This window comes from Muscardinus avellanarius (genome assembly GCF_963383645.1).
Source record: "Muscardinus avellanarius genome assembly, chromosome: 10".
Taxonomy (NCBI): domain Eukaryota; kingdom Metazoa; phylum Chordata; class Mammalia; order Rodentia; family Gliridae; genus Muscardinus; species Muscardinus avellanarius.
Window position 1 is genome coordinate 3846949 of NC_137796.1, and position 114453 is coordinate 3961401.

The window sequence follows — 114453 nt, forward strand, 5'->3', positions numbered from 1 at the left end:
GTCCTGGATGGGTAAGAGTCAGGGCACAATTGAATAGCTGGATTAACAGAGGTGAGGGAGGAGAGCAGAGAATGAATGATGAGCTGGCATCGCCACTAGACACTAAGAAAGCAAGAGACCCAGGTGGCACCCAGTGGGCCTGGAACCCACCCTTGGATGGTGCATGATGCCCCCTGCTGGCTACATCCAGACACTACAAGGAAAGAAGCCAGGCGTTTAAACTAGACCAGGGGCTCTATTGTCCAGGACCGCAGTGGGTCTGAGTCTTCCCTGGCACCTGCATCTCCTCCGGATTTGCTGAGCAAGGGAGACAAGACACCGGGCTCAAGGCTGTGGGTCAGCACGGAGCTGGCAGTTATAAAGCCCGGGCTTGGGAACACGGGTCCAAGAGTGAGGGACGGCATTAGGTATGTATGTAGTTCTACACCCCACAAAATGGAGCATGATTTTACTTCTTGACTTGAAAAAAAAAAAACCCTTCATAATGTATTCCTCAAGCCGGGCATGTGTCATCTCAATACTTGGGAGGCTGAGATAGGAGGATCGCAGGTTTGTGGCCAGCCTCAGCAACTTAGTGAGGCCCTCTGCAACTTAGTGAGACTCTGTCTCAAAATAAACATTTAGAATAGGGCTGGAGATGTAGGTCAGAGGTACAAAGCCCCTGGGTTCAATACCCAGCACCCCCAAAAATATATTCCTAAAAAAAACGTGTGGGAAGCTGGGCATGGTGGCCCATGCTTGTAATCCCAGTACTTGGGAGGCTGAGACAGGAGGATCGCACAGGTTCAAAGCCAGCCTCAGCTACTTACTGAGGCTCTCAGCAACTTAGTGAGACCCTGTTTCCAAATGAAAACATAAAATAAGTCTGGGAGTGTAGCCCAAAGGTAGAAAGCCTCTGGGTTCCATCCCTAGCACCACAAAAGAAAAGAAAAGAAAAAGTGTGGGAAAATACATACACACCAATGATATATAGACATTTGTTGTTTCTGGGACTGGTTTCATGAATCCTCTCTCGCTCCATTTTCAATATAGTTTACAATTACAAAATTATTAACTATGGCTTCGGTATTCAAATGCGATTATACGAGAAGTGTCTGTCTGTTTGCTTGCTTGCTTTGGGTACTGGGGATGGAACCCAGGGGCATTGGACCTCCGAGCCACACGCCCAGCCCTATTTTATTTGTTGTTTTGAAACAGTGTCTCACTAGGTTGCTGAGAGTCCCGCTAAGCTGCTGAGGCTGGCCTTGAATCTGCGGTTCTCCTGCCTCAATCTCTCCTGGATTACAGGCGCGTACCACCTCGCCCAGCTAGGTTTTGTTCTAGGTGCCGGCCAGGCTGATGCTGTATTGCTGGCTTCGGCGAGGCTGGGGATATGGACGGGGCAGCCAGTGCAGAGCGATCTGGGACAGGGGCTGGGAGGCACCAGAAGTGGTGGTTGGTGCCCCGCGGCAATTGGTGGGGAGGAAGGGTGGAGGAGGGCCGCGTCCTGGGCTCCTCTGGGCTTCTGGTCTGGGTGACGGGGAGACTCCTTCAAGAACACGGACATCAAGGAAGGTGCAGCTTTGGGCAGGCGATGCCGATGGCCCAGTGGTAAAGAGATGGCGCTAGGGGGCCTCTGCCAGGGCAACTGGGCTTCAAAACAATAAGTTTGTGCTAGGCGAGAAGGGAGAACAGGGTTCTTGGAAGGAGAACAGGGGGTTCGCGTGGTAGCAACGCGCAGGGTTTGAATGACGGGAGAGAAGGGGTGAGAATGAAGCTTGTGAGTTAGGCTGGGCTGGGACGAGGACCTGGAGTGCCTGGAGTCTGCACTGTCCCGTGAGCCGCAGATTTCTAAGCATTTTGACCGGGAAGCAGTGTGAACAAGGCTGTTTTTGGAAGGAGGCCGCGGCACGGAGGAACCCTGTGCTGTGGGAGAAGCTGATGCTCTGAAGGGGGTTACCAAGCCCGGCAGCGGGTGTGGGAGCAGGTGGGGAGTTCATTAAAGATACATACTTGCTGATGAGTTAAGACGATTACAGCAGCTGGCTCAGAGGATTGGAGGTGCAAATAGGCTGTTGACTTCTGCCACTTGGCAGCAAAGAGTGCCCAGAACCCTGAGACACGACGGGCAGCGTTTAGCACCAGCAATGTCTGGTAGCCACATCTTGACGAATTTTACACCTATCCTTCCTCTAACCCAGCTGCTCATCTTCCACTCGCCCCTCCACCATTCTTTTTCACTCTATAGTTCCATCCATCAATCCACACATCCACCCATCCACACATCCACCCATCCACACATCCACACATCCATTCATCCATCCATCCATGTGTTCATCCATCCATCTACTGATCCATCCATCCACACATCAATCCACACATGCATGCATGCATGCATCCATCCATCCATCCAGATATCTACTCATGCTCCTATCTCTCTTTCTATATCTCCACCCTCCCATTCATTTTCCCACCCACCCATCCTTTTATCTTCCCATCCATCCATCCATCCATCCATCCATCCATCCGACATTTGAACACCTCCCATGTTCCCTGTTCTGTTCTAGGCGCTGGGGACCCATCGGTGTGCAGGGCAGACGAGGTCACTGCTCTTATGTAGAGCGCCTTCCTGAGCGGAGACGGATAAGCCAAGTGGACTGGAAGACTCGAGTAGCATGTGCCGCAGAGAGGACTGAACAGGGAGAGCAGTGGGTAGCTGCCTTGGCTGGGCCCACTGGGGATGCCTCTCTCTCCGGGGAGTGGTCATGGGAGCACATGGAGGTGGAGGCAGGGCAGGAGGCCCGTTAGAGACAGCTCAAGGGAGGCCACCGCGACTCCACTGGCCTCTGCAGCTGGGACAGTCCTTGGGAGGTGCCCCCTCCCTGCTGAACCCAGCTAAGCCACAAACTCATAAGAATATCAAAAGGCATTGCTGTCTTAAGCCGTGCCTCGATGTGTCTTTCTTCCTCAGTTTCCCCATCTGAAAAGTGGGTGCAGTGACCCCCGCCTTCCAGGTTTGTTGAGAAGAAAACTGAAAGTAGGTCCCAAAAGAAAACAACAAATTCTTGGTGGCCAGTTTGGGTTTTTGTTGTTGCTGTTGTTGTTTTTGGTGCTGGGGTTTGAACCCAAGGGAAATTCTACCTCTGAGCTACACCCCAGAGCTATTTTACTAATTATTTCGATACAGACTTTCCTTAAGTTGGTGAAGTTCTCACTATGTTGCTGAGGTTGGCCTTGAACCTGTGATCCTCCCGTCTCATTATTGCCCATGAGCATAACCCTCTGCTCCCTCCTCATCTCTTCTCTCTGGAGCTGGGTCCTGCTGCTCTGGCTGGGTATGCGGCAGCAGGACTTGTCCTCCACCCACCCAGAGCGGCAGGCCCCAGAGTCCTGGGGGCAGAGAAGAGGTCCCGGGAAGACGATCCCATCCGATGTGTGCGCAGTGTAGAGTGTGGCTGCGCCCCGGGCACAAAAGGAACCGGAGTGGCCGTGACATCTGGCCGTCAGCTGCGTCTCCACTGCGGAGTCTAAGGTGATCGGCGATTTGGCACCTGCTCACTCCTGGGCAGCAGAGACCAGAAACAAGACTACTCCAGCTGGAGAACATTCCCAAGACCATCCGCACCGTTTACAAGTCACAGGTTCGCACGCCTGCGGGGCCCGGCAGGTGGCAGAAGAACACAGGGGTGCCCCCCCTCCAGGTAGGTGGGTTGTGTTAACAATGCCTTTTGTTTTCCTGTGACCTCCAGCGGGGCGCGGTGGTGGGCATCTGTAATCCTCCTACTTGGGAGACAGGAGGACAGCAGGTTCCAGGATCATCTCGGCAAGGCAGTGAGACTCTCAGAAACCTAGGAAGACCCTGTTTCAAAACAAAATATAAAATAGGGCTGTGGGCGCAGCTCGGGGGTAGAACTCCCATGGGTTCAGTCTTCTCCGTAGATATGTCAAGAACCTAAGTCACGTCCAGAAAGTTGGTCTGTGGATGTCTGGGGCTGGGGGACTTGGGGGTCATTGAGGATGACTGCTAATGGAAGCCTTATTTATTTATTTATTTATTTAGTAAGTGATGAAAATGTTCCAGAATTAGACCATGACATCAGAAGGCCAGGCTCCAGCTCATTATTATTTTTTTTAGTAACATTTGTTCATAATTTTTTTTTTTTGGAGCTGGGGAGGGAACCCAGGGGCATTCGACCTCCGAGCTATACCCCCAGCCCTATTTTTTATTCTTTATTGTGAAACAGGGTCTCACTGAGTTGTAGAGGGCCTCACTAAGTAGCTGAGGCTGTGCGTGAACCGCGATCCTCCCGTCTCAGCCTCCCGAGTACTGGGATGACAAGGGTGCATGTGCCCCACGCCTGGCTTGTTCATAGTTTTATTTGCCTTTTCTCGTTCTTTTCCGCTTGGTACTTCTTTTCTTCTATAGACCTGTACTGGCGCCTTGAAGCCTCACGTCATCATGTAGTTCAGAGAGCTAAGCACACACATGGATTCTGTACGTGGTGCTCTCCATCGGTTGACCCAGTGATATTCTACTTCTAGGCTACACCTCCAGCCTTTTATATTTTTTATTCTTATTTTCCCTTAGAAGACATAGGTTGCTGGGCGTGGTGGCGCACGCTTGTAATCCCAGCATTTGGGAGACTGAGACAGGAGGATCGGAGTTGGCAGACAGCCTCGGCTACTACTTAGCGAGGCCCTTTGCAACTCCGTGAGACCCTGTTTCAAAATAAAAAATAAGCCGGGCGTGAGGGCCACACTTGTAATCTCCGCGCTTAGGAGGTGGAGACAGGAGGATGGCACAGGTTCGAAGCCAGCTCAGATGGCTCAGGAGACCCTGTTTCCAAATAAAACATAAAATAGGTCCAGTAGTGTAGCCCAGAGGTAGAAGGCCCCTGGGTTCCATCCCTAGCACTACAAAACAGACAAACAAACAAACAAAAAACATAGGTTCATTTGTTGTTTTAACTATTCTGCACTTCGTAAAGTAACTTGTTCTTCTAAAGGTCGAGTTGGGTGCTGGGCTTCTCAGTGACATCTACCACAGCGCTCTGAAAACAGACCAGCTCCGCTTCACCAGACTCTGTGTCCTCTAGGTAACCGATTCTGCGGCAAAAGCAATGATCTAAACCTTTAAAAACCCAGTTTTCTGAAAATGGATGGGACACAACCACCTTGTGAATTTCAGTCTCTTGTCATTTGCCAAAGATTTGCAAATACACAAAACTCAGGTTGTTTGTTGTTGTTTTTGTTGTTTTGGTACTGAGAATTGAACCCAGGGAAGTTCTACCTCTGAGCTACGCATCCAGCTCAGCCCTTCTCTAAATTTTTGTTTTGAAACAGGTCTCACTAGCCTACTGAGAGTTTCACTACATTAATTGTTGAAGCCGGCCTTGAACCTGTGATCCTCCAGGCTCAGCCTCCCATGTACTGGGATTACGGACATGCGCCACCATGCTGGCTCACGGCTAAGTAATAATATCAACACACAGAAACAATAATATAGCAAAAATAATATCAACATCCTCCAAGTCCTAGGAAACAACGTTCAAACATCTGTGTGTTCTGTGACACCACACTGGTTATGAATATTCATATCTCTGGCTGTAATACTAACCATATATTTGCTCTTCCAAATGAGGCCGGGTCTCCTCTTGGGACTATTATCGAATCATATATTAGTTATGTGGTTTTAAGGTTCTAGTTTCCCAATTTTCTTAAGGTCAAGTTGATGTTAAAAGTGAAACACGTAAACGTATATTTACAGTGTGAATTAAAAGTAAATAAAAGCCTTTGGTTTCATTAAAGCCCAAATGATATCAGAGGTAAACACCTGAGCGCTCGCTTTGCAAGTTTCTGGAACTTGCTAAGCCTCCGGCAGGCTCAGTGGTGTCCTTCTGCCCGAGGTTAACATCTGAAACCCTGTCGTTCTGGTTCTGTTTGAAACAGCCTCATGGTCCATTAGCCACTTTATGGAGGCATGAATTTTCCTGGGGCACCATCAATCGCCTGGAAAGGGAAATTGGAGGCTGGGGGGCAGAATGCTCCATAAAAGCTAGGCTTTGTGACGCCCGGGAGGATTAAGCCCAGAGCCCTCATCCTTCATCCCCAGTGGTCTCGGGGGACACCTCTCAATCAGAGTCGTGAGCTCTGGAACAGAGCTGCCCAGAAAGGAAAGGAAAGGAAAGGCCCAGAAAGGAAACCCAGCTCAGCTCCAACTTCTTGCCTTTTTTGTTTTTTAAAGCCGGGAGTGGTGGTGCACGCTTGTAATCCCTGCGCTTGGGAGGCGGAGACAGGAGGATTGCACAGGTTCGAAGCCAGCCGCGCTCGTTTAAGAGACCCTCTTTCCAAATAAAAAACCTATAAAATAGGTCTGGGAGTGTAGCCTGGAGGTAGACAGTCTTCCAGGAACCCCAGTACCACCCCCCAAAAAAATTCTAGTTGTGGCATCTGATGAGGACTTAGTGTAATTAAATTGGTGGCAGGGCTTGAGAGATGAAACAGCTATTTTGAGGGAGAGAGTTTTTCCAGCTGAGCTGGGGGATCAATTAAGTCCCCAGCTGAGATAGCAAATCATTAGCGCCTCTGGGATCCAGAGGTGGCCCACGCAGGCCAGTCACATGGGAGCCCCAGAGAGGCTGGTGACAGCATCAGTCAGGGACAGAAATGTGGAGGCGTTGGCCTGGGTCAAGGTGGGGATGGAATAAGCCATAAAAATACCTCTGGTCTGTCTGCCCCGTGCGACGTGAGTGATGGGCCAGCTGAACCACCTGAACAGGTCGGCCACATTCTGAACCCAAATCCTCCCTGGCCTATTTCCCCCGATAATTGAGAGTTGCCCCAAGGCACAGACCTGGGATGGATCTGGGATCCCCAGTCCCACGCATCTGCCTCCGAATGGGCAGCCATAGGAAGACCTGAGCTTGTTTATTGGCTGCAAAACCCCCAAAGTGGTGCCCCCAGAGAACTGGAGCAGATGCTAATTCAGCTCCCACAGAGCCAGGAGGATTGAGTACAAGGCGCCTCTCCTGGCCCAAGGAGAGTGGGGACGCTCAGCTTCCTCCACCGAGACAGCTCGCCTTCCTCAGGGACCTATGCCAATTTCCCGGGGGCATTTGACCCCAGTGATATACTCCCTGCCCCAATTTTTATTCTTTATTTTGAAACAGGGTCTCACTAAGGTGCGGAGGGCCTCACTAAGTAAATGAGAACCTCCGCTCTCAGCCTCCCCAATGCTGGGATTACAAGCGTGCACCACCATGCCCAGCAGATATATGCCAACTTCTGCCACTCTGGAGAGAGCTGGATGAGTTGGAAGCTAAAGGAGACCCACTCATCGGATGTGCTCCTCTAAATGGGGCCGGGTCCTTCCCTGACCCGAACAGCTGCTCCCACAAGATCCCCCAGTGCCCCTGCCCCAGCCCCCAGGGTCCTTCCCCCTCTGGCTGTCCCTGGTCTGGCAGCGGAAGGGTCAGCCCTGGACAGCAGGGGTCTCCAGACCTTGCAACCCAGGCCCATTCTGAGCAGGCAGCGCCCTGCTAAGCTCACCAAATGTTCCCAACAGAAACGTGGGCTTCGTGGGGTACAAAACACTGGGGTTGCACCAGCCCAAAGTCAGCCATCAGTGAGCGGCAGCAGGGGACCTGCAGAGGCTCCCAGAGGCCAGACAAGGCAGAGACAGGCTGGAGGTGTGGGAATGTGCGGGTGTAACCGGTCTGGCCTCCCGCGCACCCCAACCCTCGCCTCTGACCCAAGCTCCCCCGTTTTGAATCTCAACTCCCATCCATAAGCTGCGTCACCACAGACAAGAGCCTTAAGGGTTGTACGATAAAACAAAAACCGGGGTTTTTCAACTCAGCCCTGCTGGCACTGGGGCCTGGCGCTTCCTTGCTTTGGGTGCGTCCGGTACGCCACAGGTGCCTAGCAGCTGGCTTCGGTCCTCCAGGGACCAGCGGCACCTCCCAGCAGTCGGGGAGGCCAAAGACATCTGGAGACAAGAGACCGTCAGCCACCTAGCGAGACTGTTTCCAAACAAACCAACAAAGAGGGTGGGGGTGGGGGGTGTAGCTCAAAGTTCGAATGCCCCTGAATTCAATCGCCAGTACTGCGCGCACACACACATACACACACACACACACACACACACACACACACACACGGTGAGCGAGGGGGCACACGCCTGTCATCCCAGCACTTGGGAGCCTGAGACAGGAGGAGCACAGATTTAAGGGCAGCCTTGGAAACTTAGGGAGACTGTTTCAAAAAGTAAATAAAATTTAAAAAGGCTAGGGGTGAAGGCGGGCGTGGTGGCACACGCTTGTAATCCCCACGCTTGGGAGGCAGGGACAGGAGGATCGCGCAGGTTCGTAACCAGCCACGCTGGTTTAAGAGACCCTGTTTCAAAAATATAAAATAGGTCTGGGAGTGTAGCCCGGAGGTAGAAGGGCTTCCAGGAACCCCAGTACCACCAAAAAAAAAAAAAAAGGCCAGGGGTGTGCCTCGGAGGCAGAACCCCCATGAGTTTCATCCTCAGTAAACAAACAAATGAAAAAACAAGTGGTATCTGCACAACACAGTATTGGTCTTTAAAAGAAAGGCAAAATTCTGACACACTCTAAAACAGAAACCAACCTTCAGGGCTATGTGAAGCCCGGCGGTCACCAAAGGGCACATTCGAGAGAGTTCCAACGCGGCTCTAGAACAGCAAGCTCAGGGAAGGGAGGTGGGAGGCAGAAGGGGTGGAGTTGGTGCTAAGGGGAGCAGCTGTCTTTTCCATCTTCCTTCCTTTTTTGTGCTCTGGATGGAACCCAGGGCCTTAGACACGCTAAGCACGCACTGAACCACCGAGCTACGTCCCCACTGTGGGTCTTAGTGTTAAAAGAAAATAATACAAGACATTAAAATGCTGTTAAAATAAAAGATGACCCCACGCTCGGGGAGCCCTTGTCGGGAGCAGTGCTGGCCTGGCGGTGGGGCCGGGGCAGAGGCCATGAATTCGGGCCAAGTCTGAATGGACGCTCAGAATGTTTGGTCTACGTTTGCTTTTTAATTAGCTGCCAACACTTAAAAGTAGCAACACTGTATTTGAAAATCTGTGTTTCTTGAACCTCTGGGAAGATCTGGCACTGTGGGGCCTCTCTTCCTGAGGGCGGTGGACTCTGGGATGGAGGCGCGCTGGGGACCCTTCACACGGGACCCCCCACACCCGCCTCCGTTTTCCACAGTCCCCACCGCTCCCTATCGCTTCCATCCCCGCCCAGCCAGTCTGTGCCTGTGACCAGCGCTTTGCCCCCTGGGACATCTTGCCATCTGTGTGCTGTGGACCTGGAGTTCTGTTTCTAGAAGTGCCTTCAGGATAGGAAACTTACAAATAGTCCAGGTGAGGTCCACTCTAGGGACAGGGAAACTGAAGCCCAGGAGGCTAAAGGACCCGCCCAGTATCAGCCCAGTGAGCTGCACTGAAGCTAGTGGCCAGGCCTGGGCGTCCCCTTCCTGATCCCCAGCCGGTCCCATGGCCTCAAACCATCCGCACGGGCATTTGCTAAAACATTACCCGTGGGTGTGTGTGAGATTTTTTTTTTTTTTTTTTTTTTTTGTACTGGGGATTGAACTCAGGGGCATTCTGCCTCAGAACTACTCTCCCAGCCCTATTTTATTTTTCATTTTGAAACAGGATCTCACTAAGTTGATGAGAGTCTCACTAGTTGCTGATGCTGTCCTCGAACCTGTGATCCTCCTTCCTACCTCCCCCTCAAAGGTACTGGATTACAAGCATGCGCCACCATGGCTGGCTGTGAGAATTTTTCTGGATGAGATTAGCATCTGCATTTAATTGTGAGACTGCGTAAAGCAGACGTTTAATTGGATGTGGGTGAGCCTCATCCAATCAGTCGAAGGTCTGGACACTAAGAAGCAAGCTTCCTGCCATGCGGCCTAGAGCCAAGACACTGGGTTTCTTCCCCCTCCATCTTTGAACTCAGACTACATCCTCAGTTTTTCTGGTTCTCCTCTCTTCCTGAGGCGGCAGGTGGGCCTATCATTTGAGGTCTACCATCCATTTACCACCCTTGTCAACAATAATTAAGGCGGTGAACATTTGTCCATCACTTTTGGCAAACCCAGGCGATGCCAGCAGGCTTCCAGTCCCTGAGCTCCGGGGAGGGAGGAGTGTGACTGGCGCCATTAGGACCAGAAGGAGACAGCCAGAGAAGGGGGCTTCCTGCCCAAGTCACAGCGCTAGGAAAAGGCTGAGCCAATTCTGCCCGAGTCTGGCCAATTACTCAGAGCTCAAACACAATTGCAAATTCTCCACCATTAAGCAACAACCACTGTCTCACGCTCCAAAAATTACATCAACCGCCGGCATTCAATAACATCAATCCCAAAAGACGATCAGGCTGTCGGCGCTGCGCCCAGCGGGAAACCCAGCTTCTCCCACACGAGGACCTGAATTGGACCATGGGAGCCATTACACCGCCGCTGTAGAGGACTGTCACCACCAATTGATTCCACGACTGATAGCCCGTGTCCTACCCAAAGCGATGGTGAGCATTCTGTGCAATTTCCAATAGCTTAAGTGTCCTCGCTGACATCCTGGGACAGATTTTTCTTTCTAAATACACTTGGAAACGGTTGTTTCCCAGCCTCGAATCAATCCGTCATGAATGGGAAACACCAGGCTCACTGAAGTTCTCATCGCCTGATATCTCCAGGAACCCATCCATCCTTCTATTGAGCAGGCCCCATAGGATAAACAGGATTCGAGAGCCAGCCACCTGGGTTCAAATCCTGGCTCTACTCTTTGGGAGCCGTGTGACCCTGGGCCAGGAACCTCTCTGTGCCTTGACATCCTTATGCGGGAGGCTGGAGCGAACTGAGTTCAGTAAGACTGAAACCCATCTGTGAGCGTGGAATCATGAGACAGTACCCAGACGACTGGTGGGCTCGTCTTTGGTCAGACAGAGAAGGCTGTTTCCAATAACAGACAACTTGGACCTCCCGGCTTTTAATCTAGGTTCAGTTTGTCCTGGTTCAAATGCATTTCCTTAAATAATTCATTCTTCTTCATACTTTAATCTTCAAAGCCCTCAGTGCCTGTAGTCTTAGCAAGACCGTGTGCCTAAAAGCAATTAAATTCCCACTAGCGCTCAGGCTGGCTGGTGGTGACAAGCTCACAGCTGGGGCCATAGAATCAAAGGTGTCTACCTGATGCTTCTCTGGACAGATGCTCCCAATGACAGAGGGGCAGTGTCTCAGCCACCATCCTCCCTGCTGTGACCCCAACACCTGACCACATGACTTGGAGAAAGGAAGCAGATTCGCTCACAGTTCTGGAGATTTCAAGGGTCCAGCCCACGTCAGGCCGGGTCTGCGGAGTTCAGGGCCTGGCGGCAAGAGCAAAGCTCTGCTTTCACATCATAGAGCCCAGAAGCAAGCGAGGACAGGCCAGGAGATTCAGACGTGAGCACAGTGCGTAAGCCCACACCTCCATACCCGCCTCCTCCAGCCACAGCCCGCCTGCCTGGGTTAGCAAACAGTGAATCCATTATGATGACAACCCTCATCCACTCTGAACATCAACACGTGAGCCCTCAGGGGACAATCCGTATCTAACCATAACAGAAGGGCTGGGTGCTGCCAGGGTCCCACCCGCATTAGGTGGCTGTAGTATGGCAGCTCGGCCTGGTCAGCCTCTGGGGCATGTGGATCTGCTGAGCTGGAACTTTAACCTCCTGTCGGCCAGGGCTGAGGGACTGGGAGGCTCATCCCAAGCTGGGGTGGCCGGGCCTTGACCGAGAGGTCGGCGCACACATCTTGCCACCGAGACGGCCGTCTTTCTCCACCACCTGCTTTTGGGGCCACCTCCCTGGCCACCCGGAATTGGCCCAGAACGCAGGTCCTGTCCAAGGACACTGCAACATCATAACGCTTGTCTGATGTTGGGCCACAGATGCGCCAGGCCCGAGGCGGCGTCCAGGAGGTACCGTGAGACTCAGAGGTGGTAAAGGCCAGTGTGTGGCAGGCAGAGCAGGGTTAAAGGCCCACCAGCACGCTCAGTTTCAAACCTGGAGCGCACACTGGACATGGGGGCCTTTGGGACCTCCCAGAGCTGTGTTTTCTGCCATGATATCAAAAGCCCGGTCCCCAGGGTGTTCCTGAGGCCCCTCTGCAGAGACAGTGTCACCTTGCTCTCCTCTCAGTGGCAGAGCAAAGCCAGCCAGGGGCCAGAAGTCGGGGGCACCTCTGCATCACCAGCAGGCCGTCGCCCTGCCCTTCCTCATACGAGAAATGAATTCACCTCGTAAATCACCAAGACATACTTGCAGATGAGCTTTGAGGTCTCTGTGAACACAGAGCCGCAAGAAAGGTGTTTAAGGACACAGCGATGACCGCCGCCGTCCAGTCTCAGCCACGCTGCCCTCGCCGCGGTGTGCCCTTCACAAGTCGCTCGGTTCCTCAGAGCTTCTGATTCCTGTCTGTAGGAAGGTAACGCAAAGCACCTCCCAGCTGTCCGGAAGGTTGAACTTGTGCCGGAAAGGAGGCTGCAAAATCTCAGCTACGCACCGCAGGGCAGCTCTGGAGCGCGCGTGAGCGAACACAAAATGAGGATGTGTTGAGTGTGTGCTTGGGTTTTTTCTTATGTAGACATTATTGTGTCTGTCTGTGTTGTACTGGGGATTGAACCCAGGGGAATTCTACCTCTGAGTTGTACCCCCAGCCCTATTTTTATTTTGTCATTTAGAGACAGAGTCTTACTAAGTTGCTGAGGGTCTTGTACATTGCTAAGACTCTTCTTGAACCTGCGATCCTCCTGTCGCAGCCTCCCAAGTACTGGGGTTACAGGCCTAGTTCTGTAGATATAAATTATGCAGGAATATATTAAAACAATTGTTAGCAGCTGAGTGCTGGTGTCCCACCCGCCCCTCACATCACAGATTATAACCCCAACTCCCAGTGGGATGGTCTGAGGAGGCGTGCACATTGGGAGGTGACGGGGTCACGAGGGTGGAGTTCTCTGAGTGGGATTAGCCCCTTATAAAAGACACCCCAGAGAGCTCTCTTGGTCTCTCTGTACCTTGTGAGGACACAGAAGAAGCGGACCAGCCTGGAAGAGGGCCCTAACCAGAGCCCAACCGTGCTGCCCCCTGACCTCGGGCCTCCAGCTTCTAGAATCCTGAGAGAAATCTCTGCAGTTTATAAGCCACCCGGTCTCTGGTGCTCTGCTCTACCAGCTCACACTGACTAAGACAATTCCACACACAGGAAAGACGCAGAGCCAAGCAGGAGAGAATGATGGCAGCAGAGCCAGAGCCTCCGCTCTTCTCTCTCTCTTCCTTCCTTCTCTCTCTTTTTCTTTCTTTTTGGTGGGGATGGAACTCGGGAGTGTTCTCCCTCTGAACTACACCCCTAGCCCCTTTGTATTGTTTTACTTTAAAGCAAGGTTTCACTAAGTTGTTAAGGGCCTTACTAAGTTTCTGAGGCTGTCCTTGAACCTGCAATCCTCCTGTCTCAGCCTCCCAAGTCCCGGGATTCCAGGCCTGCACCACCACACCCGGCCTGTTTCTCAGTCATTCTTTGGAGAGCCAGCATTTGACTTTGCACACATACACGTTTTTAAACCCTAAACAATATGCTGCTGTAGAGTCTCTGCCTGGCTTTTCACGTCAACAGGTCTTACCTTCCTAGTGCAAAAAGACTTTACTCTATCTAATCTCTGGACCAGACTCGAGTTACCTTGATGTGACCCCAAAATGTCTCTCAGCCAATTTGTCCAAATGAGTATCTAGTTACTGAACAGGGAACTGGTGTATCACAGGAAAACCTAAGGCTTGAGACCCTGAGGCAGTTTGGGGCAGGAGAAAGAGCTCCATTTGTATGTCCATCCATCCACCCACACATCCATCCAACCATCCACCCATCCATCCATCCATCCATCCAACCATCCAACCATCCATCCATCCATCCATCCATCCATTTATCCATTCATCCATTTATACATATATACATATATACATCTATCCATCCACCCACCCATCCATCCATCCATCCACCCACCCATCCACCCATCCACCCATCCATCCAACCAACCATCCATTCATCTGCCCATCCATCACCCACCCATCCATCCACCCATCCATCCATCCATCCATCTGCCCATCCATCCATCCATCCATCCATTTATCCATCCATCCATTTATACATATATACATATATAAATCTATCCATCCACCCACCCATCCACCCATCCACCCATCCATCCATCCATCCATCCATCCAACCATCCATTCATCTGCCCATCCATCACCCACCCATCCATCTACCCATCCATCCATCCATCTGCCCATCCATCCATCCATCCATCCATCTGCCCATCCATCCATCCATCCATCCATCCATCCATCCATCCATCCATCCCTTGCTATATGCCCATTCCATACCCACCCTGGTGCCAGGTATATAAATGACCAAACTTCCAGATCTGGGTCAACTTGCCCTCTTCAGTGGAGCCATATCTGAGCCCAACTCCTCAGACCCAGGCCCTCCCTGTCCCCACAGCACAAGGCTGCTAGAGCATCTCAGCCCACTGTCCCGCGGGGACAGGAGACCAGCAGCCACTCATCCAGGCTCACTCTACACGCACCCCGGCTGTCCTGTCCATCCTTCCTACTTATTTAGCTGAGAAGGGCATTTGGTGTAAGAGCCAACATTTCTGCTGACAGAAAAACAAGTCAGACAATATTTCTTTCTGAAGTCACAAATATTTTTTGTGTTCCAGTAAAGAATAAAGCCTCTGCATTAAAAAAAAAAAACAGGTCAATTATTCTATTGCTTTTAGCTTCTCAATCTTGCCCGAGTCCTTGCTCTAGGATACTGAGCATCCAGAGGACAGCGGGTGTTCTCATGACCTTGCTCCCCTCCGAGGAAAAACACTGCCCTAGATTTCCTGCCTCTTCATGAAGCCGAGACATGTCTGGAGTGATCAGCTCTTAAGAGGTGCGAAAGCATATTGTGAGATTTTTTTCCCCCTGCAATAGAAATGTGTTTGTGACTCTAGTGAACAAACACATATGCACACACGTGTGCAAACACACTCACACAGGATATGCTGCTGTCAGGATATCAGACTCAATGAAGACCTGTTTCTTTGACGTTCTTAATAAACCCACTAAGAATAATCCCAAACCTCCGCGGCTTATATGCCACGTCCTATGGTGTTTATGTGCTTGACTTTATTTGATCTTTACGGTGACAATTTGAGACAGATTCTATCAAACAATGATCAGCCTCATTTTACAGATGAGGAAACAATCCCAGAGAATCTAAAAACTTGCCCAAGAAAATACAGATATTGAAAGAATAAAGCCAGGCGTGGTGGCGCACGCTTGTAATCCCAGCATTCGGGAGACTGAGACCGGAGGTTCTTGGTTCGCAGATAGCCTCAGCTATTTAGGGAGGCCCTTCGCAATTCAGTGAGACCCTGTTTCAAAAATAATAAAACTAAAAACTAGGGCTGGAGGTATAGCTTGGGGGTACAATGCCTCTGGGTTCCATCCCCAGTACCACAAAAAAGAAGAAAGAACAGAGATGTAGCCCAGGTAGGCCAATCCCACAGCCTGCAACCTTCACCTGCCCAGGTGATAGTTGAGCTGTGTATAAAATAAAAAAAAAAACGCATAAGCTGGGCATAGTGATGCACACTTGTAATCTCAGCATTTGGGAAGCTAAGACAGGAGGATCACGGTTCGCAGACAGCCTCAGCTACTTATTGGGACCCTCTACAAAAAATAAAAATAAATAAAAAGGCTCACGATTTATTATATAGAGCTATGGATTGTTCTGAGCCAGAAGATACAACCAGAAAGGTTAGAAATGGCAGAAGGCACAAGAGCAGTCAGACCACAAAGCCTCGGGGCCCCTCCCACTGAGAGGCAGGCTGCATCCCCTCCCCTCCAGTGTGGGCCCGCTGACCACAGACCAGCCAAAGCAGAGGCCCTGCCTGACCCTTGAGGGTGGCCGACAAGAGGCCCTGCGGCCCCTGACTGCCAAGGTCATCTTAAAGTGGATCCTCCCACCCTCTGCCCGGGCGTTTGGGTCCCCAGCTGAGGCCTGGTCATCGCGGGGCAGAGAGAAGCTCCTTGCAGCCCCCAAGCCCTGGCCACAGAACCACAGGGCTTTTTATTTTTTATTTATTTATTTTTTTTTTTTAGTCCATATGGAATGGTCACTCTGCTCAGAATGGTCTTTTTTTTTTTCCCCTGTATTGGGGATGGAACCCAGGGGCATTCTACCTCCAAGCTACACCCCCAGCCCTATTTTTTATTCTTTATTTTGAAACAGGGTCTTAATGAGTTGCAGAGGGCCTCACTAAGTAGATGAGGCTGGACACGAACCTGTGATCCTCCTGTCTCAGCCTCCCAAATGCTGGAATTACAAGCATGCACCACCATGCCCGGCTCCATTCTTTATTTTGAAACAGGGTCTCGCTGAGTTGCAGAAGGCCTCACTAAGTAGCGGAGGCTGTCAGTGAACCGTGATCCTCCTGTCTCAGCCTCTTGAAGGTTGGGATTGCAAGTGTGCGCCACCGCACGCAGCTCCAGATTGGTCTTTTTTGAACAGTGGATCACCAGATGAATCCAACTCTGCCCCTGGACGTGGGGATCACCCCATGCCAACTCTAAGCTGAGCTCAGGGGCTGACAAAGAGCCAAGAAAGCGCGTGTGTCCTGAGGCTCCAGCGGTGGGGCCTCCCCACCCCACTCCATCAGCCTCCGACTGCCCTACCTGGCTCTGTCTCCAGGAGGCGGCTTGCATTAGGAACGAGCATCGAACTATCATTTTCTACATTTTAAACATGCCTCTCAGCCGGGCGTGGTGGCGCACACTTGTCATCCCAGCATTTGGGAGGCTGAGATGGGAGGGTCATGGTTTACAGACAGCCTCAGCTACTTAGTGAGGCCCTTTGCAACTCAGTGAGACCTTGTTTCAAAATAAAGAATAAAAAAAAAAATAGTGCTGAGGGTGTAGCCCAGAGGTAGAATGCCCCTGAGTTTCATCCCCAGTTCCACACAAAAATAAAAATAAAAAAATTAAAACGCCTCTCATACAAATTCAGAATGAACACAAATCAAAACAATTACCCAACCAGGCACGGGAGCACACACTTGTAATCCCAGTGCTTAGAAGGCTGAGACAGGAGGATCGCAGATTTGAGGGCAGCCTCAGCAACTTGGCAAGGCCCTGTTTCAAAATAAAAATAAATAAATAAAAAGGGCTGGGGTATAACTCAAAGGTAAAATACCCCTGGGTTCAGTCCCCAGTATAACAAAACAAAACCCATAACGCTCATCAGCAAGGGAAACGACAGAAGGTAACTCATCCCAGAAACACTTGGGGCCCTGAGCATCCTTAGGACCAAAGAAGGACACCATGCCAAAAGTCCCAGGGTGCCGCGATGCTGGTGAACGCTCTTAAGGACGAGGAAACCCCAACTGGGGGGCTTTCTTTGCCAACAGGCAGGAACCAGATTTCTCTCTGCCACGCAAAAACCTGCAAGTCAACAAGCCAGTCACAGGATCTGGGCCCTCTTCAGTAGCTAAGAGAGACTGAACAAGGGCACCGTCCCTCCGAGAATTAAATATAAATAACCAGCAGAGGCCTGTTAAGGAGCGCCAGCCTGGCGGTGGAAGGACGCGGCGTGTCCGCCCGAGCCCTAGTTTTAGACCGACCTTGCCAGTGCGGGTCCTAGTCACCAGGCTGTCTGCCTTGTCCACACAGGCAGACGCACAAGGACACAGGCGCCCGCGGCCCGCCTGCCCTCCCTCACCACCTGGAATGCAACCCCAGGCTCTGCCCGTCCTGCTCCCCCCACGCCTCGGCCGCTGCCCTCCGGGAGCCTCGGGCTGTCGCCCTCCTGGCCCTCCAGCCCCCACACCTCCCCTGGCCCCCAAGACTCGGGGCCCTCCCGCTCTGCAAAGAACCCCTAAAGATGTCTGATTCTGAAAAGCAGGCTTCCAGATCATAAGGGGAAAGTTGCTACCCAGATAGACTTCCAAGTTAAAAAGTTTCACCTGTTCATCGGCCAGTTTCACGTCGGAAATGGTTTGTCACCTCGAAGACAAGCGTGGGTTCGATGGTCTTGGTGTGGGTCTGGGAGGGCTGGTGCAAGTCGTGGGGTAGACGAGCTTTTCCGAGGGAAATGTGTTTTGGGTAGGGGAGCAGGTGTGCATAAGAAGTTCTACAGGGTGTCAGAAGAGGCCTCCATAGGTAAAGCTTTGCAATGGGCCTCTTTCCCTTATTGCCCTGCCCATCTGGAGGCTTCTCTACCAGCAACACCATCCTCTCCCCACGCCCAACAGATCCTCACCCCACCACCTTCACTCCTGGGGAACTGGCACTGGGGAAACCCATCCTGCCACTGTGGCACAGACACCACAACCCCGAGCTGCCCCTCTGTGGGGCCTGGCGCTGGCTCATATCCTTTCCCCAGGGTCTTACTGAAGCCTAGAGACTCCCAATACACTCCCCAGTACAGGCGTGCCTGGGGCTGGCCTGGGGAGGAGCCAGGCTGCCCTGGCCTGGGAGGGGCGCTCTACCTGCTGGCTGGTTAGAGGAGCCAAGTGTCCCCAGGAAGGACCCTGCCTGGCCTGCTCACCCCTCAACTACCTGGATGACAGCCCCCTCACACCGCTGACTGCCTACAGTAACTGAGCTGAGTACCAGTCTTCCCTGGGAGGGGCCCAGGACAGGAAGGAGGGGAGGAGGGTGGGGGAGGGGAACGGTTCCAGTGGAGAATAGTTAGCAGCTGGGAGGCCTGGTTAACTACGACCTGCTCTCCTTGGATCGCTGTCCCAGCTAGGTGTTGGTTTGCTGGGTCACACGTTCGCGGGGGCTGTGCTTTAGAATCCCTGGGAGGCTTCAGAAGGGCCCACCCAGGACAAGAGGCTCCCTGGGCACTTTTCATGGCTCTCCCAAAGTTGTTCTGGCAGGTGGCCACACCTTGGATCAGTCTGTTTCTAAACCTGCAAAATTCCTAGTCCCTTCCTCCCTCTGAGTCAGAACCTGGCCCTGGGCAGGAAACCATCTCCCAGGGGTTCCTTTGGGCCACCCAGGAAACAGAGGCACCCTGGACTTCCATCTCACCAGAGCAAGAGGAAAGCCATAGCTTTCTGCACAGCCTCACCTGCCAGCCTCCCTCCTGCACCTGCCTCCCTCAGAGCTGTCTCCCCACCTCCCCTCTCCTCCGCTCTCGCATGTCTAGAAGACGGGCTCGACATCAGTGTCCTGGGCTCCCCACCCATCCCTCTGCAGCTGTGGCTTCTACCTTCCGTTTCCATGGAAACTGCTCTGAAAGGCGGCCACTGACCCCTCTGTGCATCCCGGGCCGCTGACCTCCCTGTGCAACCCCGGGGGGCTCCCCATGTCTCACCCCTCACCTCCCTCCCCTTTCTTGGCCGTCTGTAGGTAATGGCTGCTCCCTGGACGGAGGTGCGGGAGACACCGACGTTGGTGTCTTCAGTGCCCAGCAGTGTGTACTCCAGGCTCAGATTCCTGGACATCTTGTTCTGGCTTGGATGCAGCATGCCCCCCAGAAAAGTTCACGCGTTCGAAGCACAGCCGCGTTGAGAGGTGGAATAACGTGGCCACGAGGGCACCAACCTCGTGGGTAGATACCTCTGCTGGTGAGTTGATCATTTGAATGGGTTTACTGTAACTGTAGGCGGTGGGGCATGGCTGGAGGGAGGAGGTGAGGCCTCGGGGTTTCTATCTGTCCCTGGTCCCTTCCTCTCTCTCTCTCTCTCCCTCTACTTCCCAGCTGCCATGAGCTGAGCAACTTCCCCCCACCAAGCCCTTCCTCCACGTGTTTCTGCCTTGGAGCACGCTCACCTTGGACTGAACCTCTGACCCCGTGAGCCAGATAAATATTTCCTCTTCTCAGCTGCTGCTTTTGGGTATTTTGGACCCAGCAACAATAAAGCTGGATAACATGGGGAGAGAATGGGGTGGGGATCGGGTGGGGGCTGACTGGGCGATGTGTGCATGTATGTCTACAAAAGTTTGTATCCCACTATGATGTATGAATACAGTGCACCAATAAAAAAAAAAAAAAAAAGCTGGATAACACACATCTTCAACTAGGTACCGTTAGCCTAACTCCCCGAGGTGATCTTCCTTGCCACCCTCTCCTCCATTGCTTCCCGTTCAGGTTATGGCCCTTTCTGTCTGCTCTGCCACACAGACAGGAAATCTTGGGGTCATAGTGGACTCCTCTCACTCCCTGCCCCCCCCACCCTCTATCCACCCCATCTGTGTTCCTTCTGGAACATTCTGGCATGTTCCAGTCCATACTTTCTCCCTCAGAGAGAAGCTAAGCTGAGGCTGGCTTTGAATCTGCGATCCTGCTATCTCAGCCTTCCAGGTACTGGGATTATAAGCAGGTGCCGCCTTACCTGGCTCCTTCAGGCTCTCCACAATCACTACCTGGGGTTGTTATCTTTATTAGGTCTTTGCATCCCACCCAGAATCCTCCCTAAGATATCTCAGATCATGCCTCTGTTTCCTGGGTGGCCCAAAGGAACCCCGGGGAGATGGTTTCCTGCCCAGGGCCATTCCCTGAGGTCTTCCATGACTCTGTAGAGCCTCTGGAACAGGACCTGAGTGCCCAGCCTCGGGGTCCTGAATCACAACTTTACCCAGGGGGAGTTAATGTGCTAGTCTCCCCATTTTTTCACATGTTTGAAAAGTGCCTTAATAAAATAGATCCCCTTGCCAGGCATGGCGGTGCCACCTGTAATCCCAGTACTTGGGAGGCTGAGACAGAAGCGTCATAGGTTTGAGACAGCCTAGCAAGTAGAGAGACTCAGCTACCTAACAAGACCCTGTGTCAAAATAAATAAAATCGGGGTGGGGGCGTAGCTTGGAGGAAGAATGCCCTTGGGTTCAATCCCTAGTACCACAAAAATAATAATAACAATAAATTACCTCTTTCTGGAGAACAAGGGTGGGAATTGATCCCCCAGCCCCTTGTCCACTTCAGAACAAGAATATCCGCTCTCTTCCAGGAGTCCTCAGCACAACAGAGAGGAATCGGATGCTGCAGGAGCCCCCTGCCAGATGTTTGAAGTCTAGACTCTACCGTGTGTCTCTCTGAAGCAATGGCAATCCCCAACAGCCACGACTTCTGCAAGGTACCACGGGCAGCCTGGCTTTCTGAAGGAGCTGGATTCTTGCCCCAGGGTAACTGCAACCAGTTAGACGTTTAAACAGAAGCTCAGGCTGCAGCCAGAAAGCTCCAGCCCAGTCCCTTCCCTTCTCAGAGAAAGGGGACCTGATCCTGCACCTCTGACTGTCTCCAGGAACCTAGGACTTCAGGAGAGGGTGTGGTCACAGGTAGACAAGGACTCAGACTCCGCCCCGTTGACCCCATCACAGGCTTCAGTGCCTACTGACATATAGAAGTTCCAGGCTCAGCCACTTAGAACGCTGAGCCCTGGCCACCCTGCAAGCCCAGCCAGCTCTTCCTCAGCCCTCTGCAGCAGCGCTTCTAAACATATGTGCATTAGAAGCCAGGTGCGGTGGTGTGTGCCTGCAGTCCCCGTTCTTGAGAGGCTGGGACAGGAGAATCGCAGATTTGAGACCAGCCTCAGCAGTTTAGTGAGACCCTGTTTCAAAATAAAAGAATAATGCCAGGCGCGGTGGCGCATGCTTATACTCCTCACGCTTGGGAGGCCGAGACAGGAGGATCACACGCAGGTTTGAAGCCAGCCTCGCTGGCTTGACAGACCCTGTTTCCAAATAAAAATATAAAAAAATAGGTTTGGGAATGTAGCCTGGAGGTAGAAGGGTTCCCAGAAACTCCAGTACCACAAATAAATAAGTAAATAAATAAATAAATAAATAAATAAGGGGCCAGGACAAGGCTCAGGGCAAAGTGCCTTGTAATTGCAGCACCCTGGGTTATGTCCCCATTTCCAAAAGGACCCCCCCCTCAAAAAAAAGACCCAAAATACAATTGGGCTAAGAACAAAATAAAAGAATAAAATAGGGCTGGGGGGTGTAGCTCAGAGGTAGAATGTCCCTGGGTCCGATCCCAGTACCAATAAGTCAATGAATAAATACATCCATAAAAGTGTAAAAAACACCATTTATTTATTTATTTATTTGTTTATTTATTGCGGGTCTGGGGATGGAACCCAGGGGCATTTGACCTCCGAGTTACTCCCCCTGCCCAATTTTTTTATTCTTTATTTTGAAACAGGGTCTCACTGAGTTTCAGAGGGCCTCACTAAGTAGCTGAGGCTGTCCGCAAACGGTGATCCTCCGGTCTCAGCCTCCCAAATACTGGGATTATAGCCATGCGCCACCACACCCAGCAAAAAACACCTTTTAAATTTAAATACAACACACACACGTGAATGTGCTCACATCACTTGCACAAACCAAACGCTGTGCCATCAGCCCCTAAACCTGTCTTCTGTGTCCCTCCCAGCCACAGCCCCCACCACCAGCACAGGTAGCCACCTCTTGACTGTGACACCTGTTTTGAACTCTCCACGCATGTGAACGCTCTGCCTGGACGCCGTGATGTCTCTTCTTGCACTCGACGTGACCACCGTGACATCCTGGGTACCACACACAGGTACGGTATGCACCTTCTCCTTGCTCACAGAAACACGCCGTGACTCAGTTTCCCTCCCCACTTTCTGATTTCTTGCCCGTTTCTCCTGCTGGTTGGGCATCCTAACCTGTGGCTTTACAGAGCGGCACAGTGATACGACAGCTCCCTCGTGCTTCGTGGTCAGCGTGTACACAGGGCTCTCTGGGCACTTACCGAGGAGCGGAATTGCTGGGTCGTCAGATACGCGCATGTCAGCCCCACGGAGCTCAGCCCCACGGAGCTCTACAGGTTCCAAGTCAACAGCAACATTCAGAGTCGAGGAGATTTAGCACCCAGGGAGATTGCGCTTCTCTCCAGATGGGGGGCTCCTGTGACGTTGGACCCACTTCTCACCTTCATGAGTTGGGCGTTTGGACTCTGTTCTGCTAAGCCCCCTCCCAGCCCTGTGTCACCCCTGGCTCCCGGAGGCACCCCACCTTGAGGACTCCAGTCGCAAATGATCCCAGCATGCTTTTATCTCAGGTCCATGATGGGAATTGCTGAGCTGCCTCAGTTTCCCCGGAGGCTCCTTTCTGTGTGACCCTAGTGGCCCACATGTGCTTATATCACTGCAGAGGGGTCTGTGGCCTTGACCAGTGGTCAGTTCCCCCTGCGGTCAGGAGGTCGAGGCTGAAGGAGCTGAAGGCAGGTCAGAGTCCACCCGCTACCATTTGCCCAGCGCCTTCTGCCCGGGTCCCCGCTCCATTCCAGCCCCCCTCGCACCCCCGCCTGCCAGGCCCACAGACACGGACACCCCCGCCTTAGCTGCGGAGCCTGCTGGGAAGCCACCTACATCTCCCAAGCCGGCTTCTCCTCCTAACTGATGCCAGGATGCCTTTTAAATTAATTTAAACATCAAAAAATGATATATAGAAGAACAGACATTTCCCTACCCCCCCCCAGCCCAGGGCCCTCAGTTCTCTCCCCAGGGGCAAACAGTTTCTAATTTCCTAACCATTTCTCAGAAATAGAAACCCTGAAATTTCTATCTCAGAATTGAAATGCACAGGCACACACAATCTTGCCTGTGCACACCCACACACACCACTTGCCTGCGCACACACACACACACACACACACACACACACACCACTTGCCTGAACGCACGCACGCACACACACACACACACACACACACCACTTGCCTGCACACACACACAGCTCTTGCCTATCTTTACACAATTTAGGACATGTGGCTTGATCATTTCTGCCCCTTGCATTCTTTCTTGCGGGTCCTCTGTGTCTGAATATAGATTCCCCTCCTCTTCTCTTCTTTTCTTGTGATACTGGGGATTGAACCCAGGTGCATCCTATCTCTGAGTGACACCCCCAGCCCTCTTTATTTTGAAGCAGGGTCTTGCTAAGTTGTTGAGGGTCTCAGTAAATTACCAAGGCTGGCCTCAGACCTGCGATTCTCCTGTCTCAGCCTCCTTCCTTCTTTTCAATAGCTAGAGTTTCTTGCGCCTTTAGGAACACCACAGTCAGCCATTCCCCCCACGAGGGATGGCCCCATCATTTCCAACCCACTACTACCCCAGCCAGTGTGGTACCGAGTCTATACACGTCTGAGCGCGCGTGCTCACGGGTGTCCGCAAATCTGTTCCTGACCTGTGCCTGTAGGGCAGAGGCGATCTGCGTTCCCTCCCTTACTGCCCTTTAAAGGGTCACACGGTTCACACTCCAGCAACGTGTGAGCCAGCTGCCGTGAGCTCCTGAGAGCTGGTGTCTATCATGGCCCTTCCTGACTTGCAGCACCGGGGCCACCGGGGCCTGTCAGCGCACTCCCACAGGTGGGACCCCAAATCCTAGGTTCTCACTTGATCTGATGTGGCCCAGTCACTGGGGATTGGACCCAGGGGATTCTACCTCCGGAGCTACACCCTCAGCCATTTTCTTATCATTTTAATTTTGTGTGTGTGTGTGGTACTGGGGGTGGGACCCAGGTGCTTTCTACCCTCGGGCTACACTCCCAGACCTATTTTTTATATTTTATTTGGAAAAAAGTTCTCACTAAGTTGCCGAGAGCCTCACTCAGTAGCTGAGGCTTCCTTCGGATCTGTGCGATCCTCCTGTCTCAGCCTCCCAAGTACTGGAATTACAGGTTTGTGCCACCACACCTGGCTAGTCACTGTCAGTTTTAAAGAGTCTCTCCCGGGAGGGGATGCTAAGAGGCTCCAGGGTGGGGAACCCTGGCTTCAACCCCTCCAGTGGCTCCCAGGCCGGTGGCCAGGGTGTAGAGCCCGTGCCTCCGCCAGGTGGAGAGGCCATCACGTTTGGGTCCCCACCTACTTTTCTTCTGGTACTTGCATTTTCATAGCAAGTTTTCTGGTCACAACCATCCCCTTTGGTGTCCCAAAGGTGCTGCCCTCTTCAGCCTCCCCATCTTGACCAACGCGCCCCCTCTGCCGTTCACCTTGCTGGGCCACTCCCTCTCCAGGCTTAGCCAAGCGCCCATTTTTGCAAATCCTTCCCTGACCTCCCTGGGCAGTGGACAGCAGCGTCCAAGAACCAACTGGCTCAGGCTGGCGAGTGCCTTCCATGCTCCCCTTCCTACCCTGCATTCAGCAACGGGGTGGGACCCCAAATCCTTGACCAGTTTGAAACTGGTCAAGGAGACATATTTACACTACGGTCATTGGCAAACCTCGTGTAACTGGAGCCGTTTCCCCAGAAAGCCAGCTGTTAGCCATGAAGGGTGCACCTCCGCTTAACCCGGTTCCTCTGCATGCTGCGGCAGCCTGGGATGCCCTCAGCCCCGGCTCGGCTGCAGGACCCTGAGCTCCTGTGGTCGGAGGTATTGGCAGTGATGGCGGGTACCGCTTACCGAGCGCGGGTGGGCTTCACAGGCGCCATTCACACAGTCCACTCTTTGCAGTGAGCCTGCGGGCAGGGCCTGCATCTCCGCTGTCCCCGCGCACCAAAAGGACTTGCCTGAGATCACATCGCCCGCCAGCCACACAGCATGACGGTGCGGATGGTCAGCTAGTGCCTTCCACGTGGATGGAGGGGTCCTGACTGTGGGAGGAGGACGCCCAGAGATCTGACTGCACGGACGAAGCCTCCCTGATCCGCACCCCTGATGGAGGTTCCGGACCCGCCTGCCTCTCCCCCACTGGGGTTTTACTAATTTGCTGTAACAAATGCCACCAACTCAGCCGCTTAGTTTAACAGTGGAAATAATGTCATGTATATATACAAAATTACCAATCCCAAACCAAACCTGGTATGCATGCTTGTAATCCCAGCATTTGGGAGGCTGAGACAGGAGCATCCCGGTTGGTGGATAGCCTCAGCTACTTAGTGAGGCCTTTTGCAACTCAGTGAGACTCTATTTCAAAATAAAGAATAAAAATAGGGCTGGGGGTGTATCTTGAAGGTAGAATGCCCCTAAATTCCATCCCCAATACTGAAAAAAAAATAGCCAAAATTACCAATCCTGAGCTCAAAGACTTGTACAGGGAGAGAGGAGGAGGAAGGGGTGACACCCGGACGGCAGTGCTCCAAGACTTGTGTGTGTGTGTGTGTGTGTGTGTGTGTGTGTGTGTGTGCGCGCACACACGCGTTTCTACCACTCTCTGCCCAGTATGAGGTATAATTATAATGCACCAAATTAAAGTATATTTTTTAAAAAATGTATTATCACCGGGCACGGTGGTCCACGCTTGTAATCCCAGCATTTAGGAGGCTGAGACAGGAGGATCGTGGTTTGCAGACAGCCTCAGCTACTACTTAGTGAGGCCCTTTGCAACTCTGTAAGACCCTGTTTCAAAATAAAGAACAAAAAACAGGGCTGGGGGTGTGGCTTGAAGATAGAGTGCCCCTGGGTTCCATCCTCAAAACCACCAAAAAAAAAAAAAGTATTGTCTTACAGCCCTGGAGGCCAGAAGTTGGAATTGGGTCTGACATGGCTAAAATCAAGCTGTGGGCGGGGCTGTGGGCCTTTCTGGAGGCTCCAGAGAGTCATTCAAGGTCACCTCCGGCTTCTAGAGGATGCCACATCCCCCAGCCAGTGGCCCCTTCCTCCACCTTCGAAGCCAGCAACAACAAGACCTGCCCAGTCCAAGTCCCTTCTGCACAAAAGAACTTATGATTACCCAGAGCCCAGCTGGAGGCTCCAGGCGCTCTTCTACCTACCAAGGTCAGCTGGTGCCGACCCGGGCTCCATCTGCCTCCTGAAGGCCCTCTTCCTGGGAGATGCCATATGTGCAGGCTCCAGGATTGAGACATGGACATCCCTGGGTGGCTGTGGTCCTCCCTACCCAGGGGCTCCTCCTTTTCTTGCTCATTCTGCAGGGGGAGGACTCCCTCTTTTGCAGGACACTTCGAAGCAAGGTCTTGGTGACACCTGACTAGGAAGAAAAGAGCTAGGTGTGAGCACATTAGTCAGTCCTTGGACTAAGTTCTTCCTCCCACCAAACTGTATGGAGAGAGAGATTCGGGCTAGCCCCGATGATAAAGGCGCCAGGGCTGACGTCACGTGCCAGAGCAGGACGGCGTCCACGGGAGTGACGGAGATTACTTCATCTCACACCAGACAGAGATGGATGCCAGCAACGTCTTACCCATGAGGAGGTGCACAAGGGCCCAAGGTAACCTTCCAAGCGGCGAGCTGGGTGTGAACCCAGGCAGTCCCCTCCAAACTCTTGTTGAACCCACTATGAAGCCCCCCCTTTTTTGGTACTGGGAACTGGGGATTAAATACAGGGGCATTTGACCTTCCAGCTACACCTCCAGCCTTTTTATTTTGAAGCAGGGTCTCACTAAGTTGCAGAGGGTCTCGCTAAGCTGTTGAGGCTGGCCTTGAACCCGCGGTCCTCCTGTCTCTGCCTCCCAAGTACTGGGATCACAGGCACATGCCATCACACCCAGCTCAACCTCTTCTTTTTAAAGTGTTTCCTGAGCAGCAGATTCCTTCTGGTCTTCAATCTGTGACTTGGAGAAGAGCCTTTAAAATACCATCATACTGCAACAGGCACTGGCTTGTTCAGTAATCTCATATCACAGGTGGGAAAAATGAGGCCCCGAGAGGGAGACACTTGCCGAAGCTCCCCCGGCAGGGGAGTGGTCACTTCTTGATTTGAACTCATGTCCTGAAGGCCCAGAGAGAACTGAGGGACAGGGACGGGGTTGGGGGAAGTTGGCCCAAGAGGCTGCCAGGACAAATGATAAGAAGCCCTCCTCCGGGGAGCGATGGGAGAAGCAGTCAGTTTTGGGGTGTGACAGCCACTGGAGCAGAGCCGGGGGCTGAGAGAACTTTGAGGCAGGTCGGGGCAGAGACTGCCCACCAACAGGGCCCTGCGTGCGCTCTCTGCAGCAGCTGCCGGCTGGACACTGGCCTCGTGGGCCACGCCACCAGCCTGGTCACACTTGGAGCCTCACGGGAGAGCAGATGGGCGTGGAGCTGCCTTGATGGAGGCCAAGGAAGGAGGCCTGGAGTCTCGGCCTCCGGCCTCCCTGCTGTCTCTGCTCCCACCAGGCCCCTCGGCCATTTCTGCAGATGCCTACAGTACTGTTTGGAAAGCGCTGCCCTGGCCCACTCCAGCCTGGACTTCTCCATTCCCAGCCCAGGCTGCTGAGGCCGGGCTGCTGCCCCCCGGGGAGCCAGGGACCCGCTCCTGGACCTCGCATCAGAGCCCAGGTCTGGTAGGCGAGCTTCCGGCCAGCAAGGCTGCCTGGATTCCCGCCAGCAGGGCGACCTTGAACAAGCCCCGGCGGCCTCTGCTCTAACAGGCAGCCGTGAAGGCCACTGACCTTCAGGGGCGAGAGTCTGGGCTCCCCGGACCTCTGAGGAACCTTAACAAGAGCGCATGCGTGGGAGTACCAACCTGAAGCCTGCTTTGGCAATTTCAGCCGTTGCTGGCTCATGCGTCCTCGTTTGACCAGTGAGAAAACAGAGGCCCAGAGAGGTGCTGTAACTCCCAAGGACACACAGCACAGCAGGACCGAGCTGGGCCAGCTGGGCCTTCGATGCGTGCGGCTTCCTCTTCACGCGGCGTGGCCAAGCCCGCATCGGAGCTTGCTCTAAAGGCTGGGTTGCCTGCTTCCTGAACCCCCTCTTGTTCCCAGATTTCTGTGTGTGTGTGTGTGTGTGTGTGTGTGTGTGTGTGTGTGTGTGTGCGTGTGTGTAACTCAGGGGCATTCCGTCTCTGAGCTACATCCCCAGCCTTACATTTTTATTCTTTATTTTGAAACAGGGTCTCACTAAGGTGTGGAGGGCCTTGCCAAGTTGCTGAGGCTGGCTGCGAACCTGCAATCCAACTCCTTCCCAAATCTCTTACAAAAGATAAAACAGAAGCTCAGACATGCTAACCCACCTGCCCGAGGCCACCCAGCCTTTTGCACGGGAGCTGGGGGGCTGAGGGGTGGGAGTCCCAGGCTCACACTCCTCCTATTCCCATTCCATAAGGCAGTCTCCCAAATCCCCACCAGGGGCTCCGAGGCTGGACTTATCCATCCCAGCCTGTCCCAGGCCCCGGCTCCTTAAAAACAGCAAAATTTCCTCCAGCAGTCCTGGCCTGCTCTGCGGCAAGCCCGAGGAGCTGCCCAGGCTCTGGGGTGCAGGAGCCAGCCGCCCGTGCCCCGGCCCCAGTTGCCCCGTGTCTCTTCTGCACACCGTGCTCCTGCACGGCAGCGGTGCTCCTCCTCAGCGGGAGGAGGGACAGCTCTCCTCGCCTTCCGGGCGGTTGGCAGAGCAGCGGCGGCCGCTGCTCCAGCCTGCTGCCTGGCTGATGATGGAGAGATTATTCCTAAGCCCTTCCCATCCCCCCTTGCAGGACCATGCTGGCTGGCCCCGTGGGACTTGGAGTGAGGTCCGCTACGGAGGCAGAACGGCCGGCCCGGCTCCTCCTAGCGCGAGCCTCCTGGCCTCACCTCTCATGAGGCAGGGGGCACGGGGTCCCCCCAGAAACCCAGCCCAGCCGGGGACTCTTCTGCAGCTGCAGGCGAGGGAGATGTGGAAGGAATGAACTTCTGGTTTCTGGCCGAGGCGAGGGATGAGAGACGGCAAACTAAGTCTGCGAGAGACTGCCTCGTAAGGGACTTTTCTCTTCCTCCTTTATCTTTATCACAAACCTGTCTCTCCCCCGGGCACTGAGATCGAGGCTCCCCCTTGGCTGAGAGAGATTCTGCTGAAAACAGGCTCCGGGAGACAAGAGGGTGAGTTGGACCCCAGGGGAGGGAGTTGGTGTTTAGTGTGGGGTGGGGCGCGGGCTCCGGTGGCGGGGTCCGACGCCCTTGGCAAAGCTGGGTTTGGGGTCAGTGTCTCTCCCGTGCTCTGGAGGGGGCAGTAGATTGCTCAACGGGCTTTACTGACTGAACAGAGAGAGGGCAATATTCAGGTTCTGGCAAGAGCCACCGGCTGGGAGACCAAGTCCTGGGTTGGATTCCGATGTGCTGTGTGACCTTGGATAAGTCACTTGAGCCCTCTGGGTCTCCGTTTTTGCATCGGACAAGGAGAAAGCTTGCGAAAGGTCCCCTGGATTTCAAAACACTCTTCTCTCTGCAGGCTCCCCTCCTTGCCCTGGCCGTACACCATGCGCACGGTAACGCAGGCAGCATAACAGAGCGCAGTGTGGGGAGCCCGGGTGAGACGCGCCGGCCCCCCAACCCAGCTGGCTCCAAAATTGAGAGGAACTTTCGTGCCCCTTCAGCCGCGGAGCTCGCCTCCTGACGAGTGCGTTTCCCCATGTAAGGTTAAGAATGCTTGGAGACAGCTCCGGCTGAAATGAGAGTAGCTAAGAAATGGTTGCAGAATCCAGAAGAGGAGAAATGTCGTGGAGATGGGTTTTTAGAGGAGAATGACTTACCAAGAGCGAGCTGCATCTAAAATGCTTATTCAGAGTGAAACACTTCCAACAGATGTGAAATGGAGAGCACTGGGGGCCCCTTTATTTTTGCAGATAAAAAAGACCAAGGTCCAGAGAGGGGGAGTAACTAGCTCAAGGTCACACAGTGAGAGTGGCTCAGGCAAACACGCAGGAGAACAGAGTAACGCTTGAGGTGCCCTCCATCCTCCGAGCACGGCCCCCTGAGTGAGAAAAAAACGGGGTGCAGCAGTCCCGGCATGCTCCTCCTGAGAGGCAGACGCTGTTCAAAGCAGGGTCCCCAGCCCTTGACCGTCAGCTGATGAGCTTACTGAGGTCACACACTTGCTGACCTCGCCCTGCCTCCGTTGCCTCGATTATAAAGCAGAGACTCCCGTCCCCCTCACAGGCCTGCAGACCCGGCGGAAGGCCGAGCCCCCGGCCTGCGGGAAATGGCGCCTCCCCGTTTACTCCAGGGCCTCCCTGGACCCACCAGGCCCTGCGGAGCTGGCGCGAGTTTGCCATCTGAATGAATGGTGTTGAGAACAGAGAGTTTAACCACGGGCCCCAGGCCGCGCTGGAAATAGCACGCTCTGCCTGCGTCCACTGGCCCTGGGCTTGTGCACGCGTACATACGAGCCACAAAATAGATGCCCAATAAACACGTGTGAGCGATTTCCAGAAATGACCGCCGCAGGCGGAGCTGCGGAGAGGCCGATGATGGAGGAGGGCCGTGGCATCTGAACTCCGCCCCAAGACTCATTCCCCTCTGTCTTCTTGATCTCTTCTCGTTCCCCTGCCAGGTGACCCCGCCGTTCCGCAGCAGGGCCGTCTTTGCGATGCCCGGGCTGTCCAGAGACTGCGTGCCCAGCAGCCCCCTTAGCCAGCTCTTGCCTGGCCGCCTAGACATGCCGCCGGTCAAGGGCCTTTACTACCGCCGGGCCCGGAAGGTGGGCTCCCCGGAAGCCTCCCCAGCGGCGGACCTGAAGGAGGAGATCCTGGTCAACGTGGGGGGCCGCAGGTACCTCCTGCCCTGGAGCACGCTGGAGGACTTCCCGCTGAGCCGCCTGGGCAGGCTGAGGCTGTGCCGCAGCCCCGAGGAGGTCAGGCAGCTCTGCGACGACTACGATGAGGACCGCCAGGAGTTCTTCTTCGACCGGAGCCCCAGCGCCTTCGGGATGATCGTGAGCTTCCTGGCGGCCGGCAAGCTGGTGCTCCTGCGGGAGATGTGCGCGCTGTCCTTCCGGGAGGAGCTGAGCTACTGGGGCATCGAAGAAGCCAGCCTGGAGCGGTGCTGCCTGCGCAAGCTCTTCAAGAAGCGGGAGGAGGCAGCCGAGTTGCGCCGGGAGGAGGCCCTGCAGCGGCAGCGTGAGGCCAGCCGCCCCGCCGAGCATACCTCGCGCTGGGGGCTCTGCATGGACCAGCTGCGCGAGATGGTGGAGAACCCGCAGTCGGGGCTGCCCGGGAAGGTCTTTGCCTGTCTCTCCATCCTATTTGTGGCTACCACGGCCGTCAGCCTGTGCGTCAGCACCATGCCCGACCTCAGAGCCGAGGAGGACAAGGTCAGTGGCCTTTGCCCAGGGCCCGAGGTGCCCAGCCCTTAGGGGCCCAGGGAATGTCTTCATGTGTTAAAATAAGAATATCGTAAATATGGCCGGGCGTGGTGGCGCACGCTTGTAATCCTGGCATTTGGGAGGCTGAGACAGGAGGATTGCGGTTTGTGGACAGCCTCAGCTACTAAGCAAGGCCCTTTGCAACTCAGTGAGACCCTGTTTCAAAAATAAAGAATAAGCCAGGTATGGTGGCGCACGCTTGTAATCCCACCATTTGGGAGGCTGAGACAGGAGGATCCAGTTTCGCAGCCAGCCTCAGCTGTTACTTAGTGAGGCCCTCTGTAACTTAGTGAGACCCTGTTTCAAAATAAAGAATAAAAAATAGGGCTGGGGGTGTATCTTGGAGGTAGAATGCCCCAGGGTTCCATCCCCAGTAGCGGGGGGAAAAAAAATAGTGTAAATATAGCCAGTATGAAACTCTCCAGTTTTAGACCAGTGCATTCATAAAACATAACTTTTTATCTCTCTTTCAGAGGAAGGGGTTCCCAAAAGTAAAAGTCCCCACGGCCCTCGGAGGTTGCCCTGACTCTAAAAGTGGCCACCCTGTGATACTGACAAAGTCACACCTGGTCTCGGCCTGGCCTCTCCCAGCTGTGACTGCAGACAAATCACTTCACCTCTCTGAGCCTCAGTCGTCCCCCCCCCCCAGTAAAATGGGTAGCATTGCTTGGAGGAGTCACACCTTCAGCACACTCGGTCCGTGCTGCGTGAGCAGCTATGACGCCCTGAGCTCTGAGCCAGTCCCCGAGTCCCCGCCCTCCCCAGCTCACGTTCCCCTGGGCATGCGGCTTCATTTTCAGATGAAGAAACAGGCTCACCAGGTGTCGTGTGAGCCCGGCCTGGGAGGCCGGAGCTGGCCTGTTCACCCACACCTGTGTCCCCTCTCCACGGAGCTGGGGAGGGACCCCAGCCCCCAGGGGACAAAATGGTCTGGGAAACACAAGAAGCAGGCCTTCTGCTGGGCTCTGTTGGAGAGCTTCAAGTGAGAGCCGGGCTGTTTCTCAATTTAAAACATTGCTCTTTTTCCGCTCTAGAATTCCTCCTGGGTTCCCCTGACCCTGTTCCTGGAGGTCACGGAGAGCAGGCAGAGGAGCCGATTGATTGAAAGCACACACTTATGCCAGGGGTGGTGACACCCATCTGTAATCCCAGTACCCGGCAGGCTGAGGCAGGAGGATCGCAGGTCTGGGGCCAACTTCAGCAACTTGGTGGATTCTTAGCAACTTAATAAGATCCTGTTTCAAAATTTAAAAAATAAATAAATAAAATAAATGGAAGTGTAGCTCAGAGAGGGAGAGTACCCAGTACCCCCTACACACACACACACACACACACACACACACACACACACACACGTCAAACAACGTTGTAGGTGGCCCTAACACCTGTCAGTTCACCTAAGTTCCCTTCCCTTACACACATGTCCTGGGGCAACAAGGGTGAGATCAGAACACCTGCAGAGGAAAGCAGTGGGGAGCCGGCCCTGCCTCACTCGCAGTAGGCCCTCACTGAGTATTTACTGGATAAAATGTGTCTTGTCCAACATACAAACGTTTTGTCCCGATAGAGGCAGTCCGCGTACTTGGCCTCTCCAACAGCTGGCTCCCCTCCAGGGGGAGGACTGTAGCTCCGTCTAGAAGTGTTTTTTCCTTCTTTAGCACAAAAGCATGTGATCTAAAAGCCTGCTTGCTTGCAGGAATATTTATATGAGGACTCTGCAGCAAACAGGAGCGTAAGCAGTCTCCTTACCCCAGTCTTCACCCCGGATCCCAGCCACTGAAGGAGGATCCCTCGGTGTTCCTCTTAGGGATCTCCAAGGAGAACAGAACTTGTGTAGGAGCCCCGGCATAGCCTGTGCAGAGGCCAAGGGCTCCTCAAAGCCAAAGACTTGGAAAATAACAAAGGGTACAAACCCGGGCCTGGCGTAACCTGACCAACTTCGAGGTGGCTCTGGGGCTTGCAGGACAGCCTCCCCGGGCAAGAGGGGTCACACCCAGCTGCAACCTTGCTATGTTCAAATGAAACCTCTGTAGTGTGCTCTGCAGGAGACACCCCGAGAGCCTGGAGAGGCTGTTTCCCTTTGGGGACAATAATTCAGAGCGCTGGGGGAGGCTGACGACGGGAGGGGCTTTGCTCTAACAAGCCTGTGCCCTGACATTTACCTAAAAAGCTGATGTTCTGTCCCTGATGCATGCGTTTGTATTTTATATCCGCCCTTGGAGACGTGGGGCTGAGAGATGCCTGTGGGTCTGGGCTGCGGCTTCTGGGGACCGGCCCTGGGGCTCCGTCCATCCTGAGTGGCCCCATGGTGGCATTGTGGGGGACTCGCACCCGGGGACACAGACTCACACTCCCTGGGGGCTCCGTTCATCCCGAGTGGCCCCATGGTGGCATTGTGGGGGACTCGCACCCGGGGACACAGACTCGCACTCCCTGGGGGCTCCGTCCATCCCGAGTGGCCCCATGGTGGCATTGTGGGGGACTCGCACCCGGGGACACAGACTCGCACTCCCTGGGGGCTCCGTCCATCCTGAGTGGCCCCATGGTGGCATTGTGGGGGACTCGCACCCGGGGACGCAGACTCGCACTCCCTGGGGGCTCCGTCCATCCTGAGTGGCCCCATGGTGGCATTGTGGGGGACTCGCACCCGGGGACACAGACTCGCACTCCCTGGGGGCTCCGTCCATCCTGAGTGGCCCCATGGTGGCATTGTGGGGGACTCGCACCCGGGGACACAGACTCCCCTGGAGACAGGACGGTGTGAGGCCAGGCAGCACACTCAAGAATGAAGCTTTCTGGTTTCTTACCCTAACACAGCGATGTCGTCGGAGTAAACGCGGCCATGGGGTTAAGGCCTGCGCCCAAGACTGAGTTCAGATGGAGGGGAGGCAGCACAGCCAGGAGCCTCAGCACGTCTGAGAAGCATAGAAACTCCAAGTGCTGGGTTTCCATGGGGTCTCACCCTCACACACGGCAAGAGAAAAAGGGGGTGCTTCTCAAGAGCCCCCCGAATACAGGGCAGCAGCGTGGGGGGAACAGCAGGTTCCTAGCTTCCCTGCACTGTGGGAATGTGGGACCTTGCTGAGGTGGGGCTACCGGGGTCCCCTCGCGAGGAACAGGGCCCTCCTGTGTCAGGGAGGCGCAGCACGGCCCCGGGGGTGCACCCCGCACCTGCCCTCCTCTGCCCCTTAGCGAAAATCCTGGTGCTGCGCCAGCTCCCTCCCTCCTCCGTCCTCCAGCCCTCCGGGATCATGAATCAGCTTCCTAAGGAACCAGCCCGCACCTTTTCCCTACTTGGCGACACGGGTAATTGCTCCAGGAGATACCTGCTTCTCCTTTCAGTGGGTCCCCCTCTGCACTGCATCCCTACATCCTGGCCAGAAAGAAGCACTCCTCATTTCCTGGGCCCCCACCGTTCCTAATGGGTTCAGACTGCTCCCCCCACCTGGGCACACCCCCGTCGTCTCCATGGGTCCCATCCCGGGCCCCTCCAAGGCTCTGCACATGGAGAAGCACAGCGAGGTATGGAACCAATAGATACAGGTCCCTCGGTGCCCACGAGGATTGGTTCCAGGGCACGCCCAGCACCCTCGGGTACCAAATCCCAAGGGATGCTGATGAGTCCCTTGTAGAAAATGGCATACATCCTCCCGTATACTTTGCTTATTTTGGTGCTGGGGATTGAACCCAGGAGGCATTCTACCTCCAAGCTGCACCCAGAGTCCATATAAATATACAAATATATATGGTTTTTTTGTTTTTTTTTTTTTTGCGGTACTGGGGATGGAACCCAGGGGCATTCTACCCCCAAAGACACCCCCAGCCCTATTTTTTATTCTTTATTTTAAAACAGGGTCCCTCTAAGTTGCAAAGGGCCTCACTTAAGTAGCTGAGGCTGGCCGCAAACCTGGATCTTCCTGTCTCAGCCTCCCAAATGCTGGGATTCCAAGCGTGCGCCACCACGCCCGGCTTATATGTAAAATTTTGAAACAGGGTTTCACTAAGTTGCTGAGGCTGCCTCAAACCTGCAGTTCTCCTGTGTCAGCCTTCTTGGTATTACAATTACCGCCGTGCACCCACCAAGCCTGGCTCCGCCCACATCCTTTAAGTCACCTCTATATATTATAAAATACAAGGCACCGCAAATGCTGTGTGAGCCGTTCTACACACTGGCAGTGCGGGGGTAGTGACAAGGAGTCTGTGCATGTTCAGTGCTGATGGAGAGTTTTGTTTTGTTTTGTTTTGTTTTGTTTTTGGTGGTACTGGGGTTCCTGGAAGCCCTTCTACCTCCGGGCTACACTCCCAGAACTATTTTAACATTTTTATTTGGAAACAGGGTCTCCTAAGCCAGCGTGCGTGGCTGGCTTTGAACCTGCGCGATCCTCCTGTCTCTGCCTCCCAAGTGCGGGGATGACAAGTGTGCGCCACCACGCCCGGCTATGGAGAGTTTTTTCAAATGGTTTCAATCCGCGGTAGGGGGAGCGCAGATGCAGGGCCGTGGAGAAGGGGCGCCTGCTTAACTGATGCCTGCCGGGCACCTGGCACTGTGCCGTTATGTTCATTCCCTAATTTGACCCTTGCCACAATCCCACTCTAAAGATAAGAAAACAGGCCCGCAAGGCTAGCAACTTGTGTGCTCTCCCCAGCTCGGCGTCCAGTGGGAGAGAAGCTGGCCATCTGCCCAGGCTGGGTGGTGAGGGCCGCTGAGGGCCCGGCTCAGGGTCGGGCAGGGGCACCGGGAGGGGCGGGAGGAGGGAGCCCCTGGGGACCTGCCAGCCCCTGAGCGGGTCCCCAGGCGCCCGCCATTGCCCTGCAGGATGAGACTCGCCCTCCCCGCTTGACAGAAGGGGAATGAGGGGCACAGGCGCTAGCTGGAGCAGAGAAGAGGGAGGGAGAAGGCAGGTGCAGGAGTCAGCGCATCCAGCTCCGGAGAGGCCGGCAGGAACAGCCCAGGGTGGAGGCCAGAGCCCAGGCGCCATAGCAGAGTTGACAGGTCAGAGGGAGGTGGGGCAGGAAGCCCAGGGGCAGAGCGGGTGGCAGGACCGCAGGGAGCTGGCAGGGAGGGGCAGAGCGGTGACTCTAGCCACGCTGAGAACGGGCAGCTGACAAGAGAGACAGAGACAGAAAGAGACAGAGAGAGACAGAGGCAGAGAGAGACAGAGGCAGAGAGAGACAGACAGACAGAGACAGACAGACAGACAGACAGACAGACAGAGATAGAGATGGAGAGAGGAGACAGCAGGCAGGGGCCAGGCTCCTAGACCGCAGCCTTGAGCCGTCTTCTAGAACTGGCTCCTCCGTGTTTCCAGCTATCTGCCCACTGCCCATCCACACCGCCCCAGGCATGGGCTTTGCCCTGGAAGACCCCCGGCCGCCTCTGCCCTGGCTGGTGCCCTGAACAGCAGCTCAGCTCCGATGCGTGGGAACGAGGTCCAGGGGAGGCCTCAGGATGCCCACTGCCTGCTCAGGGCCTGACCTGGCCGGCTCCGTTGAGGGCACTGCATTCTTTTATGTTAAGATATAACTCAAGCCGGGCGTGGTGGCACACGCTTGTAGTCCCAGTCCTTGGGAGGCTGAGACAGGAGGATCATAGCTTGGCAACCGGCCTCAGCAACTTAGCAAGGCCTTCAGCAACTTGGGGATTCCCTGTTCCAAAATAAAATAGGGTTGGGGTAAAATTCAGAAGTAGAATGCCCCTAGGTTCAATCCCTAGTACCACAATACACATATCTAACTCACATACCATAATATACTCTCTTTTAAAGCACACAGTCCTCAGGATTCCAGGGTGTTCGCAGGCCTGCACAACCATCACCACCGTCTCCTTCCAGAATATTCTTACCACCCTGAAATGAAACCCATCCCACAGCAGTCGCTGCCCATTCCACCCCCTCCATCACGGGAGGACACCAATCTCCTTTCTGTCTCCGTGCATTATACAGCTCTGCAGACAGAGCTACATACCATGTGGCCGTGTGTGTGTGTGTGTGTGTGTGTGTGTGTGTGTGTGTGTGTGCACGTTGTACTAAGGATGAAACCCAGGGACATTCTACCTCCGACCTACACCCCTAGCCCGATTTTTTATTCTTTATTTTGTAACAGGGCCTCACTAGGTAACTGAGGCTGGCCGCGAACCTGTGATCCTCCAGGTTCTCACCCTCCCGAGTACACCCTCCCACCACACCCAGCCACATTTAACCCTTCACTTTCCAAAGCAGATGCCCCGTTCCGCATTTCCACCAGCAGCAGCCAAGGTCGGGTTTCTCCACACTCTCCCCGGTGCTTTCTACCCACTGTCTTGTCCATTCTAGCCAGCCTAGGGGGTGAGAGGGGGCATCCCATTAAGGTTTCGCTTTTTTTAAAAAAAGTCTTCATTTTTTAACTTTTCATCATGGAAAGTTTCAGGCATTCCCAAAGAAAGCAGAATAATGCAAATCCCTGTGACTCCGCTCAGTCTTCAGCGACTGGTCACTCTTATTTTCTCTGTGCAACCTGAATTAATTGTTGTTATTATTATTGTCTCTCTCTCTCTCTCTCTCTCTCTCTCTCTCTCTCTCTGTGTGTGTGTGTGTGTGTGTGTGTGTGTGTGTGTGTGTGGTGGGGAGTATTGGGAATTGAACCCAAGGGTGTTCTGCCTCTGAGCTACACCTCCATTCCTATTTTTACATTTTTATTTTATTTATCTATGTCGAGCCAGGCGTGGTGGTGCACACTTGTCATCCCAGCATTCGGGAGGCTGAGACAGGAGGACCGCGGTTCACGGCCAGCCTCAGCTACTTAGTGAGACCTTTTGCAACTCAATAGAACCCTGTTTCAAAATCAAGAATAAAAAAATAGGGCTGGGGGTGTCTTTGGGGGTAGAATGCCCCTGGGTCCATCCCTAGTACCTCAAAAAAAAATTATCTATGTTGCCACGGCTGGCTGTGAACCTGCGATCCTCCTGTCTCTGCCTGTCAAGTACTGGGATTGCCTGTGTCATCCTGACCTCCCCCTACGAGGCCTCCCCAGGGCGGCCTCTCTTCCTTCTTTGTTGTACGAAGGGGTCAGCGTGAGCCTGGCTTTTGCCAGGGACAAAGCCCAGGTGCAGGGAACCAGCCGCCCCCGTTAGCTTGGGAATGCGAGAGCTTCCAGGACCAGAATTTTCAGACAGACACGGGCTAGCCAAAATGAGCTGTGAATTATCCCCCTCCCTGGACAGTACAACCAGACACTTCCTCAGAGAGAGAAAGAGAAACTTCTTCTTTCCTCTCTTCTCTCTTTTTTCTTTCGGGTATAGGCGGGGCTGGGGGCCGTGCCCTCAGCTGGAGCCCATCAATCCCACCGCCCCGGTGCCAGCTGCGCCGCTGTCCCTCCGGGCCGGTGCCCGGCTGGTTGGGATGCGGAACAGAGCGAGATTAGGCAGGGACTCGGTAGAGCTTGCTGCAATGCAGGGAGGGAAGGCTGCATGGCTTGAATACTCAAACACGGCCCCAGAGGCAAGGGACAGCCGCAGGCCTTCTCAGCCACTCCAGCATCGCCTTTCTGAGCTGCTGGTCACTCGCTTAGGAAAGTTCTTCCCAGGCTGTAAGACTCTCTTCAGCCAAGGGGAAAAAGTCCCAGGATGTCAGCAGAGAAAGAGGCCTTTTGTTAAAAACATATTTATTTATTGTGGTACTGGGGATTGGGTCCAGGGGCATTTCTGCCTCTGAGCTACACCTCAACCCTGTGTTATTTTTTAATTTTGAAACAGATCTTGGTAAGTTGTTAAGGCTGTGCAGGAATCTATAATCCTCCTGTCTTCGCCTCTCGGGTGTTGGGATTACAGGCGTGTGTCATTGCATCTGGGGAAGGAAGATGGTTTGCAGCGAGAACTGAGCCCAGTCTCGACTTCCAGAACCTATGGGGGGCTTTACATTTTAGGGCTCTGCTCCAGGGTTTTGGTTTCGCGAAGAGGCTCGAAAACCTGCGTTTGTAAAGAGAACCTTGGGGGATTCCCATGCAAAGGGTTCGGAATCGGCTTTGAGAGGTTCTGATTGCGTTAACCTCTTCAGTGGAAACTGCCTTGCAGAGAGGGGTACTGTCCATTTCCAAGCCACAGGGCAAGTTTGTATCAAGACTGGGGAATCAGGATCCTAAACTCCTGAGCTCTCCAGGGTCCTGAAGCCAAACTCAGACAGTCTTGGCAAAAGACCATCTTACATTAGAGCATGTCTTCAGCTTCCTATAAAATCCAACAATAGAGCTGGGCATAATGGCCCGGATTTATAATCCCAGTACTCAGTACTTGGGAGGCGGAGACGGGAGGATTGCAGGTTTGAGGCCAGTCTCAGCTGCTTAGCAAGGGCCTCTGCAACTTAGGTTGATATTCTGATATCCTGTTTCAAAATTAAAAAAAAAAATAGAGCCAGGGGTATAGGAGGTAGAATGCCCCTGGATTCAATCCCCAGTAACACACACGCACACACACACACACACACACACAACACACACACACACACACACACACAGCTTACTGCTGGGGATATTTGTAACTTCACTCTGACCATGCAGGTGGCTGTCTCTGAGCGATGCATCAGCTGTGCACCTGCCAGGCGCAACGTCCTGAGACGTGCTCCGCATGCGCTATTTCCAGTCATGGCTCGAGACTCCAGGGAATAGACAACCGGAAACCCAGAGGGGGCGAATGATTTGCCTGAGTCAGTGAAGAGCTGGGATTCGAACCTGGGCTGCAAGCGCTCCAGGCCTCACCTCCCAGCTGTGCTCCCCCGCCTCCCACGCCGACAGGTGCTGGCGGCACCGGCCCCTTTCATTTTCTCTAGCAGCCAGACACGGAGAACATTTCAATTTAGGATTCCTCTGAGCTCAGGCTCTGGAAATAATTTCTTTTTCCACCTCAGAGCCTTTTAATCCAAAAAAATAAAAAAATAAAACTGTGGTTGTCAACATCTCGCTTCTCACACGGGCAGCTGGCTGTGGTCATTCATTCATCCATCCATCAAGTATATGTACACACACACACACACACACACACACACACACATGCACGCACACACATACACACAGTGTTAACAGTCAGGTTCATAACTTTGGCTCCACACTGGAACCAGCTTTAGGACTTCTGGAAAATCCTGCTGCTCACACTAAAACCTACATCAACTAAATTAGGACCTCAGGGTCCTGGCCCGGGCAGTGGGCCGTTTCTTTCCAAGCCTCACTGATGAGCTAATGTGCTGTCAAGGTGCAGGTACAGGGGCGGGGCTGCTCACACTGCCATGGGCACATGAATCTCCTGGAAAGCTTGTTAAAACACAGATGCTAAAGCTGCGAGAGGGTGGGTCAGGATTCTGTTTCGAAACGCCGGGGGCCAGGTGGAAGGGCTGCTGCTTTGGTTGGAGGACCACACTGAATGCAAGTGGCTGCTGGGCTATGTTAGGAGCCAGGGGCGGGATGGACCACGCAGACCACAGGAGGCCCCACCAGGCTAGGATGGGCGGGGGAGACAGTCGTGCTGGGGAGGTTGCCATCATATATTAAAGGTGCTAGGCAGCAGCCTCGGGACCCTCCTGGCCCCAGAGCCGTCTGTTCTCTAGAGACGTCACCCTTAGAGCCAGCAGTGCCCGGGCCGCAGTGGCTCTTGTTTTGTTCGTGTTGGCTTCAGAAACGAGGAGCAGACGATGAAGTCACCAAATAGCTCATAATGGCTGAGAGCAGGGTTGGGGCGCAGCACTGCTACCCGCTAGGTCTGAGCATTCGGGCAAGTCATTGTGCTGCTGTGACCCATAAAACGAGCTGCCGAGTGGATTAATGGACAGCGCCAAGGAGGGCATGGGACCCACGAGGTGCTGCTATCAGCAAAGGTAAAGATTGGCTGCTGTGACGAGGAGGCCCTAGGAAAGAGGCTGTCAGTCAAACAGCAGTTGATGTCTCCCTTGTGTGACGGTCCCCAGGGAGGGACCCAGGTGAGTGGGTGGCTCACATGTCCCACCCTCCCCCGGAGTGCTGGCCCAATCTGAGATTCAGAGCTGGGTGGCAGACTCACCTGTGTCACCCCTGGGAAGGGAGCTGTGTGGTGCACCCAGAGGTGGTTCTCTATAGCTGAGGGCCTCGTTACCTAGCTGCAAGGGAGGCTGGAAGGGTGGTCTACCACCCAGCTGAGCGGCCCTGAGCCCAGCCACAACTTGAGACCTTCTTAAAGGGAGGCTGGGTGGACAGCTTAGCCTGCCGCACAGCACTCTCCAGGAAAGAAAGAAAGCTTTCTGGGGGTGCCTCCTCCCCAGTCCCAATTCTGGTGCCCTGCAGAGTTGCCCTCCGCCCTACCTTCTGCTTCTCTCTGCCCCTAGGGTGAATGTTCGCAAAAGTGCTACTACATCTTTGTGGTAGAGACCATCTGCGTGGCCTGGTTCTCGCTCGAGTTCTGCCTGCGGTTCGTCCAGGCCCGGAACAAGTGCCGGTTCTTCCAAGGACCCCTGAACATCATCGACATCCTGGCCATCTCCCCGTACTACGTGTCTCTCGTCGTGTCGGAGGAGCCGCGGGAGCCGGGCGAGCGGCCGAGCGGGAGCTCCTACCTGGAGAAGGTGGGGCTGGTTCTGCGCGTGCTGCGCGCCCTGCGCATCCTCTACGTGATGCGGCTGGCCCGGCACTCGCTGGGGCTGCAGACCCTGGGGCTCACGGTGCGCCGCTGCGCCCGCGAGTTCGGCCTGCTGCTCCTCTTCCTGGCGGTGGCCGTCACACTCTTCTCCCCGCTGGTCTACGTGGCCGAGAACGAGTCGGGCCAGGTCCTGGAGTTCACCAGCATCCCCGCCTCCTACTGGTGGGCCATCATCTCCATGACGACGGTGGGCTACGGGGACATGGTCCCTCGCAGCGTGCCGGGCCAGGTGGTGGCGCTGAGTAGCATCCTGAGCGGCGTCCTCATCATGGCCTTCCCGGCCACGTCCATCTTCCACACCTTCTCCCACTCCTACCTGGAGCTCAAAAGGGAGCAGGAGCGGCTGCAAGCGCGCCTCCATCGCCTGCAGAACACCAGCTCGACCAGCGAACGTGAGCTCCTCGCCGACGTGGACGACGCGGTGCTGGAGGGCCCCACCTCGCCCACCGCCTTTGCTTAAACCTGAGCCCTTCCTGAAGGCTCTGAGCTCTGTCCTGGGCCAAGAATCCTGGCTGGCCTGGACCACAGGCCGTCTGTCTCTGGGGCTCCCCGGAGCTCTCCCAAAGCCAGAGGCAGCAAGGCCAGAGACATTGCTTTGTGATCCTGGGCCCTCATGGCTACCAGACCCAGGACAACCAGACCCAGCCCACTTGCCTTCCTCTCGCTCCCTTCCGCCTGCTGGGCCGGGCCAGTGTGGCTGCGCTCCCCCCCCCCCTTCCTTCCCAGAAATCTCCAAGATCCCACTCTCAGTTCCCGATGCCCATAGAACCGGTCACCATAGCCAGCTGAATACTGAGCCTGCAGGGTCCCCTTGCTCCCCTGCAGCTCCTTTCCTTGAACCACGCCATCCCTGGAAATGGGAGGATCCGGGCCCTGCAGACCCTTCTGCTCAGAACCTCCCATCCCACCCACTAGGTTCCTCAGCACGTCCTTTCTGAACCTACCTCCACCGTATTTCCCAACATGGGCGCCACCCCAGCTTGGAAGCTCAAGCCAAGAAGGCAGGCTCAGCCTCTTGGCCCTTGCTGGAGACAGGAGCTGCAAGCCTGTGGTGCCCTGGCCTGCGGGGACCTGGGCAGCGCCACCCCTGGCCCGCACAGCAGGCCCTCCTGGTCCCCTGCGCTCTTGGCCTGGTGGGCTCCAGTTATGCAGCCCTTAGTCTCTGCAAAACCGACTCCTCCTGGGCTCTGAGCTGTCCTGCTGCTGGTCCCTCTGGCACCGGGGGGACCTCAGTGTGACGGGCCCCGCCCATCAGCCAGTAAGTCCGAGAGCTAAGATGGCGCTGAGCGGAAATCTTCCCCAGAGCACTTAGGTGGTAAACAGCTTTCAGGAAGTGACGACAAGAGCATGAGATACACGGGAACACCGCATGCCATAGGGCAACAGCCAATGGACTGGCTGTTGCCATGAGTTGTGCACGTGAACAGTCTGCTGATTGGCTGTTGGGCTCTATATAAGGGGAAGATCTCTGGGGGGAAAGGAGAGAGAAGAGAAGATTTACGGGAAGAAGATTTGCGGGAACTGTACAAGAACCTGGGGTAATAAAACTGCTTGAGGAAGATCGTGTAAGAGTCGTCACTGCGCGCGACAAGTGGTTGGCCCGTACGGGGACCTTCGCTTTGATCAGAACCTCGGCAGTCCAGGGCAGCCGGCTGGTAAGTACTCCTTGACTCCGAAAAGGGAGGAGGAGGCTCCGTTTACGGAGGGTTATTTTCCCCGATCAAAGGGGGCTCCATTAAGGAGGATATTTAGTAAATAAGGCTCGCGGATAAGCGAGGCTCGCGGAAAAGCGAGGAACAGCGCTGTATTTTCCCCGATCAAAGGGGGCTCCATTAAGGAGGATATTTTTTAGTGTAAGTAAGTTAGAGAATCGGGCTGGTCCTGATTCGACAAGATGGGAAATAGTCCATCTCACCCATTGCATAAAGCATTGAAAGCTTTGTTGAAAAGTAGAGGCCTAAAGCTTAGGGACAAGACAATACAAGATTTTCTCGAACAAATAGATAGGGTAGCGCCATGGTTTACAGTATCAGGGAATCTTTCTTTAGCAAGCTGGGATAAATTGGGAAGAGACGTAGAACGCGCCGAAGAACAAGGTATTGTCACAGGAGGGACTCGGCCGCTTTGTCGGCTGATTCGTGCCTGTTTGGAAGAAAGGCGCTTTAGAAAATTTGTGCAGGAGGGCCAGGCAGCTTTAGACGGTGTAAAAGAGGAACGTTCAACTTCCTCTAAAGTGGCCAGTGAGGAGGATTCAGAGTCAGAGGGGGAGGATGAATCTGAGGAGGAATTAGAGGCCATTTGTAAACAAGTGAAAGCTTTTGAACTGATTAAAGAGGAAATTTCGCCTCCTCCGTATAACCCTTCTGCGCCCAGAGCAGGAGAAGGTGTCTCTTTTAGTAGTCAGATGTGGAGAGATGCGGGAATTTTTTTAGCAAATCAAGCTTTCCCAGTTTTCCAGCTGCAGGAGGGGGGAAATCGTTATCATGAGCCTTTGGACTTTAAAATAGTTAAGCATCTCGCAGAGTCAGTTCGCACATATGGGTCGTCAGCTGCTTTCACTATAGCAATAATAGAGAGTTTACATCGCTATGCCATGACCCCAGGAGACTGGCAAAATTTGGTTAGGGCCACCTTAAATCCTGGCCAATATTTGGATTGGAAAGCTTATTATATAGAATATGCCACTGAACAAGCTGCACGTAATCGAGCAGCAGGAAATTCAGCCTGGGATATAGACATGCTGATGGGCCAAGGACGATTTGCTAATCAACAGCTTGGGTATCCACAACAGGTGTATGAACAAATCAACAGACTCGCTACCCAGGCCTGGAAGGCCCTCCCTAACAAAGGAGAGGTATCTGGTAACCTTACAAAGATTACTCAAGGATTGACTGAACCCTTTTCAGACTTCGTTGCCCGTCTAGTAGAGGCTGCGGGAAGAATTTTTGGGGATTCTGACGCGGCCATGCCGCTCATTAAACAATTGGTCTATGAGCAATGCACTAAAGAATGCAGACAGGCCATCACTCCTTACAAACATAAAGGCCTAGAGGTGTGGATGAAGGTGTGCAGGGAACTCGGAGGACCCTTAACCAATTCAGGACTTGCTGCAGCCATTATACAGGCCTCCGGACAACAAAGTAAGAATAGTACCAAAAATGGCAATTGTTTTTCCTGTGGAGCGACAGGACACTTAAAACGAGATTGTCCTAAGTGTAGGGCGTCCCAATCTTATCCTTCTCCTCCTGAGTATTGTCGTCGATGTAGAAAAGGAAGGCATCCTACTTTTGAGTGCCGTTCGGTTAAAGATATCGATGGCAACCCCTTGCCCTATACTGGAAAGCAATCATCAAATACTCAGACAAAAAACGGGAGGGCGGGCCCTCGTTCCCAGGGCCCACAAAAATATGGGAACCCTCAGGTGTATGGGGTCATGGAGACACAGCCACCTCAGTGGCCCAATTTACAGCCTCCGGAACAGTCCGGCGAGCCACTCCAGGTTCGGCAGGATTGGACCTCTGTGCCACCTCCAGGCTGGTATTAACGCCACAAATGGGGGTTCAAATTATTGAAACAGATTTTCAAGGTCCTCTGCCACCTAATTCTGTTGGCTTACTTTTTGGAAGGTCTTCCTCTACCATGAAAGGACTTGTAGTCCATCCGGGGGTTATAGATGAGGATTATACCGGTATCATCAAAGTGATGGTTTCAGCGCCCCGGGGTATCGTTGCCATTTCCCCTGGGGATAGAGTGGCACAGTTACTTTTGCTTCCCAGTCTACATGGTATGTTTCCTTCAGCAGAGGGACGACGCGGTATTGGTGGGTTCGGTTCTTCAGGAAATGAGTTAATATCTCTTGCCTTTGATATGGGAACTCGTCCCTTGATAACCTTGGACGTGGAAGGCAAGCAAATCCTAGGACTTTTAGATACTGGGGCAGATAAAAGTGTCATCGCCTGTAAAGATTGGTCATCTTCATGGCCCACTCAAAAGGCTACCGGAGAACTTAGAGGTTTGGGTTATGCTAAAACCCCTGACCTCAGTGCTAGGGCTTTACATTGGAAAGATCAGGAGGGACATAAGGGGCAGTTTGAACCCTATGTGCTGGAGCTGCCAGTTTCCCTCTGGGGAAGAGATTTATTAGTGGACATGGGATATTCCTTACAAAATACATCTTATTTCCCCCAAGCCCATAATATTCTCCTTCGCCAGGGCTACCACCCTTCCTACGGGCTGGGAAAACACCTCCAGGGACGTAAAAGCCCAATTCCTACTAAAGAAAAGAGTGGTCGCGAGGAACTGGGTTTTGTGCAGTAGCCACTGAGGAGGCAATTCCCATTACCTGGAAGACGGGAGATCCAGTATGGGTTCCTCAGTGGCCTCTCTCCCGTGAAAAGCTTGAAGTAACAAGGAAATTAGTACAAGAGCAATTACAGTTAGGCCATATCCGGCCATCCACCTCTCCTTGGAATACCCCGATTTTTGTGATAAAGAAAAAATCTGGAAAATGGAGGTTATTACACGACCTCCGAGCCATAAATAGCCAAATGCAGATTATGGGGCCAGTCCAACGAGGGCTTCCACTCCTCTCTGCTATTCCGAAGGAGTGGCCACTTATCAGCATAGATATAAAAGATTGTTTTTTCTCCATCCCTTTAAATCCTGCGGATACTCCTCGTTTTGCTTTTACTGTTCCCTCTATTAATCAAGAGGAAATTGACAGTAGATATGAATGGGTGGTCCTCCCACAAGGAATGGCCAATAGCCCTACCCTCTGTCAATTATATGTAAATAGTGCTCTTGAGCCCGTAAAAACCAAATTTCCAGAAATTCGGTGTATTCATTACATGGATGACATTTTGTTAACCACAAAAAATCCCTCCATACTTGAGGAGGCTTATTGTCACCTTGTAAAGATTTTGGAAACTCATCAATTATTCATCGCCTCAGAAAAGGTACAAAGAGGAGAAAATATACACTTTCTTGGCAACATTGTTCTCCCCCATGCAGTCCTGCCTCAAAAATTAATCATCCGCACTGATCAATTAAAAACCCTCAATGATTTCCAAAAACTGTTGGGAGACATTAATTGGGTTCGACCCTTTTTACAAATTCCTAACCATGCCTTGAAACCTTTATATAATCTGCTCGTAGGCAATCCTCAATTAGATTCTCCTCGCGTCCTTACCGATGAGGCCCGCCATGCGTTACAATTAGTAGAACAAGCACTTACGAAAGCGTCTCTCCGTCGAGTGACCCCTGGACAGCCATTATGGGCTTGTATCCTGGCCACTGAAAAACAGCCTACTAGTGTTCTTTGGCAACAAGGACCCCTTCTTTGGATTCACCCCAAAGTCTCCCCTCAAAAGGTAGTTGAATATTATCCCACCAGTGTAGCAAGCCTTGCCCTTAAAGCCATTCAGCAGTGCATCCAACACTTTGGCAGAACGCCCGATAAGCTGGTGGTACCGTACACTGCTCTGCAAGTACAAACGCTGGTAGCCACTATTGATGATTGGGCTATACTTATGTGCTCTTTCAGTGGTGAAATAGACAATCATCTTCCCAAAGATCCATTGTTACATTTTGTTCTGGAACATCCTCTCATTTTCCCATTGGTCACTAAAAACAAACCTGTAGCTAATGCAATTAACATTTTTACTGATGGATCCAAAACTGGTGTGGGGGCCTACCTAATAGAGGGAAGCGATCCTGTTATCATCCAATATTCACATACCTCTCCACAACTGGTTGAATTAAATATTGTTTTAGAAATTTTTAAGAGAGTTTCTTCTCCTTTCAATTTATTATCAGATTCACAATATGTGGTTAATCTGGTTAGATCGCTTGAATGCGCGGGTCAACTCTCTTTACATACTCCTATTCATTCTATGGCTAGCCAAATCCAGATTTATATACATTTAAGAAAGACACCATTCTTTATCCAGCACGTTAGGGCACATACTGGATTACCTGGCCCTATTACATATGGAAATGATCTAGTAGATAAACTCACCAAGATACATATGATTTTTTCTCTTACTCAAATGCAACAGGCACAGGCATTTCACCGTCAATATCATGTAAATTCTAAAACATTACAACAGCGATTTAAAATCCCTCGACATCAGGCTCGGGAAATTGTAAAAACCTGTAATGCCTGTGCCCCTTTTTTACACCCCTCACATGTGGGCATTTGCCCACGAGGCTTGCTCCCTCTACATCTCTGGCAAATGGATGTAACTCACATATCTGAATTTGGAAAATTGAAATATATCCATGTTTCCATAGATACTGTCTCTGGAATTATTCATGCATCTGCTCATGCCGGGGAAAAGGCACATGACGTCGTCAATCATTGCCTTGAGGCCTGGGCAGCATGGAATATGCCTAAAGAAATAAAAACTGATAATGGCCCGGCTTATACTTCCCAAAAATTCACATCTTTTTGTTCACAGATGGGAATAACTCTAAAGCATGGCCTTCCGTACAACCCTCAGGGACAGGGTATTGTGGAACGCGCCCATCGTACTCTTAAAGAATGCTTGATAAAACAAAAAGAGGGAATTGGAACCAATATGAAACCGAAGCAGCGCCTATCCTTAGCCCTTTTTACTTTGAATTTTTTGCAATTAGATGTCAATGGCAAGACTGCTGCCGATCGTCATTTTGCCCCCTCGGGTACGAGCCAGGGTTTCGTGCGTTGGAAGGATGCCCTCACAGGGCAATGGAGGGGACCTGACCCAGTGCTCACATGGGCCAGAGGCTCTGTTTGTGTGTTTCCACAGAACGGCGCCGATCCTGTCTGGGTTCCAGAGCGGCTGACTCGTCTGGTGAAACAAAAGGATGATGAGCCATCGACTGATTCTTTTGGGGACCATGATACTGTGGAATTCCAAGGATAGGAAGTGATCCACAATGGGGGCTTTTGACTGCTTTTTCTTTTCTATTGCCTTTGAGTCATTCTGCTCAAGTTCTTCCCCGCTTAATCCTTTTACCTTTTCCCCTTAAAATTGGCACAGGAGCAAATTCTACTTTTGCAGGTTATAATTTTACTTATTAGAGCCTGACCATGGCCTTTCATTCTAACCTATTTGATCTGTGGCTTCTTTGTGGGATAAATGGCAGTTGCACGGATTTAGCTCCCCTTGTCATGATTAATGATAATGCGTTTATTGCCGCTAATCTTTCTTGCGAGCTTTCTGCATATCCTACAGATAACCGGTCATCGAAATTTGACAATTTGACAAGACGGTTGCGGTTGGAGATCATCAAAGCCAATACTACTCAAGTTGACCCGGTGATGGCCCGCACCTTGATGTCCTGGATCCAACAAGCAGCTCGTCATTTAAAAGAGTGGGCTGGACTGGGTGCTCTTGGTCTTTGTCTGGTCTTACTGTGTATCTTATGTCTCTACTGTCTTAGAAAACTAATCCGTCAGCGCGCTACAGATCAAGTGCTCATAGCTCAGGCATTTGCAGCCATGGAGTTGGGACAATCCCCTCAAATATGGCTTGCGGCGATGGGAAAGTCTTAATGACAGGATGCCAGCTAGGACTGCACTCGGGACCCCGGGAGGGTGCATCCCGAGGAGGGCATGCTCAACTGCATACGGGTTGCCACTGATTCTTGTCCCGTCCCTGGCAAAAGGTGGTGGGCCTAGAAGCCCCTTCCAAACATACAGGGGTTGAGTCCTCTGTCCTCTCCTGTCTGAAAAAACAAAAAAGGGGGAACTGTGACGGGCCCCGCCCATCAGCCAGTAAGTCCGAGAGCTAAGATGGCGCTGAGCGGAAATCTTCCCCAGAGCACTTAGGTGGTAAACAGCTTTCAGGAAGTGACGACAAGAGCATGAGATACACGGGAACACCGCATGCCATAGGGCAACAGCCAATGGACTGGCTGTTGCCATGAGTTGTGCACGTGAACAGTCTGCTGATTGGCTGTTGGGCTCTATATAAGGGGAAGATCTCTGGGGGGAAAGGAGAGAGAAGAGAAGATTTACGGGAAGAAGATTTGCGGGAACTGTACAAGAACCTGGGGTAATAAAACTGCTTGAGGAAGATCGTGTAAGAGTCGTCACTGCGCGCGACACCTCAGCTCTCCACGCACAGCCAAGCAAAGCCACCATGGTCGCAGCCCAGCTTCTTGGCAAGTCAGGTCTACAGGGTCGCCCACCGGACCTCTGTGCCAGAGATAGATAGTATGGATTTATATTTAGATGTATGTACTTACCCCTTCATTTGCCAGCAGGGCCAGCCCTTCATATGTAGTAAAGGAGGTGGGCCTGGGGCCATATTGTTAAGGATACGCAGAGTGTGCTGGGATTGCAAGCAGAGAGTATGGAGCGGCTAGCTCAGAGGTTTCCAAAGGCACAAGACGGGTGGAGACCTTAGGGCAGTGGGGGACGAAGCTGCCAGGTGGGTTGGAATGAGAGCGGGACAGACCCTCGGTGCTCTCTACGGGACACAGTGGCTTGGACTGGCTTGGGCAAGGGCAACCATGATGGTTGAAGGGGACATGAGACCAGACCGGCCAGGGGGCGACTGAGCAGCCCGCCTCCTCCTGCCGCTAATCATCGTCAAGGCACGGCACCTGCTGGCATCTCACCGCGAGTCTCTCCAGTGGGAGCCCTCGCTTTCTACGGCTTCCCCAGACGTCCACCCCGCTGATGCAGGCACGCATCCCACTCCTGAGACCCCAGCAGTCAGTGGGGCACCAAGCCATCATCTCTCCAAGTAAGCCCCTTGCAAGATGGTACAACGGCCACCTGCAGCCTCTGGGAGCCACCGCGCTCACCGCTCTGCTCTGGGATGGCTGGCAGCTCCCACCGGGGCATTTGGTGTTCTGGGCACCGTGGGCAAAAGGCAGATGAATCGCTTGTCCCAAAATAGTTTTTTTCTGTTTCTCTCTGTTGTGCGCGCGCGCGCTCCCTCTCCCCCTCTCTCTCTCTCTCTCTCTCTCTCTCTCTCTCTCGGTATTACAACCTCAGCCCTTTTTTATTTATTTTGAAACCAGGTCTCACTAAGTTGCTAAGGGCCTCACTAAGTTTCTGAGGCTGGCCTTGAACCCACAATCCTCCTGACTCAGCTTCCCAAGTACTAGGATTAGAGGCATGTGCCACCCACCTGGCTCAAGCTAGTATTTTTATGAGCAAGATAGTCAAAGGTCAAAGGTTCCCACTTACTCTTTTATCAGGGTCCAGACAACGTGGGTGTCTGCTGGGGCCTGAGAGCTTCACTCCCTCTGTGACCTTGAGCTGTCCCCTTCCCGCACTGTCAACTGCAGAATAGGGCTAAGCTAAATCTGTTGTTTTCCGACTGGGGTTCCTAAAAAACAACAACCAAAAAAAAAAAAAAACACACGCTCAGGAGCTGCTGTGGGTGGAGAAGGCAGAGCTCTGCATCCCAGAGCACAGCACTGGCCACTGATAATGTTTAGAAAAATACAAAAATGTCTAGACACCCTTTCTACTCCAGACAGTGACTGTCCACAGCACATGAGTGTGTGTGTGTGTGTGTGTGTGTGTGTGTGTGTGTGTGCGCGTTACTGGGGAAGAAACCCAGGGACATTCTACCTCTGATCTAGACTCCCAGCCCCATTTATGTGCTTATTTATTTATTCATTTATTTATTGGTTTATTCATTTTTGTGATACTGGGGATTGAACCCAAGGAGATTCTATCTCCTAGCTACACTCCCAGCCCTTTTGAATCATTTTGCTTTGAAGCAGGGTCCTGCTAGGTTACTGAGAGTCTCACTAAGTTGCTGAGGCTGGTCTTGAACCTGTGATCTTCCTGTCTCAGCCTCCCAAGTACTGGGATTACAGGCATGCGTCACTATGCCCAGCTTGCCCACAGCCTCTTGAACTGAGGTGACAAATTCATCCCTGGAACCAGAGGGGAATCTACAACAGCCACTGGGGCCCCGGGGCCTCTCAGCCCACGCCTGCCCCTCCTGACTGAAGTCCTTGTTTCTGCTCTGTGCCTGGCGCGAGCTCAGCTCTGCCGTGGCTGTGACTGGCTCTCACCCCAGCGTCCCCAGCGTCCTCTGTCCCGCCTACCAGGTATCTCCTCAAATTGGTGCCGAGGCTAAAAGAAAAGTGTAAAATCAATATTAGGCAAACCCATCATTGGCACTGTAAGACCCTCTAGTGATTTCCTCCCCCCGCCCCCGGGTGAAATTCTCTACTAAACTTGAGGTAGAAAATTGGAATTAATTGCTTGCACGTGGGGCTTAATTAGATGCTCTATTTTTTCTACCGGGTCGCGTCTCAGGAGATGATCCGAGCTGCCTCGGTCTCCCTTTGCTGAGCAGCTTCTCACGCTGACTGGCTGGGCCCCCTTGGCGGGAAGGAGCTGTGCTCGACCGCCAGAGGGCTGAGTCCCTGAGGCGAGGGGCACGCTGTGGACACGGGGGACGTGCACTTTAGCCTGCTTTCAGGTCATATGGTAGCCATGGCTCCCACAGGTAAAATTTGGAACAGCACCTCTCTGGCCGAGTAGAGTTGAGCCCACGCAGTAACCTGGGGAAGGACGACTCAGTCCTTCAGTGGAGTGTAAGGGTCCAACTGAGGCCTCTCCAGGGCTGTGCTGTGGCCCACTGACGATTGTGATGGCCTGAGACTCTGGAATGACTGAAAGCCCCATGAGAAGACAGTCCAAGCAGGAGGTTCCCATGAGAGGAGGAGGGACCTCTGGAGGTAATGTATATTTCAAAGTGCAAAATGTCACCAGGCATGGTGGTATATGCCTGCAATCCCGGTACTTGGGAGGTTGAGTCAGGAGAATCTTAGATTTGAGGCCAGCCTCCACAACTTAATGAAACCCTGTTTCAAAATATAAAAAATAAAGCCGGGCGTGGTGGCACACGCTTGTAATCCCAGCATTCGGGAGGCTGAGACCAGAGGATCGCGGTTCGCGGACAGCCTCAGCTCCTTAGTGAGACCCTCTGCAACTCAGTGAGACCCTGTTTCAAAATAAAGAATAAAAAAAAATAGGGCGGGGGGGGTAGCTCGTAGGTCAAATGCCTCTGGGTTCCACCCCCAGACCCACAAAAAAAAATAAAAAGAAATAAAAAGACTGAGAGTGTAGCTCGGGGGTAGAACACCTCTGGCTTTAATCTGAAGTGCCCAAAAAAACTTTTAAAAATTGAATTTAAAAAGCTATTTAAATAAAACACACACACACACACACACACACACACAAGCCAGCAGTTGAAGAGTGCGGTAGTTTGGCTGGGTATGTGAGGACGGAGCGACGCCCCCTCTGCAGATGAGCTTGGCATGCCATCATCTCTCCGCCGGTGACAAGGAGGGCTCTCACTGCCCGCCCCACATCTGGCCAGCTTCGCAGATTCTCAGAGCTAAGAAGACTGTTATGGTCACCAGGCCCCGCCTGCCATTTTACAGGAGTGGACGAGAAGGCCCAGGGAGGGGATGTCATTCGACAAGTCACACTGCCAGGGCTGGCAAAGCCAGGACTCGCTCAGACTCCGGACGCCGGCCCTGCGCTCCCAGCCCAGGCCTGCGATCCCCGCCCAGCCCCGTCCCAGTGCAGAGTTGACAGAGATCCCAGGGGCACCTCCAGGAATATAATGTGGTTAAAAATAAAACAAAAGGAGCCCAGGCCTGCTCCGCAAGCCGGCTTGCAGAGCAGAGAGGGGCACCGAGGGGTCGGCTGCTCAGCTGCCGGGTGGCTTTCACAACTCACCTTTGCTGTAAGGAGAACAAAGCCCAGAGGAATGCAGGCTCTGGCCGTGTGACTGGGGACCGGAGTCGGGTGCCCTGAGCTAAAATTAGCCAATCTCGCTGCTTCCTGAGGCTGGCATTGTGCTCCGCACGCAGAGAGCCCTGGGGAAGGGCAGCCACTTCCCCTCACCCCTGCCCACCCGGCCCCACCCAAGCACCTCCAAGAAGCATCCAAGGACTCCAGGAGCCATGCTATGGCTTCTCTGGCGTGTCAGGCCAGGCCCAGCCACAGGCTGTGGGGTTGACCTGGGTATGTGGGAGGAGGTAGGAGGATCCCCCTGGAAAGGAAGTGGCCAGAGCCGGGGTCACCTGCCCATGTCACCTGCAAGGCCTGGCTCAGTTCAGTGGAGCTCAGCATGATTTCTGTGGCAGTATTTCTCTCTCTCCTTCTTCCTTTCTTTCTTTTTTCTTTTTTTTTCTTTTTCCTTTTTTTTTTTTTTTTTTTTTTTTTTTTTTGCGGTACTGGGGATTGAACCCAGGGGCATTCTACCAGCAAGCTACAGCCCCAGCCCTATTTTATTCTTTATTTTGAAACAGGGGCTCACAAAGTCGCAGAGAGCCTCACAAGTTGCTGAGGCTGGCTTCAAACCTGCAATCCTCCTGTCTCAGCCTCTCAAGTACTAGGATTACAAGCGTGCGCAGCCATGCCCGGAAGTAATTCTTACGCACGTGCTAGACATTCTAGGATGGTGGGCAGAGTACACGAGACGGATGCCCACAGGGGCCCGGGTTGGGGAGCGAGGGCAGTGAAGAAGGCAGGCCTTGAATGCCAGAGAAGCAGGAGAACAAGCCTCACAGTCCTAGGAAGGAAGAGGCTGAGTGAGGTGGGGAGTACCCGCGTGTGGCCCTGGGGGCGGCCAGATCTGGCCAGGCTTCTGGGGCGACGCTTGTCGGTTCTCCCCGATCTTGGAATCTCGGTGTAGTTTTGATTTGCATCTCCCTGATGGCCAGTGATGTAGAACATCTTTTCATGTATCTATTGGCCCCTCACCCAGGGGACTCATGCCAAGAAGACATTAACAGGCTCCCCGCTGCAGAAGCGGCGCTCGGCACCACCCCACGGCCATAAACAAGGTGAGCCAAAGGCACGGGGTGCGTTCTGCGCGGTGAAAGACTGTCTGGGGAGGAGAGGCCAGACGGGCAGATGTACGCAACGTGGGGACACAGAGTGCTTACTTGGCAGAACACAGCGGAGTTGATGTCATTTTGAATAACTTGTTTACCCAGTGATTATGCGATTAATGAACGGCACAAGGCTCTATCATAAAAGCGAAGTTTGGAAAGGCTGGTGTGTTGCTGGACCTGGCGGCCGTCACCGCTGCAGTACAAATGGTAAGTCAACGGGAATCATCTTCCAGGGTAAAAGATGTGCCAGAAACGGGCTAATGAATAGGCCTCGGTTGTTTCCAAAGCCCTCTCCTTCCCTGAAAAATTGTAACCAGGAGACGTGATTATCTCAAAGTTGGCCTGATTTTTTAAAACAATAAAGGTAAATAATGTAACCATCTTTCGGTTGAATAAGAAATCAAGCTTCCCCTGTCCTTTGCCTGCCGCCTGCTGGTTCAGAGCTCTCTCCCTCAGCGAGAGGCTGGCCGCCTCCTGAACACCGGCTCTCCTCTCCTGCAGCTCCTCCTGCCTCGACTTCCCCTCCTGCCCTCCCACAGGCCGTCTTCTCATGGTGATGCCAGCTGGGCATCACCTCCCCCAGGCGCACCAGCCCATGGCTCCCTCCTCTCCCGCCCCTGAGGGCAGAGGGTCTCTTCCTGACCTGTGGCTGTCGGGAGGGTGCAGGACAGAGTGACAAAGCCAGGAGGAAATTGGGGAGCCCCGCTCCCCGTCTCGTTGGGTAAATCAGCACATGGAGGCTTAGAAAGGTCGTGTCTCGTCCGGGGTCGTGGAAGGGAACCCAGAAGCAGCCCTGGTCTGTGGCTGAGGTTGGAGGGCTCAGAGCCAGCCAGCCAGCCCAGGCTCCGTGTGCTCTCCAAACCTCACAGGGAGGCTGCGATTGCGCCCCCAGGCCAGGTTGGTTCAATTTAAGCCCATGGGAAACCTTAGTCGGGGCCTGCTGAAGCCTGGCCCTGCCAGGGGGTGGTCTTTCCTGCCCCCTCTGATGTCCTCCTAGTGGGTCGCAGCAGTGGCCCTGGTGGGGGCAGTGGGCACTGCAGGACTGGGCGCTCCAATCCCCCATATGCTGGGGTGGGGTATTTCTATATAAGCTGTGTACATCCTCGCATGCTGGGGCTGGAGCACAGGGCCTCGTACATTCCAGGCAGGCAAGTACTCTACCACTGAGCTACACCCAGCCCCCTGCATTAGCAGGTCATCACTAGGCTATTCCTAGCGCCCACTACAACCTAGGTGCTGTGTACATACTCGTCACGCTGTATTGCTCAGAGGATAATGACAAAGGAAAAAATCTGTGTGCATCCAGCGCAGGTGAAATGGTTTCTGAGCACCTTCAGTCTGGCGTGGGTCGACTCTGGCTGGGTCTGCGGAGCCCGCGGCACAGAGGGCCAGCTCCGTTTTTCTAGATGAGTGACCCACGCACGCAGAGCAGAGGTGGCCGCCACAGCCACACACACTCAGGGGCAGAGAGAGGAGGTAGAGGGAGGGGAGCGAGCTCAGGGCCCTGGGCAGGTCTGGCCCCGGTCTGCAGGACGGCTGTGGGGCAGCCCAGGCTCTCCAGAGAGGCAGGGCCAGCAGGACACAGATACACAGGAGCCGTCCGAGTCTGCTGAGGGCTCCAGGCTCTGCCGTGTCAACGCCAGGCCCCGGGGGCTGGTGATGCTCCAGCGCAGACCCGAAGGCCCGCGAACCAGGGGCCGAGCCCACCGCCCACCCCGCACCCTCCAACCCAGGCAGCTCCCAGCCACCGAGCACCCCTGACAGGCCAGGGGAGCTCGGCCTCTGACCAGCTCACAGAGGCCCTGCGTTTCCTGCTCCCAGCCTGAGCCTCCATGGTGAGTAAGGAAGGGGTGCCGCCACACCGCATGCCAGCAGCTGCCAGGGCCACGCAGTGCACAGGCCGAAGGCAGGGCAGAAGCCACCTCTTGCCCCCCGCGAGCCTGCCCCCCAGCCTGCTTCCACACACAGACTGAGTGGCAGTTGCCACTACTTCTCTGAGGGGAGGACCCAGGTGAGGGCCAGGTGACCAGGCTTCTCCAAGGAACGCAAGGGCCCCTCTCACACACACACATATGCCAAAAGTACTTCTTTATTTAAACTCCAGCGTGCCAGCAGCCCTGCCCACGGCCAGCTCCGCCCTGCACACCGCCACGCTCCCGACGCGGCCCGCTCTGCATGTCCTGGGACCTTGGCATCAGTTTCTGAATTTGCCCACCAGTGGCTTCGAGGGCCAAGCGCCCAGGCCCTGCTGGTCCAGGAGCAGAGACAGCTGCTGGCGCGCCTCCTGGTAGGGCCCAGCCTAGGGCGGAGGACGTGGGGAGAGAGAGGCGGTTGAGGGAGGCTTCCGGGGGCAGGAGTGCCGGGAAAGGGCTGGGGAGACCCCACACTGACCTTGGCTGCCTCGTAGGTCTGCAGGGTCAGGAGGTGGGGCTTCCCCAAAGCACGGGCAGCCTGGCGGAAGGCCCGGAGGAAAGCCGCCTTACAGAGGCGGGAGGCAGGCCCAGGGGCATTGCTGGGTGGAGAGACACGCAAAGGTGAGGGGAGCACCATGGTCACCGCTCCTTTCACACGGTGACCAGGAGAGCCAGGGGCCAGGGCTGAGCTGGGGTCAGAATTGCACGCGCCCACCCACCACCCCTCCTCTGCCGGCCCCTGGGGTCTTCTCACTCGGCCTGCACACGCCCGCTGGCCACGTCCACAACTTCCACGTCGGGGTCACCCAGGCTCCAGTTGAGGCTCAGGCCCTGGCAGGCCCTGGGGTTGGATGGGGCCACCGCGGGCCCTGTGAACAGGTGCAGGGTGGTGCGGACGTAGGGAGGCGGCAGGCAGCACCCCAAGGCACCGTCCAGCTGGGGCCGAGCGTGGATGGCCCTGCTCAGAGTGGGGGGGTCGTGGCAGGGGTCAGCTGTGGGCGGAAGGCCAGGCGCAGTGTGAGCGGCTCCAGGCCCCCAGCCCACTCTCTCCTGGCAGCTCGCGTGCGCACGGCTCTCACCCAGGACGAGGCTGGTGGCGTAGAGCGGAGGCAGGAAGTGGGCCAGCAGCGCGCCGCCCAGCCCCAACACGGCCCAGCGCGCCAGCTTGTCGCTGGCCGAGAGGCAGCCCACGTGGGTGTCACGCAGCGCGGGCGCCACATAGGACACGGGCTTCAGCTGCCCACGGACGTGGGCCTGCAGGCGCAGCGACGGGCTGTGCAGGTGGCCGCCTTCCGAGTTCTGCGAGGACAGGGGCAGGCTGCGGGGGAGGGCAATGGGCACGGGTCAGGCGCTCTCGGACCCCCAGCAGCTGCCCCAAGGCGCTCCCAACCCAGGCCACCTACTAGATGTCGTGGGCGGCTCCCTTGGGAGTGTTGCTGACGTAGAGGTGCAGGAAGATCCCAGGCTTGAGGGCGAAGGGGGCTCCCGGCCCCGGCTGGGCAGCCAGCACAGACCGCTCCTTGCCCTTGGCGCCCCCCTGCGTGGCCAGCAGGAGCTGCCGGAAGAAGAACCTGGGAGAGAGGCAGAGGGCAGCTGGGCTGCGTCCTGGCCAGGGCAGCAGGGCCTCCCCTCCGGCCCTCACCTCAGCAGGGCCCGGCGGGCGATGACCACACCATGACAGTCGTGGAGCTGCCGGCCCGAGAACTCTAGCCAGCTGGCACAGCTGCCGCTACCCGTGCCCAGCGCCACCACCTCGTAGGTCTCCTTGGAGTGGCCCCTGGCACCCGGGATCTCTGTGGGGGAGGGGGGCAAGCTGACTCAGCTGGGGCAGGGCTGAGGGGGCCAGCCGTGGTGGGCGGGGTGCTCCCTACCCCTCTCCAGGATGACTGCAGCCACCGTCCCCTTGCAGGCCTGGTGCGGCGAGTTCTCATCCAGCAGGCGGTCCAAGCAGGCGCTGACCACAGCTGCGCAGCGCTGCTCGTGGGTCAGGATGGTCTCTGCACAGGGACAGAGGTGGCACTGGAACCATGGGCCAAGCCCCCGCCCTGACACACACACACACACACACACACACACACACACACACACATATGCTGGGGCTGAGCCCACCTACCTACACCCACAGATAGCTGGCTCGGGGTCCCAGGGGGCTCTGAAAGAGAGGTGAGCATCACCAGCTGCATGGGCGCTGGGGCCGGCCCTCCCGTGAGACAAGGGCGGCCAGGGAGCAGAGGGAAGTTTGTACCTTCCAGAGACAGAAAGTTCCTGGAGCTGCTGCCCTCTGCCCCCGTGTGGGAGAGGACATTGAGGCAGGGGTCAGCACAGCCTCCCTGCCAAGGCCTGGGCGTGCTCGCAGCGGCCTGTCCTGGCACACACCCCTAGCCGTGCAGTCTCTGCCCACGGGGGCTTACCTGGGCTCTCCAGCTGAGTCTGGGTGGAGCCGAGGGCAGAGAGCGCCGCCTGCTGCTTGGTCTCTGCCTTGCTGTCTCCAGTGCCCGCAGAGCAAGCCACCCCATCCAGTTCCGCCAGCTTCGAGAAGGGGAAGCCAGAACCTGGGGAAGGAGGCCGTGAGGAAGGAGCCCTGGCCTTCCCTATCCAGGCCCTTCCCAGGATGTGGAGCACCCAGGCTCCTCCCCACCTGCTGGGGAGTCCACCTCTGTCACCCAGGCCTTCTCCTGACATCTGGCTCCCAGGACGATTCTGTACTGAGATGCAGCCCCTCCCCAGTGGGAGGCTGTATGTGCCTTTGCACTGTCGCCTGGTCTTCACCAGGCCCCTCTCACACCAGTGCAAGGCGGGCCGCATCCAGGCCACCCCAGAGCCCTGCGTGCTGTCCCAGGAGATGCGCTAACCACTGCTGCCTGCCTGCCACCAAACACGACGTCCTTTTGTTTACTCTCTCCCCCAGGGACCATATATTGGAAAGATTTGTTTTTCCCGGTACTGGGGATGGAACCCAGGAGCATTCTACCTCTGAGCTACACCCCCAGCCCGACTTTTTATTCTTTATTTTGAAACAAGGTCTGAGTTGGAAAGGGCCTCACTAAGTAGCTGAGGCTGTCCGCAAACCACGATCCTCCTGTCTCAGCCTCCCAAATGCTGGGATTACAAGCGTGGACCACCACTCCAGGCTTGGAAAGATTTTTTAACACCATTATTTAGGGTGTTACTTAAAAACCAAGGGAGACAGGAGAAGATCCCAAAGCTGGGTCACCTGGTCAAAGGGTAAAAACTTATTCAAGTTCACGATCTTCGCTGTTTCTCCAAAGCACTGACCTTTTGGAAGGGCACCCGCTTCGGCACCCACCCTGAAGGGGTCCAAAACCAGCAGGCACAGGTGGATGTAGAAGGAATGTTGGCATTAGAAAACCATGACGCGGCCGCCATCACGGCCAGAGTGCGACGAGATCGTCGGTGGATGGGGAAAACCGCCAGGGGGCAGTGCTACGGGGACGGGATAGTCTCAGTCTCTAAACGCCTTCCCTCCCTCATACAACTTATTAAGCAAGCACCAAGGGGAAAGCGAAGACACTGGACAGCTGCCACCCTAACCAAGCCCTCGGCAACACCGCCAGCCGAAGGGCACACCGAGATCACGCGCCTCCGGATGGGACACGCGGCCAAGTATGTGACGCCACCTGTCGTGCAGAGCCCGAGCCCGATCCTGAGAAAAGAGGCTGTCCAGATGGAGGGACAGTCTACAGGGCGACCGGCCCCCACCTCTTCAAAGGCATCGGTGTCTCCTGCAAGCCTGCAAGTCGGGGACCGTCTCAGATAAATGATGATCAAAGTGGGCGGCAGTGAAGTGTCACGCTGGGGTGGGGAAAATGGGCACGAGGGCATTTTGGGGACAAATTGGCAAAATGTGGATGTGAATGGAAACCCATTACAGTGTTGTCTTAACGCCTCACTTCAGAATTTGACCTCTGTGCTCTAACTATGTGAGCAATGACCTTGTTCTTAAGACACACACACTGTGTAGGCACAAGGACCACAGTGTTGGTAACTAACTTTCACGCTAAAACTCTGTTGCAATAGGGGCTAGGGGGTGTACTGAGGAAGAGAGAAAGAGAGGATAATTCCCACATTCCCTCAGTAATGATTACACTTCTGTGTTGTGTATATAATTGCCTTTAGCAAATTGATTGCATGTAATATAAGTCAGGGGCTGGCCCTCAAAAAGAAATCTGCAGTGACTACTGTTTTTGCAGGTACTTGGCCCTTTGTAAAAGTGTGCACAAGCCGGGCGTGCTGGCGCCCGCTTGGAATCCCAGTACTTGGGAAGCTGAGAAAGGAGGATCTCAGGTTTGTGGCCAGCTTCTGCTACTTAGTGAGGCCCTCTGCAGCTTAGTGAGACCCTGTTTCAAAATAAAGGAATAAAAAGCCGGGCGTGGTGGCGCATGCTTGTAATCGCTTGTAATCCCAGCATTCGGGAGGCTGAGACCAGAGGATTGCAGTTTACTAACAGCCTCGGCTACTTAGTGAGGCCCTCTGCAACTCAGTGAAACCCCGTTTCGAAATAAAGAATTAAAAAACAGGGCAGGGGATGTAGCTCGGAAGTCGAATGCCCCTGGGTTCCATCCCCAGACCTGCAAAAATAAATAGATAATAATAATTAAAAAATAGGGCTGGGAGTGTAGCCTGGAGGTAGAATGCCCTGGGTTCCATCCCCAGTACTGCAAAATAAAACCCCTAGGCATCAGTTGGGCATGCCACGGCGGTACGGTGGAGCTAGCGCCTTTAAACCCGCAGAGTCCACTCGGGTCCAGTTCACCGCCTACTTCACCCGGGGCCAGCTAGCCAGGGAGCCCTCCACCCTGTGCCCACGGGCCGCCTCACCTGCAGCAGGGTCCTCTCGAGAGCGCAGGGAGAGGCCCAGGTTGGCCGCCACCGTCGGCAAGTCCCCGGTGGGCCCCGCAGGCGGGATAGAGACCCTCGGGGACCTCCCCCTGCTTCCCCTGGGCTCTTCCCGCGCTCGCGCGGCCCCCGGCTCCCCGACTCCGGCCCCCACCCGGGGCCCACCATCCCCCGCCGCCGCGGACCGGGGCTGGGCGCCCGCCTCTGCCTCCTCCTCGGCGCTCGAAGCCGGTGAGGACCCCCAGGCGTCCTGGCCCAAGCCCCCCGACGGCCGCCAGGGGCTGGGCCCGGGGCTGAGCTGCAGCGAGGCGGCCATGCGGGGCTTCCTGCGGCCACCGTCGTCGGCGCCCAAGGCCACGCCGGCTGGCGAAGCCATGCCTGGACCGGGGATGTAGGACCAACAGGCGGGATCTCGCGCGCCTGCGCCTTTTTACACGACGGCTGCTCGCGCGGGGAGCACGCGCTGACCCTGAGCCCCGCCCCCTCCTAGCGCCAGCCAATGAGAGCCCGCGGAGCTGCGGGGAAGCCTGCGGCCGGCCAATGGGAAGGCTGGACTCCAAGACCTCCGCAGCTCCCCTGCAGACTCCGCCAACGGCTGGCCCAGGTGGGCGGTGAGTGCAGGCAGCTCCCGCAGCCTCCTCTCCCGGCTTGCGTGGTTCGGGAGATTGCAAGACACCGATCAGGGTCCCAGGACTGCAGGCCCAGCCTCGCACGCCAGCAGAGCCTGGCGCTTCACTCCAGCCTAACCCCCCAGGCTCTCATCTTACAAAGGCAGGTGTCTGCATTGTAGCAGAACCCCAGAATCCTTAGCATCCGCGTTTTAAAACTTCCCAGGCCGGGCACAATGGCTCACACCTGTCATCCCAGTACTTAGGCTGAAATAGGGGGATCGAGGTTTCGAGGACAGCCTCGGCAACGTAATGAGATCCTATTTCGAAGTAAAAAAGAGCTGGTGCGCACCGGAGTTTGAGAACTATTATCTGAAGCCCCCTCCCCTCCCATCCACTCCTGGCACAGCCAGGCATACCTTCAGAGGCGTTTGTTCCCTTATTTATAAAGCCGATTTCTTAGTATTTATGGACAATCAACAGGATACCTAGGGATCAAAAGCGTGTCTGGCTCAAGTGGGGGTTCAATCTTTGTTGAGTGAATTAGTGTGTGTGTGTGTGTGTGTGTGTGTGTGTGTGTGTGTGTGTGTGGTGTAATAGGGACACGGGCGTCCTGCCTCCGAGATACACCCCCAGCCTTTTTTAGTTTATTGTTTTTTGAAACAGGATCTCACTAGGTTGCTAAGAGCCCTTGCTAAGTAAGTGGCTCAGGCTGGTCTGGAACCTGCGACCCTCCCATCTCAGCCTCCCAAATCCTGCGGTTACAGGTGTGTGCCACCACCCGCGGCTTGAGTGAATTAATTTAATACTGACACCACCTCTGTTCGACAGAAGGTTGGATTCAAATCCAAGACAGCCGGGCCTCCAATATTGGGACTTGGTAGGGATTGAATTATACTACCCACGTGCTCCCTCCACCCGCATATCTACCATCCTCCCGGGAGGTGGCGCTCGCGGACGCTCCTGCGGCCGGGTGGGAGGCGGGACTTCCTGTCTCCCGCGGAGTACTTCCGGTTAGACCCGGAAAACCTTTCGCTGCTGCTGGGGGGCGGTCCCTATGTGGGCGTCCGAGCTGGGGGCTGACTCAAGACACGAGGGTCTGGCGAGAGATCGGCCGGGCTGCCTTCCCAGAGGAGCACCCCGAGGCCCAGCCACGTGAGTGCGCGCACAGCCCCTGCGCGGGCAGGCTTTGGGGGTGCGTGGGGCGTCCAGGTCGCCCCTGCCCGGCTGCAGGCCGGCGCGATGCTCCGGCCCGGAGCCCCTGCACGCCCCTCCCGGGCCTGGGGCTGGAGAGCCTCGGGCGAGCAGGGGGAGTCGGCGGGGAGGTCGCGAGTGCCTCCCCCTGCCTGCACCTGGTCCATCAGCGTCTCCTCCAACGTGGTGGGTGGGTTTCCCTTGGTATTGGGTGGGTGGGTTTCCCTTGGTATTGGGCCGCATCTTCGTTTTGTGGTTGTTTTGTTGGCTGCTTCCTCAAAGAATGTATGCTCGGTTCTGCATTTCGCCCTCTTGGGGACCCTGGAATACTTTTCTGGAGAGGACCAGTTTGGACTTGGGTGCGTGTTTTCCAGGATGGACTTCCCCAGCGCCCTCCGCCCCTCGCTGTTTCTGTCTGGCCCCCTCGGTGCGAGCGATGTCCCTGACCTGTCCTTCATGTGCAGCTGGAGGGATACGCTGACCCTGCCGGACGCCCAGCCCCAGAACTCCAAGGTGAAGACGGAGGTGGGGTCCCTGCAGCTCAGGTGCGGTTTCCCTGCCATCCACAGAGGCACAGAGCTCCAGCTCGGAATCAGATGAGGATTAAATCTTGGCTCAGGTAGCTACAGGTGTTGGACCTAAAGCAGGTTACCACTTCCATGTCTGGATCACATGAATAAGGTGATTGCTTTCCAAAAGAAAGAAATTCAAGCCAGGTGTGGTGGTGCAGGCCTGTGATCCCAATACTTGGGAGGCTGAGACAGGAGGATCGCAGGTTCCAGGACAGCCTCAGCAATTTAGTAAGGCTCTCATCAAATTAGTGGGGCCCTGTTTCAAAAATAAAGAACAATAATACGGCTGAGAATGTAGCTTGGAAGCAGAATGCCCCTGGGTTCAATCCCCCGTACAAGGAAGAAAGAAGAAAGAAAAGTCAACAGAAAGTATCGGCTCCCTTGTCCCTAGTGCTCACTTCCCCCAAATATCCATTACTTTATTTTTTATTTATTTAATTTTTTTTGTGTGTGGGTCTGGGGTTGAAACCCAGGGGCATTCAACCTCTGAGCTACCCCCCCCCCCGCCCTGCTTTTTTTATTCTTTATTTTGAAACAGGGTCTCACTAAGTTACGGAGGGCCTCACTAAGTAGCTGAGGCTGTCCGCAAACCGCGATCCTCCGGTCTCAGCCTCCCAAATGCTGGGATCACAAGCATGCGCCACCACGCCCGGCTGACATCCGTTATTTTATATTCAACAAATATTTTCTGAGCTGCACATGGTGGCGCACGCTTGTGATCCCAGTACTTGGGAGACTGAAACAGGAGGCTCAGCTACTTAGTGAGGCTTTCTGCAAAGTAGTGAGACCCTGTTTCAAAATTTAAAAAATAGGGTGGAATTGTAGCTCGGAGGTACATGCCCCTGAGTTCAATTACCAGTGCCATACCCCCACACACAAAAATATATATATTTTCTGGGCTGAGTTTTTCATTAGGTCCTGGGGGTAGAGTGTGAATTACTCAAACATCCCCTGCCCTCGTGGAATGAGTGGGTGTGATAGAATGTAAACAAGTACACAGACGCAAGTGTGAGCATAGCCTTCAGCAAACACGAGAGGGGAGGCTGGACCTCCTAGGACAGCGGCTAGTGCCTCGGGGAGGACGCCCACTCCTTCCTCCCAATCCTGAGCTATTAGACGGCCGCTTGCAGAGCCTGGCCGAGAACAAGCCAGGAAGGCAAGTGATTGCGTGGATTAAAAAGGCCGGGGGTCGAGGGTACCCTCCTGCACAAGGGAGGGTTTAACAGCAGGTCAGCGCCCTCTAGGATCCTCGTCCAGTGGCACTTTGGTCCGGCCGGCGGGGCACTGGGAGATGGAGCAGCCTGTGTGATTGAGATCAGCCAGGAATGGCAGAAGGTGCTTTCTTCTGTGAGATCCAGCGCAGGTGGATATCAGAAGCACACTGGAGTCAGGCTGCCTGAGTTCAAATCCCAGCTCTTCTGTGTACTGGCCGCGTCACCTGGGGCGAGTGACGGCTGCCCACCCCCCAGTTTCCATACCAGCGATGATGACACGTGCCAGCTTTTCAGGGTGGTAGCGAAGGTTTTTAAGTTAGTACAGGACAAGCGTTCACACCCATCGTTTTGATTCCTCCAGAACGGAGCCCTGCACTTGGCCAAGGACCTGCCGTGGGAGCTGGTGACACCTGGGCCCCTGCCGCTGCTGCCTCCCGGGCCTGGTAAGGATCCTCCCCTCTGCCCTGCTCATGCCCAGACATCCCCGGGGGTCCTTGGGTACCACAGTTACCTGGTACACCTGGCCCCTTCTCTGAGCCCTCCATCGCATTCCTCCCCTACCTGGCCCTCAGATCCCTGGGACCCTGGTGTGACTGCCCGGGACCTCCTCTTCCGAGGAGGCTACCACTACCGCAGGCGGCCCCGGGTCGTGCTGGACATCACTGAACAGGTGAGTTGTTGGGCAGTGGGCAGCGCCGCGCCACCTGGGGCGGTCCCCTCTGACCTGGCCTCTCGTCCAGCTCGGCCAGTTCCTGTGGGATCATGGGGACATAGCCTTTGCACCGCTGGGGAAGCTGATGCTGGAGAATTTCAAACTGGAGGGAGCCCGGGTGAGTAGCCCTCGGCCAGCCAGGAGAAGCGCGAGGCCCCGCCCCCGCTGCAGTGAGCCCCAGGCGTGCAGGCTGACAGGCCTTTCCATGCAGAGCCGCTCCAAGAGGGTGACCGTGGTCAGTGTGAAGAGGCTGCTTCAGGACCTTGGTGGACACCAGCCCCGGGGGCAAGTGCTAGTGAGAACGGGGGTGGGGGGGGTGAGCAGGCCTCGCTGACAGGGTGGGGAGAACCTGGGCCTGTCCAGGTTCCCACAGTGGCTCCCCTTTCCCGTATAGTCGGGAGCCATACTTCTTTGCTCAGGACTCCCAGCTGCAAGCAGCCCGAGGGGGAAAGGGAATCCAAGCCAGCCGGTGGACTTCAGGCATCACTGCCTCTAGGTGTTCAAATACTGAGCTGCTAGGACTCGGTCTTTTTCTGTCTTCTCATCCGCTCCCCTCTGCCTGGCTTAATTCCTAGAAAGTCTGTTCTCAAGGGGTGGCAAGATGGCCCGTGACCCCCGTGGAAGAGCCAGCGCTCTTCCTGAGATGCCAGGAGTCCCAGGAAGGACTTTGGGTGGCTGGGCTGGGGTCCCACACTCACCGTGAGCCAGTCACTGACGGGCAGTGAAGTTCTCGCCCAGATCGAGTGATGTGGGCACCGGACAGGGAGGGCGGCTTCCCAGGGAAGGGACTTTAGGTAGACGAGGGACATGTGCTCCACACCTGGCCCCCGGGGTCCCGGGCCTCCCCACTGCCCCCCATCGAGACCCTCTTGTGTCCGGTTGCCAGGTGCCCCTGGGCCTGCCTCAGCCACCGGCTGCGCCGTTTCTCCATCCTGGGGGGCCCGGTGCTGGGCGAGCCGATGTCCAGCCTCCTGGGCAGGCTGCTGCAGGAGGAGCTGACCATGCGCTGGGAGCGGCTGCTCATGGACGAGGCCTTCACCGGGGGTGCCTTGGCCTGGGTGCCCGGGAGGACGCCACGGGCCGGGCAGCTGGTCTACCCTGTCGGAGCAGCCCTGGACAGGCTGCGTATCCTTTCTCACTGAGCAGCGATGCCGAGGGGCTCTGGCCAGGTCCAGGCCAAGGGCGGGAGCTGGGGAGCTGGCAGTGACAGGAGATCGCACATCATCCTTAGCTGGAGGCTCAGGCTTCCAGAGGGTCAGTCTGACCTCGGGCGGCCATCCTCGGGTCCTTGGGGACCCCGGCTGCATCCAGCTCCGGGGGCCTGTCCGGCAGGTGGTGGCCCGCGCCGTCCAGGGGGAAGGTAAGGCCCTTGGCACCTCTCCCCCCCACACTGACCTGGCCTGCCCCTGAACCAGCCTCTCTGTCCCTCAGCGCTGCTGGCCGTCCGCTCCGACTACCACTGCGCTGTGTGGAAGGTCAGTGACCAGGGACAGCCGGCCCCCCTGCAGGTGCTGCAGGTCGAGAAGGGGGCCACAGGGGTCAGTCTCAGGTGAGAGACGATCGGACGGGCTGGAGAGAGGGGGTCCTGAGAGGCGCGGCGGGTCTCCTGGCGCTGACCACGCCATCACCCCATAGCCCTCACCTGCCTGCGGAGCTAGCTGTCTGCAGCTGTTCTGGAGCTGTCTGTCTGTGGACCCCCCAGGACGGGTAACGCCCCCTCCCCTCCCCACCCAACACCTCCAGGTTGTCAGCTTTTCCATCCTGGCCAGCCCCGCCTTCCGCCCAGCCCTCTCATGCCGCCCGCCCTTCCCCCCAAGGCTGCAGCAAGTCTACAAGGACCCTGAGACCCTGGTGTTCCGGGACCCTTCTCCCTGGCGGTGGGCTGACTTCACGGCCCACCCACGGGTGCTGACCGTGGGTGACCGCACGGGAGTAAAGATGGTCGACACTCAGGTATGGGGCGGGGGCTGGAGACCTCCCACCCCGGCCCCTGCGCTCAGGCAGCCACGATCCCTGGGCCTGCAGGAGGCTGAGCCCCACGCTCCCCCCAGGGCCCCGCCGGCTGCGGGCTGCTGCTGTTCCGTGCGGGCGCAGAGGCCTCCTGCAAGAAAGGGGAGCGTGTGCTGCTCACGCAGTACCTGGGGCAGCCCGGCCCGGAGCCCCCCTCCCCCACGCTCCACCTTGTCCTCACCCAGGTGAGCACCACCCCCTGTGTATTCTCTAGAACCCCTGCAGGCCAGAGTCCTGTGGCTGCAGGGTGGCGCTGGCGCTAGGGAGGAGCAGCACAGGGGCCCTGCCGCACGCCTGGCCCGGAGGCGGCCAGGGCGGTGCCCTCCTCCTGCTGCCCCCAAGGCTGCCAGATGTCAGTGCATTTCCAGTGTGGGTCCCCCTGGGTCGGGAGGGCACAGAGGAGATGCAGGGGCTTCTTGGGATCCCTCTCCCAGTGGTGCCTCCCGTCTGTCCGTCGGTCTGTCTGTCCCTCCAGACTGGCAGCGCTGCTCGCTAGGGAGCGAGTTGTTGAGGGCCGAGTGGCAGAGTTGAGGGGCACGTAAGGCTCTTTGGTGCTGCTCCCCGGGGGTCTGTTGGCGGGGAGGGCCCAGACCACTGCCTGGTGGGCCACGCCCTCCATTTCCTGCCCGCCCAACCCAGTTCTCACTCTACCTGATGGACGAGCGCCTCCCCCTGGTGCCGATGCTGAAGTGGGACCACGGCCTGCCCTCCCCGCCCCTGCTGGCCCGCCTGCTGCCCCCTCCCCGGCCCGGCGCCCCGCAGCCCCTGCTCCTGGGAGGACAGGGCGGGCAGCTGCAGCTGCTGCACATCACTGGTGAGGCTGGGGAGGGGCGGGGCCTGGGGCCTGGGGCCTGGGGGGGTGGTGAGGCCTGGCACATTCAGCCTTGTGTCCTCCCCCCAGGAGATGGCACCTGCACTGCCCGGCTGGCAGGGCCGCCCCGGTCCCTCCCCTCCCGGACCGACTCCCTCTCCGCGTTTCCCGTACTGGAGCCCAAGAGCCAGCAGCAGCTGCAGGAGCGTCTGGAAGCCCCGGCCATAGGTATGCTGGCGGGAACAAGCTTGGGGGTGCCTGCCAGCCTTGCGAGTCACGGCCTCTCCTCCAGCAGGAGCATCATGGGTCACAGTGTCTCCTCCAGCTGGGGGAGGGAGAGAGGGAGAGGCGCCCGCCTGCCGGCCTCTAGGGTCACAGTCTCTCCTCCTGCAGGTCTGGCTGTGGCCGCCCCGCACAGGCCCGCCGTGCCAGCCCTCTCCGTCTTCCAGCTCTCAGCGGCCGGGGACATCTTCTACCAGCATCTCCGCCTCCGTGAAGATGCAGATGTAGGGCCTCCCAGCGGCCCCGGGCCCGCCTGCCCTGCATCTCACCAGGACCGGATGCCCACAGCCCCCGTGCCCTCCTGGACTCCCCAGGCCACTGCCCGCTGTGCCCGCTGGCTGGAGGCCCTGCAGGCGGCACCCCCTGTAGCCCCTGTGTGGACTGCACCCACCTTCTCCCACCGTCACCCACTGGGTGACCTAGAGCTGCCGAGGGACGAAGGCAGAGTGGCACAAGTCCTCCGCACAGCCATGGCCAAGGGGCAGCTCCTGTGCCAGAGAGACCTGGGCTCGCTGCTCAGGCCAGAGCCGCCCCCCGCGCCTGAGTCCAGCCCGCAGGACGAGCTCAGTGAGCGGCTGGGGGAGGCCTGGGAAGGCCGAGGGGCAGCCTGGTGGGACAGGCGCCAGGGCAGGGCTTCGGGGCCCACAAAGCAGGCCCGGCGGCCCAAGCGCAGGACGCTGCTGTCCAGCACCTTCTCCTCGCTCACCAGCGGCCTGGACCTCCCGGGCACCGGCAGCCCCTCTCACCCCGAGCACTCGGCCCCGGAGGCCAGGGCTCGGCTCCCAGCGACCCCGCACTCCCAGGAGTCCATGCAGGAGCCGTGGGCTCCAGGCATTCCCTTGGAGCGGCGGCAGACTCTCCGGGACTACATGGCCAAGCTGCCGCTTCAGAAGGACACCCCAGGACTTGGTGCGGCACCCCACTCCCAGGCCTCCAGCCAGGCTACCGCCTCCTGGCCGCACACACCTGCCCTCTCGGGCTCCCAGCCCCGCAGGAAGAAGCCTCGGATGGGCTTCTGAGGGCACAGGAGGGCTGGAGCCCGGGCCTGGCCTTCACCCTGCATCAGCAGTGCCTTCTAGTACCTTCTGCAGGAAACACCCCCTCCCGGGGGCTCAGGGCTTCCTGCCTCCTGCTGGCCCCGGGCTGCGGGAGAGCAGCAGTGGAGAGGGGGTAGAGGGACCGCGTAACAGGTGGTTCCCAAAGGCCTGTGGGAAGGAGCGGGCAGGACAGCTGGGGTCCGCCTCCCCATCTCACAGGAGTGGGCGTCAGCTCTAGCTCCCGGTGCTCCCTGGGGTGCAGTGGGACCCGGGGAGAGCGAGGGTGGGCAGCGGCTGGGGTTGCTGTTAAACAGGCCCCTGGGTCTGCTGTTCTGTAGATGGAAAGTTGAGCTACAGGCTCAAGGATGGAATAAACCCGTTGGCTGGACATGGGTTGGAATGGCCGTGCCTCTAGACCCGTTTCTCATCACTGAGAAGTTGTTTCTCAGTAGCCGGCAACACCACAGAATCACCTGCGCCTGGCACAGGCCCCAGCCCAGTACCACGGAAGCTCGTGGATATTAAAGTGTTTATCATGTTAACAAACGTTTATAGCTGCACAGTTTCTGCTGCAGGTGACGGGGTGGGGGCCGTGTGACGCGCTGAGCCCCAGGAGTACTCAGACCAGGCAGGTGTGGCCTCCCAGAGCAAAGGCTGGAAGCCATGAAGGCGCGCAGCTGCTGGCGCTGGTCACCGCAAGGCCCCGGAGCACTGGGGGAGGAAGGGTGGCTAGCACCTGCTGCTGCCACCTCGGGGCTCAGTCCAAGCCAAACTCAATGTCCTCGCGGCCTGCTCCCCCGCTGCGCCCCTCGGGCAGCACCACCTCCTCGGTCCCGTCCCCTGCAGGTAGAAGGAGGGTGACCGACATGCCTGGGCGCAGAGGCCGTCTGCAGGCGGGTCTAGAGCACCCCTCAGCCGTTCAGGGGCAGATGCTCTTGGCCACCCAGCCTCCCGCTCCCTGGCGTGCTCCTGGTGCCGCTGGCCCTGGCCCTGGCCCGCGCCGGCCTGGTGTGGGAGGGGCGCACACCATCCACCCCACCAGCCGCATCTGGGCTCTGCAGTGACTGCACCTTTGCACCGGCCTTCACCTGTAATTTGTCCCACACTCCCAGGTCCACAGTCCCCTTCTGGGATAGTGAAAGGGTAAAAGTGCAGGCTCCTTGGCCCCGTCCCCCCCAAATCCAACTGCTGTGCAAAGTGTGACCACAGGAACCAGTGACAGGGTGACGTGCGCAGGGCCACACTCCCACCCAGGCATGGGGCGCCACATGGATTCTTGGGCCCCAGGGACAGCTTCATTCATGGATGTGGGAATGAGACCTACAGGGGCTCCTGGGCTGCCCCCAAAGGCCCATGGGCTCCTCAGGGCAGCTTCGTCAGGCACCTGCCAACCGTCCAGGCTGGGCGGGCACCAGTGTGTTCCCACGGAGCCCCTGCCCTGGCCAGCCGGGGAGGAGGTGGCTTACCTGGCGGGGAGGCAGTGAGGGGGTGGCTGTCCTCGCTCTCGCTGGCAGGGGCGGGGGCAGTGTCTCTCCCGCGGGAGGGGGGTGTCAGGGGTCGGCCTGGGGGCTGGAGGTCACCGAGCTCCTGAATGAGAGGCCGCGGGGACCTGGTGTCTTGACTTGGGCTCTCGGAGTCCCCTCCTCCTGCCTTAAATATGTTGGCAAAGGGCACTTCCACCTTCTTTGGGGCGTCCCTGGACACCGCAAAGATGCGGGACAGGGCGCCAGTGGGCGTGTGCTCCAGTGCAGGCAAGGTTGCGTCCTCCAGTTCAGGGTCACTGTCCCCGCTCGAGCTGGAGATGGCCTCCACCTGTGGACGGTGCTTCTCCTATGGGGACAAGGTGAGGCTGAACCCGTCTGTTTGCACAGGTTACTCTAAAACGCGCCTGCTAGCTGCTTTTCCAGCTAATGCCTCAAAAGTTCTCCCTGCCCCGCAACAGGCAGGCGCAGGGGATGCTGGGCCGTGCCCTTCCGAAGCAAGGCCTTGGGTGGACGCTCCTGACCAGCGGTGCCACCGTGGGCTGCAGCCAGGACCTGTCTCGCCCAGACCTCTGCAGGGCTCCCGCGCCGCCCACCCTGCCCACTGTTTATGCCCAGTACTCTCCCCAGTGGCCTCCGCCTGGCCTGTCCGCTAACCCAGCCGAGTTCACAGCTCCGGGACGCTGCTGTCGAGTGTCAGTCCCGCTGCGGTAACTGTGGCCTGGTTTCTTTGACGGCGACAAGCTTGTGTAGAAACTACTTCTCAGAGGTTCTGATGGCTCCTCCTCCCTCAGGGCCCAGATCCAGCACACAGAGGGAGTAAGGTCCAGTAATGCCCACGGGAGGAGGAGCAGGCCAGTCCCTGTGGTGCCCCATCCGCTCCCTCTCCACCCCCCATCTCTGTGTATCAAGAGTCACACCCCTTCATACACACTATAGGGACAGAAATAAGCTTTCAGGGAGTTCTACGCGGTGCACGATCAGCCAAACATACGTGCAAGAAAACCCCAGTGGCTAGTAATAAAAGCAAGCAGGCCGGGCATGGGGGCACACCTCTGCAATCCCAGTACTTGGGAGGCTGAGACAGGAGGCCACAGGTTCATGGGCAGCCTCAGCAATTTAGTGGAATTTAGAAGGAAGGAAGGAAGGAAGGAAGGAAGGAAGGAAGGAAAAATAGCTACATTTTTGGGTAAGGAAAACATGGGGGTGCTGGATGCCTTGGTTAGTCAAGAGAAGGAAGTATGCTTCATACGTGCCCGAGAGCGGAGTTAAGCTCGGCTGAGGGGAAGGTATGTACCGCTAACCTCATCTTGGTCTTCAGAAGATCCATCTGTATCATCAACGTCTTCCAAGTCAGGCAGGTCCTGCAGAGCCAAGGAGCGCGTGCCACGGGTGGCACGGGCTCCCGGGGTGGAGAGCCGAGCAGCGCGCCCGTGCGCAGTGTGGAGGGAAACGCACCCTCGCCCACCTCCCTGAGCAACTGGCCACCCAAGCGAGGAGTAACCCTGGGGGCGGGCGCCACACAGACACGTGGCCTCGCGCCTGCAGGGAGACTGTGGCCTCGCGCCTGCAGGGAAACCGCAGGAGCCGATGCTGGACGCCATGGGGATAATGAAGCGCAGCTCTAAAGCTGGCGGGCAGGTGGCTTTGCGGTGTGACTCCTTTGGCACAAAGGAACCCGGGCTTGGCAGACATGGCTCACAGGAGGGGCTCCGGCCAGTGCCGTGCAGACCCGCCTGGCCGAGGTCCTGCGAGGTGCATTCCCAGGAGCAGATGTGGGTGGCGGGGCCTGGGTCTGCATTTCAGGCCAAGCCACGCCTCCTTCCCCAGGACCGCACACACTGCGGGTTGAGGATTGCGGGGGTGCGGGTCTGTACCCTACACTGCTCCCCAGGGGGGAACGGTCCACGTACATCGATGAAGAGCTTCTCCTGGGCCTCCAGCGTCACGGTTCCTACAGCGTCAGCTCCAGGCCCCTCGCGTTCCATCACCGACACCCGTGGGGAGGTGGGCTCTGAGCAAGGCAGTGAGCAGTCCTCAGTCCCGGGGTCACTTCCTACACGGGGAGTCCGCCCCGCAAGCCCGTGGTCAAGGGGGAAGATCAGGGATGGACACGGGAGCGAGTGAGAGCCTGGAAGAGGCCGCTCGACGGGGCTAGAGGAGGAAGGTGGCCACGCTCCTGAGGGCCAGCTTCACAGCCCCGGAGAGGGGCGGGGACGGGCAGGGACTTGTGCGCCTTACTAAGGGCACCGTACGTCCTGCCCCTCTCAGGCCTGTTCTCTGCCGGTTTCTTTCCCGCTGCCAGGCCAGGTGCAGCTTCAAAGCCAACTGCAGGGAGGTGACTGACTTTGCAGGGAGATTTATTCCCAGGTGACAAGCCCTAAGTCATACTTGAGCGCTGCCCAGGAGCTCAAAACAGAAACAGTGTAGCCAGGCGCGGGCTTGTAATCCCCACGCTTGGGAGGCTGAGACAGGAGGATCACATGGGTTCGAAGCCAGCCTCAGCTACTGAGTGAGGCTCTCAGCAACTCAGTGAGACCCTGTTTCCAAATAAAGTATAAAAAAGGTCTGGGAGTATAGCCCGGAGGTAGAAAGCCTCTGGGTTCCACCCCCAGGACCACCAAAAAAAAAAAAAAAAAAAAACAGAAACAGTGGCCGGGCGTGGTGGCACACGCTTGTAATCCCCGTACTTGGGAGGGTGAGACAGGAGGATTGCGCAGGTTCAAAGCCACACCCTCAGCAGGCTTAAGAGACTCTGTTTCCAAATAAAATATAAAATAGGTCTGGGAAGCCAGGAGTGGTGGCGCATACTTGTAATCCCAGCATTCAGGAGGCTGAGACAGGAGGATCACGGTTCGCGGACAGCCTCAGCTACTTAGTGAGGCCCTCTGTAACTCAGTGAGACCCTGTTTCAAAATAAAGACCCTGTTTCAAATTGGGCAGGGGGTATAGCTTGGAGGTTAAATGCCTCTGGGTTCCATCCCCAGACCCGCAAAATAAATAAATAAATAAATAAATAAATAAATAAATAAATAAACAAATAGGTCTGGGAGTGTAGCCTGGAGGTAGAAGGCCCCTGGGTTCCACCCCCAGTACCACCAAAAACAAAACAAACAAACAAAAAAAACCCAAACAGTGTGCGCTTGTGGGGAACCCAACCCTGGTTAGGTAGGATTGTCTTCCAGACGCCCAGGGAGGTCTTTCCTGAGGGAAAGTCAACATGAGGCATGTTTCTGGACAGGTGTTCCATTCCAGCATATGTCCTCATATACCAAGAGCTACAGCCAGCCCCCAACCCCACTGAGCAGGCACCGCCGGCAGGACTCTGCCTGGGCTGCGGTGTCCGCCGTCCCCTGCCCTCTGGGGCTGGGCCTGCTTTCCTTCCCGTCTTTGCTGCTTTGCCTGGCTCTGAGCCTCCAGGGGACTCCTGAGTCCCAGCATCCGGGAACCACCATCCCAGCTTCCCAAGGCCGGCCGGCCCATGGACACCGGCATGCTCCCCACGTACACACACATGCACGCGTGCGTGAACACCCCCACCTTACAAGTGGGCGTTTGCACCTCCCACATACATTCTGGAAAAGGCTCTGGGCTAAAGGACATTTTATTTTATTATTTTGTATTTATTTGTTTGCAGTACTGAGGATGGAACCCAGGGGCATTCAACCTCTGAGCTACACTCCAACCTTATATTTTATTCTTTACTTTGAAACAGGGTCTCACTGAGTTGCCAAGGGCCTCACTAAGTAGCTGAGGCTGGCTGCAAACCGCGATCCTGTCTCAGCCTCTCAAATGCTGGGATTACAAGCATGCCCACCACGCCCGGCTTATAGGACATTTTAGGTATGTAATATCAGGAACATTGAAATTATTAGATTTTTCTTTCTCTTTTCTTCTTTTTGGTTTTGGTACTGGAGATTGAACCTGAGGGCATTCTACCTCCGAGCTATACTCCCAGCTCTATTTTTAAATTTTATTTTCTTTTTTAAATTTTGAAACAGGGTCTTGTTAGGTGCATGCGTCTCACTACTAGCTGAGGCTATCCTCCAACTGCAACCCTCCTGTCTCTACCTCCCACGTGCTGGGATTATAGGCACGTGCTGCTAGGCCTGGCTGAAATGATTCTATTTTAGATAGATTGGGTTAAATAAAATATATCATTAGTAGTTTTTCCTGCATCTTTTTCATGTGGCTACTAGAAAATCCCCTAATGGTGTCCATTGTATTTCTTTTTTTTTTTTTTTTTTTTTTTTTTTTGGTGGTACGGGGGGTGGAACCCAGAGGCTTTCTACCTCCGGGCTATACTCCCAGACCCATTTTATATTTTATTTGGAAACAGGGTCTCACTAAGTTGCTGGGAGCCTCACTCAGTAGCTGAGGCTGGCTTTGAACCTGCGCGATCCTCCTGTCTCAGCCTCCCAAGCGCGGGGATTCCAAGCGTGCGCCCCCACGCCCGGCTGTATCCATTGTGTTCTATCTAGCAGCTCTGTTCTGGAAAGCGAGGTCACTTGTGTATGGATCTTCTAAAAGCAGCCATGAGCCATGGCGCGGGCTCCTGCACCCTCTGGGTGACGCTAGCACCACTTACCTTCCGGGGCCGCTCCCAGGGGTGCTGGGCGGCTCCCCGCCGGCTCCCGATCCCCTGTCTCTGTGTGGACCTCCACAGGCGGCCCCGCTTCTCCACTCGACTGTTCTGGAAACAGCTCGTCCTTGGCCTGGAAGCTTTCCGTAACAAACAGCTCTATCTTCTGCCGCATCTCTCCATCCTCCGGGGACTCTTCCCGCCCGTCCGTGCCGGCCTGCGAGCTCGGCCTGCCGTCTGGGGGCGGCGTATCCCCTAAACAAGGCAAGTCTGAAGGTGAGCTTCACACCGGAGGATGGGTCTGTGTGGCCAGCGGGGAGGCTGGGGTGGCGGGGAACACGGATCCCATCAGCGCACAGAGCCAAATGTCCACAGGAAGGGACATGGCCCACTGCAGGTGCCGCAGAGGTCGCCTCTGCTTCCGTATCCCAAGAAAAGTGTGCGCGTGGCCAAGGGATAGAACCACCCGTCCACAGGACAGAGCGCCACTGTTCCTACAAGAGGTCTTTCTGCTTCTCCGAAAAGTTGGAAAATTTCAAAACAAGATGTTGGCAGAAGAAAAACATATACTGTAGAAAGCGTCTTTGTTACGGAAAATAGTCCTAGTGTGTTAATTCAAAAGAACACATAAGCCAGTCATCCCAGGACTTGGGAGGCCGAGACAGGAGAATCGCAGGTTGGAAGGCCAGCCTCTCAGCGGGACCCTGTTTCCAAATAAAAGATACAGGCCGGGCGTGGTGGCGCACGCTTGTAATCCCCGCGCTTGGGAGGCAGAGACAGGAGGATCGCACAGGTTCGAAGCCAGCCGCGCGCGCTGGCTTAGGAGACCCTGTTTCCAAAATGAAAATGTAAAAATAGGTCTGGGAGTGTAGCCCGGAGGTAGAAGGGCTTCCAGGAACCCCAGTACCACCAAAACAAAAACAAAAACAAAAACAAATAAAAGATACAGGAGGACTGTAGGTGTAGCTTAGAGGTAGAACGTCCCTGGGTTTCGTCCCCGGCACCCCCCTCCCACACACACACAGCTGCACCCACCTGCCTCCCCACCCTCTCGCTCCCTCCTCCTCTCCTCCGCCCGCCGCCTGATCACGGCCAAGGCCTCGATGCTGTCCGTGATCTTCTTCTGCTCCCTCTGCTCCCACTGCAGTCTCTCCTCCTTCTCGGCCGCGCACCCGCCCCTCGCCCAGGCCTCCGCGCAAGCTCTGCAGGACGAGGAGAAACAGAACCGGCGCCTGAGCCCCTGCGGGCCGGAAGTAAGTCCCAGACGTTCACTGCTCCATCAAACTTGTTTTCTTCGGAATCAAAGGGCACGCAGGACAAGGGAGCGGACACCCTCCGTCCACACAGCCCGCCCGTGCGTGCTCAGGGCCCTCTTATCCTAGCTGCAAAGGCTGGGGGCCGCCTAGCTCCGAGACGCCCCAGTGGGTGGAGGAGTAGACAGACTCCAAACATTGAGACAAAGAATGTGTGTGTAGACAGAGGCCGCCGGCCACGATGCGCCGGGGACGCCTCAGTGCATGCCGGGAGGCGGCCGGCCTGGCGAGGCCACACACGGTTTATATCCAAGTCTGTGACATCTGCAAGAGGCAAATCTGTGGGGACCAGCCGGCGTGGGGGGGCACACTTGCCATCTCAGCATTCAGGAGGTTGAGACAGGAGGATCGCAGTTTGCGGCCGGCCTCAGCTACTTAGGGAGGCCCTTCGCAACTCAGTGAGAGCCTGTTTCACAGTCAGTAATAAAAAGTAGGGTTGAGGGTATAGCTCAGAGGTAGAATGCCCCTGGGTTCCATCCCCAGTAACTCAAAAAAAAAAAAAATATATATATATATATATATATATAATACAAATTAAAAACTCATCCACAAGGATATTTATCAAAGCAAATCTGAGCATCTATGATTGCTTAGATTTCTACCATGGGCAGTTATGTAGTCACTAACCCTATATCTAAAGAAAGTTTAATGAAATGTTAAAATGCTCAAAACTAAAAAAAAGAAGTCTGATGTTCAGCATATCCAACTATTAAATATTCCAGTGCGCCCGAAAGCGCCTCTCTCCTTACCTGTCCTTTGGAAACACTGGCCTGTCATCCAGGTACGTGAGGTGTTTCAGGCGAACGGTGACCGTCTTTCGGTAATTAGGGATGTGCTTAATGACCGGGTTTCCCATCAGATTCAGCACACGCTGTAAAGCAAAGAAACAGCCAGGTCGATGACAAGAGAAAAGAAGATATGATTCCATACTCCGTGACTTTCTAAGTGCTGTGCCTTAGGAACAAGTCAGTGAGATCTATTGTCTTGACCAAAACAGAGGCGCCTGCCGCAGGCCCGGGGCGCTGGCCGGAGCAGCCCAGGGTCTCGTCACCTTACGCCCTCGGAAGCATAATCGAGCGCCTCTTTCTTCCACCTTGAGCCTGAGGGCTTAGGCCTCTCTGGTCTTCCAGAGCAATCGCACAGGGCATCGCCCGCAGCCTGCCCACGGGCACTGAGGGCACAGCCTGCCCACGGGCACTGAGGGCGCAGCCTGCCCACGGGCACTGAGGGCGCAGCCTTGCTACTGGGTCCTTCTTACCGAAAGCCCTCTCAGTGGAATTGATTGTTTTCTTTCCTGGCCAGGACCCACTTTACAAAACACAGCAGCTAGACAGTTAAGAAGCAGTGAACGGGGAGGGTGGGGCGGAAGGACACCGCCCTGCAGAGGAGGCCCTCCTCACTGGCTGCGGGGCCCCTGAGGTCAAGCGAGGACCAGGGACGAACGAGCAAGGCCCGGAGACACCAGCGCCAACCTCGACCATGTAGCTCGGAGGGAGAATGCCTCTGGGTTCCATCCCCAGTCTGCAATAAAATGAAATAAAATAAAACCAGGCTTGGGGTGTAGCTCAGAGGTAGAATGCCCCTGTGTTCCATACTTAGCACCACTGAAAAATACACACATACATAAATATGTAGATAAATGAGTGAATAAATACAAAAAGGAAGAAAGGCAGGTTTTGTTGCTGGTTAACGTGAATGCATTACAACTTAGTTCACTTAGCTTTTCCCAGGCTCCTGTCTCGTAGCTCCCTCCCATTGCGATGTTTCGAGAAGCTGATGCTTTGTGGGTGAAGGAGGAAGAGCCGCATCCCGGAGGTAGTGATGGGCAGCGATTGTGGGCGGGGATTTCCAAGCAATTACAGACAAGCACAAGGGCTGCTCCTGTCATGGCTCGATTCCATCTCTTCCCTCAGATTTACAAGCTAAAGTCCTAACCCCAGTGCCTCAGAATGTGACTGGACCTGGACATCCGATCACTGCAGAAGTCTTAGGCTAAAACGAGGTCACTAAGCCGGGTGTGGTGGCGCACGCTTGCCATCCCAGCATTCGGGAGGCTGAGACAGGAGGATCATGGTTCGAGGACAGCCTCAGCTACTTAGTGAGGCCCTCTGCAACTCAGTGAGACCCTGTTTCAAAGTAAAGAATAAAAAATAGGGCAGGGGTGTAGCTTGGAGGCCAAATGCCCTGGGTTCTATTCCCAGTACCCCCCCAAAAAAAAGAAAAAAAAAATGAGGTCACTAGGTAGCCAGGGAGCCATCTGGAGGGGCTCCCAAGGTAGGAAACTGTGGACACCACCAAAAATTAGGATGATAGCAAGGATTAAATCATATCAAATACTATACGTGTAAGTTCATGAGCTCATCATGGTCCTGAAAGAGGAAAAAGAAGGCTCCATCTGTCGGAGATACACACTGAAATATTTGAAATATTTGTGGGTGAAATAAGATGACATCTGGCATTTCAGATACTCCAGCTAAAAACAGGAGTATTGAAGATCCTCCTGCCGCAGACAGGAAGGAGGGAAAGAGGAGGAGGAGGGCGGAGGGAGGAGGGGGATTTGATTTTTGATAGACACATCAAATACGGCCAGCGGCGGCCCTGGGCTGTTTCGTACCAAGTCAGGCATGGCCTCCAGGACGCTCAGGATCTGGGGGTCGCTCAGCCGATTGTGGGAGAGGTCGAGCACGCACAGCTTCGGGCACTGCCGCAGGTGCTCGACGTCCTTCAGGGTCTCCAGGTGGTTGTGGGCGATCTGCAGCGTGTTGAGGACCGGCAGGCAGGCTGCAAGGCGAGGCGAGGCGAGCGAGGGGCTCAGGCCTGGCCCGCGGCCCGGCCCGCCCCCGGGGCTCCCCGGCTGGCGGCGCTCACAGAGGTTTTCGATGGTCCGGATGTAGTTGTTGCTGAGGTTCAGCGCGTCCAGCTTCTGCAGAGGCTCCAGGTTCTCGATCTTATGCAGCAGGTTCACTTGCAGGAAGAGGCAGCGCAGCTCCGTCTGGGCCTCCAGGTTCTCAATCCTCTGGATCCCGTTACACTCCAGCCACAAGCAGCGCAGCCCCGTGTACTCCTCCAGGTTCTCGATGCGGTCGAACCCTGCGGGCGCGGGCCATCCACACTCACACGCTCGGGACGGGCCACGGCCGTCCACACTCACATGCTCGGGACGGGGCACGGGCCGTCCACACTCACACGCTCGGGACGGGCCACAGCCGCCCTTGCCCCTGCTGACTGCTGTGGCCTGGATGTCCAAGTCAGCGGGCGTGTTGGCCACGCTCGTGATCGCAGGGCTTGGGAGGCTGAGGCAGGAGGATTGCAGGTCTGAGGGCCAGCCTCAGTAACTTAGCCAGGCCCACTGCAACTTAGTGAGACTCTGTTCCAAAATGAAGAATTAAAAAATAATAGGGCTGGGGGTGTAGCTTGGAGGTAGAACGCCCCGGAGTTTAATCTCCAGTAACACACACACACACACAAACACACACACACAATCTCTCTTCTCTCCTCCCTCCCCTTCTCCTTGCAATTTTTTTTTTTTTTTTTTTTTGTTTGGGTACTGGGGATGGAACTCAGGGACATTCTACCTCCAAGCTACATCCCCAGACCTATTTTTTACTCTTTATTTTGAAACAGGGTCTCACTGAGTTGCAGAGGGCCTAAGTAGCTGAGGCTGTCTGCAAACCACCATCCTCCTGTCTCAGCTTCCCAAATGCTGGGATTACAAGCGTGCGCCACCACGCCTGGTCCTATTTATTTTATTTATTTATTTTCCAGTGCTGGGGATGGAACCCAGGGGCATTCTACCTCTGAGCTACACCCCCAGCCGTATTTTTTATTCTTTATTTTGAAACAGGGTCTCAGTGAGTTGCACAGGGCCTCACTAAGTAGCTGAGGCTGTCCGCGAACTATGATCCTCCTGTCTCAGCCTCCCAAGTGCTGGGATCACGAGCGTGCCCACCACGCCCGGCTAACGGCACTTTTTGATTCCACGGGAGAGTCGCTGTGCCGACACTAGGCCTCACCTTTGAAGTGTAAGTACAGAGTATCGTTCAGCGCCGGAGTGATGTAAAGCTTGTGTTGCTTGCACAGTTTCTGCAGGAAATGCTTAGTCATTCTGTTAAAGTTTTAAAAAGAACACGAATAAGAAATTTCAATTTGTCAGCCGTAAACTTATTCCCAAAGCTCTTTACTATGCACATTTATGTCTAAAATTTGAAATCCTTCGTGCTGGAGACTTACTTTCAGTTCTCCCTATACTCCACTCCCCCCACCCCCACTCCTCTGGTCTTCCTGGTATAGAGAGTTTTCAGGGATGGAGCACAGGGGCATTCGACCTCCAAGCTGCACCCTCAGCCCTATTCTTTATTCTTTATTTCGTACCTCCGCACCTGGCTGAAAACCACTTTTTTTTTTTTTTTTTTTTGGTGGTACTGGGGTTCCTGGAAACCCTTCTACCTCCGGTCTATACTCCCAGACCTATTTTATATTGTTATTTGGAAACAGGGTCTCTTAAGCCAGCGTGGCTGGCTTCGAACCAGCGCGATCCTCCTATCTCTGCCCCCCAAGCGTGGGGATGACAAGCGTGCGCCGCCACGCCTGGCTGAAAATCTCTTTTGACAGTGTCACCAATAACCACAGATGTTTCTCTCTCCAGGCCTGGCGTTAAAGTTTAATAGCATGGAGCTGGCTGTGTAGAGCTGGCCTGAACTCACCACTTCACAATTCTCGGACACAGGGAGGATGATTTGGTCTCCAAAAGCCCCCCTTTCCTCGTCCATGCAAGAAGTTGTGGTCCCCCATACGCTCACAGGCAGCTCGCCCACATACCTGGGCTCCCGGTCTTCCCTGTCATCTCTCAGGTGGGGTAAGTGACCGTTCAATGCACTGTCTCCACTCTGTTTCTGCTGGCTTGGGTAGAATGCATCAGAAGGGCCCACCCCTGTTTCCTTAGGATCAGTGATTTCTGTGAAATGAAAGAGATCTGCTTTATAAAAATCAAGAAATGATTGGGCGCGGTGGCGCACACTTGTCATCCCAGAGCTTGGGAGGCTGAGACAGGAGGATGGCACAGGTTCGAAGCCAGCCTCAGCTACTTAGTGAGGCTCTCAGCAACTTAGTGAGACCCTGTTTCCAAATAAAATATAAAATAGGTCTGGGAGCATAGCCCAGAGGTAGAAAAGCCACTAGGTTCCCTCCCAAGTACCACCAAAATAAATAAATAGATAGATAGATAGATAAAAGTCAGGTGTGGTGGCGCACGCTTATAATCCCAGCATTTGGGAGGCTGAGACTAGAGAGGATTGCAGTTCGCCGACAGCCTCAGCTACTCAGTGAGGCCCTCTGTAACTTAGTGAGACCTTGTTTCAAAATGAAGAATAAAAAAGAGGGCAGGGGGTGTAGCTCGAAGTTCAAATGTCCCTGGGTTTCATCCCCAAACCCGCAAAATAAATAAATATAAATAAGTAAGTAATCCCAGTACTTGTGGATTCACAGACAACCTCAGCTATGTAGCAAGATCCTGTTTCAAAATAAAGAATAAAAAAATAGGGCTGGGAGTGTAGCTCAGAGGTAGAATGCCCCTGGGTCCCATTGCAAAAAAAAAAAAAAAAAAAAGTACAAAAATTCTGCCCCCTTTCCTCCCTCCCTCCATTTTCACTTAATAACGATCTGCTGTTGGTCTGGAACACTAGAAATATTTAATGGTGTAGCAATTTCTTTTCAGACATTGGCAAATACTATGTCAATTTAATTTCTAGGTTGACTCTATAAACTTCCAATGTGCTTGGGAACGAGTGGGAAGATACTCGGTCTTGCACTGTTTGCAATGGCCAAAGTCTGTTAAAAATGCAAGTGTCCACCCAGAGGAACCGGCCATATAAAACAGTGAATCACTCCTCTGTCTTTAAAATGAACACACGAGAAGCTTCATCAATCCCAGGGGATTATGCTCAGAAACACGTGTGGAGAGAAAAAGGCAAACGTTATAAAAAGCACAGGATCCCATTTGTATAAATGAAAACACGCAAGCCAGTGCCACGCAGAAAGACGCAGGTATAGACAAACGCCAGGAGGAACCGGGGTACAGCTCTAGGTGGAGAGAGAACGGGATTCGGATGGGGATGCAGGAAGGGAACATTGATTTCTACATGAAATGTGTTATTGCTTTAACTGAAATAAGACCATAAGACTGCAGGTAAGTAGGACAGAATGTGAGTCATTTTCAACTCCTGGTGGCAACACAAAGGTGGGTGTTTCTTATAATGTCCTTTGTTCTTTCATCTTTTGAATTTCTCAAAAAAAAAGTAAATAATTTACAGTGTGTGTGTGTGTGTGTGTGTGTGTGTGTGTGTGTGTGTGTGTTATTGGGGATTAAACCCAGGGGTGTTCTGCCTCCAAGGTACATCTCCAGCCCTATTTTATTTCTTATTTTGGAACAGGGCCTCATTAAATTGCTGAGGCTGGCTGGCCATGAACCTGTCTGCAATCCTCCTGTCTCAGCCTTCCAAGTACTGGGATTACAGGTATGTGCCACCACGCCCAGCCTTAAGATTTTTTTTTTTTTTTTTTGCGGGTCTGGAGATGGAACCCAGGGGCATTCTACCTCTGAGCTACACCCTCTGCCCTATTTTTTATTCTTTATTTTGAAACAGGGTCTCACTGAGTTGCAGAGGGCCTCGCTAAGTAGCTGAGGCTGTCTGCGAACCGCGATCCTCCGGTCTCAGCCTCTTGAATGCTGGTATTACAAGCGTGCACCACCGCGCCTGGCCTTATTCCCAGAAATTTTTATGAGGGGTTGTAGACTGGCCTCAGAACCCCCACTTCTTCCTCTAGTCTACCATGTGTTAGGCACAGGACTAGGAAACTCAAATTCTATCAGGATGGCCTGCCCTGGTGTCCGATTGCAGGGGAGAGAGCCTTTGTTTTTGTTGTTGTTGTTTTTTGGGGTACTGGGGTTCCTGGAAGCCCTTCTACCTCCGGGCTACACTCCCAGACCTATTTTTTACATTTTTATTTGGAAACAGGGTCTCCTAAGCCAGCGCGCGTGGCTGGCTTCGAAACTGCGCGATCCTCCTGTCTCTGCCTCCCAAGTGCAAGGATTACAAGCGTGCGCCACCACGCCCGGTGGGGACAGAGCCTTTGATCTCTCCTTATCCCCAGCAAAGCAGGGATATATTTAAAACCAAAGTTAGAGCTGGGCGTGGTGGTGCACACCTGTGATCCCAGTACTTAGGAGGCTGAGGCCAGGAGGATTGCAGGTTCCAGGCCAGCTTCAGCAACTTAAGACCATTTCAAAAGTGTTAAGTAAAACAGGAGCTGGGCGTGGTGGCGCGGGCTTCTAATACCAGTACCTAGAAGGCTGAGATGGGAGGATCTAGGTTCGCAGCCAGCCTCGACTACTTAGTGAGGCCCTCTGCAACTTAGTGAGACCCTGTTTCAAAATAAAGAACAAAATATACAGACTGGGGTGTAGCTCAGAGGTAGAATGCCCCTGGGTTCCCTTAAATTCAATCCCTAATCACGCACACACACGCGCACACACCCGCGCTGGGAGGGGTAGAGCTCCGGAGTCAGACTGTCCAGGCCTGAATCTCTATTCTGCCACCGTCTAGCATTTGGAGCAAATTTCAGAGCCTCTTTAACTTACTGTGTTGGAGATTGAACCAGAGGCATTCTACCTCTGAGACACGCCCCTTAGGCCTATTTCATTTTTACTTTGAAACAGGGTCTCACGAAGTTGCGGAAGGCCTCGCTGAATTGCTGAGGCTGCCCTGGAACCTGCAATCCTCCATTTCCAGCCTCCCAAGTGCTCGGGTTACAGGTGTGCACCACCACGCCCAGCTTCGATGCTCAGTCGCAGCTTCCCCGTCTGCACGCGGTAGTACGAGGCGCGCCTGCTGCCCAGCGGTGTCCGGCTCAGGGGCAGCAGCGTCGTTTAACGCGCTGGTGGCTGCTGCAGGCTGCGGACGGGGCTCCCGGGGCTGGCCTGGCCCTGCCCTCCCCGGGCGGCGCGGGCACCTTCCTTGCGGGCGCCGGGGCCCGCGTCCCCACGGTCCCCCGCGGACTCCTCGGCGCCGGGCTCCAGGGCGCCGTCCGCCGCAGGCCTGGAGGCCTCGGGGTGCATGCCCACGCCTTCGCTCCGCAGCCCCGCCGTCCCGCCCCGGTCGTTGGCCGCCCAACGCTTCCCGGGTCGCCACGGCAACCGCCGCGCACGCGCACTCGGGGCGGGCGGCACGGGGGCGGGGCCGGCGCCAGCCACGCCCTGCGCATGCGCGCGCGTCACGTGGGGCGCGGCTGGCGGCCGAGACGGGGGCGGCGGCGGCGCGGAGCGGCGGGACGGGACGGGCTCCGGAGACGGCGCCGCTGCAGGTACCGCGCCCCGGCCCCGAGGCTCGCAGCCGCCGCTCCGGGGCGCCTCTGTGCCCCCGTCCCCATGGAGCGAGCTGGTGTGGAGGGGAGTTAATTCAGGACCGCCGCGTCCTGCGCGGAGGGCGGGCTGCGCCGGGAAGCCGGAGGGGGCCGGCCCGCGCTGCACCTGCCGCCCCGGGCCCGCGGGCGCCGGGGACGGGCCGGCCTCCGTGCGTGCGGGATGTGGGGTGTTGCCTTTCTGAGGTCCTCGGCTTCCGCGGCTGTGAGGTGGGGGTGGCCCTAGATAGTTCTGCCTCCCGGGGTGGAAGAGGGAGCCAAGGGAGACCAGAGGAATGGGCACTGGAGGCTTTTGCATGAAGCCGAGAGCTAACGTCAGACGACATTGAATAGAGCCCCGGGCGTGGTGGCGCAGGCCCGTGATCCCGGGGCTTGGGAGTTTGAGACAGGAGCAGCACAGGTTCGAGGCCTGGTTCAGCAATTTAGCGGGACTCTCAGCAACCTAGTGAGACCCAGTTTTAAAATAAACAGCAACGTATAAAAAAGAAAAATAAAGGGTGGGCCGAGGGTGTGGTTCGGAGCTAGACTGCCCCTGGGTTCCATCCCCAGAGCCACACACTAAAAGACTAAACAAAGACAATAGCCGCCAAGCAATGCTGGCTAGTGCTCAGGTTTACGAGCACTTGTGAACAGGAACCTTCCTAAGTGCTTTTCGTGTTTTACTGCATTTGACTCTCACCATCTCTTTTTACGGGGTATTGGGGATTGAACCCAGGACATCACACGAGCTCCCCCCCGGCTGTCTTCATTGTACATATACACAGCGTCTGGCTCAGCGGCTCTGGGTGGCCTGGAGCCTGGCTGGGATCCTGCCGCCTCAGCCCCTGCAGGAGCTGGGGTTACAGGTGCGTGCCCACGCCGGCCTTGTTTTCTCCATTTTTACCGCTGACTGAGGAAGGCGTAGCCGAGATGTTACCTTACCCAGGACACACAGTGCTTAATTGGGGCACTGGAACCAGGAAGTCCCTATTCAGTCAGGTTTTAATCACTGCAGGAAAATTCCAGGGCATTTGGGGCTCAACAAATGGGCAATTCTGTTTTTAATAGATTTTTTAAATGGAGATAAAATTCACCATTTTAGCCATCTTACAGCGTGCAGCTCCATAGGTTTCGGTACATTCGTGATGTCGTGCGTCCTGAACCACCGCTTAATTCCAGAACGTTCCCATCACTCCCCCCAAAGAAACCCGAGCCCTTAGCACTGACTCTGCTTCCTCCGCCCCACCCCTCCCTGGCCATCATCCCTGATTCACTTTTTGTCTCCGTGGATTTCTCTGATGCAAATGGAATGGAATGGAGTCGTAGAGCATGCCGCTTCTGTGTCTGGCTTCTGTCCCTCGGCACCAGGTGTTCAAGGTCCATTCAGGTGTGTAGATCAGTACCTTATTCATTTTTATGGCTGAATAATATTCCTTTGTGTGGTTAGGCCACGTTGGGTTTGTTCGTCCATCCATTGATGGACTTTTTTTTTTTTTTTGTCTTTCGGCCATTGTGAAGACTGCTACGAACACAGGTACAGTGGTGTGATAAGAACAGAAGCTTTCACTTGTCTTGGTCTGTGCTTAGGATCGGATTGCGGTTACCTTCATTTCCTACTGCACAGAGACATGAGACTCGGGAGTACTGGATCTTGAATAAGAATCCCAGTTTCTGATTCTCACATCACTGCCCTCTCCGCTCAGCCTCGCTGTCAGATAGCAAAAACAGGCAACGGAAAACAAATCCCAGAAAATCATCCTGTACCAACAGTGACATTGTCGAAGTGCTGATACAAAGTTTGAGATGCTTCATCAAGTTTTTTTCTCAAGAGTGAAATTTGAGCTTTGACCAGAAGGCAATATTTGATTCTGTTTACTAAATATTATATACTCCACAGCGTGCTACATGCCATGGAGTTATATTAAAGATGTATGATACTCCAGCATCACACCAGTACTAAGTTCCAGGAGAGTTAAAGACTAACATCTGAAAAGGGAACTACACAACTTCTAGAAAAGTCGGGCGTGGGGCGCACGCGCGAGACCCAGCATCGGGAGGCTGACACAGGAGGATCGCAGTTCACAGACGGCCTCAGCTACTTGGCGAGGCCCTTTGCAACTCAGACCCTGTTTCGAAAAAGGAAAAGACTAAAAAATAGGGCTGGGGGTATAGCTCAAAGATAGAATGCCCCTGGGTTCCATCCTCAGTACCGAAAAAAAGAATTCTAGAAAATAATATGTAGTCAGAGCTGGGCATAGTGGCTCACGCTTGTAATCCCAGCGTTTGAGAGGCTGGAGACAGGAGGATCGCGGTTTGTGGACAGCTTCAACTACTTAGGCCCTTTGCAACTCAGTGAGACCCTGTTTCAAAATAAAAGAATAAAAAATAGGGCTGGAGGTATAGCTCGAAGGTAGAATGCCCCTGGGTTCCATCCTCAGTACCGACAAAAAGAATTCTAGAAAATAATATGTAGTCAGAGCCGGGCATAGTGGCTCACGCTTGTAATCCCAGCGTTTGAGAGGCTGGAGACAGGAGGATCGCGGTTTGTGGACAGCTTCAACTACTTAGGCCCTTTGCAACTCAGTGAGACCCTGTTTCAAAATAAAAGAATAAAAAATAGGGCTGGAGGTATAGCTCGAAGGTAGAATGCCCCTGGGTTCCATCCTCAGTACCACACACTAATAATGATAATAATAATAATATGTTGTCAACTATGGTGGCTCACACTTGTAATTCCAATATTTGGGGGTGCTGAGACAGGAGGAGGTTTGTAGGTTTAAAGCCAGCCTTGGCAATTTAGTGAGTCTCAGCAACCTCGAGAGACCCTGTTTTAAACTAATAATAAAATAGCTGGGCGTGGTGGCGCACGCTTGTAATCCCAGCATTTGGGAGGCTGAGACAGGAGGATCTTGGTTCACAGACAGCCTCAGCTACTTAGGCTTTCCGCAACCTAGTGAGACCCTGTTTCAAAATAAAGAATCAAAAGTAGGGTAGGGGGTTAAGCTCAGAGGTCAAATGCCCCTGGGTTCCACCCTCAGACCTGCAAAAAATAAAAATAAAAAATAAATAAAAACAAAGCTGGGGGTATAGCTTGGAGGTAGAATGCCTCTGGGTTTAGTCCCCGTACTAGAAAACAAAAAAGAAAGAAAATAGTGTGAGCCAGTGTCTGCACGACCTGGGGCTGAGGTGGAGCGCGAGGACCACAGGCCGTAAGGAGGCAGGCCAGCAAGCCGCTCCCCTGAAAATTAAGACACTCAGCATCAGAAGGCCAGGCGTCCAAAGCCAAACAGAACTTGAACCTGTAAGACATAAAGAATTCTTACAACTCAGAGAAACGGAACACAGCACAGTAGAAGAAAAGCCGGAAGGTGGGAGCAGAAACAACAGCAATAAAAGTCAAAAAGAATTCTGGGCCTGTCAGAACTGAGAGGACTGTGGAAGGAGAGCCCGCTGGGCAGCGCCCGCTGGCCACGGGCCCTCAGCTCTGCCAGCCAGTGACCCCCAGAGGCAGTGGACCTCGCCCCGCTGCCTGGGCTGGGCTCCTCTGCTCCCTTCTGGCAGGATGCTTGGAGGCCTGCTGGCCCAGTCCCATTTCGAGCCGTGCCCCTTCGAGAACTCTTGCACAGGTGCCCAGGAGACATGGGCGAGAATACTCAGTGTAGCACCGTTGATAAAACCAGCAAAATAACCCACAGTCCCGTCACCAGCAGGACGGGCCTTGGAATTGTGGGTGTGTGTACTGACAGCGGTGCAGGTGTGGCCTGCGGCGGCAGGTGGCGGACGAGGCCCGGAACATCTCTGCATGAGAGCAGGCCACCACGGGACGACTGGGGTCTTCATGAAGAGTTCACACCAGGCTGTGCTGAGCAGTCCTGTTGTCCAGAACACATGCTTGCGGCGTGCAGTGAGCAACAGAAATGATCGCCTGGGTTTAAAAGGGGCTTCTCCGACGTCAACAAAGGGCCATGGCCAGGGAGGAAGTCTGGGGCTCCTGGGTCTGGCTTTGATAAGTAGGCTGGTGACTACTGGGCATTTTTTCCTTTGCGCATATTAGGTTTTGTGCACTTAAATGTATTTATCAGGGTCTTTTTTAATTACAGGGAAATTAGTGGTGGACACAGTTTCTGCCCCCAGGAGGTCTGAGCTGCTTGGATAATGGAGAGGGAAGCAAGCAGAGGTTTATATTTAAATGGCCAGCAAAGCAGCTGGGCTGAGCACGTAGCAGGGGTGGGCGAGGGCACTCAGTGGCCAAGGGACCCCGGTACCCAGGGCTGATGGCGGCGTGCGGCTGGAGTGCTGGGATTGAGCCAGCCACTGGGGTGGTTTGAGTTGGCCTTGGAGGGCGGGTGGAGTGGAGCCCTGAATGCCCGACAGATGCAGGTTCTGGAAACTTCCATAGCCCTGCAGCCTCACTGAAGAGTTGGACTACACACTCCACTGGGGCTAGAGATGCCCAGGGGCCCTGGGGACCTCAGTCAGAGGTTAGCAGACTCTGAGGAGACTTTCCGCTTCCTGAAAACACTTAATGGCTGTGTCTCAAGGCGTGTAGCAAGGTTTCAGCTCATCTCTGTTGTCCTAAGAGCCATGATGCCCGTTCACTCACTGCCCATCCCCCTTCTCCTGCCCCTCTGCCCCTCTGCCTGCCTTCATTTCCTGCTGTTACGACCACAGAAGCGGTGACTTAACACAATTTTTTATCTTACAGTTCTGAAGGTCAGGAGGCTAAAATCTGCCTTGTGAGGCTAAAACCAAAGTGTCAGCAGGGTGGCTCTTTGAGGAGACTCTGGGGAGAAGCCTCCCCCATCCCTGCCAGCTTCTGAGGCCGCCCGCATCCTTGGCTGGCGACCTCTGTCCACCTTCAGATGCAGCGTGGAGCACCACCAGGCAGCGCTCTCTGACCTCTGAAACAGGCCACACCGCCTTCTCTGGCGTTGCTCTTCCTGCCCTCTGTTCTAAGACCACGCACGTTTACCCTGGGCCTGCTTGGATAACCCAGGATCACTTCCTCATCACAGGGTCCCCCGTCGTACTGACCAAGTCCTTTTGCTATTTAAGGGACCCTGTTTATGGGGAGTGGGGCTAGTCTGTAGACGTCTCTGGGGGCTGCTGTCAGCTGGTGGCGTCATTTGGGGGTGCGCCGATGGTCTTTCTGGCGTACTTGCTTTATTTTCTTTCCTTTTTTCTCTTTTTCTTTTTCTTTTTTTCTTTCCTTTTTTTCAGTACTGAGGATGGAATCCAGGGGCATTCGACCTCTGAGCTACATCCGCTGCCCTATTTTTTATTCTTTAACTTGAAACAGGGTTTCATTAAGTTGTTGAGGGCCTCACTAAGTGGCCGAGGCTGCCGGGAGCCGGGATCCTCCTGTCTCGGCCTCCCGAGTGCTGGGGTGACGAGCGTGCCCACCACGCCCGCTTTCCGTCATTTTCTCTAAAAGCATCTTGTGTTCTTTTACCCTTGTTCGTTTGCGTGGTTGGTGGGGTCAGAGTTTCAGCCAGCACTCTTCTCCGGGCACTCTTGCTTCCTGAAGGGTTTTCTGTTTGATTTTATTTTGTATCTCTCTGCTAAGTCAAGGCAGTTGATCTGTAGGTGGGGAGTGGTCCGGGTCCCCTGGTGCTGGGGAAGCGGGCAGATTGTCAGTGGATGGGGAGTGGGCAGCTAATCTGTGTGTGGCCAGGCCCTCTGGTGCTGGGGCAGGGGCAGCTGACCTGTGGGTGGGCAGTGGGCTGGGCCCCTGGTGCTGGGGCAGGGGATGTGCCACTGCAGTCTACCCGTGACGTCCCATGAACCTCTCCTTGGGTCTCCTAGTCCAGCCCTGACGCGTATCGTCCTGGAGGAAGAGAAAAGGCTCCTCTTTCCCTGGTGTGAGGACCACCGGTTTGGTTCGGTTCTGTGGCATCTTAGTGTTGTGTAGAGATAAGCAAACGCAGCTTAAAAGAAGCTTTTCATTTGTTTGTTCCGACTCCACCACGTCTCAGTGCGTGGTGATTTGGACAGGCGTGCGTGTTGAATGAGCACCAGGAGCAGGTTAGTTCAGCTGCCCATCAGCTCAGCGTTACGGTGTGTGTGTGTGTGTGTGTGTGTGTGTGTGTGCGCGCGCGCGCGCGCGCGCTCACTTCAGGTCTGTCCTTGCGCATTTCAAGTGGACAGTATACTTGTAACTAGTCACTATGCCGTACCTTAGGTTTCCAGAATGGAAAGTTTGTGCTCTACCAAACTCTCCCATTTTCCCTAGTCCTAGCCGCCACTGCTGTTTGGTACTGGGAATTGAACCCAGAGGTGTTTTACCTCCGAGCAGCACCCCAGCCCTTTGCGTTTTGATTCTTCATATTTCTGAGACAGGGTCTCGCCAGGTCACTGCGAGTCTTGCTGTTGCTGAAGCTGGGCTTGAGCCTGTCACCCCTCCTGCCTCAGCCTCCCAGGTACTGGAGTTACAGGTGTGGCCACGCCCAGCTCTCCTAGGCTTGCAAAGTACTCACTCAAGGAAGCAAAGCCTCCTAACAACTTCTTAGAGGCACTTCTAAGGTACCGCCGCTCTGCACGTGATGAGTGTCTAAGATCCAGGCCACACTCTTTTGGGTCGCTGTAACAGGAGACGGTAACTGGGTGGCCTATTAATCGCAATCATTTAATTCTCACAGCGGGAGGCTGGGAAGGTCATCGTCTGAGTGCTGGCAGGTCTGCTGTCCTCCACCGGCTCCTCTGAGCTGGCGCCTTTTGGGTTTGTCTTCATGTAAGCACAGTGGGCATGCACTGTCCCGAGCAGCCTGGCGGCAACAGCACCGCCCCCATCTTCCCTCCTCTGCCCTGCAAGGCCTCAGCCCCCTGCGGGCCCCGCCGCCCTGCGTGGCTCAGCGTACCTTTCTGTAAGTTCCTCATGTGCAGGGAGGTGGGGGTCCTGGCCCAGCGGTCACGATGGTCTCTGTCCTGGCCACTGAGCTGTCGTCTTCCGTGCTCCCCAGGTAGCGTGGCTTCCCGTGCGGGCTATCCTAAATGACCCCGCTATCGACCACGGGCCACACATGTAGGCTTCTTGGCAAAGATGTCGGTTACTCGTGAACATGTTCGGTTTGGATTTGCAGTCTTCTGTGGGTTTGGGGTGTGAGTCCAGTCTCCCCGCCTTTCCCTGTTTCTTAGGAGTGGTAGAATTCACGTGAGGCCGACTGAAGGCTCGCAGCCCTCCAGTGACTGAGATCCTAAAAGCACAGGGCGGGGATAGCGTACACTCGGGCTGTACTGGCACGCCGCCACGTCGGTGCGTCATGACGTGGGCCGGGGAGGGGTCTCTGCTGGGGAGAGCTGGCGTGTTCTGCCTCCCTCGCCCCTCAGGCACTGCCCCTATTCTGGGGGTCCCAAGCAGTGGGGCTTTGGCAGATTTTGCACATAGTTTTTCTTTCTGTAAAGGGTCTCAGGAATTTGTGGGCGGTCCAGTCCGAAGTTGGGGGACAGACTATTTCCGCCATGTGGACACTGCAGGAAAAGTCAACCTGTGAGCGCAGCTGGAGACTCAGTGAGGCCTTTTAACTCAGCTCCTCTCTGCGGGCTTGTGGGATGAGCTGGAGGGTGGCGGAGGCTAGGACCCGGCCTCTGCCCTGGGGGAGTGCCACCTACCACAGTGGTGCAGAAACCAAACAGCCCAACGCAGCGTGTGCGGTGGAGTGCGAGGGACTCGGGTACCAGGTGACTCACCTCACGTCCTGAGGCCCTGACCACCACTCACAGCACTGGGTCACCCCGGATGCCACAAGGCCATTCCCTCTGCCATGGCTGCCAGGGGATCGACGGGTGGTGGATGCCTGAGCTCAGCTGGACCAGCCAGAATCTGTCAGGGATTTGGAGAGAGATGCTCAGGTGGGCAGTTTGAGAGGAGCTGAGGAAGGGGGTCACAGAGAGAGGCGAGAGGATGCCCTGGCAAAAGCCCAGGCAGACTGGGGTGAGGAGCAGCTCTGTGTGGCCTCCCGGGGCCTTGCAGCCGGGCTGTGCCCCAGGCTCCCTGGTGCCGTTCCAGAGGGCCATCTTTCTCCAAGCATTTGGCGGGGTTTTTGTCCCGTTTGATGAGCCTTCCTAAGAACAAGCTCACAGGACGAGGAGTGCTGCCCACCGAGCCCCCGGGGCCAGCGGCCGAGAGGCCTCTTACCTGAGAGGCGCCAGGTCATGCTCAGGAAACACTTTGCTGCCTGCTTGTGGCATAAGAGTTTTGATGCTTCCTTAATTTTGGAAAACTGTAGCGTTCGTTGGATACAAAGCGTTCCCAGGTGAGCTACAGGAAATGAAGGGACTGGTGTCTTTTGTCCACAGCTTGGCCTCGAGGGCAGCACACACGGCTGAAGGCCCAGAGCCAGAGGCAGAAGGTAAGAGACAAGGGTGGTCCACGAACAGATAGCGCGGAAAGCGGGAGGCCCCTGAGGTCAGGCGGCTGGCGCCCAGGTGACGACACAGATGCCCACGTGCCCGGAGCAGCTGGCTCTACGGGCACTGGAGTGAGCCTCGCCTCCTCTCCCCGAACTTCACGGTGCTCCCAGGACATCTTGATGCATGGGCTTTATTTTTTAATCCTTTAATGTCTTAGATACGCGCCCACCTGCAGCTAGAGGAAGACCTAAGGTTCCAGGTGTCTAGGTGGTTTCTACTCACTGTTTTTCTTTCTCTAATAATACATTTTGATTTGAAAGCCCTAGTATATACAAGTAATTTTTATGCATTTACTTTCTGCGTGGCCTAGTGTCTGGTTATGACTAAAGATGCATGTACACTTATTTTTTGCATATACTGTTTTGTGTGTATGGCACTGGGGGTTGAACCCAGGGGCATCGTACCTCTGAACTGCACCCCAGCCCTGTTTGTACTTGGGTGTGGGGCACATCCATGTGATCCCAGTACATGGGAGACTGAGACTGGAGGATTGCAAGTTCAGGTCCCCCTTGGGAACTTAACAAGATCTGGTGTCAAAATAAAAAAATTAAAAAGTCTTGGGGTGTAGCTTGGTGGTAGAGTGCTCTTGGGTTCAATGCCTAGTAACACTAAAAACAAAACAAATAACACACACACGCTGGGCGTGGTGGCGCACGTTTGTAATCCCCGCGCTTGGGAGGCTGAGACAGGAGGATCGCACAGGTTCAAAGCCAGCCTCAGCTACTTGGTGAGGCTCTCAGCAACTTAGTGACACCCTGTTTCCAAATAAAATATAAAATAGGTCTGGGAGTGTAGCCCAGAGGTAGAAGGGCTTCCAGAAACCCTAGTACCACCAAAACACACACACACACACACACACAGGAACTCTTACCTTAATATGCTTTAACACAGAATTCCAGTCCTTTAATGATTTTCTAATAAGAAATTGAAGTTGTGGGCCATTTGTTTCGGGGTTGTATGTTGAGACAGGGTCTCACTGAGTTGCCCAGACTGGCCTTGAACTTGTGACCCTCCGGCCCCCACCTCCAGGTAGCTGAGACGCAGATGAGCTTCGGTTTCAGTCTGTCTCGGTTCGTGATGTTTTCTGCCTCCCCGGCCGCGCGCCGTGGCCGGCTCCAGTGGCTCCTCGGGTTAGACGAGGACGAGGCTCACCGAGTCATGCCGGGCCGCGCCTCGCCTCGGTCGGCCTCTCCAGGGCTGCCCCGTGCAGGCACACGAGTCCAGACCATGAGGCTCTGCAGAAGGTCTCGCTGGAAGTGTGCCTCTTCACAGGGCGCAGGTGTTTGTCTCAGAAGCCTCTCATCTGCCTGCCACGTACACAGAACACAGTGCTCAGGAAATAGCTGCTATGCAGACGCAGAGAAGCGGCGGGACTGTGCTTAAACCTGGGGCAGGAACGCAGCATCGTGTACAAGCTGGCTCCACTTCTTCAAGCTCCGGAGCCATCCTTTACTTGAATACACATGTCACCTAATGTTAAGGTTTGGGGACCAGGGCAGCACCCTAATGCTGCGCTGTTTCTTCTACTGCAGCTCGCTGTGGGTAGTAAAAGGTCTTCCCTGCTTCCTGACTGGACAAAACAAACAGCTCTGGACCCTCCTGGATGGCACAAATTACAAAGTGTGCTTCTTATTACACGAGATTAGAGAATTTTTAGGGCACACAGCATATTATGTTTAACTCTGTGTCCACAACACACAGTACAGTGCTTGAATATTAGGAGAAAAAAATTTTTTGTATGTGTGCTACTGGATATTGAACCCGGGGCATTCTACCTCCGAGCTACGCCCCCAGCCCTATTTTACTTTATTTATTTATTTATTTATTTATTTATTGCGGGTCTGGGGATGGAACCCAGGGGCATTCTACCTCTGAGCTACACCCCCCCGCCCTATATTTTATTCTTTATTTTGAAACAGTCTCGCTGAGTTGTGAAGGACCTAAGTAGCTGAGGCTGTCTGTGAACCGCGATCCTCCTGTCTCAGCCTCCCGAATGCTGGGATTACAAGCGTGAGCCACCACGCCTGGCTTACTTTTTTAAAATTTTGAAACAGGGTCTGACTAGATTGATGAAAATCTCACGACTTGCTGAGGCTGTCCTGGAACCTCTGTTCCTCCCGTCTCAGCTTCCCAAGTGCTAGGATTACAAGCACGTGCCACCACGCCAGGCTTGGGAGTTTGGCGTCTTGTGGTAGTTATTCAGATTAATTTCCTCAGAAGAAAAGCACTCGCTAAGCCACTGATGCTGGGTAATGAGGTTGTCAGCTGGGTCCGTAGGCTTCCTGCTTCCCGAAAGTTACTGTTACCTAAATGCAGAATTGTGAGGGTCTGAATCCCCTCAGGCCTCCTTCGCCCAGCCCAGGCATGGCCCTGACCAGCCTCAGCAGCGGGCCGCTCTCTCTCTCTCCCCATCCCCGCAGGGCGCCATGGCTGCCGTGGACAGCTTCTACCTCCTGTACAGGGAAATTGCCAGGTCCTGCAACTGCTACATGGAGGCGCTGGCTTTGGTCGGAGCCTGGTACACGGCGAGAAAGAGCATCACCATCATCTGTGACTTCTACAGCCTCGTCAGGCTGCACTTCATCCCTCGGCTGGGGAGCAGGGCGGACCTCATTCGGCAGTACGGGAGATGGGCAGTCGTCAGCGGTAACCCGTTTACACTGAGTAGCCTTCTGTGGTTAGGGTGTGTTTTAAGTCACGCACTTACCGTTTTCAGTGCTGTTTTCCTGGGAGCGTGCTGACGAACAGCACCTGGGTTCCTTAAGATGCGCTCGCGTGTCCCGCTGCCTCCTGTGAGAGCAGCTGCGCGCCCGCACTCGTGCACGCGGTCCCTCTGCCGCCGTGCCCTCCTGAGCGGCCGCCCACCCGCCTTCCTGCCCCCCACTCCCCTCCCTTTTGGTTCTGTGGCCGATGGTCGTGGACAGCCACCACTTGAGAAGTACTTCACCTATTTTGCGTCGCATCTTATCACTGCTCAGAAAAGCGCTCCCGCACCCACACAGGCCAGCTGGAAGTTTGGAAACAACTTCCTCCTGTGTTTTTCAGCTTGGCGATGCCTTGCCTGTCTGTTAGGGTGTCTGGAGCCCAGCCTGTGCCCGGCTGCTAGATGTGGGACCGAGAACCCGCTTGTTTCCAGCGTGGCTCTTTCGGGAGTGCCTGGCAGGGGGTGGCTCGGACGCATCTGCAGGACACCGTGAGAGGAGCAGGCTCACGCCCCTGGCTTGCCTCGTAGGTGCGACAGATGGGATTGGCAAGGCCTACGCGGAGGAGTTAGCGAGCCGAGGGCTCAATATTATCCTGATCAGTCGGAGCGAAGAGAAGTTGCAGGTGGTTGCCAAAGACATCGCCGACACCTACAGAGTGGAGACGGACGTCATCGTGGCGGACTTCAGCAGAGGCCGCGAGATCTACGGCCCCATCGGGGAGGCCCTGAGAGACAGAGACATTGGCATCCTGGTGAACAACGTGGGTGTGTTTTACCCCTACCCCCAGTACTTTACCCAGGTCTCCGAGGACACGCTCTGGGACATCATAAACGTGAACATCGCTGCTGCCAGTCTGCTGGTCCACACCGTGCTGCCGGGAATGGTGGAGAGAAAGAGAGGCGCCATCGTCACCATCTCCTCGGGCTCCTGCTGCAAGCCCACTCCCCAGCTGGCCGCGTACTCGGCGTCCAAGGTCTGTGGGGTCCTCGCGGAGGCGGTGGTCGGGGGCGGTGGTCAGGGGCGGTGGTCGGGGGCGGTGGTCGGCCTTACTTGCGAGTCCCTTGTCAGCAGCTCGTGTTCGCTCATGTTGCATTTTGTCCTGAAATGATAATAAGTGCAGCTTCTTCCTGAATTTTCTTTGGGTTCCTCCCGGATTAAAAGTCTTCTCCCCGCTCGCTTTTACCAGGCGTACCTAGACCACTTCAGCAGAGCGCTGCAGTACGAGTACGCGTCTAAAGGGGTCTTCGTGCAGAGCCTCACCCCGTTCTACGTAGCCACCAACTCGTCCGCACCTGGCAGCTTCCTGCACAGGCTCCCGTGGCTGGTGCCTTCACCCACGGTCTACGCGCATCACGCTGTTTCCACCCTCGGGATCTCTAAAAGGACCACGGGCTACTGGTCCCACTCCATTCAGGTAGCCGTGCCTTCAGCTCAGTGCCGGCCGCGTGTGCGGGGCCTCTGAGCGACCCTAGGCATCTGCCAGAAGCCTCACGGGGAAGAGGGGAACGGGCCTCCGGGGCTTACACGTCTCGACCCTAATGATCCCAGTTGAGACACTAAGTTCTCTTCTGTGGGATTACTAAGAGTTTTTAAAGCTTGAATCTGTGTGACTCCTAAAACATGAAATAGGCTGCTTCAGTACAAGTGCAGGATAGGAATAGCAAAGTACTCAGTATTTCATGGGAATGTCAGAGTAAAGATTCTGTTAGCGCTCGCCAGGCATGATGGTGCACATCTGCCATCCCGGAGACTGGTGAACTGAGGCAGGAGGGGTCACGAGCGTGGGGCCATCGAGGCAATTTAGTGAGACCCTGTCTACACATACACACACACGTATATGTAATATGTGTGGGGGGAAGGATGTGGCTTAGTGGAAGAACGTTTGCCTAGTACATTAGGCCCTGGGTTCAATCCCAGTGCTCCAAAAAAATAAAAAGTAAAACATTCTAGTAATGCCTGAAGGGGAACCTCTAAATGAGCATTTATTCCAAAACAGATAAAACCACCAAATATTTCTGTATTTTATGTAGCCATTATTTTAGGTAACAAACATCTCTGTATATTCAACTCGTTTTCTCAAGCACAGACTTGCTTTGATTTTTCCCCCGTGGTGTTAAAGCTAGGCAAGCTTCAGCCCTAGAATTCTTTTTCTTGAGCCATATCACCAGCCCTAAAATTAAAAAAAAAAAAAAATATTGTTCAGACATGACAAAGATTAACATCTTTTAAGAGTACTTTTGGTAGTGGGCATTTAACTCAGGGCATTCTTCCTATGAGCCACAACCTCCCAGCCCTTTTTATTTATTTTTTTATTTTGAAACACATAATCACATAATAATTTTTTTATTTTGAAACACATATGTATTTTGAAACGCTAAGTTGCTGAGGCTGGCCTCAAATCTGCGATCCTCCTATCTCAGCTTCCCAAGTACTGAGATTACACATGTGTATCACCACACCCAGCTTTTATTAAATGTTGAAAATTGTGATTGTAAGTATAAGGGAGAGAACTCATAATAATTTATAATAAGAGCCAGGCGTGGTGGTGCACGCTTGTAGTCCCCGTGCTTGGGAGGCTGAGACAGGAGGATCGCACAGGTTCAAAGCCAGCCTCAGCAACTTAGTGAGACCCTGTTTCTAAATAAAAAAAATATAAAATAGGTCTGGGAGTATAGCCCGGAGGTAGGAAAGCCTCTGGGTTCCACCTCCAGTACTACCAAACCAAACCAAACAAAAAATAATAATAATTTATAATAATTTGTGTTTTACAATCTGGCTTAGAAAATAAACGTGCCCTAGTTTAGAATTTTTTCTTTAATGCTTGGAATTTTTTAAATTACCAAACAAATATTTTTGGGACTGTTTGCATAGGGAGTGTTAGATTTATTACTACAAAATAGACATATAAGCCAGGTGTGGTGGCGCGTGCTTGTAATCTCAGTACTTGGGAAGCTGAGACAGGAGGATCGTAGGCTTAGAGACACCTTGGCAAGTAGTGAGACCCTCAGCAACCTAGCCAGACCCTATTTAAAAGTAAAAACGGCCGGGCGCGGCGGGCGCTCGTCATCCCCGCGCTGGGGAGGCGGAGACAGGAGGAGCGCGCAGGTTCGAAGCCAGCCGCGCGCGCTGGCTCAGGAGACCCTGTTTCCAAATAAAAATGCAAAAATAGGTCTGGGAGTGTAGCCCGGAGGTAGAAGGGCTTCCAGGAACCCCAGTACCACCAAAATAAAATAAAATAAAAATAAATAAAAATAAAATAAGGCTGGGGGTGTAGCTCCGAGGTAGAATGTCCCTGAGATCAACCCTCAGCACCACAAAGCAGACAAACATATACTGCATCAGTAATTTTCACTTTTATCAAAAGATTTGGCTAAATATTTCTTAAATACTATTAAGTGTTTGCTTCTAGATCCTTAATTACTTGAGAAAATCAGACAAACCTAGAAAGTAGTTTTAGAAGCTATTAACCCTGGAGTTCTCTTGGAAATTAAGCGATAGTGAGGATAGGTTTAGGTGTTACAGATACGCTGATTCTGTGTATGAACCATCAATGTTTTAATCACAGTTAAACTTTGTTTACATTGAGAACTTTTCTCAACTATTTTTCTGCCAAGAAATATTGTGAAGCTAATTTAATTCCTAGAGTATTTTTCCAAAAATACAGAGCCATTAAAACTTTCTGTTTTTATATTTTATTTTTATTTTACTCAAATTATTCTCAAGCCGGGCGTGGTGGCGCAGGCTTGTAATCCCAGCATTCAGGAGGCTGAGACAGGAGGATCGCGGTTCGCGGACAGCCTCAGCTACTTAGTGAGGCCCTTTGGAACTCAGTGAGACACTGTTTCAAAAATAAAGAATAAAAAATAGGGCTGGGGGTGTAGTTCAGAGGTCGAATGCCCCTGGGTTCCATTCTCAGTAGCACAAAAAATTATTTTGCACATTATTGATTTTTTTAGTTTAACGTAAAGATTCGACTCATCAGTTGCTGTTTTGTCCAGAACGTGTTTCTGTGGTACTTTCTGCTGCTGTCACTTTCCTTTTTGTAGTCATTTCTTCTGAATGCAGTTTATCCTCGTCACAAAGATTTCTCTCTTATCAAGATTTCAGTCCTCTATCTTTAAACCGTAAGAGCTGAGCGTGGTGGTGCGTGCCTGAAATCCTAGTACTTGGGAGGCTGAGACAGGAGGATCACAGGTGTGCAGCAGCCTCAGCAGTTTAGTGAGGCCCTCCTCAACTTAGTGAGACCCTGTTTCAAAAAAAAGTAAAATAAGTATAAAATGGGGTGGGGGTGTGGCTCAGAGGTAGATGCCCTGTGCTCCAGCGCCACTCCCCCAGCACGCGCGCGCGCTCTCTCTCTCTCTCTCTCTCACACACACACACACACACACACACACACACACACACACACTCACTCTCTCTCTCTCTCTCTCTCACACACACACACACACACTCTGTAGGGAATTTGTCTTGAACAAATGGTGTGAAGTTTATTGTGCTGTTCACTCCAGTTTGTCTCCTGCGTCACGAGTTAACTGAGGATGGTATTCTGTGGTCACTGGTAGAGGAAAGGACGCCCGCAGCGAGCGCGCTCAGCGTGTTGGAAACCTGCAGTGAGCCACCGCCTGCCTGCAGCAGGTGGACCTTGAGGGCTGAGGCGGGGCCGGGGCTTCGGGCTGAAGTCGGGCTGGCGAGGCTGTGCAGGCTGGATTCCAGGCTCTGGGAGCCTTGAGAGGAGCAGGGCGTGCGGGTGGAAGGCTGTGCAGAGACAGAGGCGTGCGGGTCGGCGTGGGGTCCGCGTGGAAGCTGTGCGCGTGGGCGGCACCACCGAGAGAGAACGTGTAAGGAGAAGAAAAGCATTTGCTGAGACTCAGGGCCTCCAGCTTTGCGGGAAAGGGAGGCAGGAGTCCAGCCGAGGGAAGGTGTGGGCGCGGGTGCAGGAAGCCAGGAAGGGGCCGGCAGAGGTCGCGGCATCCGCAGCGGGGTAATGTCAGCACACTCAGCCTAGCGAGGACAAGGCGGCTCCGGGCAGCTCTGGCCCCTGGCGAGCGCTTGCTTAGCTGCCCGGGCTGTCTTCCATCCTTCCTGCTCCACCTGCGTCAAGGCTTTCAGCCCACCCAGCCCAGAGGGGGAGGAAGGACACCTGCATTTCAACCGTGCATACAGCGCAGCCCTCCTCCTCACACTCCCTGGCCAGGGTCACGGCAGGGAGGCCCCACGGCAGCTGTCCCTGTAGGTTCTGTTGCAGAGGAGCACTGGGCAGGCTGGGCAGGACCCCGGACGGGGCTAAGCCTGCAGGATCCTGAAACCCACCACTAAGTCTCCATGCCCCTGCTCCTTGGCTTCGGTCCTCTCTCTCTGCAGTTCACGGCTCAGGGCTTGGCGTTCCTTCCCCATAACTGGTGTTGGCTAAAGGGTCAGTGTTAAAGCCCGGTAGCTGGTTGTCAGTGCCAGAGGATCAGGTCTCATCCTCCACTAGCTCCCCAGCCCCCACAGTGAGCAGGGTGCTCGCGCCTCCTTGGGGTGGGCACCAGTGTGCCAGCCAGTCAGTCTGTCCAACACAACTGGGTGCTGGTCCCCTGAAGCAGACAGGGGCAGGGGTGGGAGGAAGAACAAGCAGGGTGGTAGGTGCCAGCCTCTGCCCACAAGTGGGCACTGGAGACGCGCAAGGTCTATCTCGGGTGCACACGCATGGCAGGCTTCCTTTACCCCCACAGACTTGGGAGCACTGGCTTCTGGGAGGAGCGGAGCTCTTCCCACAGGGTCTGCCCAAGGACACAGTCCTTACTTCCCCCAGGACGTTCTCATGGCTGCAGGCCCGATCCTGGGCTGCTGTGTTCCAGGCGGCTGACCTGCACTCTGCCAAGCCCCAGGAGGGCAGCAGGCAGGTAGTGACGTGGCGACCTGCCCTGCGTCAGGCCCCCGGGTCGTTATTGCAAGGGTAGTGATACAGGCTCCTTGACTCAGCACCCCGCTGTATCAGTTCTGCTTGAGGCCAGGATGTTGGCACCGCGGGATCTCCTCTCTTCTTGACTACACAGGCTGTTAGACCGTCTTTCGGTCTCAGGCCCGCCAGCTGCTCGGTTCCTCCCGCAGCACCACTGGCGCACTCGTGACTGTGCCCTTGGCGGGAGCTGTGCTATGTACGATGCTGAGCCGCGTCCCTGGCCTCCACAGACACGGTACCACACACCCCGGGGCAGCTGGACAGGCGGGAAGGGCCTGGGTTGGGAGCCCTGGAGCCGAGCGGCTGTACTGGCACTCTGCCTGTTCCGAGCCCTCGGCTAATGCCAGACACAGCTCCGCTGTCCTGGCGTTCCTCACTTTTCTTGTTTAAATTCGCTCCGGCCTGCTCCCTCCTCAAAGTCTGATTTTCTCACATCACCCTAACCACCCTGCATGCTTATCCCAGCTGAAGTTTGTTGCTAAGGACTTTGTAACTGTAACCAGCGAACATCCTGTTCCTGCACTAAGATGGAGTCGCATCCCTTGGTTTTGGTTTGTCCAGTTCCAGTGCAGACTGGGGAGAGGGTGTGGTGGTGCTGCTCATGCTGTTACCGAGGCAGAGGCAGAGGCTCGTCCTCTTTGAAAACCAGTGCTCCAGAGAAAACGGGTGGAGGAAGAACAGCCGTCTGCGGTGGTCAGAGAATGGAGGAGCTTTCTCCTAAGTCAGGGGCCCGAGGGGCTACAGATGCAGGCTGGGAATGCTGAGAAAGGGAGAGCTGATAAAGGGGGACAGATGCTCTTGTCTCTCCCGGGAACTTGGGCACCACTTCTTGTCACTGTTTTCGTAGGCTGGTTTGCCAGTCGTGGCGGCTAGTGGTGGCTTTAGCCGTAAAGGGAGGTAGAGACCCGGCAAGTCTTTATGACAGCACGGGCCAGAGCATACCTCACAAGATCGCCATGTTTACACGCAGAGCCCAGTAGAATCTGGCCCACGGGTTGAGGCGGCAGAGGAGATGGGGACATGGCCACCAGGGGACATCGCAGGCAGGGAGCCATCAGCGCAAGCCGGCTTCAAGGCCCAGAAGGGTAGCCGAGGCAAGACACGTCAGAGGTGTGGCCGCCGGCAGCGCGGGGGGACTGACAGTGTTGGCCAGGCCGGTGACCTCCAAGGTAGCGTTGTGGAGTGGACCAAGAGCAAGTGCTAGGGGGTTATTTGGCTTTTTCCTCAGTAAAGAGGTGTCTGTTCCCCTAGACAGAATCCAGGCTGGTGTCCTATGCAGAACGCGGTGCTCGGTACAGAAGCCCTGGGAGGGGCTTTCCTGTGTGTGTGTGTGTGTGTGTGTGTGTGTGTGTGTGTGTGTGTGTTGGGGTGCTGGGCACTGAACCCAGGGCGTTCTACTCCCGGGCTACAATGCACTTCATATTTCTGTCTTAGAGCAGGGTCTGCTAGGTGGCCGAGGCTCACTACTTGAGGCTGTCCTTGAACATGTGCTCCTCCTGCCTCGGCCGCCCAAGCCCTGGCTTTACAGGCGCCTCTGTCGTATGTGATGAGGTTGGTAGGTCCTCAGTGGATTAAATCTGTACGCTTGCTTTCTTAGGGTGTTTTGGGATCTGACCGTTTAACCTTTTTCTCTTTCTTTTTAGTTTCTTTTTGCACAGTATATGCCCGAGTGGCTCTGGGTGTGGGGAGCAAACCTTCTCAACCGTTCGTTACGTAAGGAGGCCTTATCCTGCAGAGCGTGAATCTGGACGGCTGGTGGAGAAGTTTTGCCAACTCCTGGTGACCTACAGTATTCCGACATTTGGAAAAACCTCATCTATGTGTGTATTTTCTTTTATGACTGTTGATTCGTCATTTGCAAGGCAGACTTTGAGAGAGACGACCTCAAAGGCCAGGCCGTGGTCAGAGTGAGTGCCAGCGGAGGCGGAGAACTGCCGGGAGGATCAAGACGGCGTTGCTTTTTGTCCCACGCAGCTCACACGTTGCGTGGTTTATGTTGTTATTGTCACCTTGGCGGTTGAACGCCTCCAGCGTGGCTTGTCAGCGCTTCTCGTTTCGGATGCCATGTTAAAGGGAAATGACCTGTTTACCCTTCCCAGATGAATCAGTCCCAGTTCCCACCGTTTCCCCTGTCGTTCTGTAGCGGAGGTGGCTGGCCGGGGCAGCGGTGGGGACCTGCAGAGAGCAATGTGGCGGGCGCTGCTCAGCTCCCGAGGTCCCGAGGTCGACGCCTGCGTGTGTGCCGCGCCCCCATCACACCGGAGAGCACTGTGACGAGTGTGTGCAAGAGATGTAGCTCAGAGGTAGAAGGCTGCTGGGTTCAATCCCCAGTGCCTTGCGTGCACGCGCACACACACACCTTGTTCCGATGCCGTGACGTGGGGGCGTGGGGAAAGGGCCAGGCGGCGGGCGCGCCCTGCGAGCCTGCCGGCCTGCGCGCTGGCCGCACCACATCTGGCACCGCTTCCTCCACGATGTTTTTGCTTTTCGTTTTTATGGAAAATTATATTCCTAGATTTGGTTATGTCATGGGCACCCCTCCCTCACCTTTTGATTTATAGGATAATTATTGTGGGTAAGTAGTGATTTCTTAGCCTGTGGTCCATTTTATAATTGAAACGTAGCCCTCTAGAGCCTGTTATAGTGGGTTTTCATACACTTTTCTATGTTATATTATTCCATTCCAGTAGCATTGTTGGTATGAACCTCAAGTGTTTATGGAGTGGTGGTTAATATGTGGAAAATGTGTGTGTGATATGATGTATCTGTTGAACAATAAGTTAAAGACTCATTTTGGTCCATGTAATGAACTTATACCTTGTAGTGAACACTTCTCTTGGTGTCAAGGTGATTACACACACCCCTTGCAATGTGGGTCAGCACTGAAAGCTGCTGCAGCTGTCTTTAATCAGACTCCAGAAAGCCAGCCATTTTTGAGGGCCATGTATGTAGCGCTCAGAATATGTAAGTGAAATTCATATATTGATAATTGTGACACTGGTCTGGAAGCTAGAAAATTGGTTGAAAGTCAGAAGTCACACGGAATTGCTTCCTCGTAGAGAAGTTACTTGCAGTGCAGGTATGCCTGAGCCTGGCGCTGTCTGCAGCATGCCCAGCTGTGACCGGGACGCACACGCGAGTGGGTAAGTTCCGAAGCCCTTGTGCTCCAAAGCCTGAGATCTGGAAGCTGCACACTGGGAGGCCTGGAGAGCGGCAGTGGTTCTGGTGGAGGAGGCTGGGACCCCCATACACCATGCCACACAGACGCGGACTTGGGGGGCTGTCTAGTCAGCAGCAGCAGCTCTGTAGAAGCACCGTTAGGTGGTTCTGTGTACGGTTTTGTGGTCCAGCTCTGTCTTAGATCAGTTGGTCAGGTGCGGAATCCATGCTCCGTGGTGAGAACGAGACACACCTCATCAGTGATGTGTTAAAACTCCTCCAGCGGCGGAGGGCTGCTGGGTGGTGGGTGGGAGCTGGTGCGCTTGTCTCTACCTTCAGTGAAAGATGGTGACAGAGTTTCCTTAGGTTTTCTAGCTTTCATGAAACACTCCCTCTCCCCCTGGAGCTCACTGGACCGCTGCGGGCAAGGTGTCTAATTTGACAGTGCTGGGAATCTGAACCTTTGCCCTTAATCTGTGAATTGAAATTGTTACAATAAAAGCAGTTGCTGTGTTTCTTCTGGAAGAGGTTGTGTTGCTTTTGTGAGCTGCTTGTTTGGAGACAGTTTCTTTTTTTTTTTTTTTCCTTGTAGAAATGCTTACCAGAAGTCAACTTGTGATTTTAATTCATTAAAAGCCAATACTTTTTTTTTTTTTTTTTTTTGGTGGTACTGGGGGTGGAACCCAGAGGCTTTCTACCTCCGGACTATACTCCCAGACCTATTTTATACTTTATTTGGAAACAGGGCCTCACTAAGTTGCTGAGAGCCTCACTCAGGAGCTGAGGCTGGCTTTGAACCCGTGTGATCCTCCTGTCTCAGCCTCCCAAGCGCGGGGATTACAAGCGTGCGCCACCACGCCCGGCTAAAAGCCAGTACTTTAGTAACAGTCTTGCCTCTGTCTAGTAAGCCTCTGCAGAGGCCCAGTGATCCCCTCCCCAACTGGGGAATATACCTGGGCACAATCTACCTCCCAGCTACACTCCCAGCCCTGTTTTTTATTCATTATTTTGAAACAGGGTCTCCCCACGTTGCTGAGGCCGCCCGGTGATTTCTTGGCCTCGGCTCTCCACTCCAAGAAGGTGCAGGTGGGTTTGACCACTGAATTGGTAGTGCAGAGATGACGGTTGGTTAACCCACCAGTAGCCTTTTTGGCCGAGTGGTGGGAATGCAGGCCAGAGGGTAGTTGGTTCTAGAAAATGAGAACTAGGGAAGAGCAAGTAGAGACAACTCGGAGGAGTTCTTCTCTGTGTGTTCTTCCTACCTCAATTACAGAACATTTTGTCAGGCTCGGGACCCCTGTGGGTACCAAAATCTGGGGTGCTCTTTAAGATGTCATAGTGTTTGCATATAATCTTCACGAGTCTTTCTGTATACTGTAGGCTATTTAACATGCCTAATAATATTATAAACGCTATGTATACTGTATTGTTTAGGGAAGAGTGACAAGGAAATATGAGTCTCTACAAGCTTAGCGCAGATGCACATTTTCTCCCCCAAATATTTTTAGTCCAAGGAAAGGGCAGAGTTCTGATTCGGGACTATTCTGTAGGTTGAATGGGAAGGAGAAGAGGCTTTGGAACGCACATCCTAATACGCAGAAGAATAACTTCCACACACAGCAGCTGACCTGCAAGTGGGCCCAGGGTGGGGACACATCACAGGAACAGCCCTGTAGGAGCTGGCCAGTGCAAGCCCAGGTGCGGGGAGAGGGGCGCGAGCTCGGAGGCAAGGGAGCCCTTGAGGAGGCGTCCAGGCCAGCAGTGCTGTGAGCTCTGCAGCTCGTCCAGCTGTGGTGCAGGCAGCCCCTTGCGGGGGTGTCAAGGGGCTCAGGCAGACGCCAGAGGCCCTGCTGGTTAATGGAGGTCGCAGCGTCTGGGCACAGGATGAGTTCAGTAAGGTCCTGAAGGTAGCTGGCTGGCACAGGGCCGCTGCTGAGGGCTGAGGCGATGGCGCTGCAGGTGCAGGGCCAGGTCCCAAGAGGTAGGGTGAGCCAGCTAGCTGCCTTGCTGTCTCCAGGCACCTGCCTGCGACGTGTTCACACGTGATTGTGGAAATCCTTAAGGAGGACAGTGTTCATCAGGGCGTGGGAGCAGTGGTGCACGCCTGGGGGGCTGAGACAGGAAGATCAAAGGTTCAAGGCTGGAACAAGGTAACTTAGCAAGACCTCTTTCAAAACTTAAAAAAGAACTGGTGTGGTTCAGAGGTAGAGTGCTACTGGGTTCAATCCCCAGACCCCCCCCCACACCCACAAATAATGAAAGGACTTTAGGTTGGACCTCACTGTAAGGATTTGATGCCGACATGTGCAGTGTACTGCAGACTCTGGTCACCAGGATGAGGCCCTGCAAGGCACTGCAGAGCACCCCCACGCTGCTGCACACAGCTGCACCTGGAAGACGAGGCAGGTGGGAGCCATTCCTCGCCTCACTGGCCCTCGCTTTAAGGGCGTGGTGGCTTGAAAGCTGTGTAGCTGCCACAACCTGGCCCCTCATCTGTCTCCCGAATCCATGATTCCTCTTTTTCCTGAGATGCTCAGGCAGGCTTTCCCAGGCTCATTGAGGCACACTGCGGGAGGCATCAGGCAGGGAGCCAGGAGCAAAGCACACACGGTAGACAGCTAGCTCCCTCGCAGCTGGACAGGCGGGCATCCACAGGAAGCACATCTGACCAAGGGACAGCCAAAGGGCTATGAGCCTGGGACAGCTCTACTCACTCCTGACGCAAGAGGTCTCACTAGCGAGGTGTCCATGGTGCGCGCACCTGATGGACCACCCACCTATCTGCCTTGAAACTGCGCTTTCTGGCTCGGCACCTCCAGAGTCCTCCTGTGCTCCCAGTCTTAGCTGACCGTGGTGGCCAAATCGGGTTTTCACCTCCCGATTGCCGATTAGGAAGAACTTATCCAGTTTGAGGTCCAGGTGAAGAGCTCGTATATGGTGCAGGTACTGGCAGCAAGGTACACAGCTGGCCTTACAACAATCCTCCTGTCTCAAGGCACAGACACCCCTGGCGGCAGATATGCGCTGGGCCATCAGGAAGCCCTCCGAGTAGTAAGCCCAAGGCTTCGAGGAGTTCAGGAAGCTGCAGAGGTGGGATCTGGGGGCTTCGTGTCCAGGTGGAAGCCAGAGGCATTCCAGTCACCTGCCCGCATCTCAGCAGGTAGCCGGGTGGGGTGGGAGAGCGCCACGGCGACGGGGAAGCTGGGCGCCCTCGCCTGGGGAGAGGGACCTGGGTCTGCGTGGATGGCAGGAGCTGGCGACGCCGGGAAGCTTCTCACCGGGATGTCTTCTTCCAGAACCCGGCTCTGCGGGCCGATTCCCCGCTGGAAAGCCCGCGGCTCTCCGCGCCCGGCGGCCGCACAGACCGCGCCCCCGCCCAGGCCCCGCCCCCGGTCCCGCCCCGTTCCCTCCCAGGCCTCAAATATCGCGAGATGTCCGCTCACGCTCCGGGGCGCGGGGGCGCGCACGCAGGGCACGCAGGCCGCCGGCGACGCTCGCTCCGGGCCGCGGGGGCGCGCACGCAGGACACGCAGGCCGCCGGCGACGCGCGCTCCGGGCCGCGGGGGCGCGCACGCAGGGCACGCAGGCCGCCGGCGACGCGCGCTCCGGGCCGCGGGTCTCGCGAGAGCTGCGAGTAAACAGCCCCGAATGGAGGGCCGAGGTGCGATCGCCGCGGCCGAGGCGCCGGCGCCCGGGGCTCCCGGGCCCCGACCTTGAGCGGCCCAGGTACGTCCGCCGCCCGCGCCGAGGCCGAGGCCGAGCCGCCCGCCCAGGCCCCGCGCCCCGCACCCAGGCCCCGGACCCGCCGCCCCGGGCCGCCCCGGGCCGCACGCCGCCGGGAGCTGGTGCCGGTTGTTAGATTGGGTCTTTGGGGTTTGGTTCGTTCGGCGCGAGGTGCCCTTTAGCCCAGCGGAGGCCCCGGCCAGCCACCCGGCCTCGGCGTCCTCCCCGGACACCTGCCGCCGCCGGCCGCAGCGCGCCTCGAGCCCCGCCGAGCCCCGGACGCGCGGGACGCCGGCCAGACGCGGAGGACTGACGGCCCCGGCGCCCCTCGTGTTAGCATCCGAGGACCTTTGTTGGGCTTTGTAAGATAGATCCTGTGTTTACGTTGATTGAGGTTCTGAATGACACTCCCAGATGACGGCGTGACAGGCCGGGTGGAGACCTCAGAGTTGAATCCTGGAGAGGAGCCCTTTTGTTTGCACTGAGATGCCTTTTAAAGGAGGAGCTTGGAGACGGACAGTACTTTTGCCCCGCTCCCCAAGATTTTTTTTTTATCTGCAGAACCCTTTTTAAATATTTATTTATAGCCGGGCGTGGTGGCGCACGCTTGTAATCCCCGCGCTTGGGAGGCGGAGACAGGAGGATCGCGCAGGTTCGAAGCCAGCCGCGCGCGCTGGCTTAGGAGACCCTGTTTCCAAAATGAAAATGTAAAAAATAGGTCTGGGAGTGTAGCCCGGAGGCAGAAGGGCTTCCAGGAACCCCAGTACCACCAAAAATAAATAAATAAATATTTATTTATATGTAAGACCTTCATCTTGATAAAACTTACGTGCCATAGCTCACTTAAGTAGCCTAGCAGTGATTTTTAGTAAATGCACAGAGTTGTGCAATCATCATCACAATCCATTTTTAGAACATTTTCATCTTTCCTCGCCCAGGAAGACCCCATCTATAGCCAGTACCCATTTCCGCCCCCAGTCCCAGGCAACTACTGATTTACCTCATTGCCCTAGATTGGCCTTTTCCGAATGTTTCATATATTCAGAGGGAGGCCTTTTGCATCTGGCTTCTTTCAGCCAGCCTAATGTCTTCAAGGTTTGTGCTTGTGGTGATAGAAATCGGCACTTGATGTTCTCTTCTGATTGAATGGGATCCCATTAGACCAACCGCCCACGTTTTCGTTAACCATGCGGAGCACTTTTTGCAAATATAATCTTATTTTACCCTTCAGTGTGCGAAGTACAGAACAGCAGAGCTGTTTATGGAGGGTGGGAGCGGTGCTTTGCCCTTGGCCCGGCGTCCCCTGGGCACCCCTTTCAACCAGAGGTGGTAGTGTCTGAAAAGAGGTGAATTCTGCTGCTGTGTGGGTAGAACCTTTGATGTACCTGCGAGTGTTTCCTAGTCAAGAAGTTTTTAATCAGTAAGTTTTTATCAGTAAGTTTTTCCTAGTCAAGAAGTTTTTATCAGTAAGACCCTTCAAACTTAAATGTTTTTATCCTGTTTTCTGTCTGTCTGGTGATGGATATTCTTGGACCGCCCAGCCTTTTCGTGTGGCAGCCACAGCAAGTGTCACAGGTAATGACAACAACTAAACTACAGAGACTGAAAGTGAAGCTAAGCTGTGCATGCCCCGTGAGTGTCATTGGCGGGTCGGCTTCAGGAGGGAGCTGGGAGAGTGGTTCTATTTTATTAGAAACACTTGACCACTGCAGCGGCTGGCGACTGAACTCCTAAGAGGTGGCTGGACCTTCCGCTTGGTATTGGCTAGGGGGAGGGGGTGTGTCTTTTCGTGTTTTGCCTGTGGCAGATAAAGGGGGTGAGAAAGCCAGTCGAATTCTCTTTCCTTGTGACCTGATCTATCTTGACATTGCAGAAATCCATTAGCAAGATTTATCAATCTGAATAATTTCTTTGTTTCTTGTCTGCTTAAGGACATGAGTTGCAGCGCAGTGAGGAAGGTGGGAGGTTTGGTGATGTATGGCTAGCTATTGTTAGCCGACCGAACGACGAGAGGATGCTTCCAGGGACCAAGAGCAGATCTGGAAGGAGAAGACAGCAGATGAAACTGTAGACAGAGAGGCCAAAGAATTAAAGAAAGAGGCTAACTGATGGACAGATATGCCAGAAGAAACAATTCAGTCGGGCTTAAGAATGCACCTTTATTTTGAGATAGTGTGTTCTGTTATTGCTTAATTGTTAGTCTGTTAAACAGTGGTAATACAGCTAGGCATGCAATTAGTTACAAAAGTGGTAGTTTTTGTACAACTTTTAATTAAACTGGATAGTACCCTTTCGTGGTCTAAATACAATTCAGCCTTCTCTGGAGTTTTTTCAATAAGCTAGTTTATTAAAAAGCAAAGTCTAACCAGGCGTGGTGGCACACACTTGTAATCCCAGCCAGGAGGATCGCGCGGCTAGCCTTAGCTACTTAGTAAGGCCCTTTGCAACATAGTGAGACCCTGTTTCAAAATAAAAACTAAAAATTAGGGCAGGGGGTGTGGCTCTGAGGTCGAATGCCCCTGGGTTCCATTCCCAGACCCCCCCCCAAAAAAACAACAACAAGGTCTAGCCAGGCATGGTGGTGCACGATTGTAATCCCAGCATTTGGGAGGCTGAGACAGGAGGATTGTGGTTTGCAGACAGCCTCAGCTACTTAGTGAGGCCCTCTGCAACTCAGTGAAACCCTGTTTCAAAGTAAAGAATAAAAATAGGGCTGGGGGGTTGTAGCTCAGAGGTAGGATGCCCCTGGGTTCCATGTCCAGTACTGCAAAAAAATAAGTAAATATAAATAAAAAGCAAGGTCAAGCTTTATAATTAGATGATTATAATAGGATACAAGTCATTTTTTCTCAGTTGAATTATGTTTTAAAAGTATTTTTAGATAAGCCGGGCGTGGTGGTGCACGCTTGTAATCTCTGCACTTGGGAGGCTGAGATAGGAGGATCGTACATGTTCGAAGCCAGCCTCGGCTACTGAGTGAGGCTCTCAGCAACTTAGTGAGACCCTGTTTCCAAATAAAATATAAAATAGGTCTGGGAGTATAGCCCGGAGGTAGAAAGCCTCTGGGTTCCACCCCAGTACCACATATATATATATATAATTTTTTTTTTTTAGGTAAATAATTTCCAGCCAGGTGTGGTGGTACATGCTTGTTATCCCAGGACTTGGAGGGCTGAGACAGAAGGATCATAAGTTTGAGGTCAGCACAGTAAACTTTGTGAGACCATTTCAAAATAAAAAGGAGCCAGGCGTTGTGGCACATGCCTGTAGTCCGAGTACCTGGGAGGCTGTGACGGTAGGATCGCAGGTTTGAGAATAGCCCCAGCAACTTAGTGAGACCTGGTTTCAAAATAAAGAAAAATAGGGCCGAGGATGTAGCTCAGAGGTAGAATGATCCTGGGTTCAATCTCGAACTATAGAAAAAAAAAAAGTAGAAATTAAAAGGGCTGGAGTTATAGTTCAGTAGCAGAGCACTCCTAGGCTTAATCCCCAATAGCCCCCCCCCAAACACGTACTCAGAGAAATAATTTTAGATATATTATAGCCAGAAGCAGACTTTGTGGTATTTGTTTATTATGCAAATTACAAGTAGAAGAGTCTCCGGGCTTCCGGAAATGTTAGCTGTCACCTAGACCAGTCGTTTGTTCAGGCAACACTTTTCCTGACTTTGTCTCCTTTACACGTGTACCTCATTCCATCTTATTCCTGGTCCACAGTATATGGACTGTGTCGTTTTCATCTGGAATTTGGTGTCGTTCGGGTTTTGATGACACATGTATTAGAGGTACAGTCATATACACAGAAATCCGTAAGTGGAAATAGCATGTTTTAGGTTACGCCTTTTATGGTCTTTGACATGAATAATTCATAGATACTAACTCCAATCAGCACTTAGTGGATCCGGTACAGCCGAAATGAGACCTGGGAGTAAGTGGTCATACAAACCATGGACCTTTGCGGAAGGAGCCAGACAGCAGCTTCATGTTT

At 54.6% G+C, this 114453-nt stretch overlaps 5 protein-coding genes across 6 annotated transcripts; 3 read left to right on the forward strand and 2 right to left on the reverse strand.

The window, feature by feature from the left end:
• Positions 1–22559: 22559 nt before the first annotated feature.
• On the forward strand, positions 22560–43136 carry KCNG4 (potassium voltage-gated channel modifier subfamily G member 4; the record flags this gene model as incomplete). The annotated part of the gene is made up of 11 exons (XM_080703456.1): positions 22560–22614; positions 22735–22843; positions 23208–23281; positions 24990–25156; positions 25369–25444; positions 27116–27220; positions 28195–28274; positions 30136–30268; positions 30843–30949; positions 31237–31995; positions 42366–43136. The coding sequence occupies 11 exons, from the start codon at positions 22560–22562 to the stop codon at positions 43134–43136; spliced, it is 2436 nt and encodes an 811-aa protein (XP_080559582.1).
• A 14604-nt stretch (positions 43137–57740) lies between these two features.
• ADAD2 (adenosine deaminase domain containing 2) lies at positions 57741–62692 on the reverse strand (the record flags this gene model as incomplete). The annotated part of the gene is made up of 13 exons (XM_080703457.1): positions 57741–57845; positions 57938–58058; positions 58214–58451; positions 58539–58777; positions 58863–59030; positions 59102–59252; positions 59331–59456; positions 59573–59740; positions 59871–60011; positions 60204–60289; positions 60767–60903; positions 61012–61136; positions 62299–62692. The coding sequence occupies 13 exons, from the start codon at positions 62690–62692 to the stop codon at positions 57741–57743; spliced, it is 2199 nt and encodes a 732-aa protein (XP_080559583.1).
• Positions 62693–64493: 1801 nt separating this feature from the next.
• TAF1C (TATA-box binding protein associated factor, RNA polymerase I subunit C) lies at positions 64494–70738 on the forward strand (the record flags this gene model as incomplete). The annotated part of the gene is made up of 14 exons (XM_080702332.1): positions 64494–64631; positions 66266–66347; positions 66477–66574; positions 66645–66734; positions 66828–66901; positions 67503–67741; positions 67860–67976; positions 68048–68165; positions 68252–68323; positions 68434–68569; positions 68668–68811; positions 69266–69440; positions 69528–69665; positions 69831–70738. 14 exons carry the CDS (start codon positions 64494–64496, stop codon positions 70736–70738), a joined length of 2529 nt encoding a protein of 842 aa, XP_080558458.1.
• Positions 70739–71513: 775 nt separating this feature from the next.
• Positions 71514–86245, reverse strand: DNAAF1 (dynein axonemal assembly factor 1; the record flags this gene model as incomplete). Its single annotated transcript, XM_080703459.1, has 13 exons — positions 71514–71596; positions 72223–72586; positions 73542–73601; positions 74151–74293; positions 76826–77074; positions 77177–77234; positions 77817–78021; positions 78882–79003; positions 80747–80913; positions 81001–81222; positions 82146–82237; positions 82951–83086; positions 86140–86245. 13 exons carry the CDS (start codon positions 86243–86245, stop codon positions 71514–71516), a joined length of 2007 nt encoding a protein of 668 aa, XP_080559585.1.
• An 11116-nt stretch (positions 86246–97361) lies between these two features.
• On the forward strand, positions 97362–105326 carry HSDL1 (hydroxysteroid dehydrogenase like 1; the record flags this gene model as incomplete). Of its 2 annotated transcripts, XM_080702907.1 has the most annotated exons (5): positions 97362–97581; positions 98168–98262; positions 98428–98613; positions 98827–99054; positions 105228–105326. In XM_080702907.1, 5 exons carry the CDS (start codon positions 97362–97364, stop codon positions 105324–105326), a joined length of 828 nt encoding a protein of 275 aa, XP_080559033.1. The 2 variants fall into 2 exon arrangements, with proteins under 2 accessions (XP_080559033.1, XP_080559032.1); XM_080702906.1 differs by having other exon boundaries at positions 98168–98613.
• Positions 105327–114453: the final 9127 nt, after the last annotated feature.